General features: G+C 34.4%; 4 protein-coding genes and 3 long non-coding RNA genes across 8 annotated transcripts; 1 reads left to right on the top strand and 6 right to left on the bottom strand.

The window, feature by feature from the left end:
- Positions 1-68,166: 68,166 nt before the first annotated feature.
- On the bottom strand, positions 68,167-68,724 carry LOC131626360 (putative defensin-like protein 179). Its single transcript, XM_058897178.1, has 2 exons — positions 68,629-68,724; positions 68,167-68,549 (listed from the first exon to the last, which is right to left on the bottom strand). The coding sequence occupies exons 1-2, from the start codon at positions 68,687-68,689 to the stop codon at positions 68,215-68,217; spliced, it is 396 nt and encodes a 131-aa protein (XP_058753161.1). The 5' UTR covers positions 68,690-68,724; the 3' UTR covers positions 68,167-68,214.
- Positions 68,725-76,501: 7,777 nt separating this feature from the next.
- Positions 76,502-77,545, bottom strand: LOC131626359 (defensin-like protein 183). The gene is made up of 2 exons (XM_058897177.1): positions 77,422-77,545; positions 76,502-76,854 (listed from the first exon to the last, which is right to left on the bottom strand). Exons 1-2 carry the CDS (start codon positions 77,480-77,482, stop codon positions 76,532-76,534), a joined length of 384 nt encoding a protein of 127 aa, XP_058753160.1. The 5' UTR covers positions 77,483-77,545; the 3' UTR covers positions 76,502-76,531.
- An 8,437-nt stretch (positions 77,546-85,982) lies between these two features.
- Positions 85,983-86,493, bottom strand: LOC131626358 (putative defensin-like protein 179). The gene is made up of 2 exons (XM_058897176.1): positions 86,409-86,493; positions 85,983-86,329 (listed from the first exon to the last, which is right to left on the bottom strand). The coding sequence occupies exons 1-2, from the start codon at positions 86,467-86,469 to the stop codon at positions 85,995-85,997; spliced, it is 396 nt and encodes a 131-aa protein (XP_058753159.1). The 5' UTR covers positions 86,470-86,493; the 3' UTR covers positions 85,983-85,994.
- Positions 86,494-96,787: 10,294 nt separating this feature from the next.
- On the bottom strand, positions 96,788-97,384 carry LOC131626357 (uncharacterized). The gene is made up of 2 exons (XR_009291108.1): positions 97,293-97,384; positions 96,788-97,197 (listed from the first exon to the last, which is right to left on the bottom strand). It is a non-coding gene; the product is annotated as an uncharacterized LOC131626357 (long non-coding RNA).
- Positions 97,385-97,921: 537 nt separating this feature from the next.
- Positions 97,922-100,578, bottom strand: LOC131626356 (uncharacterized). The gene is made up of 4 exons (XR_009291107.1): positions 100,318-100,578; positions 100,042-100,134; positions 99,599-99,704; positions 97,922-99,428 (listed from the first exon to the last, which is right to left on the bottom strand). It is a non-coding gene; the product is annotated as an uncharacterized LOC131626356 (long non-coding RNA).
- Positions 100,579-110,707: 10,129 nt separating this feature from the next.
- LOC131626380 (uncharacterized) lies at positions 110,708-111,793 on the top strand. The gene has a single exon (XM_058897197.1). The coding sequence runs from the start codon at positions 110,708-110,710 to the stop codon at positions 111,791-111,793; it is 1,086 nt and encodes a 361-aa protein (XP_058753180.1).
- A 4,458-nt stretch (positions 111,794-116,251) lies between these two features.
- LOC131626355 (uncharacterized) lies at positions 116,252-118,328 on the bottom strand. 2 transcript variants are annotated; one of them, XR_009291106.1, is made up of 5 exons: positions 118,045-118,328; positions 117,814-117,901; positions 117,638-117,720; positions 117,075-117,228; positions 116,252-116,505 (listed from the first exon to the last, which is right to left on the bottom strand). It is a non-coding gene; the product is annotated as an uncharacterized LOC131626355 (long non-coding RNA). The 2 variants fall into 2 exon arrangements; XR_009291105.1 differs by having other exon boundaries at positions 117,075-117,720.
- Positions 118,329-144,179: the final 25,851 nt, after the last annotated feature.

The following is a 144,179-nucleotide window of genomic DNA, read 5'->3' as shown; positions in this document are numbered from 1 at the left end:
TTTTTAGTATTTTATTAGCTCGCTGAGATTCCTTGTGAACCTCATGCCTACATATCCCTAGTGGAAGTCAGAGCTTAAAGTAGTTCGGGGAACTAACTAGGGAAATTACTTATTTTTGGTGCCTTGCTTAAAGCTCAAGGTTGAAGCTTGGAATTAAATCTCTGTTTACAGTAAAGAGATATGAAATCATCTTTACAGAGAGGTATTAGTACTATTCTACCACAAATATTTAAAGGAGTGACAGAATAACTGAATTCATTTCATTCAAGAGGGGGACCTTACTTGTGTATGTGCAAGTATACCAGTCAAATGCCTCTTAAATGAAAGAAAGTTGCTCATTCAAATTAGGGAAAGTTACCACATGTCTGGGTTTTACTGCCAGCTCATGCCTTTCAAAATCCTAAATGGGAGACTTGATTAAAATTGAAATTGAAATGGAAATGTTTGTTTGTTTGAATGTGGTAGAGTAGTAAAAATATCTCTCTATAGAGATAAGCTATGTCTATCTACTGTATAAAAGATTTGACTTTAGCTGGCTTGTATGAGGCCCAAGCTTGAGGATTTTTGATTAATTAATTAATTATTATTGACTCTGGGAGATGACTCCATTGAGGATTAATTACAGGGTATTTTTGTGTTCTGTACAAAGCCCAGAATTGAGGCTGACTCTACTGAGGGAGACTCTATTTATGTGCCTTGTACAAAGCCCAAGGTTGTGGCTGATTGCTGAGGATAATTGAATGAATGACTCTATTTTATGTGCCTTGTACAAAGCCCAAGGTTGTGGCTGACTCTAGCTAGGGAAAACATTATTTTCTGCCTTGTACAAAGCCCAAGGTTGTGGCAGACTCTTAAATAAACTGAGTATGGATGACTCTATGGGGAAAAGATCCTAGGTGTTAGGAATCTTTGACACATGAAAATATGGTTTATCTGCCTTGTACAAAGCCCAAGGTTGTGGCTACTGAATGATGAAGAACTCACTAGGGAGACTCTATTATCTGCCTTGTACAATGCCCAAGGTTGAGGCTGACTCTTGACAGGGGAGTTTTATTGTTTGGTTGGTTTTGACTCTATTGAGGAGATTTTATTTATTGAAAGACTGTTTTTTCTTTGGAAGCTAACCCTTTCCAGGGATTTTGACTCAGCTGGTGAATTTGTCTGTTAAAAGACTGACTTTATCATGTTTTTGGAGGCTGACCCTTTCCAGGGGTTTTGACTCTTTTGGGGAAATTATCTCCTAAGAGAAATTAATCTTTATTTATTGACATTTTTATTAATTGACTTTGGAGGCTAACCCTTTCCAGGGGTTTTATTGAAAATGAAAGAATGTGTGGAAGCTAACCCTTTCCAGGGAATTTATGATTGAAATGGATGGCAGAAAGATTATCTAATGGAGACTTCTTGTTTAAAGCCCAAGATGAAGGCTGACTCATGCTGAGGAGAAAATAAACATAGATTCTAGACTCTGCTAAGGAAGATTGATGAAGATAAGGGTGACAGAGACTGTCCATGTCTCTCATTCCAAAAGGTGTACTCAATGCAAAATTGAGACAAACTTAGCTTGTTTAAAGTCTGGTTTAAATTGGAAGAAACTCACCAGGGTAGGCTAAAAGGTGACTAAAGACCTGTTCCTATGTTTATAAGAAACCTGATGGGTCCTTGTATACAAGCTCAAGAGGAAGCTGGAAATGCTTTTAAGAAGCCTGTGGGTCCTTGTACAAAGCCCAAGAGGAGGCTAATCGAGGGTCCTTGTTATAGCACAAGAGAAAGCTATGTAGTTTTGAACTTATTTTGGCTCTAAGCAAATGGGTAAGAGGTTTCACCGGGAATAATTCCTCTTTGGGTGGATGTGTCCTATTATTTGGATTCTAAGGTTTTTACCAAGATGTTTCACCGGGAATAATTCATCTTGGGGGGTTTGAACTACAGATCTCTAATTAGGAAAGAGCCTTCACCGGGAAGACATTCTCAATCCTAGGTCATATTCCTATAATATATATATATATATAGTTTAACTGTCCTAGGGTTTATACTCAAACGTAGTTCTAAACTAATATATGCACAGTTTATATTTGACAGTAATTTAAATAAAGACTGTAAATTGAAAGCTTGTAAAGCCTAACCTGGATGGAGTGGAGGCCTTTGGAGAAGTATGTACAGAGCCTCAACAGTAATTGGTGGATAACAGTTGAATATATATATATGATAAACAGTTAAGGGTTTTTGAAAACAGAAGAAGTGAAGATGGACAAAGGTCACATAGGTATCTGAAGAGTTTCACCGGGAATAATGCCCTTCAAATACCAGAAGAATGTTTTGAAAACAGAAAGAAGATTTTGAAAATACAGTTTTGAAAACAAGCTAAGAAGAGAAGGTTTTTGGGACTTACACTCTATTAGAGGCCCAGTACTTTACAGTACTGGTGTAAAAGCAATTTAAAAAAAATGATTTGGAATGATACAAGGTTTTGTTGTTTGAAAACCTTAATCATTTGATTTATTCGGAGATTGAAAACAGTTTTGAAATTTGACAAAAAGTCAACTTAATTAAGGTAAAGATGAAGATCTATGCCTAATTAAGACCTAAACAATTAGGGTTTTATCATAAACTTTATTTACAAAATGATTAGGTTAAAACAAAGTGAATGTACATATTTAAAGTTTTTAATAAAGCACTTAAAACATATTATTTTAAACCTAATAAAAATATATGAAATAAATAATATTTTTATGATTTTTTTGATTATTCACAAAATATATGTATTAAATGACAAGTGTGTGAAAAATGAAGTGAAAATAAATTAGTTTGATAGGTTAATTAATTGTGTGAAGTTGTGAGAAAATTGAAGGAAATAAGTGATAAAAAATAATGTTTTGTCACCTAGAGGGATTGAACTCACGCCCTCCAAGTCACTAACCCAAAATAACACCACTGGGCCAACGCGCGCTTGGTGTTATTGTCACACATCCAGTTCATTATATTTTCAAACAAGTGGTTAATCATGGAAAAATAAAAGAAACAAAAAGTCTGGGGCGAGGGGGATTCGAACCCCAGACTTGAGGCATGAGGAGACTAAGAGTGCATGTGTGGCCACTGGGGAAAGTTATTCAGTCGTTTATAAAACACCTATCATTAAATATAAAATAAACTCTACCCTGAGGTTTGAAATTTGCGCGCCACCACCATTGTCATCTTCTTCCTCAAGCTCCAACAATTTGAATTTCTGAACTCTCTCAATTCTCAACCGTTTGCAACGATATAAAGATCAAACTTGCTCTAAATTCACTCACGATTCTAGATATGTAACTATTATGAATTTATATTAACTATATCTACTGAATTATCTAAAATATGTGAGGAACCCTAAAATTTGGAATTCAAATTAAATGACTATACTGAAGCATAAATGACTGATGATAGAGGGTTTTTAATCCTCTTATGATGCTGAATAGAATGGTGTTGAGTTTTAGCCAGAAAGATACACGAATTAGAGGGATGGAGTTGAGAAACTTACCTCTGAAAATGAAGGTCGTGAGGATGTTAGAGAGCACCTGGGTTTGAATGAATGATCTCAATAGCTTCCTTGAGACTCAATGATGCTAACTGAATGCTTATTGGAGCTTGAATCCTTCTGAATTGCTCTATGGACCTCCCTCGATTTCAGCTTCAAGTGAACATGGAGGGTGATGATTCTCGAGTTACAGATGAGCTGCAGCCACCTGGTTAGCTTCACTATGACCTGAGGAGTGTGTCTGGATGATTGGCTTGGCTTGAAAACTCCTGAATTACTCCATGGTTCTCCAACTGCAAGTGCTCCAAATGAGAGGTGAAGGTGATGATTCTCCACGCCCAGAAGTGTTCCAGAGGTTTGGATCACTCCCAAATGCCTCCCTCAATGTGTTTGAATACTTATTTTCAAAGAGAGAGCTTTGGTTTGAAGAATCCGAGTCTTCTTGCCAAAGGACCTTTGAAAAAACTAAGTATGAAGAAAGAAAAGAGAAAGCAAGAATTCTGTTGCTTTGGTGTGTTTTTTGAATGACAATGAGGCCTCTATTTATAGGCAATTGGTTCAGTACTGATTGAGAGAGTGAGCTTGCTTAGTGGGAGAGTTTTGGTTTCTTAGCCATGAAGAAATTCAAAGAATATCCCAAGTGCAATGATGAGAATTTTGATTCCATTTGATCAATCCTCTAGCCCTCGATTTTGCTTGATCTTAGGGGACAATTCTGAGCCAGAAATAAGCTCTAATTGGTTGGTGAGAAGATTCCTTGGGTGATTCATCAATTTGCCATAAATTCACAAATGTAATCATTACATAATCACATGTTCTTGTTTTTAGAATCTTCTTCAATTCTTATGGCATGGTGAAAATGAATGCATGGCATTGTTTCAGATATGTTATGGGTCGTGTAGCATCCATAATTGAGGTCATGTGCACAAAATTTCAAAGTTCAAAAATGATGCATGACCTATAATTTTACTTCATGAGGCCAACTTTGAACAAGCATAACTCTTAGCTCAAATTGAATTTGGAGAAGGTTGAACACAATTTGGAAAGCCCTAAACATCTACTTCAAATCATTAGTTTATGTCTTCTTCAGAATCATTTGGGAAATTTGTGAAAAATGAGCCCAAAGTTGGATGAAAACTAGGTTAAAACACTTAGAAAATTTTCTAAGTGTTTATGACCTAAAACTTCAAAATTTTCAAAACCCTTAAATGGTTGATCTTTTGAAAAAAGTTCTTATGTGAGATGTTGTTTTATTTTGCAAGATCTACAACTTTCATGTTGGAAGTTTTTTGAGTTGTGTAGGTGAAATTTTGAGTTCTCACCATGCCCTCAAAAACCCTAATTCCCGACTTTTTGCTCCTTGATGAATTTCTTTGAATTTCTTTGGTCAAATGACTTTGACATCCATATATTGATGATATTGATCTTTGAAAGTCATTTTTTGACCAAAAACCTTAAAAGTCAATGATGATCCCACACAGTTGACTTTTCCTGACAAAGTGAATTTTTGGGCTTTTGTGTAGGAACAAGATCTTTTCCTCAAATGAATGATGTAAATGGATTATATTGAGGTAGTAGAGACTCTTGAATCATGTCTTGAGTTTTGGATTCATGCCCTGATTAAAAAGTCAACTATCTTGGGGAATTAGGTCAAAAACCCTAATTGTCGACCAGATGAGAATGATGACTGTAGACTTTGAATTGAGGTGTGATGTCCAGTGGATCTTGCCATATGGGTTATTTGAAGATGATTGATGTCTTTGAATGATCCCCTGGGGCTTTTTATGGTTTCCCAAAGGTGATCCCTGATTTTAGTCCTTGATAAGGCTCAAAACCCTAGTCTGTGGATCTGAGTAATTCTGTGTTTAGATGACTGGGTGTCTTAATCAATCATAGGTGAAATAATGAAGCTCTTGAGTCTCATGATTGTGTTAGAGACTAATCCTCATATTGATTGATCCTTTGCCTGAGTTTTCTTGTCTTTGAACACCCTCGATTGAATGTCAGGTTGCTCTGGGTACTTGCTTTGACTTGATGAAAATCCTGAAGATATGTCATCTCAGGGGGGTCAAAAATTAGGGTATGACAGATGCCCCTATTTAAGTTTCTTTTATCTGGAGGGAGAGAGATTGAGATCTCGATCTCTCCTGCGTAAAAAAGACTTAAATATCAAAGAATGCCCGAATTTTGGGCGCTCCTAAGATGATAAAATCTTTGCATGATTTGATCCCGTTGTCGCACTTGGCGGGGGATGAGGAGACAAACTCCTGTAGAAATACTTGATGTGGATTCTGGAGAATGGATGGCAATGTAGGATGCGCGATCCATCTTCTTTAACTAAGTGTTGATACTTAAAAAAAGGTAAACAACCTCCTCTCGTTCCGGATGTCCAAATCTCGAAACTGGTCTCAGTTGCGTTTGGACAATATCTCAGATAAAGAGAAAAGCTCCAAAGGTTTGTTTCCTCATCAAACTTCTTACCAGCACTTGGAGGTAAGATACCATTTGACGGTAAATAAAGAAACTTCAAGGGTTTGTTTCCTCATCAAACTTCTTACCAGCACTTGGAGGTAAGATACCATTTGACGGTAAATAAAGAAACTTCAAAGGTTTGTTTCCTCATCAAACTTCTTACCAGCACTTGGAGGTAAGATACCATTTGACGGTAAATAAAGAAACTTCAAAGGTTTGTTTCCTCATCAAACTTCTTACCAGCACTTGGAGGTAAGATACCATTTGACGGTAAATAAAGAAACTTCAAAGGTTTGTTTCCTCATCAAACTTCTTACCAGCACTTGGAGGTAAGATACCATTTGACGGTAAATAAAAAAAACTTCAAAGGTTTGTTTCCTCATCAAACTTCTTACCAGCACTTGGAGGTAAGATACCATTTGACGGTAAATAAAGAAACTTCAAAGGTTTGTTTCCTCATCAAACTTCTTACCAGCACTTGGAGGTAAGATACCATTTGACGGTAAATAAAGAAACTTCACCATCTTCCCTTTTGACTTGGCATCTTTGAAAGATTGTCATATGGCCTCATGATCTTTTGAGGGGCTAATGACTTTGTTTGAAGGCGGACGAACTGTTTTCGGGGTGAAAACTGCCATTCGTCAACTGATGCCTGGGGAATCAACGAACTGTTTTCCTAAGAGGAAAACTGCCATTCATCGACTCTGTGGGGAGTTAAACATCCCAGAAACAGACAAACTGTTTGAAGAAACTGCCATTTGTCGATCTCTTGAGTATTTGGCAGACAAACTGTCTTTTCTTGGGAAAAGACTGCCATTTGCCAATTGCTAGGGGAGCAAACTGTCTTCTACTGGGAGAGACTGCCATTTGTCGACCCTGTCATGAAAGAAAGTGAGCAAACTGTCTTCTGCTGAAAGAGACTGCCATTTGCTGACTTTGTCATGATAGAAAGTGAGCAAACTGTCTTCTGCTGAAAGAGACTGCCATTTGCTGACTTTGTTGGGGAATCTGAACTATCTTCTGGACGAAGACTATCATTCACTGACTCCGCTGGGGATCGTGAACTATCTTCCTGGATGAAGACTACCATTCACTGACTCCGCTGGGGAATTATTTGTCGATCTGCTGGGAGATTCTGAATTATTTTCTTTGATGAAGAGTGGCACCTCTTGACCTTGCTGGGGAAATACCAAACCTGTAGGGAATTCCAAAATGTGAAGCAGACTATCTTATCTGAAGAAGACTGTCGAATGTCGCTCTATAGCAGAATCTCGACTGAGGAATTCCAAAAATGAACAAACTATCTCTTTGAGGGATACTACCATTTGTTGACTTGCTTGAGGAGATCCTTGTGTATGAACTGTTGTTTCGAAGGAAAAAAGTTTCTCCGGAACTTGCAGGGGAAACTTGAGTTCATGCCTCTATGACTTAGGCATTCATAGGATCAAAGCCTGATTCGGCTATGCAATTATGATGTAATGTATGCATGAATATTATGACAATGATAAAATGTAAAGTGAATGTGAATGGAATTGTCGCAGATGTAAAATTCTATGATACGACTTGAATGCTTGTGGATCAGAAGAGGTCCTCTTCTTGTAGTTCGAACTCTGTTGGGAATACCTGGTTATCAGTTGTCCGCTGTCCGAAGTGAGTAATATGAATTGAAGTAAAGATCCGTCATCGGGAGATGTTCGCAAAGCGACCTCATGGGGAAATCTTGGTTCCCGGAGTCTCAACCGTTCTCGGAGCAACTGTTTGCATTCTTCCTATTGTTTGTAAACCTTAGAAAGAAATTTCACCTTTATTTTTGCAAGTAAAATTCATTTTATTTTATGAAAACATTTGTTTCAAGAAAATGACTGTTTAAACTTAAAATGCATTTCAAGAAACTGAATAAGACTAGATTGCAAAGGAAAAGCACAAGGCTCAAATTATTATATATGGAATGGTAATCAGCCAAATGCTTGATTCCATGGAGTATTTAAAAAGTTGGAAATTGGTAATTTTCGGGAAAAGGGCTACGATGAAACGTGACAACCGTTATCTTTCCCTTCCACTCCAAGTTGCGCTGTATTCGTGCTTCGTAGAAGATGACCTACTGCTGATGAATACTCCGCTATGGATTTTGAATGATCAAGTTTGTCCTGAACACAGTTACTTGCCATATATCCCTAACTTTTGCGTAAACTACCCCTTTCGGGTTTTAAGTCTACCGGGATTGATTAATGTATATTTTTTTATGTCTCTAATTTTTGCCTGAATCGCCCTTTCGGGTTTTCAATTCACCGAGACGCTCTTTTTTGCCTAAGTCGCTCTTTGCGAGTTTTCAACTTAGCGAGCTGTTCTTTTAATTATTTAGGCGAAGTATTTCTTGACTGCGTCGACGTTCACAGGACGGGTGAATTCTTCTCCATCCATAGTCGTGAGTATTAAGGCTCCTCCTGAGAAAGCTCTCTTGACCACGTAGGGGCCGTCATAAATGGGAGTCCATTTCCCTCTCGAATCTGTGAGAAAAGATTGAATCTTTTTTAGTACAAGGTCGCCTTCTTTGATTGTGCGAGGTCGAACCTTTTTGTCGAAAGCTTTCTTCATTCTTTGTTGATATAGCTGTCCGTGGCATAAAGCTATCATGCGCTTTTCTTCGATTAAGTTCAATTCATCGAATCTGCTTTGACACCACTCGGCTTCTGTTAATTTTGCTTCCATCAAGACTCTCATTGATGGAATCTCAACCTCTATTGGTAGGACTGCCTCCATGCCATATACAAGGGAGAAAGGAGTTGCTCCAGTCGAAGAACGTACTGATGTACGGTAACCATGAAGAGCATACGGGAGCATTTCATGCCAATCTTTGTAAGTGATGACCATCTTCTGAATGATTTTCTTGATGTTTTTGTTAGCTGCTTCTACAGCTCCATTCATCTTTGGTCTGTAAGGAGATGAGTTGTGATGTTCGATCTTGAATTCTTCACAAAGCTCCTTCATCATTTTGTTATTCAAATTTGACCCATTGTCAGTGATTATCTTGCTAGGAACGCCGTAGCGACAGATGATGTGATTCTTGATAAACCTGACGACAACTTGTCTTGTAACGTTTGTATATGAAGCTGCTTCAACCCATTTGGTGAAATAGTCTATGGCTACCAAGATGAAGCGATGTCCGTTGGACGCTTTTGGTTCGATCATTCCAATCATGTCGATTCCCCAAATGGAGAAAGGCCAAGGGGAAGAGAGTATGTTGAGAAGAGATGGTGGCACATGAATTTTATCGGCGTAGATCTGGCATTTGTGACACCTCTTTGCGTACTGGTAGCAATCTGACTCCATTGTCAGCCAATAATATCCTGCTCTCAGTATTTTCCTTGTCATGGTATGTCCATTGGTGTGAGTACCAAAGGAACCTTCATGTATTTCTCTCATGAGTATTTCTGCTTCTTTTCTGTCAACGCATCTGAGCAGAACCATGTCGAAGTTTCTCTTGTACAGAACATCTTCATTCAAGAAGAATCTACAAGCTAACTTTCTCAAAGTCTTTCTATCCTTCTTTGATGCCCCAAAAGGGTACTCTTGCTTTTGAAGAAAATTCTTGATGTCGTGATACCACGGTTTGTCGTCGATGATTGCTTCTACTGTGAAAACATGAGCGGGCCTATCCAGGCGCATAACATCGATCCGAGGAATGTCATTCCAATGATTTATCCTAATCATGGAAGAGAGTGTGGCTAATGCATCAGCCAAGTTGTTTTCTTCACGAGGAATGTGATGAAAATCTACCCTGTCGAAGAATGGTAATAATCTTCTCGCGTAGTCTTTGTAAGGAATTAGCCCTGGTTGGCGTGTTTCCCATTCTCCTTTGATTTGATTGATGACCAAAGCAGAATCTCCGTATACATCCAAGTGTTTGATTCTTAGATCCATGGCTTCTTCGAGACCCATGATGCAAGCTTCATATTCGGCCTCATTGTTTGTGCATTTGAAAGTTAATCTGGCAGTAAATGGAATATGGGTACCCTGAGGTGTAACAATGATTGCCCCAATTCCTCGTCCATAAGTATTGACAGCTCCGTCAAAGATTAAGCCCCACTGGGATCCTATCTCAGGTCCTTCGTCTGGTAGTGGCTCGTCGTAATCTTTCATCTTGAGGTACATGACGTCCTCGTCCGGAAAGTCGAAACTGGTTGATTCATGACCATTGAGTGGGTGGTGAGCCAGGTGCTCAGCTAGAATGCTTCCTTTCACGGCTTTCTGTGCGTGATACTCAATGTCATATTCTGATAACAACATCTGCCAACGGGCAATTCTCCCGGTTAAAGCAGGCTTCTCAAAGATGTACTTGATTGGATCCATATGAGAGATCAAACAAGTAGTATGTCGAATCATGTACTGGCGGAGACGCTTGGCAGCCCAGGCCAAAGCACAACACGTCTTCTCGAGCATGGAGTAGCGGGATTCACAGTCAGTGAATTTCTTGCTCAGGTAGTAAATGGCATGCTCTTTTCTCTTTGTCTCGTCTTGCTGTCCAAGGACACAACCCATGGAGTCTTCTAAGACGGTTAAGTACATTATCAAAGGTCTTCCTTCCACTGGAGGAGACAAGATGGGTGGTTCGAGCAGATATTCCTTAATGTTGTCGAACGCTTTCTGACAATCGTCTGTCCAGACGCAACTTTGATTTTTCCGTAGAAGTTTGAAAATAGGAGCGCAAGTTGCAGTCATGAGATATATGAATCTCGAGATGTAATTCAGACGTCCAAGAAATCCTCTAACTTGTTTCTCGGTTCTGGGCGAAGGCATTTCTTGAATTGCCTTGACTTTGTCTGGATCTACTTCAATTCCTCGTTTGCTGACAATGAAACCAAGGAGTTTTCCTGAATAGACACCAAAGGTGCACTTGTTGGGGTTCAGGCGAAGCTGAAACTTCCGTAAGCGTTGAAATAACTTTGTCAGATTCTGTATGTGATCTTCTTCATTTTCTAATTTGGCAATCATGTCGTCCACATAGACTTCCACTTCTTTATGCATCATGTCGTGGAAAAGTGTAGTCATAGCCCTTTGATAAGTTGCCCCTGCGTTCTTTAGTCCAAAAGGCATAACACGGTAGCAGAACGTGCCCCAGGGGGTGATGAAAGCTGTTTTCTCCATGTCTTCAAGTGCCATTTTGATTTGGTTGTATCCTGAAAATCCGTCCATGAACGAGAAAACTTTGGATTTTGCTGTACTGTCTACCAACATATCAATATGTGGTAAAGGAAAATCATCCTTAGGGTTAGCTTTGTTCAAATCTCTGTAGTCGACGCACATGCGGACTTTTCCGTCTTTCTTAGGAACGGGAACAATGTTAGCTAACCACTGAGGGTATTCTGAAGTGACGAGGAAACCTGCGTTGATCTGCTTTTGAACTTCCTCTTTGATTTTCATGGCCATCTCCGGATGAGTTCTTCTTAATTTTTGTTTGACCGGAAGGCATTCTGCTTTTAATGGCAAGTGATGCTCCACTATACTGGTATCCAACCCTGGCATATCTTGATAAGACCAAGCGAAGACATCTGAGAATTCTTTGAGCAGCTGTATCAAACTCTCTCTGATCTCTGAACTGAGCGAAGCTCCAATCTTAACCTCTTTTCTGTTTCCATCGGAACCGAGGTTAATGATCTCTAGAGGCTCATTATATGGCTGAATGGCCTCTTCCTTTTGTTGAAGTAACCGTGAAATTTCCTTTGATATTTCTTCGTCTTCTTCTTCTTCTGCCTCGAATACAGGAAACTCAAAGCTTGGAGAAGTCATACGTTCGCACGTTTAAACGGGGTATTTTATGATTAATCTGCATATGTGTGATAAGTTTTATTTAGACAACGAGGGAAGACTCGGTGTATGCAGTTAATGGAATATTTGATGTTTTTTAAGGGTGTTTTTTAGGATTACCAATTTCCGAAAAAAGAAAAGGGAAAACTAAACGAAGGAACAGAATGACATTTTTATTTATTGACAGTCATTTCTTGAAACAAAGACCCTATAAAACAAAACTCTATTGCTTTGGGCGAAGCAAAGAGGGACATTTTCCTAAGAAATAGTAAAATGCAAAGCCCTATGAAACATCTCTTCACCCTGGGCTATGGTGAGAGGACAAAATAACGGTGAAAGTTCCTACTTAGGAGTGCGAACAACAGTTAAAACTTCAACAGCTGTCCAGTAGTGGCGAACCCCATTGTGCACTAAGTAATCTGGAACCTTAGGCTTAAGCTGGCCTGTGGTAGGTCTTGATTTACCAACCACTGTCTTTGCAACACTCAGACGATCTTCTTCTACTTCAGCAGACTGAGCGGTGTGAGCATACCCATTTCCGAGTGGAGTATGTCGGTTTTTCTTTTGAGGAAACTTCCTATCTTCTGAATGGAGAGACTCGTTGTCGGAGACACTTTCGAGATCATCCTCTTCTGTATTTTGGTCTTGCTCTTCTCCCAAGATGGCATTGACTAGATATGTGAACTCTAGATCCGTAGCCTCGGAAGGTGACTTGGGGATATAATCCTCAATGATGATTTCACCAGTAGATGATGATGAATAGCAAGGGTTATACATCTCTTTTGGCTGAGAGAGGTACTCATAATCAATGTTCCATCCAGTTGGAACAATATCTTCAAGAGAGATTCTTGAACTTTCAGGAGCGGAGTATTTCACCATGTAGTCGAATTTTCCGCTTGGTTCTCCTAATGTATCCCAAGTCTTTTCGGGGATAGGAGGAACTTCTTCTGATGAACTATGACTTCTGGTGGTGAAGCTGTCAGTAACTTCATCCCTGCTTGGTTGAGTCTTACTTTCAGATCCCTTAGTCGGATAACAGCAAGGTGGATCAGACTCTGGTAGGGAGATATATCCTGCTCTGTTAAGATAGGATAACCACTCCTCTTCATCGGTCTTTTCCGTACCGATGGTATTGACTGTTTGTTGAACAGGTTGAAGAAAACCTCCACTGCAGAAAGTTTCTTGAATTGGGAGAACTACCTCAATCCCTGGGATAGCTTTTGATGATGTCGGAAAGAATCCAATTCCTGTTCTGTTCTTGTTGTTGGTAGGAATATTAATGTGTCCCCAACCACTGGTAGTGCCATTCTTTACAACTTGGATTGCATCTTTGTAGGAAGAAATAGACGCTGCTTTCTCCTTTCCTTTTTCCTTATCCAAGGAAAGTGCTTGGAATTTAGTTCCAACAACTTCTTTTGGTTCTATGTCGGAGAATGATGACAGGTTGCTGACGATCAGAGCTCGTTCTCCACATACGGTTACCAATTTGTCATCTGTTATGAACTTCAGTTTCTGATGAAGTGTTGAAGTAATTGCCCCAGCCTCATGAATCCATGGGCGACCTAGCAAACAACTGTATTGCGCTGGGATATCCATAACTTGGAAAGTGATTTTGAACGTCTGAGGTCCAATAGTTATGGGAAGATCTACCTCTCCAAAAACTGACTTTCTTGATCCATCAAATGCTTTGAGGATGACATGACTTTTTCTTAGAGGGTAATCTTCGAAAGATAATCTTGATAATGTTGATTTAGGCATGACGTTGAGAGAGGATCCGTTGTCTATTAGGACTCCTGTGAGTGTATCACCCATACAGCCAACTGAGATGTGAAGTGGAAGATTGTGGTCCACTCCTTCTTCAGGAAGATCTTCGTCACAGAAACTTAGGTTAGTTCCGGCGGAGATGTTGGCAATGATGTTGTTGAATTGGCTTATAGTAACACTTGGTTCTACAAAAGCTTGTTCCAAAACTTTCTGTAGAGCTTCCCTATGAGCTTCAGAACTCAATAGCAGGGAGAGAACAGATATCCTAGACGGAGTATGTAGTAATTGGTCTACAATGTTGTATTCACTCCTCTGGATTAACTTCAAGATCTCATCATTTTCTTTTGCTTGAACAACATTGGTCGGATGATTGTCTTGCCTATGTGGGGCTTCTTCCGAAGGCTTTTCCACATTTTTTGTTGTTCTGTTGAAGACTCGTCCACTTCTGGTGACTCGACTAACATCAGCAATCTTGACAACAGACGGTAATGGTATTTCCTTACCATTTTCAATGAATGTAGCGTTGTACTTGTATGGTATAGCCTTGCTGGACTCATACGGTACAGGACCTGGTAAGTAGATGACTAGTGGTGCAACTGCTGTCTTCCTGCTATCATACTTGACTTGCATAGGTTCAACTTGATTAATTTGGGAAGATACGGTAAAGACTTCATCATCTTCTCTGTTGGCAAGAACAGTAATGGTATTGTCATCCATCAGCTTTTGAATGTCGTTGCGAACATGCAAACATCCTCGTGAATTTCTTCGACAGATTTCGCATCTACTGTAAGCGTGGAAATCTGTTCCAAAGTAGGCAAGTCCATTTAAAGTTTTGTGGAACCTGACTACCGATCCTTCAAGATCTTCAACTTTGTAGATTTTGTATTCTCCTGGACATCCTTGAACCATGTTGATGTCATGTTCAGTCCTGACTCGGATATGTTGAATCCATCCCAAGTCCATTTGTTCTTGTAATGCAGCTTGAACTATGGCACATCCTTGATTATTCTTTGGACAAATTTCACATGTGAAGTAGTTGTGAGGTGGTACATGACCGTACCCAGCTTGTCTAGCGTGCATCTTGACAAGATTTCCCCTATCTGACGAATGTCGTAGATTTGAATGACGTTGGGGTGTTGATCTATCAGATTTACTGAAGCTTCTTTATGCTGCGGCAAAGGATTTGCTTAGACGTTTGGATTAGTATCTTTGAAGGATAGCATTCCGCTTTTCACTAATCGTTGGACGTCAATCTTGAAAGGGAAACAGTTCTCAATATTGTGACCTGGTGCCCCCTGATGATAGGGACAAGATTGGTCAGCCTTATACCATGATGAGGAACTATTTGTAGGATTTGGAGGACTCCTTGTCTGAATGAGTCCTTTTGCCAGTAATGTTGGAAACAATTCTGCATACGGCATTGGTACTGGGTCAAAGGCAGGATACCTAGGAGCCCGATTGTTGTAATTTGGAGGTCGAACCTGCTGCTGAGGTTGCTGCGACCTTTGTTGAATTTGTTGTTGCGAAACCTGAGGTTGATAAGCTGGCGCTGAGTTAACAACCGGAGTTATTGTTGCAACTTGAGGTTGGAATTTCTTCTTGATTTTGTGTAAGACATTGCTGACATCTTGATCCTTTTTCTTCTGGAAAGAACTTCCATACTTCCTTGGACCAACAGAAGATTCTGGCTCTTTGCTCAAGCGTCCTTCTCGAACTGCTTCTTCTAAACGCACACCCATGTTTACCATCTCAGTAAAATCACTTGGTGCACTTGCAACCATTCGTCCGTAGTAAAATGGACTCAAAGTTTTGAGATAGATTTTTGTCATTTCTTTCTCTTCAAGTGGTGGACAAATTTGAGCAGCAACTTCATGCCATCTCTGAGCGTATTCCTTGAAGCTTTCTGTTAAGTGCCAAAATGTAGTTATTTTGTGTTTGTAAATAGTGGCACTTATCGATACTTTTTGTTAATAACGTTTGAATAATACCCCGTTTTGTGCATAAATACGTATACTTTGTGAATAGATGTATTTTCATATACTTTTATACTTTTTGATAGTTTTATACTCTTTTTGTAGGTATTCTTGCATATTTGGAGCATGAGCAATAAAGTGTCGAAGACACGGCTTCAAACGCGCGATTTTGAGCGGCGGAATCAATTCATTCGGCGAATAAAGCTCAAAACCAAAGAATAATAAATCACCAATTTGGTTGATATGTTGTCATTGTTAGATAGTAAATTGAATAAGCTTTCCAACGCTTCGAACCGGGCGCAAATCGGAGTTACGGTTCTCAAGTTACGTCATTTTTACTAAAAGCTGATTTTTCAACTCAGCGAGTTGGGCGCGATGCGCGCTCCTGCGCGCGACGCGCGCTGTACCAGATCCAGAATTGTATAAATAGGCGGAAATCAGATATTTTAGGGCATGGTTGGATATTTTAGAGCTCCAAACCATCCAATAGCATTTTTTGAGTGGGAAGATGCTAGAAAACACATTGGAGCTATCAAATGGATGATCCGAGGTTGAATCCTTCATCAATCGGAGCCGACAAACCGTGAGATTTTTGGGTTTTTCTTCTTTTCTTCTCTTTGTGGTTTCATTTGTGGGTTTTGTATATATATACTTTGATCTCATGTATATTTGTCGCCCATGGTGTTGTATAAAGTTGCTTTACAATATAAACTTGTTGTTTTTCCTGATTTTTTACATCTTGATGTTTGGGTTATGTTTGGTGGGTTGTTTTGCATCTTGATGTTAGGGGTTTGTGTTGTTGTAGAAATAGACCTCACAAATCTTGATTAGGAGAGATAATCATTAGCTTCTTGATTGTAGAGATAGATGAAGAGTTAATGTTCACTTTGTGTTGGTTCGTAATGCTACCGGGTTGTTTGATTGGTGGAGAGATCGTCGATCGAGCAATACGGTAAGCTACCGTATGTTTGGTTGGTGGAGAAATCGTCAACTAAGCATACGATAGAACTCGTGGCGGTGTTTGGACACGAATGCCGACAACGGGCAACACGTGAATGGTTTAAGGAGTATAGTAAACTGAGTGCAACTGGTCGATAAGTTTAAGTTTGTGAAGAGTAGATTATATGCAATACTTGATAGTTTCTTCTATTTGAAGAATGTATTCTTTTTGTGTTGATATTTACTTTTCCATTTCATTATTTAAATTCATTCAAAACCAAACTCATAACTAAGAATCCGTTGAACGGCGATTCGGTAGCACCGATCTCTGTGGACACGATAAATTCCCGGATAAATATTTCCAAATCTTTTGTTGCTTGCCGCTTTACCGCTCCAACAAAATGGCGCCGTTGCCGGGGATTGGTGTTTTTATTGAATTCGCATTGCGATAGTTTCTTTGTTTTTGAGTTTTGTGAATATCGTATATTTTGTGCATATTCTCATACTTGTATATTTTTGTATATTTTCATACTTATACATGTTTGTGTGTTTGATTTTGTTCCTCTTCACTTTTGCTATTTAGCAAGGTGAAGTTGGCTAAACAAATTGAACTCGGATAGTTCGTAAATTCTAAATCTTCACTTTTCAATTTGTTTAGCCAATTAAGGATTTATTAAATATTGCGTTTTATGTATATTTGTGTTTTTACACATACTTGTGTATACTTTTGCTTTTGATTCGTTTGTTAAGTGTTTGGGCAGGTCTCTTTCTTTAGGTTCACGTTTGGGCGAAAGCGTTGGCGTGTCGTGGAGAAAGCTACTACCGTGCACAATAAAGGCGTCGAGCTTACGACGTAAAACAAGCGCTTGTTGGGAGGCACCCCAACGGTTTTGACTTTTGTAAATTCTTTTAGTTGTGTAAAATGAGATGTGTAGGTGATAAGTGGAGGTTTCTTTGAGTTTCTGTTTTGCTGCACTGGTTTTTGTTTATCTGGTGTAGCGCGCGTCGCGCGCAAAGAGGGCGCGTCGCGCGGCCTGGGAGCTGAAGAGCTTGGCTTGGCAGAACATAGGGCGCGTCGCGCGGTCTTGAGGGCGCGTCGCGCGCCTTGTAACTTTTGGCCAATGGATTCTTTGTAATGGTTCACTTGACTAGCCTTTTTCCCACTTACACCAAGGCTTTATAGTATAGTATTTTATAGTTTTATTTTTTAATTCTTTTGTTGTTGTTTAGACTCAAATTTTGGCCCGATTACTTGGAGTCGCATTTGGTAATTCTCCGATTGTGATAGATTCAACACGCCGGTTGTGCGGTAATGATTGTTCAAATTTGTACGCCGCAAGGTACTCGTTTATCGCTTTCTATAGCATAGCATGATTAGGAGACTTTTCATTTGTACAGTTTTCATATTACTCATTCTTTTTGCATAACTTGCTCATGACTTGAATCACAATTAGTTTCCCCTTTTTACCATAAATGTGAGGTGGCTTTCCATTGTATATATATGCGAGAGACCGATAATTCTTGTTTTAACTGGATATTATTATGTTTAATCTTTCGTTTGTATTGTTTTTGTGAATGCACGAAAGTGATCAAGGCACTTGTTTGATTTTGAGCACGACTACCATAGCCAAATATTCAATTCACCTTGTGAGTGTGTGATCATTAGTATCCCTTTTGAGCCTTTTTGTCAATGTCCATGTTGTTTTTGCTAAATGCTTGTCTATGAGTGTTTGGTTCTCATTTTTGATGGATTTTGATTATCGTTTTTCTTGAACCCTTAACTATGATGTTTAGTTGTATTTTTACCTTGCCTTAGAAAGTAGGGAGTATTCACTTTATGTTGTGGTTGAATTCAAGTTGGGGAGAGGATGTTTATCTACTTATGTTGTGATTGTTATGCGGTTGTGGATAGAAAAGATAAAGAAAAAAAATGTGAAAAAGAAAGAAAAGAAAAAGAAAGAAAAAAGAGAAAAAGTTTGAAAAAGAAAATAACAAAAAGAGTATGAATAAGAGTGTGGTAATAAGTATTGTGTTTGGTGTGAAACATGTGATGAAGAAGAAGTTTGATTGAAATTTCATTGTTTGAAACTTTGTGGAAGTAATTACTCCCTTAGGTTTAGGCAAGTTTTTGTTTCGATTAGCTTTAGGACTTATCACTTATTTGTTAACCGAGCCACATTACAACCTTGAAAGCCCTCGTGATTCGTGTCGTTGCATTTTCAATACTATTTTTAGATGAACGCATAATTTTGTCTTTTGTTTGCAAGATTGTTGGATGAGTGTTCAAAGTCCTCACCTTTCGGTGTTTTTCATCTACCGATGAGTTTTTGCTAGGCGTGATTCGTGATTGAGCTTGTTTTGTTTTAGAATTTTTTGTATGATTTTTGTACTTAGGATTCGTTTCATTTTCATGTTCGTTGTAGGATTGTGGTAAGTATTTACTTTGTTCGTACGTTTTTGTTTGAACCGTACAATTGTTTCGTTTTTCCAAATCTTGTTGATTCTTGATTCTTTGGATTTTTACTTTTGATTCTTTAAGTGTTTGGCCTTGTTTGAGGACAAACAAATTCAAGTTGGGGAGAGTTGTTAAGTGCCAAAATGTAGTTATTTTGTGTTTGTAAATAGTGGCACTTATCGATACTTTTTGTTAATAACGTTTGAATAATACCCCGTTTTGTGCATAAATACGTATACTTTGTGAATAGATGTATTTTCATATACTTTTATACTTTTTGATAGTTTTATACTCTTTTTGTAGGTATTCTTGCATATTTGGAGCATGAGCAATAAAGTGTCGAAGACACGGCTTCAAACGCGCGATTTTGAGCGGCGGAATCAATTCATTCGGCGAATAAAGCTCAAAACCAAAGAATAATAAATCACCAATTTGGTTGATATGTTGTCATTGTTAGATAGTAAATTGAATAAGCTTTCCAACGCTTCGAACCGGGCGCAAATCGGAGTTACGGTTCTCAAGTTACGTCATTTTTACTAAAAGCTGATTTTTCAACTCAGCGAGTTGGGCGCGATGCGCGCTCCTGCGCGCGACGCGCGCTGTACCAGATCCAGAATTGTATAAATAGGCGGAAATCAGATATTTTAGGGCATGGTTGGATATTTTAGAGCTCCAAACCATCCAATAGCATTTTTTGAGTGGGAAGATGCTAGAAAACACATTGGAGCTATCAAATGGATGATCCGAGGTTGAATCCTTCATCAATCGGAGCCGACAAACCGTGAGATTTTTGGGTTTTTCTTCTTTTCTTCTCTTTGTGGTTTCATTTGTGGGTTTTGTATATATATACTTTGATCTCATGTATATTTGTCGCCCATGGTGTTGTATAAAGTTGCTTTACAATATAAACTTGTTGTTTTTCCTGATTTTTTACATCTTGATGTTTGGGTTATGTTTGGTGGGTTGTTTTGCATCTTGATGTTAGGGGTTTGTGTTGTTGTAGAAATAGACCTCACAAATCTTGATTAGGAGAGATAATCATTAGCTTCTTGATTGTAGAGATAGATGAAGAGTTAATGTTCACTTTGTGTTGGTTCGTAATGCTACCGGGTTGTTTGATTGGTGGAGAGATCGTCGATCGAGCAATACGGTAAGCTACCGTATGTTTGGTTGGTGGAGAAATCGTCAACTAAGCATACGATAGAACTCGTGGCGGTGTTTGGACACGAATGCCGACAACGGGCAACACGTGAATGGTTTAAGGAGTATAGTAAACTGAGTGCAACTGGTCGATAAGTTTAAGTTTGTGAAGAGTAGATTATATGCAATACTTGATAGTTTCTTCTATTTGAAGAATGTATTCTTTTTGTGTTGATATTTACTTTTCCATTTCATTATTTAAATTCATTCAAAACCAAACTCATAACTAAGAATCCGTTGAACGGCGATTCGGTAGCACCGATCTCTGTGGACACGATAAATTCCCGGATAAATATTTCCAAATCTTTTGTTGCTTGCCGCTTTACCGCTCCAACAAAATGGCGCCGTTGCCGGGGATTGGTGTTTTTATTGAATTCGCATTGCGATAGTTTCTTTGTTTTTGAGTTTTGTGAATATCGTATATTTTGTGCATATTCTCATACTTGTATATTTTTGTATATTTTCATACTTATACATGTTTGTGTGTTTGATTTTGTTCCTCTTCACTTTTGCTATTTAGCAAGGTGAAGTTGGCTAAACAAATTGAACTCGGATAGTTCGTAAATTCTAAATCTTCACTTTTCAATTTGTTTAGCCAATTAAGGATTTATTAAATATTGCGTTTTATGTATATTTGTGTTTTTACACATACTTGTGTATACTTTTGCTTTTGATTCGTTTGTTAAGTGTTTGGGCAGGTCTCTTTCTTTAGGTTCACGTTTGGGCGAAAGCGTTGGCGTGTCGTGGAGAAAGCTACTACCGTGCACAATAAAGGCGTCGAGCTTACGACGTAAAACAAGCGCTTGTTGGGAGGCACCCCAACGGTTTTGACTTTTGTAAATTCTTTTAGTTGTGTAAAATGAGATGTGTAGGTGATAAGTGGAGGTTTCTTTGAGTTTCTGTTTTGCTGCACTGGTTTTTGTTTATCTGGTGTAGCGCGCGTCGCGCGCAAAGAGGGCGCGTCGCGCGGCCTGGGAGCTGAAGAGCTTGGCTTGGCAGAACATAGGGCGCGTCGCGCGGTCTTGAGGGCGCGTCGCGCGCCTTGTAACTTTTGGCCAATGGATTCTTTGTAATGGTTCACTTGACTAGCCTTTTTCCCACTTACACCAAGGCTTTATAGTATAGTATTTTATAGTTTTATTTTTTAATTCTTTTGTTGTTGTTTAGACTCAAATTTTGGCCCGATTACTTGGAGTCGCATTTGGTAATTCTCCGATTGTGATAGATTCAACACGCCGGTTGTGCGGTAATGATTGTTCAAATTTGTACGCCGCAAGGTACTCGTTTATCGCTTTCTATAGCATAGCATGATTAGGAGACTTTTCATTTGTACAGTTTTCATATTACTCATTCTTTTTGCATAACTTGCTCATGACTTGAATCACAATTAGTTTCCCCTTTTTACCATAAATGTGAGGTGGCTTTCCATTGTATATATATGCGAGAGACCGATAATTCTTGTTTTAACTGGATATTATTATGTTTAATCTTTCGTTTGTATTGTTTTTGTGAATGCACGAAAGTGATCAAGGCACTTGTTTGATTTTGAGCACGACTACCATAGCCAAATATTCAATTCACCTTGTGAGTGTGTGATCATTAGTATCCCTTTTGAGCCTTTTTGTCAATGTCCATGTTGTTTTTGCTAAATGCTTGTCTATGAGTGTTTGGTTCTCATTTTTGATGGATTTTGATTATCGTTTTTCTTGAACCCTTAACTATGATGTTTAGTTGTATTTTTACCTTGCCTTAGAAAGTAGGGAGTATTCACTTTATGTTGTGGTTGAATTCAAGTTGGGGAGAGGATGTTTATCTACTTATGTTGTGATTGTTATGCGGTTGTGGATAGAAAAGATAAAGAAAAAAAATGTGAAAAAGAAAGAAAAGAAAAAGAAAGAAAAAAGAGAAAAAGTTTGAAAAAGAAAATAACAAAAAGAGTATGAATAAGAGTGTGGTAATAAGTATTGTGTTTGGTGTGAAACATGTGATGAAGAAGAAGTTTGATTGAAATTTCATTGTTTGAAACTTTGTGGAAGTAATTACTCCCTTAGGTTTAGGCAAGTTTTTGTTTCGATTAGCTTTAGGACTTATCACTTATTTGTTAACCGAGCCACATTACAACCTTGAAAGCCCTCGTGATTCGTGTCGTTGCATTTTCAATACTATTTTTAGATGAACGCATAATTTTGTCTTTTGTTTGCAAGATTGTTGGATGAGTGTTCAAAGTCCTCACCTTTCGGTGTTTTTCATCTACCGATGAGTTTTTGCTAGGCGTGATTCGTGATTGAGCTTGTTTTGTTTTAGAATTTTTTGTATGATTTTTGTACTTAGGATTCGTTTCATTTTCATGTTCGTTGTAGGATTGTGGTAAGTATTTACTTTGTTCGTACGTTTTTGTTTGAACCGTACAATTGTTTCGTTTTTCCAAATCTTGTTGATTCTTGATTCTTTGGATTTTTACTTTTGATTCTTTAAGTGTTTGGCCTTGTTTGAGGACAAACAAATTCAAGTTGGGGAGAGTTGTTAAGTGCCAAAATGTAGTTATTTTGTGTTTGTAAATAGTGGCACTTATCGATACTTTTTGTTAATAACGTTTGAATAATACCCCGTTTTGTGCATAAATACGTATACTTTGTGAATAGATGTATTTTCATATACTTTTATACTTTTTGATAGTTTTATACTCTTTTTGTAGGTATTCTTGCATATTTGGAGCATGAGCAATAAAGTGTCGAAGACACGGCTTCAAACGCGCGATTTTGAGCGGCGGAATCAATTCATTCGGCGAATAAAGCTCAAAACCAAAGAATAATAAATCACCAATTTGGTTGATATGTTGTCATTGTTAGATAGTAAATTGAATAAGCTTTCCAACGCTTCGAACCGGGCGCAAATCGGAGTTACGGTTCTCAAGTTACGTCATTTTTACTAAAAGCTGATTTTTCAACTCAGCGAGTTGGGCGCGATGCGCGCTCCTGCGCGCGACGCGCGCTGTACCAGATCCAGAATTGTATAAATAGGCGGAAATCAGATATTTTAGGGCATGGTTGGATATTTTAGAGCTCCAAACCATCCAATAGCATTTTTTGAGTGGGAAGATGCTAGAAAACACATTGGAGCTATCAAATGGATGATCCGAGGTTGAATCCTTCATCAATCGGAGCCGACAAACCGTGAGATTTTTGGGTTTTTCTTCTTTTCTTCTCTTTGTGGTTTCATTTGTGGGTTTTGTATATATATACTTTGATCTCATGTATATTTGTCGCCCATGGTGTTGTATAAAGTTGCTTTACAATATAAACTTGTTGTTTTTCCTGATTTTTTACATCTTGATGTTTGGGTTATGTTTGGTGGGTTGTTTTGCATCTTGATGTTAGGGGTTTGTGTTGTTGTAGAAATAGACCTCACAAATCTTGATTAGGAGAGATAATCATTAGCTTCTTGATTGTAGAGATAGATGAAGAGTTAATGTTCACTTTGTGTTGGTTCGTAATGCTACCGGGTTGTTTGATTGGTGGAGAGATCGTCGATCGAGCAATACGGTAAGCTACCGTATGTTTGGTTGGTGGAGAAATCGTCAACTAAGCATACGATAGAACTCGTGGCGGTGTTTGGACACGAATGCCGACAACGGGCAACACGTGAATGGTTTAAGGAGTATAGTAAACTGAGTGCAACTGGTCGATAAGTTTAAGTTTGTGAAGAGTAGATTATATGCAATACTTGATAGTTTCTTCTATTTGAAGAATGTATTCTTTTTGTGTTGATATTTACTTTTCCATTTCATTATTTAAATTCATTCAAAACCAAACTCATAACTAAGAATCCGTTGAACGGCGATTCGGTAGCACCGATCTCTGTGGACACGATAAATTCCCGGATAAATATTTCCAAATCTTTTGTTGCTTGCCGCTTTACCGCTCCAACACTTTCTCTATCCTTTTGAGTCATGGCCCGAAGTTGATCTCTGTCGGGAGCCATATCCAGATTGTACTTATACTGTTTGACGAAGGCCTCTCCGAGGTCTCGAAAAGTACGAATCTCTAAACTGTCCAAGTTCATGTACCATTTGAGTGCAGCACCAGTTAGGCTGTCTTGAAAATAATGAATGAGCAATTGTTGATTATCAGTTTGAGTTGACATTCTTCGAGCGTACATCACGAGATGACTTTGTGGGCATGAATTCCCTTTGTACTTCTCGAAATCTGGTACTTTGAATTTGTGAGGAATCTTAACATTTGGAACCAGACAGAGGTCTGCAGCATTCTTTCCAAATAGATCTTGTCCTCGGAGAGTCTTGAGTTCCTTCTGCATCTGCAGAAACTGTTCCTGGAACTCGTCCAATCTTTCATACACGCCAGCATCCTCACTGGGAGCATGATGATATACTTGTCCGCCCTGCGGGGGAAAAGTATGCATAATGGGCTGTGGAGAAGCCATGACAGCAGATCTTGGAATCTCAGCGTTCTGTTGTGCGAAACCCATTGCCGTTGCTCTTGGAACTTCAATTTCCAGAGGTTTGTAACCCTCCGGTGGACGCATATCCATGGTGACTTTTGGAGCTTCAGAAGCTGGAGGTATGTACCCTTCTGGAGTAAAGTTATACGGCATGCCCCAAGGTCGATCAGGCGGCATGGTATACTGAGGAATAGGAGTAGAAACAATCTCGGAAACCACAGTCCTTTGTGGTTCTTCTGGCGTTGGTCGATTCTGCGCAACTACCAGGGCTTCCACCATACTATTCAGTCTTTCAACAGTACCTTTGAGAGTATTAATCTCTTCCCTGAGTTCTTCATTCTCTTGCTCAAAGTCTTCCATTCTTTTCTTGCGACTTGAACGAGTGTTGTATTGATGAGACAGCTTGAAAGTCTTGGTTCACCTCCTTCTCCTCCTCTCTTTCTGGAGAAAGGAAAGTGACTATTAGATCCGCGACAATTCTCGTGTCAGTGCGTACGACTAAAGCGATGTATGATATGCATTTAAGTTATTATTTTTCAAGGAAACACCATAATTACGTTATGAAACATCAAACTTTATTAATTAAGCGAAAACGCCGTTTTTACACACTTTGAAAATGGAAATACAGAGAAACTGAGAGAAAGGACTCTAAAATTTTGATGATGAGCCGACTTCACGTTCTAACATCTTCTTCTGTTTCTTGAGCTGAGCGTTCTCTGACGTGAGCTGATCGATGATCCAGGAAGCAGGAGGGATATGATGAGAAAGTGATGATTGTGTCACTTGTCGATCGAGTACTTCAAGTAACTCATCCTTCCTTCTTAGGATGTTATGATTCTCAACATTTTCCATGTTGACAATTCGATACTTGTTCCTCCAAGCATTCCTTTCTTGGCATACCTTGTTTAATGCCGCTTGCAGTTTTTCAACATCGGTGGAGAAAAGGTAAATTGGTTCCCTTAGGGGAATAGGTTCTTGATGTTGATATGGCATCCTGAGCTTGAATGCTCTGACGCGTACCCATTGAAGGTAAGGATCCAGGGAGATGCAAAGATGTTTTCCTAACAATCTTCTCCCTTTGTTGTGAACAAGACGCCAGGCTTAGACAATTTCCTTCTTTAGCATGTTGCCATGATCGTCGATGTTCTTGAAGAACAGACCCTCCAATTGGATGTTACTTGGTATATTTTTCATGGGATAGCCGTATTGACGACGGGCTAAAGCTGGGTTGTAACTGATCCCTCCCTTAGTTCCAATAAGGGGTATGTTGGGGAAACTTGCGCAACTGAAGATGATCTTGGTTTCGTCGTTGTCAGAACTACACCACTCAATGTCTGTATGAGTGAGAGACATGATTTTCTGTGACCAGTAAAGGCCATCCCTCATGTTCCAGAAAGTGCTAGACTTCGGCAGGTGCGAAACGAACCATTCGTATAACAACGGTACACAGCATGTGATTAATCCTCCTCGCTGCAGGTTTCTTGAATGCACAGAGTGATAAGCATCTGCAAGCAAGGTTGGAACTGGATTTCCAATTAAGAAGATCTTAATTGCGTTGATGTCGACGAAATCGTTAATGTTAGGGAACAAAAACAATCCGTAGATAAGCAAAGCCAAGATTTCCTCAAAAGCATTCATATCTTGGATGCTGACGAAGTACCGAGCTTGATCAAACAGGAATTTGGAGGGCAATCCTTGAATTCCTCCTCTACTCACCATATGAGTTCTGATGTCGACTACGTTCAAAGGAGTAGTTGCAGCAATGATAATGTCGTCAGGATTCTTTTCCAAACCGGAGTACAGATCTTGCGCGTACACGGGTATTCCAATCAGACGAGAGTACTCCTCTAACGTAGGCATGAGCTGATAATCTGGAAAGGTGAAGCAGTGATACGTTGGATCGTAAAACTGTACCAAGGTGGGAAGGATCCCATCCACCATGTTGGTATTGAGCAAAGGCAGAAGTTTTCCATACTTCTCCTTGAAAGCCTGAGGGTTGACCACCAGTTTTCCGAGCTTTCCCAGTTCCTCGACCTGGGGAATCTTGAAGGTGTATTTCCTAGCTCTCTTTCTTCCGTAATCCATGGTATAGATCCTTAAGTCCTTTCTCCGTTTCTCTCTTTCTCTCAAGTTCAAAACGTTCGTTATTTAGTTTCCTTGAAAAACGACTCGAAAAAGACTTTTTTTGTTTTTAGTTGTTATTGATGAATGATGCATGAATGCATGAATGCACACACAAGAGTTTTAAACAAACATGGCGTTGAAGGGTATAGTGGTCATGAAGTCCAAACGCAATCCCCGCCCCAATGGTAAACTAAGGTTAAGGATTTTTGTACCTGTAGAACGGGTTCTAGGGGTCTCAGAGTTTTTGCTCAACCTTAAAGATACGTTGATTGGTATCTATAAGAGAGTTTTCTCTGAGTGTAGTATCTGCGTGACAATTACTTTCGTAATCACCGCTCTACGTCCTAAAAAAAGGCTTTAAGTGGGGTTAATGTGTTTCTAGGTCCTCCTGGTACAAATCAGTCTCGGAATGCAGTGGCGCAGTTAATCACAACCAGCCAGGCAAATCCCAAGAGTAGACTTGGAAACCAAGATTAGAGGGCCTTCACCGGGAAGACATCCTCCATCCTATCTTATGTTGCACTCAAATCCGGGTATAGGATTTCTCACCACAAGGGGGAATCAAGCCCTTTCCCGATACAGAATAAACAAAGTAAACAAATATATATGCAACAAACACATGAAATGACACAGAGGTTAGGCAGGACCTCTCTTGTTTGAGGGGGAATTTGGCATCCCTAATTCCTCATTGGGGCTGGACCAGCAACAGGTCAACCATTGGTTTGGATGAAAAACCAAGGTTTTTAACACTTATATCCCCAGCAGAGTCGCCATTTTTACTGTGGTGTCGTTTTCTTTACCTCCCCGTTTCACTTGGGAGGACGGCACGCTAAACCCTTCACGCGAAATTTGGAAGGAGAATGCGCCCGTGGTGGGATGAATTTTGTTTCAGTTCTTCCTACGATATCACACGAACTTTCTTATTGGTCCTACGAGTAGGAAAGGGAAAAAAAGATCTCAACTAAACCCTAGGAGTTTGCTAAGTGTGGGGATTTCACCTAGACTAGAAATTCTGGAGTCCGGGGGGTCGGTTATACATAGGGAAGTGTTTAAACACCCTACATATCTGTAGTACTCTACAGGAACCTTCTCTGTGTCATTGTGATTGTGTTTGCTGCTAATGATTGGGAAAGTTTCTCCTTTGTGTTAGGAGAGAGAATTGAATTGATTTGAAAAGACAGACAGACTGACTATTTTTAGTATTTTATTAGCTCGCTGAGATTCCTTGTGAACCTCATGCCTACATATCCCTAGTGGAAGTCAGAGCTTAATGTAGTTCGGGGAACTAACTAGGGAAATTACTTATTTTTGGTGCCTTGCTTAAAGCTCAAGGTTGAAGCTTGGAATTAAATCTCTGTTTACAGTAAAGAGATATGAAATCATCTTTACAGAGAGGTATTAGTACTATTCTACCACAAACATTTAAAGGAGTGACAGAATAACTGAATTCATTTCATTCAAGAGGGGGACCTTACTTGTGTATGTGCAAGTATACCAGTCAAATGCCTCTTAAATGAAAGAAAGTTGCTCATCCAAATTAGGGAAAGTTACCACATGTCTGGGTTTTACTGCCAGCTCATGCCTTTCAAAATCCTAAATGGGAGACTTGATTAAAATTGAAATTGAAATGGAAATGTTTGTTTGTTTGAATGTGGTAGAGTAGTAAAAATATCTCTCTATAGAGATAAGCTATGTCTATCTACTGTATAAAAGATTTGACTTTAGCTGGCTTGTATGAGGCCCAAGCTTGAGGCTTTTTGATTTATTAATTAATTATTATTGACTCTGGGAGATGACTCCATTGAGGATTAATTACAGGGTATTTTTGTGTTCTGTACAAAGCCCAGAATTGAGGCTGACTCTACTGAGGGAGACTCTATTTATGTGCCTTGTACAAAGCCCAAGGTTGTGGCTGATTGCTGAGGATAATTGAATGAATGACTCTATTTTATGTGCCTTGTACAAAGCCCAAGGTTGTGGCTGACTCTAGCTAGGGAAAACATTATTTTCTGCCTTGTACAAAGCCCAAGGTTGTGGCAGACTCTTAAATAAACTGAGTATGGATGACTCTATGGGGAAAAGATCCTAGGTGTTAGGAATCTTTGACACATGAAAATATGGTTTATCTGCCTTGTACAAAGCCCAAGGTTGTGGCTACTGAATGATGAAGAACTCACTGGGGAGACTCTATTATCTGCCTTGTACAATGCCCAAGGTTGAGGCTGACTCTTGACAGGGGAGGTTTATTGTTTGGTGCCTTGTATGAAGCCCAAGGTTGAGGCTAACTATTTTTGTTGGTTTTGACTCTATTGAGGAGATTTTATTTATTGAAAGACTGTTTTTTCTTTGGAAGCTAACCCTTTCCAGGGATTTTGACTCAGCTGGTGAATTTGTCTGTTAAAAGACTGACTTTATCATGTTTTTGGAGGCTGACCCTTTCCAGGGGTTTTGACTCTTTTGGGGAAATTATCTCCTAAGAGAAATGAATCTTTATTTATTGACATTTTTATTAATTGACTTTGGAGGCTAACCCTTTCCAGGGGTTTTATTGAAAATGAAAGAATGTGTGGAAGCTAACCCTTTCCAGGGAATTTATGATTGAAATGGATGGCAGAAAGATTATCTAATGGAGACTTCTTGTTTAAAGCCCAAGATGAAGGCTGACTCATGCTGAGGAGAAAATAAACATAGATCCTAGACTCTGCTAAGGAAGATTGATGAAGATAAGGGTGACAGAGACTGTCCATGTCTCTCATTCCAAAAGGTGTACTCAATGCAAAATTGAGACAAACTTAGCTTGTTTAAAGTCTGGTTTAAATTGGAAGAAACTCACCAGGGTAGGCTAAAAGGTGACTAAAGACCTGTTCATATGTTTATAAGAAACCTGATGGGTCCTTGTATACAAGCTCAAGAGGAAGCTGGAAATGCTTTTAAGAAGCCTGTGGGTCCTTGTACAAAGCCCAAGAGGAGGCTAATCGAGGGTCCTTGTTATAGCACAAGAGAAAGCTATGTAGTTTTGAACTTATTTTGGCTCTAAGCAAATGGATAAGAGGTTTCACCGGGAATAATTCCTCTTTGGGTGGATGTGTCCTATTATTTGGATTCTAAGGTTTTTACCAAGATGTTTCACCGGGAATAATTCATCTTGGGGGGTTTGAACTACAGATCTCTAATTAGGAAAGAGCCTTCACCGGGAAGACATTCTCAATCCTAGGTCATATTCCTATAATATATATATATAGTTTAACTGTCCTAGGGTTTATACTCAAACGTAGTTCTAAACTAATATATGCACAGTTTATATTTGACAGTAATTTAAATAAAGACTGTAAATTGAAAGCTTGTAAAGCCTAACCTGGATGGAGTGGAGGCCTTTGGAGAAGTATGTACAGAGCCTCAACAGTAATTGGTGGATAACAGTTGAATATATATATATATGATAAACAGTTAAGGGTTTTTAAAACAGAAGAAGTGAAGATGGACAAAGGTCACATAGGTATCTGAAGAGTTTCACCGGGAATAATGCCCTTCAAATACCAGAAGAATGTTTTGAAAACAGAAAGAAGATTTTGAAAATACAGTTTTGAAAACAAGCTAAGAAGAGAAGGTTTTTGGGACTTACACTCTATTAGAGGCCCAGTACTTTACAGTACTGGTGTAAAAGCAATTTAAAAAAAATGATTTGGAATGATACAAGGTTTTGTTGTTTGAAAACCTTAATCATTTGATTTATTCGGAGATTGAAAACAGTTTTGAAATTTGACAAAAAGTCAACTTAATTAAGGTAAAGATGAAGATCTATGCCTAATTAAGAACTAAACATTTAGGGTTTTATCATAAACTTTATTTACAAAATGATTAGGTTAAAACAAAGCGAATGTACATATTTAAAGTTTTTAATAAAGCACTTAAAACATATTATTTTAAACCTAATAAAAATATATGAAATAAATAATATTTTTATGATTTTTTTGATTATTCACAAAATAGATGTATTAAATGACAAGTGTGTGAAAAATGAAGTGAAAATAAATTAGTTTGATAGGTTAATTAATTGTGTGAAGTTGTGAGAAAATTGAAGGAAATAAGTGATAAAAATAATGTTTTGTCACCTAGAGGGATTGAACTCACGCCCTCCAAGTCACTAACCCAAAATAACACCACTGGGCCAACGCGCGCTTGGTGTTATTGTCACACATCCAGTTCATTATATTTTCAAACAAGTGGTTAATCATGGAAAAATAAAAGAAACAAAAAGTCTGGGGCGAGGGGGATTCGAACCCCAGACTTGAGGCATGAGGAGACTAAGAGCGCATGTGTGGCCACTGGGGCAAGTTATTCAGTCGTTTATAAAACACCTATCATTAAATATAAAATAAACTCTACCCTGAGGTTTGAAATTTGCGCGCCACCACCATTGTCATCTTCTTCCTCAAGCTCCAACAATTTGAATTTCTGAACTCTCTCAATTCTCAACCGTTTGCAACGATATAAAGATCAAACTTGCTCTAAATTCACTCACGATTCTAGATATGTAACTATTATGAATTTATATTAACTATATCTACTGAATTATCTAAAATACGTGAAGAACCCTAAAATTTGGAATTCAAATTAAATGACTATACTGAAGCATAAATGACTGATGATAGAGGGTTTTTAATCCTCTTATGATGCTGAATAGAATGGTGTTGAGTTTTAGCCAGAAAGATACACGAATTAGAGGGATGGAGTTGAGAAACTTACCTCTGAAAATGAAGGTCGTGAGGATGTTAGAGAGCACCTGGGTTTGAATGAATGATCTCAATAGCTTCCTTGAGACTCAATGATGCTAACTGAATGCTTATTGGAGCTTGAATCCTTCTGAATTGCTCTATGGACCTCCCTCGATTTCAGCTTCAAGTGAACATGGAGGGTGATGATTCTCGAGTTACAGATGAGCTGCAGCCACCTGGTTAGCTTCACTATGACCTGAGGAGTGTGTCTGGATGATTGGCTTGGCTTGAAAACTCCTGAATTACTCCATGGTTCTCCAACTGCAAGTGCTCCAAATGAGAGGTGAAGGTGATGATTCTCCACGCCCAGAAGTGTTCCAGAGGTTTGGATCACTCCCAAATGCCTCCCTCAATGTGTTTGAATACTTATTTTCAAAGAGAGAGCTTTGGTTTGAAGAATCCGAGTCTTCTTGCCAAAGGACCTTTGAAAAAACTAAGTATGAAGAAAGAAAAGAGAAAGCAAGAATTCTGTTGCTTTGGTGTGTTTTTTGAATGACAATGAGGCCTCTATTTATAGGCAATTGGTTCAGTACTGATTGAGAGAGTGAGCTTGCTTAGTGGGAGAGTTTTGGTTTCTTAGCCATGAAGAAATTCAAAGAATATCCCAAGTGCAATGATGAGAATTTTGATTCCATTTGATCAATCCTCTAGCCCTCGATTTTGCTTGATCTTAGGGGACAATTCTGAGCCAGAAATAAGCTCTAATTGGTTGGTGAGAAGATTCCTTGGGTGATTCATCAATTTGCCATAAATTCACAAATGTAATCATTACATAATCACATGTTCTTGTTTTTAGAATCTTCTTCAATTCTTATGGCATGGTGAAAATGAATGCATGGCATTGTTTCAGATATGTTATGGGTCGTGTAGCATCCATAATTGAGGTCATGTGCACAAAATTTCAAAGTTCAAAAATGATGCATGACCTATAATTTTACTTCATGAGGCCAACTTTGAACAAGCATAACTCTTAGCTCAAATTGAATTTGGAGAAGGTTGAACACAATTTGGAAAGCCCTAAACATCTACTTCAAATCATTAGTTTATGTCTTCTTCAGAATCATTTGGGAAATTTGTGAAAAATGAGCCCAAAGTTGGATGAAAACTAGGTTAAAACACTTAGAAAATTTTCTAAGTGTTTATGACCTAAAACTTCAAAATTTTCAAAACCCTTAAATGGTTGATCTTTTGAAAAAAGTTCTTATGTGAGATGTTGTTTTATTTTGCAAGATCTACAACTTTCATGTTGGAAGTTTTTTGAGTTGTGTAGGTGAAATTTTGAGTTCTCACCATGCCCTCAAAAACCCTAATTCCCGACTTTTTGCTCCTTGATGAATTTCTTTGAATTTCTTTGGTCAAATGACTTTGACATCCATATATTGATGATATTGATCTTTGAAAGTCATTTTTTGACCAAAAACCTTAAAAGTCAATGATGATCCCACACAGTTGACTTTTCCTGACAAAGTGAATTTTTGGGCTTTTGTGTAGGAACAAGATCTTTTCCTCAAATGAATGATGTAAATGGATTATATTGAGGTAGTAGAGACTCTTGAATCATGTCTTGAGTTTTGGATTCATGCCCTGATTAAAAAGTCAACTATCTTGGGGAATTAGGTCAAAAACCCTAATTGTCGACCAGATGAGAATGATGACTGTAGACTTTGAATTGAGGTGTGATGTCCAGTGGATCTTGCCATATGGGTTATTTGAAGATGATTGATGTCTTTGAATGATCCCCTGGGGCTTTTTATGGTTTCCCAAAGGTGATCCCTGATTTTAGTCCTTGATAAGGCTCAAAACCCTAGTCTGTGGATCTGAGTAATTCTGTGTTTAGATGACTGGGTGTCTTAATCAATCATAGGTGAAATAATGAAGCTCTTGAGTCTCATGATTGTGTTAGAGACTAATCCTCCTATTGATTGATCCTTTGCCTGAGTTTTCTTGTCTTTGAACACCCTCGATTGAATGTCAGGTTGCTCTGGGTACTTGCTTTGACTTGATGAAAATCCTGAAGATATGTCATCTCAGGGGGGTCAAAAATTAGGGTATGACACAGAGTATACAATACTGAAACATTGATTGTAGAAGAATCAATCAATATCAGGTTTGATGATAAGCTTGGTCTTGAAAAACCAAAGCAGTTTGAGAATTTTGCAGATTTTGATATTGATATATCAGAAGCAGTAGAACCCAGAAGCAAAGCTGCAGAAGCTGGCAGTCTCAGAAGCAATGAATCAGAAGATCAAGTTGCTGGATCTTTAGAGAATCTGAGAATTTCTGAAGAACCAACTATCAGAAGATCACCTAGACTTGCTTCAGCTCACTCAGAAGATGTGATCCTTGGAAAGAAAGATGATCCCATCAGAACAAGGGCATTCCTTAAGAACAATGTAGAATGTCAATTAGGTCTTGTTTCTTTGATCGAGCCAACTTCTATTGATCAAGCTCTAGAAGATCCAGACTGGATAATTGCCATGCAAGAAGAACTAAATTAGTTTACAAGGAATGATGTATGGGACTTGGTTCCTAGACCAAAAGGATTTAACATCATCGGTACTAAGTGGGTTTTCAGAAACAAGCTAAGTGAGAAAGGTGAAGTGGTAAGAAACAAAGCCAGACTGGTTGCTCAGGGTTATAGTCGGCAAGAAGGGATTGATTATACAGAAACCTTTGCACCAGTGGCCAGGTTAGAATCTATTCGTCTATTAATTTCTTTTGCCACTCAACACAACATCACTCTTTATCAGATGGATGTCAAGAGTGCCTTCTTAAATGGTTATATAGATGAAGAAGTTTATGTTCACCAACCTCCTGGTTTTGAAGACTCCATGTCTCCAAATCATGTTTTTAAATTAAAGAAATCATTATACGGATTGAAACAAGCTCCCAGAGCTTGGTATGAACGTTTGAGTTCTTTCCTTCTGGAAAATGGTTTCACTAGAGGAAAAGTGGACACTACTCTCTTTTGTAAAACATTTAAAAAGGATATTTTAATTTGTCAAATATATGTTGATGATATTATCTTTGGAACATCTAATGCTACACTTGGAAAGGAGTTTGCTGAGTCTATGCAGGCTGAATTTGAAATGAGCATGATGGGAGAACTCAAGTATTTCCTTGGGATTCAAATCAACCAAACTTCCGATGGAACCTATGTTCATCAAACGAAGTATGTGAAAGAACTTCTGAAGAAGTTTAATCTTTCTGAAAGCAAAGAAGCCAAAACTCCTATGCATCCAACATGTGTACTGGGTAAGGATGAGGTAAGTAAGAAGGTAGATCAGAAGTTGTACAGAGGTATGATTGGATCTCTTCTATATCTAACTGCTTCTAGACCTGACATTCTCTTCAGTGTTTGTTTGTGTGCTTGATTCCAATCAGATCCAAGAGAATCTCATTTAACCGCGGTTAAGAGAATTCTAAGGTATCTGAAAGGTACTACTAATGTTGGTTTAGTTTACAGAAAATCTAAAGATTACAACTTAGTAGGATTCTGTGATGCTGACTATGCTGGAGATAGAATAGAAAGAAAGAGCACTTCTGGAAGTTGTCAATTTCTTGGAAGTCATCTGATCTCATGGTACAGCAAGAAGCAAGCTACTATTGCCCTCTCAACAACAGAAGCAGAATATGTTGCTGCTGCTGGTTGTAGCACACAAATGCTCTGGATGAGAAGTCAGCTGGAAGATTATCAGATATATGAGAGTAACATTCCTATTTTCTGTGATAATACTTCTACTATATGTTTATCTAAGAATCCTATTTTACATTCAAAAGCTAAACATATTGAGATTAAACATCATTTCATAAGGGACTATGTTCAGAAGGGTGTTATATCTTTAAACTTTGTGGATACAGACCATCAATGGGCTGATATCTTTACAAAACCCCTTGCTGAAGATAGGTTTAAGTTCATTATGAAGAATATCAGTATGGATTTATGCCTAGAATGAGAAGATGAGAAGATCTTATGTATGAGTATCTTCTGAAATGAAATTGGATTATTTTTTTAAGAAGTTCTGATTGAAATCAATTAGAAATTATGATTCAGTTATTACTAACGTTTCATTGTCTAAGTTGATTCAGAATCTCTTTAAAAGCAAAACAGTTGTAACTGGCTATCCAGATGGTAAACACATGTTCACTATTTCTGGACAAGCGTGCGTGCAGTTGAGGGGACGTCTACTTAGGTAACTGTGCAAATCTCGTCTTTTGTCATTATTATCTCTCCTCACGTCAAATAACATTAAATGCCTTTCATCATTTCTTTTATTGTCCTTTATGTTTTTATATCCGTCAAACGTTTCCCTTCCCTAGAACGTTTTCCTTCCCCACATTCCCTCTATTTATTTCTCCATTTCTTTGCATTATTCAATCAATCTTTGTGCTCTCGCTTTCTTTCTCTCACTTTTCTATGAATATCTTTTGTGATAACCCTAGTTCATTCTTCATCGATCTAGCATTCATCATGAATCCTTCGCCCAGTTCCCTTCATCAAAACTTTAAACCAGTTGAAGAAACTAAGTCTCAACAGTGGCTGATCTATTTGAATAGAACGGATGGAAGGGTTAATAGGCTACAGGATGAGAAACATATCTCGGGATGGCATTCCAAGTTCCTCTCAAGTCAGATTTCTTCTTTGATGCTGTTATCAACATCTGTCCAAAGGAAGAAGACTTTCTTGAGATATTGGATGAAGTTAGGTTCCATAAGGACTTAACTTCTATGTTAAGGGAAAGCCCATATGAGAATACGCTCTCTCCTGGTGAACTGTTCTCAGTTCCTCCCTTGTATTCATTTACTTCTTTCTCTGGGAGCTGTTCAGGCATGCAGAGTTTCAAGATTTGATGACCAAGCAAGAGCAAGAACAAGCTGGGATTCATGATATGCTGCTTTAGATTAGGACTAGGCTAGGGTTGTAGGCTTTAAGTCTTTGTAGTTTTCTCTCCTTGTTGCATCTGTTTTCCTGCATTCCTCTTTTGTAATCTTTCTTGTTGAAATCAATGAAAAGTTATTTATGTTTCTTTCCTTTTGTCTCTTGCTTTACATCTGAATCTTTTATGCTTTTTGATGTTATGACAAAAAGGGGGAGAAAATATATGATAAATGATCTGATTAATATTATCAGTTACCGAGTAAAAAGGCTCCACATTTACTAACAGAAGCTGCAAGCTTCATATGTTTTTAAGTTGTGTTGTTGCAGGAATCAAAGATTCAAGATCAACATAAGAAGCAACAAGATGAATCATAGCTCTTGGATTCTTGAAGCAAGCTGAGTGCTAGGAAGCTTCAGAATCAGAAGCAAGAAGCAAGAATGATCAGAAACTCTGATAATAGAATATGATCCAAATCATTGTCTATTTGCTCTGATACATTGTCTATTGGATCTGATATATTCTATGTGGCTTATATGGCTCTGATACATATTTTGTGTTCTGATACACATTTTATGTTCTAACTCATTCATGCTGACTTTTGTCGTTTAGTTTTGTTCTGTAACATTTCAGGATGTAGAGATGCTCTGATGATGCTCTATACATTCAACAATGTTCTGATACAATCTAGCATGAAGTGATGTAAGAAGAAATTCAAAGCTCTGAAGCTATCCGAGGGAAGCAGAAATCAGAAGCTGTGAATGTTCTAAAGATCCAGAAAACTCAAGTTCTGAAGCTGTCCTAAATGGAAGCATGAATCAGAAGCTGTGAATGTTCTGAAGATCAAAGAAATTCAAGTTCTGAAGCTGTCCTGAGTGGAAGCAGGAATCAGAAGCTGTGAATGTTCTGAAGATCAAAGAAATTCAAGTTCTGAAGCTGTCCTAAATGGAAGCAGGAATCAGAAGCTGTGAGTGTTCTAGGGATCTAAAGAAATTCAAGTTCTGAAGCTGTCCAATGGAAGCAGAAGTCAGAAGCTATGAATTATCAGAAGCAAGAAGCTTATGTGATCGTCTCTACCGAAATAATCAGGGAAGTCTTTTATTATTAAAAGTTCTTCGAGTATTTATTTCAGGGGGAGATTATTCATCTCAGGGGGAGATTGTTAATCTCAGGGGGAGACATATTCACATGCTTATGCTATAGCTGTGTAATTTGTCTTTAGCCGTCTGCTCTTTCTGATCGCAAATTCATATAATTTATATATGTTTTTGTCATCATCAAAAAGGGGGAGATTGTTAGAACAAGATTTGTTCTGATCAATATTCTTAGTTTTGATGATAACAAGGATATGAATTTTGTGTGAGATAATGTGGTACTCTAATACATTGCAATTTCCATTTCAGGAAATATATAAAGAGTATGCACAAATCAGCGCTCAGAAGCTTTGTCTCAGAAGGTTCAGCATGCAACATCAGAACATGGTCTGGCAAGACATCAGAAGATGGTCAAGGCAGAATCATAACATGGGTCTATGAAAGCATCAGAAGAACTTGAGATCAGAAGCAGAAGCACTGAAGTTCTCATGGTATCACGCTCAGAAGCACTTCAAGGTCAGAAGACAAGAAGATGCTTTGCACCAAGCTGTTTGACTTTGATGATATTCAAATATTATATTCAAACATCAGATCAGAAGAAAGTACAGGTGGCAGGCTACGCTGACTGACAAAAGGAACGTTGGAAGCTATTAAAGGCAACGTCAGTAGACACAGCGTGAACAAGGCTCGAGGTAGTTGACAAAAGCGTGAAACATTAAATGCAAAGCTGTACGGAACACGCAAAGCATTAAATGCGCTCAACGGTCATCTTCTCAAACGCCTATAAATATGAAGTTCTGATAAGAAGCAAGGTTGACGATTTGCTAACAATTAACTTGCTGAAACGCTGATCAAATTCAAAGCTTAGAAACTTCATCTTCATCAAAGCTCACTACATTGCTGTTGTAATATATTAGTGAGATTAAGCTTAAACGTTAAGAGAAATATCACTGTTGTGATTATAGCTTTTCAGAAGCAATTGTAATACTCTTAGAATTGATTACATTAATTTGTAAGTAACTAGAGTGATCAAGTGTTGATCAGGATACTCTAGGAAGTCTTAGCTTGTGTCTAAGCAGTTGTAATTAGAGTGATCACGTGGTGGTCAGGATACTCTAAGAAAGTCTTAGCTTGTGTCTAAGCATTTGTTCCTGGAGTGATCAGGTTGTGATCAGGATACTCTAGAAGACTTAGTCGCGGACTAAGTGGAAAACCATTGTAATCTGTTGCGATTAGTGGATTAAATCCTCAGGTGAGGTAAATCACTCCGTGGGGGTGGACTGGAGTAGTTTAGTTAACAACGAACCAGGATAAAAATAACTGTGCAATTTATTTTTATCGTTCAAGATTTTAGACTACACTTATTCAACCCCCCCCTTTCTAAGTGTTTTTCTATCCTTCAAATCTAACTATATCGTTGCAGACACAGACGGTATAGACGTCGATACGTAATTATATTGATCGTTAAGAAGTTCATATATATATATATATATTTATAGGTTGACATACGAAGTTAAGTCAATGAAATCGAATCTTGATACATTTTCTTTAACTTAGAACTTTCATTAATTTACTCTTTGCTACTAAAGTATTGAATGATCTTTTGCAAACTCAAAACCGAAGTAACCTTAACACAAGACAAAATAAGCTATAGAACGGCGGTGATATCGCAATAATCCCTGTGGATACGATATAAACGAAAAGTACTCCAGTATACTCTTTCAACAAAATGGCGCCGTTACCGGGGATTGTTGTTTAGATATTGCAAGCATTGCAATAGTTTGTTTTGTATTGAGTCTTATAATTAATACTCTTATTTCTTAGCTCTTATCCCTTGTGTTTGTTAATTTTCTTGGTTAGTTTTTCAGATTACAGTTTATGCGAGGACGTGTACCTGCAGATCAATTCCTTTTTGATCCCGAGATTGAAAGGACTGCGCCTAGAGAGAATAGCAAAACTCGTAGACGGAGACAACTAGCTAGGGAAAGTGTGAATACAAGATTACACTCAAAGATGTTTTTGATTCATGGCAAACTCAAATAAGCATTCAAACAACAAGACTGAAGCAGAAAACTTAAAGAAAAGCAAGCATTGATCACTCATAAGTCAACCCATTATGTGTATGTGTTTATAGGTTGCCTCAACACAAGCAAAACAAGAAGAATGCAGAAAAACAGCAGTTAGGTCAACCTACCATCAACCCAGGTCGACCTAAAATGGAGAAAAACTCATATGTCCCTGCTAGGTCGACTCACACATCATTTAGGTCGACCTAAATTGATGAATTCTACATACCAGCCTGTTAGGTCGACCTACACATCAACTAGGTCGACCTAATCTGTGAAAATGTCCCCAGAATGCATCAGAAGAGGATTCTGGTCGACCTACTCCTTCAACAGGTCGACCTAACTGGGAGCAAAATTCTGCAAGCTCTGTTAGGTCGACCTAAGCACTACAAGTGGTCGACCTAACTGATCAAGAAAGTTCAAAAATCAGTTTTTCTTGTTTCTAACTGTTATGCAATCATATATATTGTACAAGGGTAATTATTCAAGCAACACCAACGACTGAAAGATACACAAACGCTTCTCATCTTCGTTCTTCATCATCTCCAACACAATTACACATAATCATTCTTGCGTTGCGGGTTAGTGATGAGTTCGATAGCGTCCATGGAACGGAATTGAAGATTCCTAGTGGGTGAAGGTTTGTGGGGTTTGTTGGTGAATAAAATCTGCGGGTTTTGTCCTCCACGACGGGTGGTTCTTGGGGGTTTTTATCAAGAGGCGTTCATTGAGGATTCGGCTGAGTGTAACGATTGAGGAACGGGGAGTTCAAGGAATCAAGACACTGCAGAAGGGAATCAAAGTGAAGCTCTTGGATAACCTTGATCTGGCTCAAGATTAAGGGGGAAGAAGATTCAAAGGATCAACATAATTGGTTTATCGTTTATCGCTTTGTTATCTTCTTTGTATATACTACTTTCAACATTAATGAAAGATTACCCAATTTCAATTTGGAATTGGGGGCAGACGTAGTCGTAGCGAGGACGATCGACGAACTGCCTAAACAAATATCGTGTTCTTGTCGCTTTTACTTTCTCTTTTACTTTCTGTTCATAATTGGTTATAAGTGCAAAATTGATCAACGATTCAAGTGTTAAAAAATTGTGAATTAAAGTTCTGCACAAACATCACAATTCACCACAACTTGAATCACTATCAATTTGAACCTATCACCAAGTGTTTGTGTTTTTGCTTAATCCAACCTTACTGCATTGCAAATCAAAGTTGTCAATCTAGAAGTTAATTGGATTTCAGTTGTTAAACGTATTGGTTAGCTATCATATTACTTCACCATCAATTCCACTTACTCTTTGGTTTTGAAACACATACGACCTTTGCAATAGCGGTCCAGAATAGACGCAAGTCGATTCAGAACCGCTTTCGCTCGAGTCTGTAGAAAAATCTGTAAAAACTTAGAGAGATCTATTCACCCCCCCCCCCTCTAGATCTATAGGCCAGCGTCTAACAGAAAGAAGACAACAACAAGAAGCATCTTCTTCTTCAACTCCGGTTGAAAACTTAGTTGAGGAAGAAATGGCTGCGGATCCAAATGTTCCACCGCGAGGGCCTTGCGTTAATAGCCCTCGTCTGAATGCACAATTTGCTCGTGATCAAGCCAATGGAAGGAACTCCGAAATGGAAACGGGGTTACTTCAATTATTATACCAGAATCCTTTCACAGGAGCAGATCACGAGGATCCTTTTACTCATCTAACAAAGTTCTATGAGATCGCCGGAACCATTGGTGCTCCGGAGGCCGAAGAAGAACAGGTGTTCAGGAGACTATTTCCTCATTCCTTAATTGGAAAAGCTATGGAATGGTACCTTGATCAACCAAACAATGTCATGACTAATTGGAACGAGTTAGAAGAGAAATTTTTGGATCGATTCTTTCCTCACAATAGGTTCATGGAAGCGAAAACTTCTATTGCGGTGTTCTCTCAAGGTCCGAATGAATCTCTCAATGAAGCATGGGAGAGGTTCAAGTCTATGATTAGAAAATGCAAAGGGCATGGATTTGATGAATTATCTCAAATCCATATCTTTAGAAATGGACTCCAACCTCAACTTAAAACACTTTTAGATGCTACCGCGGGTGGTTCGTTGATGTCAAAAACTGCTGCAGAAGCAATTGCTATCATTGATAGGATGGCTTTGAATGATCATCAAGGGCAACACAACCGTAATAAATCGCAAAGAAAGTCGGGAGTTCTTGAGTTGAATACTAGTGATGCAATACTTGCTCAAAACAAGTTATTGACTCAACAAGTAGAATTTCTTACTCAACAAATGTCAAAACTCCCTCAACAAATCAAAGAGATAAATAGGATCCCTACTAAAAATCAACAAGTTATGTGTTGTGAATTGTGTAGGGGTGACCATCAAACTGGTTTTTGTCCTCCACCTGGTGAAGAAGTGAATTATGTTTCAAATCCTAATCAAGGATATGTGGGGCGACAACAACAACCTTACAACAATAACCAAGGTTACCAACAAAGAGGTAATTAAGGTTATCAACAAGGATGGAGGCCGGATGCGGGTCCATCGAATCGTCAAAATCCTTATCAAGGTGGTTACAATCAACAACCTCAACAAACAAAGCTTTCAATAGAGGACACTCTTATCCAATTCATGCAATTGCAAATTGCAAGCCAAAAGAGTACGGATGCGGCCATAAAGAATCTTGAAACTCAAGTCGGGCAATTGTCAAAACAACTTGCCGATCAAAACAAAGGACCTTTTCCGGCCACTACTCAAGAGAATCCTCGTGAGCATTGTAAGTCCATTCTAACTCGTAGCGGTAGAAATATTGATATGGGTGTAGGAGAAATAGTTGAGGAAGAAATTGTTGAAAGTGAAAAAGATAGAGTGATTGAAGTAGAAAAAAATGTTGAGGGTGATTTAGTTGAAAATGAGAAAGAGAAAGAATTAGTGGAAAAAGAAAATCCGGAGATAGAAGTGGAAAAAGGAAGGAAAAAATTGAGTGTGAGTGAAAAGGGGAAGATGAAAGAGAACTCAATTCATGTGAAAAAATTACCTTACCCTCCCGGTCCATCAAAGAAAGAAGATGCAAAGCACTATGCTCGGTTCTTGGACATTTTTAGTAAGTTGCAAATAAATGTTCCTTTTTCTGAGGCATTAGAACAAATGCCGATGTATTAGAAATTTATCAAAGACATCATTACCAAAAAGAGAAGATTCTTGGATCCGGAGGTAGTAACTGTAAGCTCTTGTTGTAATGCGTTAATTCAACGCACTACACCGATTAAATCAAATGATCCTGGACGGTTAACCTTGCCGGTGTCTATTGGAAATGTTCGTATAGGAAAAGGTTTGGCGGATACCGGTTCTAACATTAATTTGATCCCATTGTCTATGGTGAGAAGGTTAGGAATTAATGACTTGAAGCCGACTCGAATGACGTTATCATTAGCAGATAAGTCCACAGCTCATCCTCATGGAGTTGCGGAAGACTTGCTTGTCAAGGTTGACAAATTTTGGTTCCCTGTTGATTTTGTCGTCATAGACATGGAAGAAGATCCTGATATACCATTGATCTTAGGAAGGCCTCTTATGAAGACGGCCCGAATGATGATAGACATTGATGATGGCTTAATGAAATTACGGTACCAAGACGAGGAATTATGTCTTGATATCTTTGAAGCCATCAAGCATCCGAGTGATGATGATGATTGTTTTAGAATCGATGCTACAGAAAAAGCTATTATGAAAGTTGAGAATCAAATGCACTTGTCTAATCCTGTTGAGAAAACTTTGATGGAAGCTCTTGAAGTGCTCACCAAAGATCAAGAGAAAGAAATTGAAGATTGCTTGAGAAATCTTGAGCTTGTGATGAGATGAATCCATTTGAAACTCAAATTGAAGAATTGAGATATGAGCCTAAAGTTGAAGAATTGAAATACGTGTTTCTCGGTGACAATTCCACTAAGCCGGTTATCATTAATAGTGGTTTGTCTAGCAAGGAAGAGCATCGATTGAAGGAAATCTTGATAAAGAATCAAGAAGCAATAGGATGGGTTTTATCCGATTTAAAGGGTATTAGTCCGGCCTATTGTATGCATAAGATTATGTTAGAAGATGATTTTCGGCCGGTGGCACAACCTCAAAGGCGATTGAATCCAACCATGAAAGAAGTTGTTAGAAATGAGGTTTTGAAGTTATTAGAGGCGGGGATGATTTATCCTATCTCCGATAGCGAATGGGTGAGTCCGGTGCATGTAGTTCCGAAGAAGGGTGGATTAATAGTTGTGAGAAATGAAAAGAACGAATTGATTCCTTCGAGAACGGTGACCGGGTGGCGTATGTGTATTGATTATCGGAGGTTGAACCAAGCCACAAGAAAGGACCATTTTCCATTACCTTTTATGGATCAAATGTTAGAGAGGTTAGCCGAAAGAAATTTCTATTGCTTCCTGGATGGTTATTCAGGATACAATCAACTAACTGTGAATCAGGAGGACCATGAGAAAACTGCTTTTACATGTCCCTTTGGCATTTTTGCTTACCGAAGAATGCCATTTGGACTATGTAATGCTCCTGCAACATTTCAAAGGTGCATGCAAGCTATTTTCTCAGATTTGATCAAAAAGAGCATCGAGGTATTCATTGATGATTTTTCTGTGTACGGGTCGTCTTTTGACTTGTGCTTGAAGAATCTTGATGTGGTGATGGAGTGGTGTATTGAAACAAATTTGGTTCTCAACTGGGAGAAGTGTACTTTCATGGTGACGGATGGGATAGTTCTTGGCCACAAGGTTTCTTCAAAAGGACTTGAGGTCCATCCAGCAAAAAATGAAGTAATTGAGAAGCTTCCCCCTCCGGTGAATGTGAAAGGCATAAGGAGCTTCCTGGGACATGCTGGGTTCTATAGAAGATTCATCAAGGATTTCTCCAAGGTCGCAAAGCCTTTAAGTGATTTGCTCAACAAAGGTACGGAATTTATTTTTGATGAATCATGTTTAAAAGCTTTCCTAGAACTCAAAGAAAAATTGACCACCACACCCATAATTGTCACTCCTAATTGGTCGCTTGAATTTGAACTCATGTGCGATGCGAGCGATTATGCGGTTGGTGCGGTCTTAGGCCAAAGGAAGAACAAAAATTTCCATGCTATACATTATGCAAGCAAAGTTTTAAATGAGGCACAGGTTAACTATGCCACTACTGAAAAAGAGTTGCTCGCAATTGTATTTGCATTGGAAAAATTTCGTTCTTACCTTATTGGTTCGAAAGTAGTGTGTTACACTGATCATGCCGCAATCAAATATCTTCTCACCAAGCCTGATTGAAAACAGAGGCTTATAAGGTGGATTCTTCTGCTTCAAGAATTTGATCTTGAAGTGAGAGATAAAAAAGGGACAGAAAATTTGATTGTGGATCATTTGTCTCGGTTAGTGAATACTGAGGTAACAAAACATGAAAAAGAAGTGAGGGATGAATTCCCGGATGAAAAACTGTACATGGTTCAAGAAGTTAGACCCTGGTTCGCGGATATGGCTAACCACAAAGCATCCGGCTGGATACCGGAGGATCTAACTTGGAACCAAAGAAAAAAGTTTTTAAACGATGCTAATTTTTATGTCTAGGATGAGCCTCACTTGTTTAAGTTAAGTAGTGACAATCTTTTGAGAAGATGTGTCGCTGATGAGGAAACAAAAAGTATTTTGTGGCATTGTCACAATTCGCCGTATGGTGGTCATTTTAATGGTTTGCGTACGGCCACAAAAGTCCTTCAATCGGGATTTTGGTGGCCTACTTTGTTCAAAGATGCTTACCACCATGTTGCCTCTTGCGACAGTTGTCAAAGAATTGGTGGAATTGGGAAAAGAGAGGAAATGCCCCTCCAAAGTGTTTTGGAGGTAGAAGTATTTGATTGTTGGGGCATTGACTTTGTTGGACCATTCCCTTCGTCTATGTCAAATGAATACATCTTGGTGGCTGTGGATTACGTGTCAAAGTGGGTTGAAGCGATTGCTTCACCCAAAGCGGATGGTAAGACCGTGATCAAATTTTTGAAGAGAAATATATTTTCGCGGTTTGGCACGCCAAGAGTGTTGATTAGTGATGGCGGATCTCATTTCTGTAATGCCCCGCTTGAGAAAGTGTTGGAGCAATATGGAGTAAAGCACAAGGTAGCTACTCCATATCATCCACAAACTAATGGGCAAGTTGAGAGGACCAATAGAGAGATAAAGAGAATTCTTGAAAAAACTGTGTCTAGCTCTAGGAAAGATTGGTCGATGAAACAAGATGAAACCTTATGGGCGTATCGGACAGCTTTCAAAGCACCGATCGGTCTTACGTCATTCCAAATGGTGTATGGTAAAAGTTGCCACCTTCCCGTAGAACTAGAACATAAGGCATATTGGGCCTTGAAGCTTTTAAATTTTGACCACAAGTTGTGTGGTGAGAAGAGAAAAATCCAACTTCATGAGTTGGAAGAGATGAGATTGAATGCCTACAAGTCTAATTCAATCTACAAAGAAAAGACCAAATTCTATCATGATAGTAAGATTAGAATGAAGGACTTTAAGGTAGGGCAATTGGTGTTACTTTTCAATTCCTGATTAAAACTTTTTCCGGGAAAGTTGAAATCGAAATGGTCAGGACCGTTTCTGGTCAAAGAAGTTAGAAGCCAAGGGGCTATAGTGATAGAAGACCAGAAAACTAAGCAAGAGTGGGTTGTTAACGGTCAGAGGTTGAAGGTTTATCGAGGATGCGATTTTAATCGTGAAACATGTGTCTTATCGTTTGGTGATCCTTGATTGCCTTTGACCGTCGAGCTGACCGACGTTAAACAAAGCGCTTTTGGGAGGCACCCCAAGTTGTATATATTCACTTGTGTTTGTGTTATTTTTGCAGGTGGGATTTTTGTGTTATCATCGAGGCAGAACTGGTCTACCGGTATTTTAGAGTGTGCTGATAAAAGCATTTTTTCTGCTGTTTCTGGTGTAGCGCGCGCCGCACCCAAAAGCGTGCATCGCGCGCTTAGTGACTTCATTCACCCCTTCCAGGCAGAGATGAGGGCGCGTCGCACCGATTCTGCGCGCGTCGCGTGCTGTACGTATTTTTGAAAGAAAAAAAATTTTGTTTGGGCCCACCCATGTTGGGCCCGACCCAAACCGAGGTTAGAAGGGGAGTTAGGGATTTTGGAGGTCGGTTGCCTCCATTGTTTCACCCTCTTCCTCTTTGTTTCAAGAAAAAAGAAAACAAAACACACACAAAGCTCTTAGTTCCTTGTGCAATTTCCTCACTAATTTCCGTCTCCCCATAATCATCATCAACAAAGGTTTGTTCTTGTTCCCTTCTCTTTCCATTAATTTAGTTTTAGAAGTTAGGTTTTTAGATTTAGGAATTTCTTGATAATTTTGAAAAATTAGTGTAGAAAACATGTTATTGCTGTATATAATGCTTGCTAGGACCCTTAGAAGGGAGGGGAAGCTTGCTCTCCTCTTCTGTTTTGCATAAAAGTGAAGGTTTTTTCTGGGTTTCGCAGAGCGCGCGTCGCGCCCTGGGTCCAGTTTTGAATATTTTTTTTTTTTTGCATTCTGAGTAATTATATAGGGCCTGTTCTGTAGTTGATGATGAATGTGGCCTGATGTGTGCTTCTATTGTGAGGATTTTCTTAAGTGCGCTAACTTTGTTTCAATTCGTGTGTGTTTCGTTTGATTTAAAATGTGCAGGTATGGCACCTATTTTGAAAAGAAAGAAGACTGTTTCTGGTGAGGGATCTTCCTCACAGGCTGCTAGATTTGATCAGTCAAAATTTCAAGGACCGAATAAGGAGGCTAGGTACCATGAGCTTGAAAGTCGTGTTGTGTGGAGCGAGCGCACGGTAGTTCCTATTGACCACGGGCACTTCCAAAGGGCGTGGACTGCTTTGTCTAACACTTGCTGGGACAAATTGTTCACTCTAGAGCAATTCTATCAGGTGGAGATTGTCAGAGAGTTCTATGCAAACGCTTTGCCTCCGAGCAGTTGGGTAGGCACTGAAGCTTACCCGTTTAAAACATGGGTGAGAGGTAAGGCTATTGACTTTAGCAAAGATGCAATTTTTGATTTTCTTGACAATCCTCTGGCTTTGGTGGAAAAATGTGAGTACCATCCCAGGTTGAATAGAGGCAATTGGGATGTGGAGAGTATTAGGGAGCAGATTTGTCGTCCTGGTTTCACTTATACTCTGACTAAGGCTGGGCTACCGAAGACATTCACTCATAGTCAGTTGACGGAGGAGGCTCAGTTGGTGACCTCGGTGGTCCTTTACAACATAAGGCCATGAAGTCACACTTCCTCCATCACCATTGATATTGCAGGCCTGGTTCAGTGTATCTTAAATGGCGATAATGTTGATGTGTCGAGGATTGTGGCGAATGAGCTGAAGAGAGTCGCCCTGAATCGGACTCGTCATGGCGATGGGGTAAAGTGTAGATTGATTTTTCCTGGACTGATTATGGGTTTGTGCAGGAAAGCTGGAGTCCGGTTTCCACCTGGGGGAATGATTCCCATGGATGGCGTTATAGATGATATTTTTGCTAACAGGTACTGTCTGCCTGGTGGCCGTCCTCATGGTGTAGCTGCTAATGCACCTGACCTTCCAGATGCTGCTTGAGCTGTTCTGGTTGCTGCTGCACCGCCTGCTGGTTCTCAGTATGGTGAGGCAAGTGATTGGAACTATCAGATGCACATGGCGCATCAAAGAGCATTTATGTTTTTGCAGCATTCTATCCTGCAGTTATCTCTGCAGCAGCCTGTTGGTTCCAGGGATGATTTGTCTGCTTATGCTTCATGGCCTGAGGGCAAGCCAGATCCTGAGGAGGGGATGGAGCAGGATGACCAGGAGACTTCCGATGAGGAGTAGATTTTATGTTGTTTTTTATGTTTTGTTGTTTTTAGTTTTTATGTTAGAACAATTTTTAGTTGCTTTGTTTTTAATTTTGTTCCATCCTTTTGGATGAGGTACTTTGAAAGGCTAAGTTTACGCCTTTGGATAGTTAACACCGTTTGGTGTGGTTTATATATATATATATATATATATATATATATATATATATATATATATATATATATATATATATATATATATATAAGTTCAGTTTATTTTATTTTCGCATTTAATTTTAAGTAGTTTTATTTTAGTGTTTATGTTGAAGAAATAATGGTGTTTGATAGTTGTCCTGATGATTAAATAGCTGGAACACGAATTTTTGTTGTCACGATGAATGGCGGTGATGCAAACAAATTCAGAAAGGCTAAAAGAAACAGAAAAAAACCTTTTAAAGAAATCTAAGTTCGGGGGGTAATTTATGCAAAGGGAAGGTGTAAGGCACCCTTTGCATCCATGGTTTTCCATGGGCTCTTAATTGCTTTGCTTGCTCGTTTTTAGAAAATGTAGATGAAAGAGGAAAAATGGACTTTAGCTCGTACATGAGCGTAGCCAGTTTTTTGAAGAATTTTGAGAAAGAATATAGAAAATAGAGCATGGCAAGGCAATTAGGGGCAATTACCTTAAACTCAGATGATAGGTCTCTTTTTAGCCTTTCAGGATGAAAGGGTCAGTCCTTGCCATAAGAGGGCAGGAAGCCTTTCGTTTGGAGGTAGAAGGGTCATCGAATTATCATTCGCTCAAAGACTGACCCATGCCATAGAGAGGCAGGTAGTCTAAGGGGAAGGATCAGAATAGCCTTTCGTAGGCAACCAGAAGATACCTCAGTCTTTTCCGTAGGCAACTTCCGAGGGTCGAGGTCATGTTAGTGTATCGAAGGCAGCATCATTAGGGACCATGACCTTTAATCGAGGCAACATGGCTGAGGTATCCTCGTGTTCGAGGGGCTGGCTATTCTGCAAAAAATACACAAGGCAAAGGCAACGGGCAACAGGCAACAGGCAACAGGCAATAGAGAGGGTTACCCAAAAGTGTGCGTGTGTGCACCAATCACGTGATTCAATTCGGAATATATTATCTTATAATTAAATGGCTCTAATTCAGTTCAAGATTGCACTCCCTAAATTACTAACCACGCATTCAAATAATATAACCAAAACAGATATGGGGGACGGAAATTGTAACCAGCGGATCCCTTAATAGGGTTTGACATAAGTAATAATTAAAAGCCATAAAATAAAATAGGGTTTAGGGTTACCAACGACGTAACTTTGGCATTTGACAAACCCTGAAAAGGAAAAAGAAGAGACAGAAAAACAGGGAGTGAGTGCATTATCGGTTCGAAGGCGAACTTTATTAACCATAAAAGTAAAAAGAATAATGAAATTAAAATTAAAATAGAGAAAGGACACTTAGCTTCGAATTTGATCTGATATGGTTGGCGGACGGAGGATGTCTTGAGACTAACCCTGAAAAGGCAAAAAGGCAAGGCATAGAAAGGAGTGAGTGTATGCACAGTTCAGAAAATATAAGGGCAAACCCTAAAATCAAAAGGAAAATAAAATAAACTTTAAGATAAATTAAATACTTAACTTTGAGTCTTGATCGGATGCGTAGTCGGAAGGTATTTGAAGGGTAACCCTGAAAAGGCATAAGAAGAAAAACATTCAGTGTAGGGCATGATCTCCGTAAACCCTGATTAGGGTACGGATTTAAATAAGAAAATATAAACGATTTAATTAATTATTGGTCTTGCGACCTAATTAATTAATCGGGATAAGAAAATAAAATCGAGGATAAAAATAAAATTTATAAATCTTTGGAATTAAAATAAAATAAATGTGATTTTTTAAAGGTATGTATATAAATATTTGAATGCAAATTAAAAATAAATAAGCAATATAAAATTAAAAGAGTATATAAATATATAAATAGATCAAACAAATTAATTATTTACAAATATTTAACATATAAAATAAATAAATAATATAAGTGTTAAATAAATAAATAAATAAATAAAATTATTATTAGAAGAAAGTTTTTAGAATAAAAGATAATAAATAGATTATTATTATAGAAAAGAAAGAGAAAAAGAAAATTTAATGATATATATATATATATATAAATAAAAATAATAGGCGCTATGTTATTAAAAATAAAAAAAATTGCAAACACTTAGCTGTGATCGTATGTGGCTCGCGTGTGCGGTCTATGGTGCACTGGCAGCTTGAGGAACATTGGATTTGGTATCAGCGTGATCGGATGGCCAGAGAACGTGGGTGCATGGCATCAAGGTGAATCATGATGCACAGGATCCTAGGGCCAACTCCCCACGCGCGCGCGCCCTTTCCAGATTTGAATGGGCCAATGAGTGATGGACACGTCTCCATCTTCTTCACGAGATTTTCAGAAAGCACCTTTTACAGCGTTTTTTGCAGGAGCGTTATGGAAGAGCCCCTTCTTTTACACCTGCGAATTTAAAGAAACCACAAAACGCGACAAAAATATTTCGCGACCATGCAGGGACGATCGTCCAGAGGTCACGAGTTTAGTAGCACGTGAGATTTTCCCCAATTTTTCTTTAAACACAAAGCCCCAATTTAGAGCTTAAAACCCTAACAATGGCGCATTGCTTATTCATCCACAGAAACGTGATTAAAGCTCTAGAAACAGTTAATACATCATAACAAACACACATATGCACTTTGATTTCGACATGGATGCATGAATTAACCTAATCGATTCAATTTATATTTGAACAAACCTTGGCCTCTTGAACGTGAATTCTCGTGGTTAGGGATCGTGTTATGATCGGCACAGCTTTAGAAGATCCTTAGGAACGTATTGGGATCAAAGAGAACTCCTCTAAATGCCTGCAAATCGGAAACCGAATCTCAAATTTCCTCCAACTTTTTCACTCAAGTTTGAGGGTTCTTGAGGCTGCAAAAACGTAACCCTAACATATGGTTCTGTCCAGAATATATAGGAGATGATTTTAGGTTAACAATCTTGGCAAGAATCTCTTTGAATCTTTGATTTCCATTAAAAAAAACTGATTGAAATCATGGAGGAAATCTTCCTATTATTGGCCAATCTTGGGATTCAAGCATTATGAACGAAATATACTGATTGGTGGGAGAGATTTGATCCAATTCTTGACTTTAAATTAAAGCAAAATCAAATCTTGCATTATTTTTATATTTTATATGATTAAATCATAATTTTAATTAATTAAAATCATAAAATAATAAATAAAATAGTAAAAATAACATGCTCCTAGCTCTAGCACGTGGATGGGCTTAGAATAAGGTTAGAATAAAAAGGAAGCAAGCCCATTTAGAAATATTTTGAGTTTTAGGCCTTTTTCCTCTTGTACACCTTTGAAAATAAGTGAACTTGTACACCATGCCATTTTTTCATATCTCAATATTTTTTCAAGTTTGTGGGCTTTTTGGAAACCTTAGAGGGTCCTCTAACCAGTGTCTTTGGTCTCATATCAAAATCATATTCCATTCTCATTTTATGTCCTTTTGAAAAAAAGTGTCTTTTTGTTGACTTTTGAAAAGAACCTATAATGTTTTAGTCCATATCTCTCAAATGAAGCATTTTTAGACTTGGCATGTGAGACACAATTTTGTAGAGAATCAAATTTCCTTCAAAATGAGCTTTGGATGGAAAATTTTGGATGTTCCATGTGAGAGTTATGGCTGGTCAAAGTTCAGTTGACTTTTCCTATACAAAACCCTAATTTAGAAACTTCTTGATTTATTGATTTTTGCTCTTTCCTTGATGAACCATGATCAATTATTGATCAAATGGTGAATGATACTTCAACATGAGGATTCTTGACAAAAAATCAGGAGCTTTGACTTTATTTTGACCACAGTTGACTTTTAGGTTAAATTAGTCGACTGTTGACTTTCTGAACAACTGAGTGACCAATCCTTTGAGATAGGCCTTGATACTTGTCATAGAGGTAATGTGAGATTTATTGAGCCATACGAGATGTCTTGGAGCCATTGATTCACTGAGTTTCCTTTGAATAGGTCAAACCCTAGTTTCAGAGCCTTGTATAGGAGAAAGTGTCTAGAAGCTTTGTGTGTTGATATGAATTTGTGTAAGAGAAATTGTGTGGGCAAATTTTGGGGTATGACAGCTGCCCCTGTTCAATTATCTTAAACCTGAAGATGTAGAGTGGTTTGTATGCCAGTCGGTATCTGAAGGTGGAAGATGATTGAACACTAGAATACCAAGAAATTTGCCCTAGCTGGAGTAGGGACTTTTGTCGGAGATGGGCTTGAAGATGCCATCCAGGTGTGTGATGGGGATGGGCTTAAAGATGCCATCCAGTAAATCATGCCTTAGATTGTGTTTGAAGTGTTTGAGAAGTAGTTGCTCGAGTGTTGATCGTGTCATTATTGTTCGTAGTGAACGCATTAGATCTTTGAGAATTTGATCGTGTCATTACTGTTCGTAGTAAATGAATTAGGTCTTTGAGAATTTGATCGTGCCAGTACCGTTCGTAATACCTGAATTAGATCTCGGAGATATGATCGTGTCTATACCGTTCGTGATACTAGAATTAGATCTCGGAGATATGATCGTGTCTATACCGTTCGTGATACTAGAATTAGATCTCGGAGATATGATCGTGTCTATACCGTTCGTGATACTAGAATTAGATCTCTGAGATTTGATCGTGTCAGTACCGTTCGTAATACTTGAATTAGATCTCGGAAAGATGATCGTGTCTACATCGTTCGTGATGATAGAATTAGATATCTTTTGTCGTGTCAGCACCGTTCGTAGTAACTGAATTAGACTGAGGAGGATAATTGATCGTGTCCACACCCTTCGTGATGATGGAATTAGATCTCTGAGAGTTGATCGTGTCAGTACCGTTCGTAGTAACCGAATTAGATCTTGGAGAGATAATCGTGTCTACATCATTCGTGATGATAGAATTAGATTCTCTTGTCGTGTCAGCACTGTTCGTAGTAACCGAATTAGACTGGGAAGGTCAGTGATCGTGTCTACACCGTTCGTAATGATAGAATTAGATCTCTGAGAGTTGACCGTGTCAGTACCGTTCGTAGTAACTGAATTAGATCTTGGAAAGGTGATCGTGTCATTACCGTTCGTGGTAAATGAATTAGATCTTCGAGCGTTGACCGTGTCAGTACCATTCGTAGTAGCTGAATTAGATCTTGGAAATTTGGGGATTTCGCTCATTTGTCGGTACCTGTATCCTGCAATAGGTATAGTTATGCAATGTCATGATGCATGTATTATGTAATGAGTCCCTCAAAATAAATGAGAAACTTTGTATGTTATGGATGAATTCATTACGAGGTAATGTATGCAATGTATGAATACGTTTATGACATATGATATGTGATTTATGTAGTCTTGATTGAGAAAATAAATCTCTATGTCCTTGTGATTTTGATGTCTGATCTTATTTGAAAATGCTTAGCTGGGAATTTATGATTCTTGCTTGGGGATGATCAATAACTTGATGGACCCTGATTGGGGCTAAAAGTATTAGTAACCCATGTTGGAGAAGAGCAAAGTGTTGGAGAACCAGCAGTGTTGAACATGTACACTTTGTTGGGGAGCCATGTCTTTGTCGAGAGCGTTTGAAGATATCTTCTTAATGATTACTCTGTGGGGATATGATCTTGTGAAATCGGAATTACGGGAACGCATGGATGCCTTGAACATTGCCCCCAGTATTATAGTTCTACCATTCCTGGATTTGATTAGAACACGCCACTGAGTATTTGGTAAGGATGTAAAACTGGACTTGCATAGATTTGCCCCAGTTAGTAGGAACTTTGGAAAGATTCGCCTCGCGAGGACTTTACTATGAGCGACGTGCCCCTAGTAATCATAAACTTAGGATGAGGCCCCTGATTGTTTTAGCATCCTTGAGAGATTCTCGGAATCTTGACTTAATTGCCCCAAATTGATTGAGCAAAGCGTGCCATGCCCCTTGTATACGTAGGGGACATTGCTTCTCGGAGTAATCTTGTCTGTCGGGATAACTTTCAGTCATTAGTTGTACCCTGTGCAAATTCTTCCTGATACTAACATTCGAAATTATATAGCAAAATATGTTTAATAATGAATTCATGAGATGCAATGCATACGTTTGTCTTGAGTTTTTGTAAAAACATTAAAGCAAGAGATGTAAAATCATGATATTTGTAAAAACATGCTATTTTTGTAGAAGCGAAATATCGACTCAGCATTTTAGTAAACCTTAAGGAGTCGGGATACCTTTTGGTGACAGTATACTTTCGAACTAACCATGCTTCAATTAGGACTTTCAAGGGTTGTAACGTGGCTTGGTTCACGGTTTAAGAAACAAAGGATAAAGGCTCAAAGTTTATTTGTACCCACCCCTCTTCGTGATGATCTTCAATCCTAAGCTTAGTTAATTCAACTTATGCATTCAGGTTCCAAGAGACTTTTGGATTTGCACCTTTGATAATGATGATGGTTCACAAGCAAAGAGAGCTTTTGAGATGGCAGTCACTTCTTCCTTTTGGTAGTCACAACATTGTGTTGTTCAGGAATTTATTGACTTCTCTTCTTTCATATTTTTTATATCCCTAACTTTTGCCTGAACTGTCTATTTTGAGCTTACAGTCAGCGGGATGCCTTGATTTTTGCCTAAGTCTTCTTTTGATTTTTGACTTAGCAGGCTTTTCTTTGTATATATGTTTTTTCATTTTTTTTTGTTGAAAGATATTGAGTGCTTTGCTTAATGATTGATGAACCATCATTGGCTTTTGATTTACCAACACTTCTTTGATGTGTGCGGATGAACGCTTGTGATTGAAACCTTTGTTGAAAGGTGTACTGAATGATTCTCTTAAAATAGAATGCACAGACAAATTAACTGAGAACTACCCTGCCCAAGGTTATGATCAAGGGTTTTAATTAGTACAAGAAAGAAACTTCTACTTCTTAGGCTCAAAGGGGTTGACGAGGGATTAACATCCTTATATCTCCACTGTTTAGGAATTGAAACAATGTCTGTACATCGTCAGCATAGTCTGTTCAAAAGCATACTGTATGAGGTTGCGGTATCGTTTTCGTCATCCTTCCTTAAAAGGCTTACAACTTAGCAGGAGTTGAATATCACAAAACATATGCAAAGTAAAGACATAATTTAAAATGAGTGATAGCGAAATAATTAATTCAAGACAAGCATATGCAATGCACTGATGATGATTATTAAAACAGATAATGTCTATCATAATTCGAATGTTTAAACAAACAGGAAAGAAATTGCAAATGAAAGTAAATCTAATGATCTAAAAGTCTATCTTTCTAGCCATCCACAACATTAGCAATCTTGTTGTGATTAGGCATGGGAGCAGTGATCACATTAGGAGTTGCAGGAAGGTCGAACTCAATTTCACCAGCATCGATCATATCTTGGATCTTATTCTTCAATGGCCAACAATTTTCTGTGTCATGTCCAGGACTGTTAGAATGATATGTGCACCTCGCATTAGGCTTGTAACTGGGAGCAGAGGTGTTAGGGTTCTTAGGAGGATCCCTCAGAGTGATCAAATTTGCCTTTAGCAGGTGTTGTAAAGCTTGAGCTAGCGACATATTGATCTTTGTGAATTGACGTCTGGGTGTATCTTGTTTGTTTTGACGACCTTGTTGAGGCGCCGGTGTGGAGCTCAGAACCGCCCCAATAGATGGATCATGGCTTATCCTTTTCTGCCCATACACAGCATTGGAATCTGACCTCCCATTGAAATGCTTCTTTGTAGTACCTGAGGATGTAGCCACTTGAATCTTACCACTTCGAATGCCACTCTCAACAAGTTCCCCAATCAGTATGAGTTCAGTAAATCCAGATGATGAACTTCCCAGCAAATGACTATAGAAAGGATCAGTCAGTGTACTCATAAATATATCGACCAATTCTTTGTCAGCTAGGGAGGGTTTGACTCTTCCAGCTAGATCTCTCCATTTCTGAGCATACTCCTTGAAACTTTCATTAGAGCCCATAGACATGCTTTGTAGTTGCATGCGAGTTGGTGCGAGATCGGAATTATATTGGTATTGCTTGTAGAAAGCAACAACCAAATCTTCCCAAGTACGGATGCTAGTACCCTCCCGTTGATAGTACCATTTGAGTTGAGTTCCAGATAGGCTTTCTTGAAAGAAATGGATCCAGAGCTTCTTATCAGCAGTATGAGGTTGAATCTTCCTTACATAAGACCTCAAGTGCAGTTTAGGACAAGAGACTCCATCATACTTAGCAAAGGCGGGAGTTTTGAATTTTGGAGGAATAACGACCCCAGGAACGAGTCCAAGCTCTTCAAAATCCAGCCCAGGTACCTTCTGAATTTCCACGCTCCTCAGTCGCTCTTCTAACATCTTGTATTTGTCATCAGGATGTTCGTTCTCATGGTAATAGTCCTCTTCTACTTCAGAGTGTTTGGCAGAATCATGGTTACTTTTCGCTTCAGTTTTGATACTAGCATCATCATCTTGCTCATCCTCATCACTGTCTTCAGAGGCTTCGGCATCCCTGAGTTGCAAGATCGGTCTAAGCTTTTTCACCAGAGTCTTCTTACCCTCTTTGGGAGTTTCAGCTTCTTCAACCTTTTTGAGAGGGCCTTTGAAACTTCTTCCCAGATTAAGAACACCTTTAGGTTTCTTGGTCTTCTTTTCCTTCTTAGTCAGGAGGGATTTCAGCTCATCTTGCCCCTTGAACAAATTCAGAATCAAGGCTTGGAATTCAGCATTTTGAGCTTGGAGATCCTTAACTGATTGTTCGAGATTCATGATGCTGAAATAAACAGCAAGGACGGATGAGAGACTCATTGTAAGAAACAAGTTATGCGATGTTATGAATGCAAATGCAATGTTTTCAAGGCTCTTTGGGAATTTAGTTAGCAACATTAGAAATGATTTGGTCGCATCTTCGTTTGAAGAATTCTGAATTTTGTCTTTGAACGTCTTTCTTTGAGAACTAAGCTCACCATACCGAGTGGGTCATCGTCTCTGATTCGGGATATTTCTGAACTGGAAGGTACGTGGCCAGAGGAAAATAAATCCTCTTTCCCCTTGATCAGGTACTGAGTCTCTGAATTGGAAGGTACATGGCCAGAGGAAAATAAATCCTCTTGCCCATTGGTTAGGGATTCGGTCCTTGATAAGAATACCTGAAATTGTGCGCCCTAAATCCCTAAGATCCTTGAAAGGGTTAGTTAGATCATGTCATGCTTATGATGTCATGATGTCATGAATGTTATGCGAATGCAGTTCATTAGGCACAGCGTGAGATAGTAAGGACGAACAAGTCCTTTTAACAAAACCAGCAAGGAAACGAAGGTTAGTAGCAAACACAAACAAGTCACACAAGTCACACAATTTTTGGCTTAAGGCTTGCATGGAGTCTGATCAAGTGTCCTTCCCAAGGGTATTTCTATGGATAAGGAGATTTCAGCAACGGGTTCTACCAAGTGACTCAGAATTGTCAGCCCCCTCTAAAGCACCCTCGAACATGGTACATGCATACCACGCAATGATACTTTAGGAAGAAACCTATCTGAGCTGTAGTATCGGGTAGCGACCATAACTTGGCATGCACCAAGAATAGCCCTCCCACTACGTTCCTAAAAGTTAGGATGGGTTAAAGGTGACTAAAGGTCCTTGAGCTCCGACGCACCCAAAGATACATGTGTAAACCTCTCTCATGCAAAAGAGGTACATAATAACCAGTGGAGGCCTAACTCAAGTGCGAACTTCATTTTGACCAACCCCAAGCATGCACAAGGGGGGTCTCCATGACTATGCCGCTCCTAATCTTAAGTGTTCTTGAATCCGGGAATAGGATTCGTCCTTCATTTATTTCCCAAAACAGCCCTGAAAAATAAAACAAGCAAAACAAACAATAGAAAACATTTAAGTGATTCCTAAACTTTTAAGGTAACCCCTCTTTTAATCGAAAAATCCCCAGCAGAGTCGCCAGTTCTGTAATACGGTGAACTTACTTTTATAATCGAAATGTCGCGGTTAAGCATGAGTCGCCACCGACTTTTATTTTATCCAAACAAATTCAGAAAGGCTAAAAGAAACAGAAAAAAACCTTTTAAAGAAATCTAAGTTCGGGGGGTAATTTATGCAAAGGGAAGGTGTAAGGCACCCTTTGCATCCATGGTTTTCCATGGGCTCTTAATTGCTTTGCTTGCTCGTTTTTAGAAAATGTAGATGAAAGAGGAAAAATGGACTTTAGCTCGTACATGAGCGTAGCCAGTTTTTTGAAGAATTTTGAGAAAGAATATAGAAAATAGAGCATGGCAAGGCAATTAGGGGCAATTACCTTAAACTCAGATGATAGGTCTCTTTTTAGCCTTTCAGGATGAAAGGGTCAGTCCTTGCCATAAGAGGGCAGGAAGCCTTTCGTTTGGAGGTAGAAGGGTCATCGAATTATCATTCGCTCAAAGACTGACCCATGCCATAGAGAGGCAGGTAGTCTAAGGGGAAGGATCAGAATAGCCTTTCGTAGGCAACCAGAAGATACCTCAGCCTTTTCCGTAGGCAACTTCCGAGGGTCGAGGTCATGTTAGTGTATCGAAGGCAGCATCATTAGGGACCATGACCTTTAATCGAGGCAACATGGTTGAGGTATCCTCGTGTTCGAGGGGCTGGCTATTCTGCAAAAAATACACAAGGCAAAGGCAACGGGCAACAGGCAACAGGCAACAGGCAATAGAGAGGGTTACCCAAAAGTGTGCGTGTGTGCACCAATCACGTGATTCAATTCGGAATATATTATCTTATAATTAAATGGCTCTAATTCAGTTCAAGATTGCACTCCCTAAATTACTAACCACGCATTCAAATAATATAACCAAAACAGATATGGGGGACGGAAATTGTAACCAGCGGATCCCTTAATAGGGTTTGACATAAGTAATAATTAAAAGCCATAAAATAAAATAGGGTTTAGGGTTACCAACGACGTAACTTTGGCATTTGACAAACCCTGAAAAGGAAAAAGAAGAGACAGAAAAACAGGGAGTGAGTGCATTATCGGTTCGAAGGCGAACTTTATTAACCATAAAAGTAAAAAGAATAATGAAATTAAAAGTAAAATAGAGAAAGGACACTTAGCTTCGAATTTGATCTGATATGGTTGGCGGACGGAGGATGTCTTGAGACTAACCCTGAAAAGGCAAAAAGGCAAGGCATAGAAAGGAGTGAGTGTATGCACAGTTCAGAAAATATAAGGGCAAACCCTAAAATCAAAAGGAAAATAAAATAAACTTTGAGATAAATCAAATACTTAACTTTGAGTCTTGATCGGATGCGTAGTCGGAAGGTATTTGAAGGGTAACCCTGAAAAGGCATAAGAAGAAAAACATTCAGTGTAGGGCATGATCTCCGTAAACCCTGATTAGGGTACGGATTTAAATAAGAAAATATAAACGATTTAATTAATTATTGGTCTTGCGACCTAATTAATTAATCGGGATAAGAAAATAAAATCGAGGATAAAAATAAAATTTATAAATCTTTGGAATTAAAATAAAATAAATGTGATTTTTTAAAGGTATGTATATAAATATTTGAATGCAAATTAAAAATAAATAAGCAATATAAAATTAAAAGAGTATATAAATATATAAATAGATCAAACAAATTAATTATTTACAAATATTTAACATATAAATAAATAAATAATATAAGTGTTAAATAAATAAATAAATAAATAAATAAAATTATTATTAGAAGAAAGTTTTTAGAATAAAAGATAATAAATAGATTATTATTATAGAAAAGAAAGAGAAAAAGAAAATTTAATGATATATATATATATATATATAAATAAAAATAATAGGCGCTATGTTATTAAAAATAAAAAAAATTGCAAACACTTAGCTGTGATCGTATGTGGCTCGCGTGTGCGGTCTATGGTGCACCGGCAGCTTGAGGAACATTGGATTTGGTATCAGCGTGATCGGATGGCCAGAGAACGTGGGTGCATGGCATCAAGGTGAATCATGATGCACAGGATCCTAGGGCCAACTCCCCACGCGCGCGCGCCCTTTCCAGATTTGAATGGGCCAATGAGTGATGGACACGTCTCCATCTTCTTCACGAGATATTCAGAAAGCACCTTTTACAGCGTTTTTTGCAGGAGCGTTATGGAAGAGCCCCTTCTTTTACACCTGCGAATTTAAAGAAACCACAAAACGCGGCAAAAATATTTCGCGACCATGCAGGGACGATCGTCCAGAGGTCACGAGTTTAGTAGCACCTGAGATTTTCCCCAATTTTGCTTTAAACACAAAGCCCATTTAGAGCTTAAAACCCTAGCAATGGCGCATTGCTTATTCATCCACAGAAACGTGATTAAAGCTCCAGAAACAGTTAATACATCATAACAAACACACATATGCACTTTGATTTCGACATGGATGCATGAATTAACCTAATCGATTCAATTTATATTTGAACAAACCTTGGCCTCTTGAACGTGAATTCTCGTGGTTAGGGATCGTGTTATGATCGGCACAGCTTTAGAAGATCCTTAGGAACGTATTGGGATCAAAGAGAACTCCTCTAAATGCCTGCAAATCGGAAACCGAATCTCAAATTTCCTCCAACTTTTTCACTCGAGTTTGAGGGTTCTTGAGGCTGCAAAAACGTAACCCTAACATATGGTTCTGTCCAGAATATATAGGAGATGATTTTAGGTTAACAATCTTGGCAAGAATCTCTTTGAATATTTGATTTCCATTAAAAAAAATTGATTGAAATCATGGAGGAAATCTTCCTATTATTGGCCAATCTTGGGATTCAAGCATTATGAACGAAATATACTGATTGGTGGGAGAGATTTGATCCAATTCTTGACTTTAAATTAAAGCAAAATCAAATCTTGCATTATTTTTATATTTTATATGATTAAATCATAATTTTAATTAATTAAAATCATAAAATAATAAATAAAATAGTAAAAATAACATGCTCCTAGCTCTAGCACGTGGATGGGCTTAGAATAAGGTTAGAATAAAAAGGAAGCAAGCCCATTTAGAAATATTTTGAGTTTTAGGCCTTTTTCCTCTTGTACACCTTTGAAAATAAGTGAACTTGTACACCATGCCATTTTTTCATATCTCAATATTTTTTCAAGTTTGTGGGCTTTTTGGCAACCCTAGAGGGTCCTCTAACCAGTGTCTTTGGTCTCATATCAAAATCATATTCCATTCTCATTTTATGTCCTTTTGAAAAAAAGTGTCTTTTTGTTGACTTTTGAAAAGGACCTATAATGTTTTAGTCCATATGTCTCAAATGAAGCATTTTTAGACTTGGCATGTGAGACACAATTTTGTAGAGAATCAAATTTCCTTCAAAATGAGCTTTGGATGGAAAATTTTGGATGTTCCATGTGAGAGTTATGGCTGGTCAAAGTTCAGTTGACTTTTCCTATACAAAACCCTAATTTAGAAACTTCTTGATTTATTGATTTTTGTTCTTTCCTTGATGAACCATGATCAATTATTGATCAAATGGTGAATGATACTTCAACATGAGGATTCTTGACAAAAAATCAGGAGCTTTGACTTTATTTTGACCACAGTTGACTTTTAGGTTAAATTAGTCGACTGTTGACTTTCTGAACAACTGAGTGACCAATCCTTTGAGATAGGCCTTGATACTTGTCATAGAGGTAATGTGAGATATATTGAGCCATACGAGATGTCTTGGAGCCATTGATTAACTGAGTTTCCTTTGAATAGGTCAAACCCTAGTTTCAGAGCCTTGTATAGGAGAAAGTGTCTGGAAGCTTTGTGTGTTGATATGAATTTGTGTAAGAGAAATTGTGTGGGCAAATTTTGGGGTATGACAGTGATCAAAGCATTTTGTTTCGCATTACGAGTATAACTTCTCTACCAAATATAACCTACCCGGTGAGTGTGTGAGTATTTGCTAACCACTTTGAGCCGCTTTGCCAAGATTCAATCGGTATCATTTCCTTGTTTATAATTGCCGATTTTTCATCTGAATCTTGATGACTTTCTTTTAACCTTAAAGAGTACCATGAAACGTGGTTAGGATTGATTCCTTTTCGCCTTAGAATAGGGAGCATTCGTGATTATGTGGTGGTAATATTCAAGGTGGGGAGAATAAAAAAAAATGGCTGTATTGGTGTGGAGAAGAAAATAAGTGATTGCTCAAGAGAGAAAAGAAAAAGAAAAGAAAAAGAAAAGAAAAGAAAAGAAAAAGAAAAGAAAAGAAAAGAGCTTTGTATATAGCTAGTTTCCCTTAAATTAAAAGGGTGAACTCTTGAGCAATAAAAGTATGTGATCGGTTGATAGGGATGTGTGGATGTAAATGTGATATTGAATGCTCTCTTAGGTATTGACCTTTTCGTTTCAATAGCCTTGAGAAATGACATTTCCTTGTTAACCAAGCCAAGCTGCAACCATAAAGTCTTTGTGATTCTTGCTTTTACGCTTTTTATATATCTTTTGTTTAGATGAGTCATAATCAATTCTCAATGTTTGCGTCATTGTCTGGTGAGTGTTAGGATCCTCCATTTTTGTTCTCTCAATAGAGAAGTGCGTAGGTGTGATTCATTCTTGACCTTCTTTTGCTTGTGGAATTTCTGACATAGAATTTGTATGTAGGATTAGCATTGTCATCATGGTACTTTGATTGAAATTGGTAAGGATTGATCTTTGTGTACTTTTGGAATTTGAACCATTCAATTGTTCTTGTTTCTACTTGGTTGTTTCATTTGTGATATTTTGTGTTCCCGGTAATTTATCATTGTTTTGTTTGAGGACAAACAAGAGTTTAAGTTGGGGAGAGTTGTTAGGTGCCAAATTGTGTTAATATTTAGTTTAATTAGCGGCACCTTTCGACCATTTTTATCGAGTATTCGTACAATTCCCTGAAGTTTTAGATAATTATTTATAGTTTATAATTTTTAACTTTCATTTTATGTTAATATGTGTTTTAGTTATGATTTTGTAGGTCTTAGCTCATTTTGGGAAGTTTTGAGCTTGTTTTGGCCTTGTTTGAAGACTGCTGGGCAGAGCATAGCGCGCGTCGCACGGTAATAGGGCACGTCGCACGGTAATAGGGCGCGTCGCACAGTAATAGGGCACGCCGCGCTCTGGGCAAGATATTTTCTTGAAGCTTCCAGCAGAGAGAAGCGCGCGTGGCGCGCTTGGGCGATTTAACTTTAAAGTGTATTGGCGCGATGCGTGCTAGAGGGCGCGACGCGCCCTTGACAGAAAACAGAATTGCTATTTAAGGAGCAAGTCATATATTTTCCTTCTTCTTGATCATCTTAAGAGCTCAAAGAACCCTAAACTACTGTAGCAACTGAAGAATTGGAGAATCGAAGCCTTGATCGTCCATTAATCGTCGTAGATGCTTGTTGTTCTTCATCCTTACCTTCTTGAGCAAGCTTCCATTTTCATGGATAGCTAAATCTCTTTTGTATCAAGATAAGATGTAATCCTCCTTGACTTTTGTATGTATTTCTTGTGAACATATGTGTATGAACAAGTTATGATCAATATAGATGGTTTAGTTTGTTTGTTAAAGCTTTTCTATGGTATAAATGTTTGAGACATCAATATTTGTACCTTGATCTAATTTCATCATCTATCAAACTATAAATTGCAGACATGGATTTAGCGTTTGATATTTACTTAGTATTGGTTTATAAAACGTTATTTGTATTGTTTAAACGGTGGAGAAATCGGCGGTTAAACAATACGGTAAATCTAACTATATCGTTACGGACACGGACGGTATAGACGTCGAAACGTAATTATATTGATCGTTAAGAAGTTCATATATATATATATATATATATATATATTTATAGGTTGACATAAGAAGTTAGGTCGATGAAATCGAATCTTGATACATTTTCTTTAACTTAGAACTTTCATTAATTTACTCTTTGCTACTAAAGTATTGAATGATCTGTTGCAAACTCAAAACCAAAGTAACCTTAACTCAAGACAAAATAAGCTATAGAACGGCGGTGATATCGCAATAATCCCTGTGGATACGATATAAACGAAAAGTACTCCAGTATACTCTTTCAACAAAATGAATATTTGTACCTTGATCTAATTTCATCATCTAACTATAAATTACAGACATGGATTTAGCGTTTGATATTTACTTAGTATCGGTTTATAAAACGTTATTTGTATTGTTTAAACGGTGGAGAAATCGGCGGTTAAACAATACGGTAAATCTAACTATATCGTTGCGGACACGGACGGTATAGACGTCGATACGTAATTATATTGATCGTTAAGAAGTTCATATATATATATATATATATATATATATATATATATTTATAGGTTGACATACGAAGTTAGGTCGATGAAATCGAATCTTGATACATTTTCTTTATTTTAGAACTTTCATTAATTTACTCTTTGCTACTAAAGTATTGAATGATCTTTTGCAAACTCAAAACCAAAGTAACATTAACTCAAGACAAAATAAGCTATAGAACGGCGGTGATATTGCAATAATTCCTGTGGATACGATATAAACGAAAAGTACTCCAATATACTCTTTCAACAGTGTGTCGGTAATTAGCTTGGGATTAAGCCTCTAGCAAACTAACATGCTTGTTGAAATTTGTGAGGGATTTAGCCTCTCACAAATTGCTTCATTGTTTTTTTATAGGTTACCCCTGACCATTATTTACAATATTGTAAAAAATATTATAATTATATTATTATAAATATTTTTTTTAGTAAACAAGATAGTATTAAGCGGAGAACTAAGGGTTCTTAAACGTGTTTACAAAAAAGCGGCACAAGACCGGCAAAGAAGAAAACAAAGAAATTACAAATATTTTAATATAAATATAAATATAATATAATATAATTATAGTAATTTGACATTAATATAATAAATAAATAAATAAATATTTTAAAATTTTATAAAAATAAATTTAAATAAAACTATAAAATTAGATCATTCATGACTAAAATTGAATTAAAAATAAATAGTCTCCATATCCAACAAAGTTAAACATAAAAATAAAAAGTTTCATATCCATACATTTTAATGATGTTCTTCTTCCTCTTTATCTTCCTCTTCCTCCTCCTCCATGACATATCCACCACTAGAACCTGAGTTCATTTGTAAACCATATATTATTCAAATTTTTGTGTTCGCTCATTTTCAATCTATTTTACTTCCTCATACTCCATTATTTTTCTCTTTATTTTTTCATGCATCTCTATTTTTTTCTCCTCATTTCTTGTTATGCAACATTTCCGTTACATCGTCATTTTCAATATGACCCATTGGGTTGGACTTGATTACAACACACTATCCTCGTTTACGTGGTTGAATTGAAGGATAAGGTATGTAATAAACTTGCCTAACATTATGTGTCAATATGAAAAGGTCATACTATTTGTATTTTCTATCCATTCGAACCTCAACAGTGTTATATTTTTTATTTATTTTTCTTTCACTAGAAGATGGATCATGCCAGTCACAAGAAAAGAAGACAACTTTATTTTCCGAGTCCATATAATTATATACCAACTCGTAAATATTCACCACCCTTTATAACTCCTTTTACAGCTACACCAATGTTTATTATTTTCTTCCCTCAGTACAGAGTGTGAAATTTATATCTGTTTATAAAGTATGTGTACAATTCATTTGCACGTTGATGAGAGTCTTCTAACAAACTTTTCAAATGGATTATTTCAGGACTTGATGCAGTAATGCATGATAATTGTTGCATGAACCATGCAGGAAAATAGACATGTGTGTAACCAATCGATGGTTGTTCGCCCGTACTTTTAAAATAGTAGGTACTAAATGCCTTATTTCAAAAAACAATATAGGTTAGCAAAGGTGACAAGTTGCTGAAGTGGTAAAGCAGAAAGCAACAAAAGTTTTGGAAATATTTATCTGGGACGTGTCCACAGAAATTAGTGATATCGAACTGCCATTCTACTGTTTCCGCAGTTATGAGTTTGGATTAAATGGGTTTTAAGTAAAAATGGAAAATATATCATATGAACATAAAACAAATACATTATTGATAGAGAATAGCTTATCTGATTTGGATATAAATTACTCCTCACAAATTTAGATTTATCACTCGGATGAACTCAATCTACAATACTCATCAGAATCACCACATACCTCTCACATCAATGTCTATCTATGCAACACCGACGAGAGCTCAACTATATTGCTCTTTCGACGATGTCTCAACCGATCAAACAACACAGAAACATTAAACCTCCATAATATATGGATGTTAACCCCAAACCCTACGTCTAGAATCTAGAACTAACTGATAAGATAATGATAATTGTTGTTTTTCTAGATTGAATAGGCAATTGTTGTTCAGTTAATGATTATGTTAGTCTTACAAGGGTATTGAAGGGGTAAGAGATGAGATAATGACTTACTGGTGTGTTATTTTGCAAAAGAGCAATGAGAGTACCAAATAAGAGATAAATAAAATTGGTGCGAATATATTAACAAACAAATCAACTGGCCTAGTGGTGTGGCGATGCAACGGAGAATAGGTATTAACCCTATATTTTATAATTTTCTTTTTAATAATTATACATTGATTAATATCATTTTAATTTATTTATTTGATAAAAATCATAGCAGACCATTTAAAATATGGAGATTTTCTTAAATATTATTTATTTCATATTTCATCATTTTATGATAATTAAAAGCATTTTAATTGGTATAAATAAATATATAATAAATAATTATGAAAAGGCAATAAAAATGCTTTTCATAATTCCTACATAATTAAAGTAACGTATATATTTATCATAAATACAATAACTTTTTTATTTAATTTATTACTTTTTAATGTATATCAAGTCTTTTATGCTAATTTTCAATCTTTAATTTATACCAAAAAGTATTTTAGTATTGTTCTCCTAAATAAATTTAAAAACCAGTTTTACATTTACCACTTTTAATAAAAATACAATAATTAGTATTTAAACTGATTTAGAATCTTTATTTTTTGTTAAAAAAAATAGCATAATTTCAATTTAAAATATGAAAATTTTATTATTTATAAATTATTACATATTCAATATCTTTATGATAGTTAAAAATATATAATTTAATAATTTAATAACCCCGTTACTTGTTATATATAAATAATAATGACAAATAAGTAATAAAACTGAATTTTTAAATAATATTTATATAATTCGTATATTATAATAAAATTAACCTCTACAATTATCAATAATACAGTTTTAAAGAAATATTTAATATAAATCTAATAAAAAAATACCATTCCAGGCTTTGGAAAAATAAAACAATGAACAAAAAATATATTTAAATTAATGTATAATCTTTATTTTTATAAAAATAATAGTATAATTTCTATTTAAAATATGAAAATTTAATTATTTACAAATCATTATATATTCAATACTTTTGATGATAATTAAAAATATACTTATTAATTATTTAATAACTTCGTTACTTGCTATATATTAAAAAAGAATTATAAATACATAATAAAAAATTATTTTTATAATCTTTATATAACTCGTATATTATAATAAAAGTAACCTCTACCATCATCAATAATACTATTTTAAAGAAACACTTGACTTAACTCTAATAAATAAATTATCATTTATATCACAAGAAAAAATAAAACAATGAACACAAGAAAAAAACATTTCTTCAAATAAATAAATAATATTTGATTGTATTTTATATCAATTTAGAGTACAAACTCAATTGTAATACACACAAACGCAAATATTCTGATCAAATTCTTTTACACAGTTCCCAAAACCCGAGTTAGGATATTTACTTTGACACTCTTTCTTACACCATTCATAATTATGTTCATTAGTGCAAACTCCCAACCCAATAGCGCAAGGAGGTGCTGCTAGTTTTGGTGGTGGTCGATCAAATGAACAAGTGCATAAGTTTAAGAATGAGCATGATGCTTTTAAAACACGAACACCACTTGCATAAGAATTACACCGAGTAGTGCAATCTTCTACTTCACCACATTTACCCAAAATTTGTGAGCATTCACCACATTCTATCTCGATAATTTGAACTGTGGTTGGAAAAATGAGAAAAATTAATTAGATTTATAATTAAATAACATGAATAATTGTGGAGAAGATTATTATTACCTGCAAGAACTAAAACCAAGATGGCAAAGAAACAAAAAGACTTTGACATTTGGTTAGCCATTACACAATAATACTAATTAATTTGCTAGTTTTTTTTTCTCTTGGTGTTTTACTCCAATGATGATGTTGGTATTTATAAATAAAAAAAAAACATTGAGATTAAGAAAGGGCTAAAGCTTAGACAATTTAATGAGAGATATTTTAAATATTATTTTCTATAATAGAAAAGCAAATAAATCTTTTTTTTTTTAATTGATAAGTATTAGACTTTTTTTTTATTGATAAGTATTACACTTTGTAATTAGACTTTTAAAATATTATTCTTAATATACCACACTTTTAAAAGAAAAGTATAAATGCCACACTTTTGACCAAAATATAATAAAATAATGGAAGAAACCAACCCATGAGTGGAAATGCAGATTTGGTTTTTGACGTTTTTTATCTGGTTTTTCGTATTAAGGCATTATTTAATAAAAATATTTGATAGTTGATAAACTAGTTAGTTGTTAATAGTAGATGAATATAGTTTATAGTTTGTTTACATAAAGGGTTCTCGACAAAAAGGACCACAAGAAATTACCAACTAAATAATTGGCCATTGATAAGTTAATTAAATTTTTTGGTAAAATTGCAATTTCACTATTAATTGATAAATGTAAAATAAAATAAAATTATAGTATTAATTAATAGTTAAATGATTATACAATCTTTTATATATTATTAATAATAAATTATTTTTTATTAAAATTAAACATAACAATGAACATATGTAAACAATTTTATATATATATATATATATATATATATATATATATATATATATATATATATATATATATATATATATATATATATATATATATATATATATATATATATATATAGAGAGAGAGAGAGAGAGAGAGGATATAATGGAAATACATTGACAATGTAAATCAGTTTTACACTGTCAGTGAATCGTAGACGTTAAATATTTATTGAATTTTGACTTTTATTTTAAATATATATAAAATAATATATGTAAATAGTTGTGATGCACTGACTGTGTAAAGAATTTTACACTGACAGTGCATATCCATTAAATCCATATATATATATATATATATATATATATATATATATATATATATATATATATATATATATATATATATATATATATATATATATAATATAATATAAAAATATATTCAACGGATATATGTAAATTTTATCAATGGACAGAAAGATAGAGTAAGAGTAAGCAATAATGAAGACTGAGGCTGGAATCAATGGAAGAAAAAGAATGGAGGAAACTGGAACAGAAAAGATGAAAAATATTAGAGAAAAATTGGTATAAAACATTTTATAATTTTTTTAGGTATAAAAATTGACTTTTCTATTCATGCATTTAAAATGTTTTATTTATTTTAAATTATAATAAAGTTCTAAAGATAGACAAAATTTATTTAAAATAATAAATATAAAAAATGAAGAATTTGAGATAAAGTCATAAAATAATCTTAAAAAAAATTACAAACTATAAAATAAAAAATAATTACCAAACAAAACAAATTTTTTTATTTATGTGACTTGTAAGGCCAAAAGTTAAAAGTTAGCTTTTGATTTTACCAAACCAGAATCTAAAATAATAATGTAAAATATGTTGAATGGTTTTTTTTAAGAATATTATAATAAAAAGTCTCAAAGTTTTATATTTTCAATGATAATAGTTTATCTTTTACAAACTCATTAATTGAATGGTTTTTATTTTTCTTGCTGGGAGTTTTCTCATTCATGGAAATTATATCCCATCAACTACTAAAAAAACCATAAAGGATAAGAATTGTCTAGAGATTAGATCCCATCAACTACTAAAAAAATACATTTTCTCATTCATGGAAATTATATCCCATCAACTACTAAAAAAACCATAAAGGATAAGAATTGTCTAGAGATTAGATCCCATCAACTACTAAAAAAATACATCTAAAAGATACATCGCTATTCCTAAGTTATCTATCTATTATCTATTATTAATATATAAAAGTAATAGTACTTGGAAATTCCAGGAAAAGCCCTATGATAAATGTACTGAAACTTTTCTTATTCCACGGGTATAAAAGTCTTTTGTCAAAATAACACAATAATATTGATTTCGCATTTATTGTTGCTGATGTGGCAGTCTCTTATTTTTTTGTTGGTTTTTTATTTTTCTTAATTGATTATTTTTTTCTTCAAATCTACGCGTTAAAAGTTAATACCTATGGTTATACCCTAATTATTTCATCATTGAATGGATAGGTTTTATTACTTTGAAAACATCAATTCCTCCACTACCCAAAAAATCAATTACTTGCGCCCTTTCATTTTTCTATACGTTTCTAACTTTTGATTCTCACGTTATATATCACCACCAACAATGGCATACCAGTATTCACTTTCTCTTTTACAGGTTTGAAGCTTCTTCTCCATTTTTGTTTTCTAATGATATAATTACTTATTTCTTGGATTCATGGATAGGTTATGGATTATTTTATTGGAGCAAAAGGATGGTTTGGCTTGAAGGATATTCACCAAGGCAGTATTAGACAATCCATCGATTCTACAAGCTATTGATAATTTTATAGCTCATCGGCCTAAGTTGTGCTAATGTGGTTACTGTTACTGGTAAGGTAACATACTTTGTTGATGTTCAAGAAAATTCTTACCTGCTGTCTTATTGTGCAGGTTACGGGTGACACTTCTGGTCATGTTGTTGGTTCGCATTTGAGCTCTGTTTTGGACAAATCTCAAAGGCATAAGAAAGAAATAGGTGATGAGTATGTGTCTTTGGAACACCTTTTGCTATTATTTCATTCGGATAAGAGGTTTGAGCAACAGTTGTTTAAAAATCTTCAGCTTAGCGAGAAGGCTTTGAAGGATGTTGTACAAGCTAATCGTGGAAGTCAGAGTAAGTGATCAAAGTATTCGCTTATATTTTATGGTTTCTTATTTTTAGAAAAAATATGAGGATATGACAGAGTAATACGTCCCTTGAGATGTATTATTCTTATATTTCTAAAAAAATTACTTTTGTTAACTCATTTGGGTATTTCTTAGTTTTGCAGAGGAACTATTTGAAGATTAATGCAATTTCCAAGCAATGAGAACCAATTTGCTTGATTCTCTTATTTTTTTTAATTTTTGTGTTTTTTAAATTATATATTTTGTATATCAGTTTAATGAATTTTTGAATTTCAGGTTGTGCCTCAGGCTGATAAGGTTATATCCATTAATTAAAGAAGTTTTGCTTGTCAACAAAAGGTTCAATGACAGCGTTAAATTTTCCTGAACAAGTTGTGAGAGAATAATTGAAAGATATGTTGAACAAGTGATGGAAAAATATGGCTCTTCTCCTATTTTTACTTCTTATTCTTAAGTCTGTTGCTAAAAGTTCTTTGTTTGTGGAGTTTTGTTCCTTGCTTTTCAGTTCATAATTAATTCTTTGTTTGTGGAGTTTTGTTCTTTTGCTTTTGAAAACACAACGCCCTCCATTAACAAAAAAAATTACTCCTGCCCTTCCATATTCCAAACGACACTTTTCAAATTCAGACAACTTCCTATCTCCATTAAATTCCACCAATTTTCCATAAACCCTGATATTCACATCATTATTATGACTATATATTTACTTCACAAGCAAAAAAATTGTTCCAACATCACCACCAAATGGAATTCGGTCCAGATTCGTGCATAATATTTATTAGTGCATCCTATTTTTCATGTACATTGGATATGGATATTAGACATTGTATATAAAAAATAATCTTATAAAGGCAGTTTTTGATTAATTTATTTTGTTCTTTTTGTAAACATACCTAAAATATTTCTACTAAAAATACATTTTAAAATTGAATTTGAAAAGTTGGGTGATACTTATCACGCTTCCTCTTTCAAGAAGAAAAGTTGAAATTCACATTATCCTCTAAAAAAACCTTTTCAATTAAGTTTGTCATTAATAAATCATTATTACTATACTGAGAAAATTATTAACTGAGAAAGTTTGTAATGATTCTTCATATATACTTATATAATGTACTCTCTATTAGTAATTATTATATTTCAATTCCGTTTTCACCGCGTGTTAGATTATTAATATTATTATTATTATTATTATTATTATTATTATTATTATTATTATTATTACTCTAATAAAAACATAAGCAAATTATTATTATTCTATTTTTTTCTTTTTGTTTGAAGATGGATTTTATTTTGAACAAAGTTTTTTTTAGTTTTGGTCATGAAGTTATGAATATGATGATGAATGGTATATCGAAAAGTTTGAGTACAAATAAATAGATTCCTTAAAAATATGGAAAATTTTGACTATAAAATTTGAATTATTGTAATTAATGGAAAGATATCTCTAAAATAAAATAAAAAAAGAATGAAACGATATCACGTCTAATATGTCTACTTTCATAACTATTGTATTTAATATTTTTTATATTTTCAAATATTGTGTTTACTAATTAAAATCTTACAATTAAATAATACATTAATGTAATTTTAAAATTTTCCAATTATTGTGTTTAATAGTAAAAGATGTTGATAGTAAATTTACATTTAATTAGAAAGAGTATTATCCAACAAAAAATATTGCAAAATTTCAATCATGATTAATTTAATTTTTTTTATGCAAATCAATCCGTTTATGATGTTTGTACATAGACTTTATTACTAAAATAAATATTTTAATCATTTACTAAAGTTTTATTTAAGTTTTTCTTTTGAAAATTTAGTAATACATTAACTATAAATAAAACTACTATTAAAATATAATAAATTATATTAAAATTTCAATTTATTAAAAGATGTTAGTTTTTTCTATGATAAAATTATCATTTATACTAAAAAGTGTTATAAATATTTGTATATGATAAAAGAACATGAGACAATTATGATAGAAACATACATAAATTTATTATGAAAAATTGAAAATTGTCATTCTTTTTACATTTCTACAATTATATATTATCATTTAATTAATTAGTACACATAATATAAAGTTTTATCACCGCATCAAAAATAAGTTTTGACTCTTTATAAAAATGTAAAAAATAAAATACATTAATTATGATAATTTTAATTATTATAATAATACATTAAACGTAGAAATTTTTAAGCATTTCACGGGAGCTGTCATACATTTTAGGTTTGAAAAAATGAGCTAATATCTCAAATAAGTTTAATAAATTTTATTCTCTAACTATGTTTAATTTCTTAATTAAAATTATATTTTTTTTAAACTTATAAATAATATTTTTTATATTATAATAATATGCATTAAATGTAGAAACTTTTAAGCATTTAACGAGAGCTGTCATACATTTTATATTTGGGAAAATGGGCTAATATTGGTTTAAAATTTTTTAGAATTAACTCATTTGGATTAAACTGAAATTTCTTAACTCATCTGAATTGACGGGTAGGCGTGAAAGTATTTATGAGATACAGTTATTGACAGATCATTTTGACGGGAGCTGTCATACATTTTAGGTTTGAAAAAATGAGCTAATATCTCAAATAGGTTTAATAAATTATATTCTCTAACTATGTTTAATTTCTTAATTAAAATTATATTTTTTTAAACTTATAAATTATATTTTTTTATATTATAATAATATGCATTAAATATAGAAACTTTTAAGCATTTGAGGGGGAGCTGTCATACATTTTATATTTGAGAAAATGGGTAGATGTGAAAGTATCTATCAGATACAGTTTAAAAGTTATATAATATGTAAGATATATAATATTTGTACGATTTATGAACACATAATAAGTTATATAATATTTGATATTCCTAACACGTGAATTAAAATTTGATAAATGATTATAAGTTATAAATATATATATATATATATATTAATGTTACCCATTCTTTGTATCTATATATGTTACACACTCTATTTATTTATTTCCAAAGTTTTGATAAATATAAATCTTATTTTATGCATTTTACTATGCAGGTATATGATGCATGCTTTGTTACTGATTGGTTCTGATAATTTAAGAATATAGCATTTGAAGATTGTACCATCTATATGTTTTATTGTTTTATTTAAAGAGTTAAAAGCTAAAAGTTTAGATGTATTATTAGCACTTTCGTTGTTAACTATTAAATTTTTTTGGGATTAACATGACTAAGTTTGGGTTGCATTTTGATTAAATTTTTGACTAACAAAATATCCCACTCAAAAAGAGGACGAAAAGTATATAGGTCAAAACAACCCAATAGTAGTGTCGCTGAACAGACACTAGGACGCTGACCATATTTAGTAAAATCTAACAAAATAACTTGGAGGGGAAAAAATATAGCTAACGATGTCGAATAGATTTTGGTCCAAAATGGAATTAATATTTGCCTCCATAGACCCAATTATGTGTCCACACTATCAGAATATGTGATGCAGAGTGAACTTCCCGGAGGGTGGAAAGTCCCCAAATTCACAAAATTTGCTCAAGACACCAACGAATCCACAGTCGAACACGTTACTAGGTATCAAACTAAAGCTGGTGATATAGCCAATAATGAGAATCTGAAGATGAAATACTTTCCATATTCTATGAATAAAAACACATTTAAATGGTTTATCACACTTCCTCCTCACTCCATACATATCTGGAGTCAGTTAGAAAGGGTATTCCTTGAAAAGTTCTATGTGGTTTCATACCCTAAATTTTACCCAAAAACTTTCATCTGTTTATTCTTCCGCATCAACATATCATGACCATTTCATTTGGTCTTTGAGCCTCATATGCATTCATCATTCAAAATTAAAAAAATTATACATAAAGACCAAAAAGAGAGAAAGTTAACAATTTGACTTATTCTTCTAGGGTTTATCATTAATCTCATTTATTATAGGTCATGCTTCATTCCTTTAGGTTTTTAGGGTTTATTACTTGCATAAAAAAGTACTTTTTTATAAAAGTCAACAAAAATTCAAATAAAATTCAACCAACTTTGAAACTTGGTATGCAAGGTGGTAACATCTTCCCCACACATCATTGGATTATAATTCAAGATGAAGAAGTTCTATTTTGAAGTTATAAAAATATTAAAAATTAAAAGTTATTAAAATGCAGTTGTTGGAATTCAAAGACATGTCATCTAATATTTTTTGCCTTGAGTATCCGCTCAACTGAGAAAATATGTAGTATTTAAAAAAATGTAGCACACCTAAAATATATACCTCGTTTGTTCATTGACTGATGTGAAATCATTATCGTAATTAAAGTATAGGGTTAAATAAGTGTTTGGTCCCTCTAAATACAGTGGTTTTCAACTTTAGTCCCTCTAAACATTTTCTTCAAAGAATGGTCCTCCTAAAAATTTTAATTTTAACTTTTGGTTCCTCTTGCAATTTAGCGACGGTTTTTACAAATTAGCGACGATTGTAGCGGCAATTTTAGCGACAGTTTTTTGTTTAGCGACGGGATTAGACACCGTTTTAGCTACGATTTTGCCCTGACGGATCAAAAGTTAAAATTAAAATTTTTAAGAGGACAATTCTTTAAAGAAAATATTTAGAGGGACTAAAGTTGAAAACCGCTTTAGAGGGACTAAAAACATATTTAACCCAAAAATATATTATTTATAGTTTGTGTTGTTTGTTATAGGATTTACAACAAAGTTTTAGTACAATAGGCTCTATGGTACTAATCTCGTTCCTTCATTTTAAGCCACAACATCTTCTTAGGAACCAGTGGTCATGATTGGATTAAGTATTAAGTATATTCAATAATAGTAATGAAAAAAATAATAATCAAAGTAACAATAATGTGAAAATGTCAAATGAAACACTATTGTTAGATAAAGAAGGGAATACAACCATTTATTTTATTGTATTTATTTTTGTTAACTATAAAGTCAACGGCTATAAGAACAAAGGCAAAGATCGTGCTCCCAAGCATTAACACAGGTCCCCCTACCCGTATTCGGATAACTCTTTTGACACTTATTGTTGCAACATTCATAGTTACAATCATTAGTGCAAACTCCCATTCCAATAACGCAAACTGTTTCTCCTGGTGGTGGTCGATCGAAAGTACAAGTGCATAAGTTAAAGTATGAACACGATGCTTTTAAAACTCTAACCCCTCTTGCATATGAATTACAATGAGCGGTGCATTCTGCTTTAGCACAATTACCCACAATTTTTGTGCATTCACCATCTATCTCAATACATTGAACTGTGCTAGAAAAAATATGAAGAAAAAATTAGTAAGAGTTATACTATAATTTACTAGCTACTAGTATAATTTAGCAATGGTGGAGAGTATTATGTTAGAAAAATCAACTTAAACCGAATGGAATCGAGGCTAGAATCGTGTACGAAACACTTTCCTTATAGTATTTCAAGCACTCCCAATTTGTCTTAGAGTTTCTACGCAGGAATACCCAGGATAATTCAGCCTTATCGAGTTTGCGCAAGACCGGCGAAAACTCGAATGTAGCGAAGAGTGCTCTGGAATTATTCTAAAGGATTTGCATTTTTTCTGATATGAATTCTGAATCCGAAATTATGATTTTATAGGCCATGCTGATATTGTTTCACAAGGTAGCGACCCTTGGTGAAACAATTTCTTTTCCAAGAGTTATGACTTTTGGCCCACAGCATGGTTCACCAGCAGTTGCAACATTCCATGAAGAGTTACCACTCTTCGAATTCAAAATTCAAATCATAACATATTTTCCTTGTCATTTTGGAACACAATCATATTATTAATTATCATTAATAATTTGCAACATATTATTACCTGCAAAAACTAAAACCAAGATAGCAAAGAAACAGAAAGGCTTTGACATTTGGTTCGCCATTACACAACAATAATAAATTTACAAGCTTTTTTGATGATTTATTACTCTTATGTTGAAGTTGGTAGGTATTTATAAGAAAAAATGCCATTAAGATTAGGATAAAAGTCAAAGGCGTAAACAATTTAAAGTGACATTTTAAATTAAATATTATTATTTTTTTTAAAAAGGGAAATATTTAATTTAAAATTTTATAATTCTAATGATAATTATTACTCACTCCGTTTTCTTATTATAAGTCGTTTTGTATTTTTCACACATATTAGAAAAATAATAATTATTTATGAAAATGAGAAATTATGAATATTTTTACAAAATTGTCTTTGACAATTGAAAGATAAATTTACATAATTGAAAGAAGAAAAAATAATAAATATTTAAGAATATAATAGAATAAATATAATTAATTATTCATTAAAATTATAAAACAATTAATATTTAAATATATTTTTTTTCCTAAAGCGATTTTTAATAAAAAAAAGGAGATAGTAATCTTTAAAAAAGTCATACTTGAATGGGTTTTTTTCATGGATGGTAATTGTTATCTCATAAAGATATTGGAAGATAGTAATTAAAAACATTAAAGGGTTTTTTGGAATATAGCAATGGTTTTTTTTTACAATTAAAAATAAAGTTCATATATTTGTAAAAAAAAATTATATCCTTAAAAACAAATACACACATTTTTAAAACCAACATAAATAGTTATAACAAGATATTCACTACAAAAAATTTATGAGGGGAGAGATTTCCTAGCTAAATTTCATCGCAAATGATTTACGAGGGTCCTGTCACCTCGTTATTTAGTTTGGGGTTTATGCCCTCGATAAATACAATCCAAATTTTCCTACTGCAAACATACAGGCATAGGCGCATACTTGGTGGTGCAGTTTAGTGAAGTGTGTCGATAATTAGCTTGGGATTAAGCCTCTAGCAAACTAACATGCTTGTTGAAATTTGTGAGGGATTTAGCCTCTCACAAATTGCTTCATTGTTTTTTTATAGGTTACCCCTGACCATTATTTACAATATTGTAAAAAATATTATAATTATATTATTATAAATATTTTTTTAGTAAACAAGATAGTATTAAGCGGAGAACTAAGGGTTCTCAAACCTGTTTACAAAAAAGCGGCACAAGACTGGCAAAGAAGAAAACAAAGAAATTACAAATATTTTAATATAAATATAAATATAATAATATAATTATAGTAATTTGACATTAATATAATAAATAAATAAATATTTTAAATTTTATAAAAATAAATTTAAATAAAACTATAAAATTAGATCATTCATGACTAAAATTGAATTAAAAATAAATAGTCTCCATATCCAACAAAGTTAAACATAAAAATAAAAAGTTTCATATCCATATATTTTAATGATGTTCTTCTTCCTCTTTATCTTCCTCTTCCTCCTCCTCCATGACATATCCACCACTAGAACCGGAGTTCATTTGTAAACCATATATTATTCAAATTTTTGTGTTCGCTCATTTTCAATCTACTTTACTTCCTCATACTCCATTATTTTCCTCTTTATTTTTTCATGCATCTCTATTTTTTTCTCCTCATTTCTTGTTATGCAACATTTCCGTTATATCGTCATTTTCAATATGACCCATTGGGTTGGACTTGATTACAACACATTATCCTCGTTTACGTGGTTGAATTGAAGGATAAGGTATGTAATAAACTTGCCTAACATTATGTGTCAATATGAAAAGGTCATACTATTTGTATTTTCTATCCATTCGAACCTCAACAGTGTTATATTTTTTATTTATTTTTCTTTCACTGGAAGATGGATCATACCAGTCACAAGAAAAGAAGACAACTTTATTTTCCGAGTCCATATAATTATATACCAACTCGTAAATATTCACCACCCTTTATAACTCCTTTAACGGCTACACCAATGTTTATTATTTTCTTCCCTCAGTACAGAGTGTGAAATTTATATTTGTTTATAAAGTATGTGTACAATTCATTTGCACGTTGATGAGAGTCTTCTAACAAACTTTTCAAATGGATTACTTCAGGACTTGATGCAATAATGCATGATAATTGTTGCATGAACCATGCAGGAAAATAGACATGTGTGTAACCAATCGATGGTTGTTCGCCCGTACTTTTAAAATAGTAGGTACTAAATGTCTTATTTCAAAAAACAATATAGGTTAGCGAAGGTGACAAGTTGCTGAAGTGGTAAAGCAGAAAGCAACAAAAGTTTTGGAAATATTTATCTGGGACGTGTCCACAGAGATTAGTGATATCGAACTGCCATTCTACTGTTTCCGCAGTTATGAGTTTGGATTAAATGGGTTTTAAGTAAAAATGGAAAATATAACATATGAACATAAAACAAATACATTATTGATAGAGAATAGCTTATCTGATTTGAATATAAATTACTCCTCACAAATTTAGATTTATCACTCCGATGAACTCAATCTACAATACTCATCAGAATCACCACATACCTCTCACATCAATGTCCATCTATGCAACACCGACGAGAGCTCAACTATACTGCTCTTTCGACGATGCCTCAACCGATCAAACAACACAAAAACATTAAACCTCGATATTGTATGGATGTTAACCCCAAACCCTACGTCTAGAATCTAGAACTAACCGATAAGATAGTGACAATTGTTGTTTTTCTAGATTGAATATGCAATTTTTGTTCAGTTAATGATTATGTTAGTCTTACAAGGGTATTGAAGGGGTAAGAGATGAGATAATGACTTACTGGTGAGTTATTTTGCAAAAGAGCAATGAGAGTACCAAATAAGAGATAAATAAAATTGGTGCGAATATATTAACAAACAAATCAACTGGCCTAGTGGTGTGGCGATGCAGCGGAGAATAGGTATTAACCCTATATTTTATAATTTTCTTTTTAATAATTATACATTGATTAATATCATTTTAATTTATTTATTTGATAAAAATCATAGCAGACCATTTAAAATATGGAGATTTTCTTAAATATTATTTATTTCATATTTCATCATTTTATGATAATTAAAAGCATTTTAATTGGTATAAATAAATATATAATAAATAATTATGAAAAGGAAATAAAAATGCTTTTCATAATTCCTAAAGTCAATCCTCCTAAAGCTGTCTCTGTCAAGGAATTTTTATGGCATCCTCCGATTCTGCACTGGATAAAATGCAATACGGATGGTGTGTATTCAGGGACGCCTTCGCGTGCGGCTTGTGGCGGTATTTTCAGAGACCATATTGGAAAACATCAAGGTAGTTTTTCTAAATTTATTGGTGCTGGTAATGCCTTTTCGGCTGAGCTGTATGGCGCTATTTTCGCTATAGAAATTGCTAAGCAGCGCAATTGGAATAATCTATGGATAGAGACCGACTCAAAGCTGGTGCTCCTTGCGTTTTCAAAACCCTTCATCATGCCTTGGGAGATTCGTAACAGATAGGAGAATGTTCTTCAACATACTAGATCCATCAATTTTTTTGTCACTCATATTTATCGGGAAGGAAATCAATGCACGGATAGACTAGCCAATTTAGGTTTACAGGTTCATGATTTTATTTGGTGGGATATTGTTCATAGGGAGATTCTAATGGATTTTGCTAGAAATAGTATTGGTCTTCCTTGCCATAGAATTTCTCACTAAGGGGTTTTGATTCGGTCCCCCTTTTTTTGGTTTTCTTTTCTCTGTTTCCTCTCTTTTTCTTTTCAATCTATTTTGTGGTGGTTTCAAACCACCTTCCATTAAAAAAAAAAAAGTAACGTATATATTTATCATACATACAATAACTTTTTTATTTAATTTATTACTTTTTAATGTACTAGATTGTCGACCCGTGCTCCGCACGGGGAACACGGATATATTAGAAACAAAACTATATTTTTTATAATTACATTTTTTATAATAATTGATATTTAACTTTTATTTATATATAAAATTGTCTTGTAGGATATTTAAAGTATTTTGCAATTATATTATTAAATTTTTAATGTGAAACAATAATACAAAAAGTATTTATAATATTATTTTTTAGGTTATTAGAAGATTTATTATGGTTTCATTTATATATTAAAATAAGTAAGTTATTTCTTACAAAATATGACTACTTGAACTATACTGAGTTTAACATTTAACTCATAATATAAATTAATTTTTTATACTTATTATTTAAATTTAAATATGAAATATAGAAGAGAGAGATTCTTTAGCTTATATTTTAGAAATGATAAATACATATTAAAATTATATTTTTATTTTTATTTATCCTCTATTTTAAATTATTTATATAAAAGTTATTTTTTAATCATGGAAGTAATTTCAAAAGTCAAGTAATTGTAATAAAGTTTAGACAATAATTGGTAATAAATTGAAAGAAAGAAAAACTTTATGAGTGTTAAAGCCAAATATATTTAGTGAATATGATTTTCCTTTAATGAGTTGTTTTAAATATCAATACATAATTGCAAATAAATGGAAATGAAGGAAAATTTATAAGTGTATAATTGAAAATAAAGTAAAATCCATGCTAATATTTATTATTTATTAATAAAAAAATCATGGCTAATATCTTTTATTTATTAATAAAATATTTGACTGTTATTACATAAATAAAAAAGCCGTAAAACAAATCAAATTGAAAAAGAGTATCAATCATCAAATCGAAAAGAGAGTGAATCATTCTGTTTCTTTTATTTTCAAACATAGCAATTTTGACTCTTTAGTGATGGATGCATTGTCACCTTCGAGATCAATTGTTTCTAAAGATTCCAAACTCATAGCTTTCGCTCTCCAAGTGAGTTGCTAGTTGGAGTCTGGCAAGTATTAGCAACAACCACTTCATCTTTGAAATTTGACTCACCACCTTCAATAACTTCCTAAATTACATTTTAAAAGGTAATTATTAGAGATAAACACTAATAAAAGTATTCATATATTTTTATTAATTTTAAATACATAATATAAAAGTAATAAACCAAAAAAAAAACATAATATAGATAAAAAGAATTACCTTTAATTAGGTATATTTGAGATATGATGAAGAGGAATTGGAAGGTTAATATTTTGTATTGTTATCGGGAGGTAAATCGGTGTGCTAATGTGTTAGCTCAGTCGAGACGTACTTTTAATGCTTCTTTAACAGTTTTTGAGAATTGTCTTCCGCACGTTAGAGAGTCGTGTGAGGTTGATCTTAGGGGACATGCTACCCCGAGGCATATTGTTGTGTAATGTTTTTTTTGTCTGGTTTAGACCCCTCACTCTTACCAAAGAAATACTTTATCCCAATTGATCATGAATTTGTCTCTTACCAAAGAAATACTTTATCCCAATTAATCATGAATTTGTGCGATTAGGTGTAATCCATATAACAACAAAACAACAACAAAGCATAAAGTTAATCATGTAAAATAAAATACAAAATATGATATACTTGATGATATGTTTACAATACTAACCATTGATAGTAATTTTGACATCTTGCCACTCAAAATCTCAAATGTTAGAGTTATCATAGAAGAAATATAAACAAACAACAAAACAACACTAATCACTGATTTTTAAAAATTTCGTGTGTGATGAGAGGCCCGTGTGTGATGAGATGATCAAAGAGAGATAATAAAAGAGGTATTTATAATGAATAATAAAAATATTAATATTAATATGAATTAATATCTATATGAAAGTTACAAAATATTAAGTAATATAAATATGAATTATATTATATGAATGCTAACGTAAATATGAGTACTATGTATCAATTTTTTTATTGAAATAAATGTATCAGTTTTGTTAACGTAGAATTCTAATAGAGAGGTTAATTAATTAAATGGTGATTATATTTCAATTATGCATTGATATTCTATATTAAAACAACATTATATTCACTAAAATATTATAATTAAATTTATAATATAATTACATTGATATCCATTACATTTATTATAATTAATTCAAAAATTATAATATTAATTAATTAATGAATGAAAAAATAAATGAAATAAGTAAGATTTTTAATATTTGGATACAATATAAAAAATTTACTATATTAGAATTAGATCTTTTTATAAAAGTAATTAATTAATGATTGAAAAAATGAATGAAATAAGTAAGGTTTAGATATAAAAAAATTGATTTTTAATACTCAAATTTTTTTTATTTCATTTGTATACCAATGATTAATTAAATTACTTCCAACCATTTTATTATATAATTTAAATAAAATATTATTAATCATTTATAACAATAGTTTGAATTTTTTTAAATTAATAAAATATGAACTTATATTAAATTTATTTTTATTTTAAATCTAAAATAAATTAAATAATAAGGACTTTTAATTTTTTGTTACAAATTACATACAAATTACATACAATCATTTTATTTTTTAATTTAATTAAAATATTATTAATCATTTATAACAATAGTTTGAATTTTATAAAATATTATATTTATTTTTAAATATAAAATATATTAAATAATAAGCATTAGGATTAAGTTTGTGTCTAGGGTTGTCAAAATGACATTCTTAGATTTATATTAAGGAGATTATTATTATTATTATTATTATTATTATTATTATTATCAATATTATTATTATTATTATTATTATTATTATTATTATTATTATCTCTTACTATTATTAGTTAAACATTATGTTATTATACATTATTTATATAATTATTATTATTAGTTATATTTAATATAATATCAAATAATAAAAGTTAGAATTAGGGGATTGTATAAATTATATTACTTATATAAATAAAGTAATTTTATATAAATAATTTTAACATTTTTTGTTACAAATTACATACAAATTACATACAATCATTTTATTTTTTAATTTAATTAAAATATTATTACTCATTTATAACAATAGTTGGAATTTTTTTAACAAAACTAATTAAATATAAAATTATAAAAATTTATTTTTATTTTTAAATCTAAAAGATATTAAATAATAAGCATTACGATTAGGTTTGTGTCTAGGGTTGTCATGATGACATTCTTAGATTTATATTAAGGAGATTATTATTATTATTATTAGTATTATTATTATTATTATTATTATTATTATTATTATGATTATTATTATTATTATTATTATTATTATTATTATTATTATCTCTTACTATTATTAGTTAAACATTATGTTATTATACATTATTTATATAATAATAATTATTATTAGTTATATTTAATATAATATCAAATAATAAAATTTAGAATTAGGGGATTGTATAAATTATATTACTTATATAAATAAAGTAATTTTATATAAATAATTTTAACACATAATTTTATAAGTATAAAAAAATGAATTCTTAAACTATATTAATATAAAAATTTAAGTTAAATATTATATATTACATACTTATATAATTATTAATATTTGTGACTGAATATTATATTATATTATTATGATGATTATTATATTTTTAATGTAGGGTTAAATTAGTAAAAGTTAAAATTAAGATTTTTATTTAGATTTACCGTCAAAGTGACATGTGGCTAATTTTGTTTAAAGATACTACCAAGGTGACATGTGGCTAGGGTTGCCATCATGACAACCTTGGATTTATATATAAGATTAAGATTAAGATTAAGATTAAGATAGATCAAGTCTTTTATGCTAATTTTCAATCTTTAATTTATACCAAAAAGTATTTTAATATTGTTCTCCTAAATAAATTTAAAAACCAGTTTCACATTTACCACTGTTAATAAAAATACATAATTAGTATTTAAACCGATTTAGAATCTTTATTTTTTGTTAAAAAAAATAGCATAATTTCAATTTGAAATATGAAAATTTTATTATTTATAAATTATTACATATTCAATATCTTTATGATAGTTAAAAATATATAATTTAATAATTTAATAACCCCGTTACTTGTTATATATAAATAATAATTACAAATAAGTAATAAAACTGGATTTTTAAATAATATTTTTATAATTCGTATATTATAATAAAATTAACCTCTACAATTATCAATAATACAGTTTTAAAGAAATATTTAATATAAATCTAATAAAAAAAATATCATTCCAAGCTTTGGAAAAATAAAACAATGAACACAAAAATATATTTAAATTAATGTATAATCTTTATTTTTATTAAAATAATAGAATAATTTCTATTTAAAATATGAAAATTTAATTATTTACAAATCATTATATATTCAATAATTTTGATGATAATTAAAAACATATTTATTAATTATTTAATAACTTCGTTACTTGCTATATATTAAAAAAGAATTATAAATACATAATAAAAAATTATTTTTATAATTTTTATATGACTCGTATATTATAATAAAAGTAACCTCTACCATCATCAATAATACTAGTTTAAAGAAACACTTGACTTAACTCTAATAAATAAATTATCATTTATATCAAAAGAAAAAATAAAACACTGAACACAAGAAAAAAAAACATTTCTTCAAATAAACAAATAATATTTGATTGTATTTTATACTCCAATTTAGTACAATCTCAATTGTAATACACACAAAGGCAAATATTCTGATCAAATTCTTTTACACAGTTCCCAAAACCCGAGTTAGGATATTTACTTTGACACTCTTTCTTACACCATTCATAATTATGTTCATTAGTGCAAACTCCCAAACCAATAGCGCAAGGAGGTGCTGCTAGTTTTGGTGGTGGTCGATCAAATGAACAAGTGCACAAGTTTAAGAATGAGCATGATGCTTTTAAAACACGAACACCACTTGCATAAGATTTACACCGAGTAGTGCAATCTTCTACTTCACCACATTTACCCAAAATCTGTGAGCATTCACCACACTCTATCTCGATAATTTGAACTGTGGTTGGAAAAATGAGAAAAATCAATTAGATTTATAATTTAATAACATGAGTAATTGTGGAGAAGATTATTATTACCTGCAAGAACTAAAACCAAGATGGCAAAGAAACAAAAAGATTTTGACATTTGGTTCGTCATTACACAATAGTAATAATTTGCAAATTTTTTTCTGTTGTTGTTTTACTCCTATGATGATGTTGGTATTTATAAAAAAATAAACATTGAGATTAGGATAATGATCTAAAGCATAGACAATTTAATGTAGGAGATTTTATATATATAAGTCTTTTTTTTTTAATTGATAAGTATTAGACTTTTTTTTTTTTTTGTGATTGATAAGTATTAGACTTTGTAATTAGACTTTTAAATATTATTCCTAATATACGACACTTTTAAAAGAAAAGTCTAAATGCCACACTTTTGACCAAAATATAATAAAATAATGGAATAAACCAACCCATGGGTGGATTGCAGATTTGGTTTTTGACGTTTTTATCTGATTTTTCGTATTAAGGCATTATTTAATAAAAATATTTGATAGTTTATAAACTAGTTGTTAATAGTAGATGAATGATAGTTTATAGTTTTTTTATCTGGTTTTTTCGTATTAGAGCATTATTTAATAAAAATATTTGAAGTTAGTTGTTAATAGTAGATGAATATAGTTTATAGTTTTTTTATTTGTGTAAGCAAGATATATTAAAGAGATGAGACAAACTACTCGACAAAAACTCAAAAAGGACCACAAAAAATTAGCAACTAAATAATTGGTCATTGATGAGTTAATTAAATTTTTTGGTAAAATAGCAATTTCAATATTAATTGATAAATGAAAAATAAAATAAAATAATAGTATTAATTAATAGTTAAATGATTATACAATCTTTTATATATTATTAATAATAAATTATTTTTTATTAAAATTAAACAACAATGAACATAGGTAAACAATTATATATATATATATATATATATATATATATATATATATATATATATATATATATATATATATATATATATATATATATATATATATATATATATATATATATATATATATATATATATATATATATATATATATGGAGCATATCAAGTGAGAGCATTTTTAAATGAGAGATGAGAGTAAGAAATATCAAATACATTGACAGTGTAAATCAGTTTTACACTGTCAGTAAATTGTAACCGTTAAATATTTATTGAATTTTGAATTTTATTTTAAATATATATAAAATAATATTTGTAAATGGTTGTAATGCACTGACTGTGTAAAGAATTTTACACTGACAATGCATATCCATTAAACCTATATATATATATATATATATATATATATATATATATATATATATATATATATATATATATAATTAAATATTATATAAAAATATATTAATTGGATATATGTAAATTTTATCAATGGACAGAAAGATAGAGTAAGAGGAAGCAATAATGGAGACTGAGGCTGGAATCAATGGAGGAAAAAGAATGGAGGAAGCTGGAACAGAAAAGATGAAAAATATTATAGAAAAAATGGTATAAAATATTTAATAATTTTTTTAGGTATAAAATTTGACTTTTCTATTCATGCATTTAAAATGTTTTATTTTATTTTAAATTATAATAAAGTGCTAAAGATAGACAAAATTTATTTAAAATAATAAATATAAAAAGTGAAGAATTTGAGATAAAGTCATAAAATAATCTTTAAAAAAATTACAAACTATAAAATAAAAAATAATTACCAAACAAAACAAATTTTTTTAATTTTGTGACTTGTAAGGCCAAAAGTAAAAAAAGTTAGCTTTTGATTTTACCAAACCAGAATCTAAAATAATAATGTAAAATATGTTGAATGGTTTTTTTTAAGAATATAATAATGAAAAGTCTCAAATTTTATATTTTCAATGATAGTAGTTAATCTTTTACAAACTCATTAATTGAATGGTTTTTATTTTTCTTGCTGGGAGTTTTTTCATTCATGGAAATTATATCCCATCAACTACTAAAAAACCATAAAGGATAAGAATTGTCTAGAGATTTGTGGCGCTTGGTGTGGTTGATGCGAAGGGTAGGAACAACCTTTTGTCTAAGATTGAATCTTTGGAGTTGGGGGAGGTAAGGAAGGAGAATAAAGAAGGTGAACAATGATTATAGGCTCATTGAATATTAGGGGGGGAGCGAATGTGCTCAAAAGAAGGAGGATTGGTGCGTTGATTAAAAGAGGTAACGCGGATGTTTTTCTAATTCAAGAAACAAAAATTGTTAACATGGAGGGTGACTTGGCCAAGTCTTTTTGGCATTCTTCGGAGGTAGATTTTTCTTTCTCTAACTCGATTGGTAGGTCGGGAGGATTGCTCATTTTATGGAATAACAAAGTGGAGGTTATTAATAGTTTTAGAGGTGAAGGTTATTTAGGGATAAAAGCTTGTTGGGAGAATAAGTTTTACTACTTGATTAATGTGTACTCTCCGTGCCTTAGGACTAAAAAGATGGAATTATGGAAGAAGTTGCTTGAGTTAAAGGAGGTCTTTAAGGATGGGGATTGGATAGTGGGAGGAGATTTCAATGCAATAAAGAATTCTAGAGAAAGGAAGGGTCGCGGTTTGTATGTGAATAATAGAGAGATGGAGCTTTTTTCGGAGTTCATTGATAAAAGCGAGTTGGTGGATATTCCTTGCAAAGGAAAAAAGTTTTCTTGGTTTAGTGGTGATGGGAAGTCGATGAGTAGAATTGATCGTTTCATTGTTTCCAACGATGTTGTGTCTAGATGGGAGGTTACGGGTCAACTCATCGGTGATAGGGATATTTCGGATCATTGTCCAATTTGGATCGTTAAGGATCATAGGAATTGGGGTCCTAAGCCATTTAAGTTCAATAATGAGTGGTTTAGGTATGACTCTTTTATTCCTTTTGTGGAGAAGGAATGGAAAAGTATTAAGGTGGAGGGGCGAGGAGATTTCGTGTTAAAGGAAAAGCTCAAAATTTTATTAATTAAATTGAGAGCTTGGAATAAGGAGGTGTTTGGTAGAATTGATTTGGAGATGGAGGAGGGTGTGAATAAGATGAACGTGGCCGATGAGGTATTGGCTTCCGATGATGTCTTCGACTTTGATAGTGTGATGGAGAATAGGAAGGAAGCTTGTTGTAATTTTTGGAAGAACTTGAGAATTAAAGAAAATATGTTGCTTCAAAAGTCGAGATTGTGTTGGATTAGAGAAGGAGACTCCAATAGTAAGTTTTTCTATAAGGTGTTGAAACAAAGAAGAAGAACTAACCATATCGGTCCGATCCTTTCTTCGGACGGTATGGCGGATTCGGTGGATGACGTTAGGGAGACGGTGTTCAAACATTTTGAGAAGAAGTTTGCCGAAGAGGAGTATGCTAGACCTATTTTAGAGGGTATTCCTTTCAAGACCCTTAGTGAGGAAGAAGCGGATTTTTTGGAGAAACCTTTTCTTCAAGAGGAGATTAAAGAGGCGGTGTGGGAGTGTGGAGGAGACAAAAGCCCGGGTCCGGACGGGTATTCATTCCTCTTCTTTAAAAATTGTTGGTTCTTTTTAAAAGAAGACTTATTTAATTTCTTTAACTACTTTTTTGGAGGGAACAATTTGTCTAAGTCCATCACGTCATCTTTTTTAACTCTAATTCCAAAGAAGCAAAACCCTTTGAGTTTGGATGATTATAGGCCCATATGCTTGGTGGGTTGTATTTATAAGGTGGCGGCTAAGCTTTTGGCGGGGAGACTTAAAAAGGTACTAAATTCTATTATTTCATCTAGACAAACCGCTTTCGTTCCCGGAAGATATTTGTTAGATGGGGTGCTTGTAGCGAATGAGGTGGTTGATTATGCGAAGAGGACGGGAAGTAAATGCACTCTTTTCAAAGTAGATTTCGAAAAGGCATATGATAAGGTGAGTTGGTCTTTTCTCTGATTCATGTTCAAAGCTTTGGGATTCGGTAATAGATGGATGAAATGGATGGATCTATTGGTGTTTAAGAGTGACATGTCAGTGTTGGTGAATGGGAGCCCTTCGAGAGAGTTTGGTGTGTCTAAAGGGTTGAGACAAGGAGACCCTCTTTCTCCTTTTCTCTTTGTTTTGATAGCGGAAGCGCTCACGGCATTAGTGAGTAAATCTATTGAGTTAGAGGAATTTCAAAGTTTTACCATCAAAGGAAATAGTAGAGTGGATATCCTCCAATTTGCGGATGACACTTTATTGGTGGGGGATGGTAGTTGGAAGCATATTCGGGCAATCAAGGCGGTTCTTAGAGCCTTTGAACTTGTGTCGGGTCTTGGGATTAATTATCACAAGAGTAAGTTGATTGGTATTAATCTTAGTTCTCATTTTTTGGAAGCCGCGTCTCACTTTTTATCTTGTAAGGTGGAGGAAAGCAAGTTTAATTTCCTTGGAATTCCGATTGGGCATAATCCAAGGTTGGAAGCTACTTGGGATCCGCTTTTGTTCAAGACAAAAGCTAGACTGAATGGTTGGACTAATCGCTTCTTGAATTTAGGAGGTAGGATCACGCTTTTGAAGTCGGTGCTTAGTTCCCTCTCCATCTTCACTATGTCTTTTTACAAAATGCCGTCGAAGGTGGTGAAGAAATTTAATAGTTTACAAAGTAAATTTCTTTGGGGAGGATTAGAGGAGAAAAAAAAGATTCATTGGGTTAGATGGAAAGATGTTTGTCTTCCCATGGATAAAGGCGGGCTTGGCGTGAAGGACATAGCGTTATTCAACATTTCTCTTCTTAACAAGTGGAGGTGGCGAATTCTTCAAGGTGGAAATTCTCTTTGGCTTAATGTCTTAAAAGGCCGGTACGGTGATTTATCGACATCCGTTTTGATTAATTGTAAGGTTAGTAATTCTACCTCTTTTTACCGTAAAGTTTCTTCTTCTTCTTCTATTTGGTGGAGGGACTTGGTTAAGATAAATTCTTTGTTGCATGCGGATCCGATGGTTGACAAGGTTAAATTTAATGTTCATAACGGGTTCCACACGCCGTTTTGGGAAACCTCTTGGTTGGAAGGAATTCCTTTGAAAGAAGAATTCCCAGAATTATTTTTAAATTCTATTTTGAAGGGCGTTTCGGTGGCGGGAATGGGGGGGGGGTGGATTGAAGATTCGTGGTGTTGGGATGATTTTGGTATAAGGGGGGAAGAAAATCTTTTAGAAGCGGAGTTGTTAAAGTTGAAGGGCCGGTGGAAGAATTTACCGGGTGGAGACAAGGTTGCGACTCGGTTAGTTGGACCGAAGGACCGTTGTTGGATTTTTCGGTGGTTTCGTGTTATAATTTTTATTTGAAGTTTCATATTCCGTTCGGACCTCCTAATGTTCATGATGGTGTTTTTAGTATTTTGTGGAAGTCGGGGGTCCCGTTCAAAATCAAGGCCTTTGGTTGGAGACTTTTTCTCGATAGACTTCCAACGATTGATGGTTTGGTGTATAGAGGTATGAATTTGTCTTTTGAGGATACTAAATGCGTATTGTGTGGTAATGTCCCGGAGGATAGGAATCATTTCTTTTTTGGATGTTTGGTGGGTACAAAGATATGGAATGACATTGCTTATTGGATTGGTAAAGGGGGAAATAGGGAAAAGGAGTGTTTACCGCATTTTATGGAGTGGCACTTGTTTTTCCGATCTCATAGGATTAGAGATAGTAAATTGGATGTGGTGTGGCTAGCCACCGTTTGGTCCTTTTGGTTAATTAGGAATGGAGTGCGTTTTAGGAAGGAAGCTTGGAGCATTAACAACACCGTTTGGAACATCAAGTTCTTGGTTTGGAAATGGTCTTTTTGTGGAGAGATAACTCATCCCAATTACTCTTTTTACGACTTTAGTAAGGATCCGCTCTTATTTCTTTCGTAAGGGTATTTGGTGTGTAATTTTTCTTTTTGTCGAGCATCCCCGCTCCGCCTTTGTAATCGGGTTGGAGAACCCCTTTGTTCTCCGTTTAATATATTTTCTTGATTACAAAAAAAAAAAAACCCATCAACTACTAAAAAAACACATCGCTATTCATAAATTATATCTTAAATCAAAATGATTCACCATTAAGAAATCAATTCCCATAGAAGGAGAACAAGAAAATCTCTCACCAATCTCTAAGTCAAGGTAAACACGCGATTCGCTATTGGTGCAAATAAAGCATAAGATTCAGAAGTCAATTCGTGATGATGTTAGAGTTCACCTCATATTTATCTAAAGATAATATAATTACAGACTTTTCAAATGAACCAAACTACAGCGTGTCGAGCCATACGATAGCCACCCCTACCATTAGCCTTACCCATTAAGGAAACAAAAAACTCAAAACAGACCAAAGGATCGTGAGGGATAACTATCTACAACCCAAGCATTTAAAAATTATATACCATAACGACAAGATTATCTCACAAGTAGCAAAAAGATGAGCAACCGTCTTCACCAAATACCACACAAGTGATATGAAATCCTAATAGGATATCAAATCACCCCTCTTTTAGACAAGTTAACTCTAAATAGGAGTCTACTTGAAAAAGTATATAGGAGAAGGCGAAGATCTTAGACGAGACCCTACTACTCCAGATGGGGAGAAGAATTTATCTTTCTTCTAGAGGTGGAACCGTAGAAATGGCCGGGTTAACCCGATGGACAAGATAAGATGAAGTCATAAAAAAATAACCATCTCTAGAGTGCATCCAAATTCACTTATCCTACTCTTGGGTAAGAATAACATCTTAAAGTAAAAATAGAAAATCATAAAAAGAATGGGTATCCCTCTAAAGAAGAAGGATTTGCACCACCAAAGATCCCAAGTCAAAATCCCATTAACAACCACCCTTATCTCTCCCACCAAGCCATCATACAGAGGATAGATGGAAAACTAACCAGAAAACTTAGACTTTAGGGAAATTCTCCTTAACCAAGGGTCCTTCAAAATGGAAGTTTGAGAACCCCGACTCAACTTTTCTAAATACACCATCAACAAATCAATATGTATCACCTTCCTATTTTTCTCCAAGAAGAGATAAATCTTTCCACAAGGAAGAGGAAGAACGTAAACCATGGACCCTACCCCCACTAAGTGAGAAAACAGATAAAACATTATACAATTGGTCTTATCCATGCATCGAGAACGCGTGAAAGCCAGAAGGTTAGAAACCATGCAGCAGGCTACGTGTCGAATGTTGAAAACATATCCATTAAAGGCAGTTATTTATATATTAGTATATATAGTGTTTCCAGCGTTAGGAACAAGGTGGCAACGTCATTGTAAAATCTCTACGAAATTCTAAGTACCCAAGTCAAAGTGAGAACGAGTCTGTGAGAAATATGTATGATTCTGCAGCCCAAATTTTATATTAAAGCAAAGCACTTTTCATCTAATTTTGCTTACCTTCCTAGTTTTTACTTGTTCATTTGCAGTTTATTTTATAATATACATCAACACATTTGAAACTTTCGCTTTCCTTTATACTTTCAAATATTTCTAGTCATTTTTAAAGTCGATTTCTACACTTACAACAACACCTAAACACTTTTTCTTAAGTAATTATGCAAAAAATGTCATAGGATTTTCTAGTTTGATCTTGCTAGTAATTATTAAAAACTAACTGATTGTTTTCCAAAATCACCGGTAAACAAGTTGGCACGCCTAGTTGGACCCTTTTGTTCAAAATTTTCCAATTTCATAAGTGTTGCATTCTTTATAAATTGTTATTCATGCATGAAATGTTCCCAATGTTGATGAATGTATGTGTTTAAGAATTAGTAAATCTCTCCATGAAATGACGCGTCCACCTTTGAATAACACTCCTACTTCTAACCCACAGAGAAATTCTCCAAATCTAAGAGAACAACCGTTCGGATTGATGTTGGAGAGGTTGTTGTTTTAACCCAAGTTGGAACAATTGCTCCTACAGTATCTTTGAAGCCAGTATCATCGCTAATATCGGATGAGGCAGTGCCCCACCATAATCAGGGAGTTTCCAAATTAATCCCACGGTCATAACTCCAACTCCAGGAGACCCTAGGCTACCTTATCTTTCAATTTTATCATTTCCTATGTGTAGTGGAAATTAACAATATGGTATGCCCCCAACGGTTATGGTAGGCCTACAAATAGGTACATTGACGTATGCTGAAAATGCAGTGGCTACGACATCACCTTATAATACGCATCCTGCCTCAACTTCAACTATAAATAACCTCAGTCGAATGGAGCCACTACTGGGAGGGTAATGTTATATTCCTCAGAAAATGGTGACGTTGAACATGACATCTCTTATGTCTATGATGCAACAGATGAGCGAAAGTAACCACGAGATGGTTAACAAGCTTACCTAGCAGAGTGGGATGGTGTTCAACGCCTTGATTCAGAACACCAACGAGAGTTATGAATTACTAGCCAACCAAATGAGTAAAATAGCCGATTTCTTCGGTGCTCCTCAGGCCCAGGTGTGACCAACTCCTCAAATCTCAAATGTCAGTTATGTGGAAACGCCGAACAGCTGGGGGGTGTTAACCAAGGGACACAACTGCTGGGATTTTGACTAACAAAATATCCCACTCTAAAAGAGGACGAAAAGTATGTAGGTCAAAACAACCCAATAGTAGGGTTGATGAACAGACACTAGGACGCTGACCATATTTAGTAATATCTAACAAAAAAACTTGGAGGGGAAAAAATATAGCTAACGATGTCGAATAGATTTTGGTCCAAAATGGGCTTAATATTTTCCTCCATAGACCCAATTATGTGTCCACACTATCAGAATATGTGATGCAGAGCGAACTTCCTGGAGGGTGGAAAGTCCCCAAATTCACAAAATTTGCTGAAGACACCAACAAATCCACAGTCGAACACGTTTCTAGGTATCAAACTAAGGTTGGTGATATTGCCAATAATGAGAATCTGAAGATGAAATACTTTCCATATTCTATGAATAAAAACACTTTTAAATGGTTTATCACACTTCCTCCTCACTCCATACATATCTGGAGTCAGTTAGAGAGGGTATTCCTTAAAAAGTTCTATGTGGTGTCATACCCTAAATTTTACCCAAAGATTTTCATCTGTTTATTCTTCCGTATCAACATATCATGACCATTTCATTTGATCTTTGAGCCTCATATGCATTCATCATTCAAAATTAAAAAAATTAGGCAAAATACCCTTTTTGGTCCCTTATGTTAGTCTCGGGGTTCATTTTGGTCCCTTAACTTCAAAAAGTGTCACATTGGTCCCTTAACTCTTCAAAAGGTGTCATTTTAGTCCTTTTTGTCACATTAGCGACGGAAAAACTCAAAAATTGGTCGCTATTTCCGTCGCTAATATGACAAAAAGGACTAAAATGTCACCTTTTGAAGAGTTAAGGGACCAATATGACACTTTTTGAAGTTAAGGGACCAAAATGAACTCCAATTTAACATAAGGGACCAAAAAGAGTATTTTGCCAAAAAATAATACATAAAGACCAAAAAGAGAGAAAGTTAACAATTTGACTTATTCTTCTAGGGTTTATCATTAATCTCATTTATTATAGGTCATGCTTCATTCCTTTAGGTTTTTAGGGTTTATTACTTGCATTAAAAAGTACTGTTTTTTATTAAAGTCAACAAAAAGTCAAATAAAATTCAACCAACTTTGAAACTTGGTATGCAAGGTGGTAACATCTTCCCCATACATCATTGGATTATAATTCAAGATGAAGAAGTTCTATTTTAAAGTTATAAAAATAATAAAAATTAAACGTTATTAAAATGCAGTTGTTGGAATTCAAAGACATGTCCTCTAAATATCTTTTTCCTTGAGTATCCGCTCAACTGAGAAAATATGTAGTATTTAAAAAAATGTAGCACACCTATAATATATACTTCATTTGTTCATTGACTGATATGAAATCATTATTGTAAAATATAGGGTTAATAAGTTTTTGGTCCCTCTAAATACAGTGGTTTTCAACTTTAGTCCCTCTAAATATTTTCTTCAAAGAATGGTCCCCCTAAAAATTTTAATTTTAACTTTTGGTTCCTCTTGCAATTTAGCAACAGTTTTTACAAATTAGCGACAATTGTAGCGGCGATTTTAGCGACTATTTTTTTGTTTAGCGACGGAATTAGATACCGTTTTAGCTACAATTTTGCCCTAAGGGACCAAAAGTTAAAATTAAAATTTTTAAGAGGACAATTCTTTAAAGATAATATTTAGAGGGACTAAAGTTGAAAACCGCTATATTTAGAGGAACTAAAAATATATTTAACCCTAAAATATATTATTTATAGTTGTGTTGTTTGTTATAGGATTTACAACAGAGTTTTAGTACAATAGACTCTATGGTACTAATCTCGTTCCTTCATTTTAAGCCACAACAGCTTCTTAGGAACCAGTGGTCATGATTGGATTAAGGATTAAGTATATTCAATAATAGAAATGAAAAAATAATAATCAAAGTAACAATAATGTGAAAATGTCAATTGAAACACTATTGTTAGATAAAGAAGGGAATACAACCATTTATTTTATTGTATTTATTTTTGTTAACTATAAAGTCAACGTCTATAAGAACAAAAGCAAAGATCATGCTCCCGAGAATCAACACAGGTCCCCCTACCCGTATTCGGATAACTCTTTTGACACTTATTATTGCAACATTCATAGTTACAATCATTAGTGCAAACTCCCATTCCAACAATGCAAACTGCTTCTCCTGGTGGTGGCCGATCGAAAGTACAAGTGCATAAGTTAAAGTATGAACATGATGCTTTTAAAACTCTAACACCTCTTGCATATGAATTACAATGAGCGGTGCATTCTGATTTAGCACAATTACCCACAATTTTTGTGCATTCACCATCTATCTCAATACATTGAACTGTGCTAGAAAAAAATGAAGAAAACATTAGTAAGAGTTATAATATAATTTGCTAGCTAGTAGTATAATTTAGCAATGGTGGAGAGTATTATTACCTGCAAAAACTAAAACCAAGATAGCAAAGAAACAAAAAGGCTTTGACATTTGGTTCGTCATACACAACAGTAACAAATTTGCAAGATTTTTTTATGGTTTATTACTCTTATATTGAAGTTGGTAGGTATTTATAAGAAAAAATGCCATTAAGATTAGGATAAAAGTCAAAGGCGTAAAAAATTTAAAGTGACATTTTAAATTAAATATTATTTTTTTTTAAAAAGGGAAATATTTTATTTAACACTTTATAATTCTAATGATAAGTATTACTCCCTCCGTTTTTTTATTATAAGTCGTTTTGTATTTTTCACACATATTAGAAAAATAATAATTGTTTATGAAAATGAGAAATTATGAATATTTTTACAAAATTGTGTTTGATAATTGAAAGATAAATTTACATAATTGAAATAAGAAAAAATAATAAATGTTTAAGGATATAATAGAATAAATATCATTAATATTCATTAAAATTATAAAACAATTAATATTTAAATACATTTTTTTCCTAAAGCGATTTTTAATAAAAAATGGAGGTAGTAATCTTTTAAAAAGCCATACTTGAATGATATGCATGTTGAAGTACTTCTGATGCAATAAACTTGCAAATACTAACCATTGAGCCAAATTTATAAGTGGTTAAGATATCAAAGCCATAAGGATCACAACCCACCAAGCAATAATAAGCAAGTATGTGCAAATTCTCAACCAGAAGTCGTAAAAACCTGTTAAAATACAAAATGAAAAATTAAAAACACCAAGTATGTATATTTTCAACTGGGGACACAGCTAGACAGATGCATATTATGCACTACAAAAAGGCAAGCTGGCATATGCCTTGAGAACATGACATGTAAAGGAAAGTGGAAGAGATTTTTCAAACATTCTTGTAGGAATATATGGGTAGCATACAAAGATAGAATTCAAACAAAGGTAGCATGGAAGTAAAATAAGCCAAGCTCTGCAGAAAATTGCTTATAGAGATGACAATGCAATGGTTTGCATTGCAGAACTGGTCATTTGCTAATCTCTAGAAAACTGCAACTTCAACATCGACTATCTTTTCAATAGAAAGTCTTAAGAAAACACCTCAAGGTTTATCCTTATTTTCCCGGTAAAATAATATTAAAGCATTTCTTCACCTTATTCTTTCTCAACAACTAATATGTACTGAAAAACACTTACGATATCTACGGAGAATAGTTAAGCATGTAGAGAATGTAATCAGAAGAAGGAAACTAAACAAAAGATGTGTAATGTATTGAACCAGAAAAAAGATACCATTAATTTCTTCAACATATTCTTATGATATTCTCAATTCTAAAGTTGGTTGCTAGCTAGTGTTATCAGGATAGTTATATAATCTCCTATTTATTTTGTAATTATATAATCAATCCTATGTAAAATGGATTGTTGAATAGTTTAAGCAGCACACGGTTCTAACATCACATGCTTGTGCTCTCTCTTTCAAGAAAAGTAAATAAGGAAACGTTAACCTTCGTATTTATCATGACATGCTCTTGCATTTTCCTTTTTCTCAACATATATAGGATCAAAAGCCTAAGAAGAGATCACCCTAATCCGTGAAATATGGTGGGTCCACTGCCCATTGAGAAGTTGTTTTGCCTACAACTGCTTCATCTCCAGTTTTCTGCCTCAACCCTTTTTTCTACATCAAGTTCTTCTTTTCAAACACCTTAGATGCATTTTCATGCATTTGTTATTGTTTTGCCTACCAGTGCCTTATATGCAGAATCCAGTAGTCATCTCGAACTGCATCACTCTAGCCAAAACCTCCGCCATCAAACTCATCACTTGACCCTCGGCGACCAAATGACAAGTATCATATTACATTTGGTTGTTCCCCTTTGAGCAAAGCCACCAATAAAAAGCAAGGCCTTTCAAGAGTAAAACATTTGTAACCCTTGATATCTTCTACACATATTCCAATTGCTTGAGTATATTGATCCACATTGATTATCCATCAAGATCAAACATTGAAAAGAAAGTGTAGGTTCTCTGTTGTATACTGGAAAACCAAAAACTAACTTTTAACTTATGAATTAAAATTGGAGAAGCAAAAGGAGACTTATCTGAGTTCAAACGCTGACGTCGGAGACTTATCACACTTCAACCTGCATTAACAAAGATTAAAACCCAATTAATGAGAAGTTACAGGAGCTTAAAGGCACACTAATTAGTCCTTTATTATATGTGTTTTCTGACACCAGATTATTTTGCAGCACAAATAACGTTATGAAACATGTATTTTTAATTGTGGTGAAAATTAATAACTAAAACTTACAGCTCAAAATTCAGATCATAGCAATAAGTAACAAATTTGACATCTTTTTCCATTATGCTTGCTTGATTTTTTGGGGGGTGAATTCTCAGTTGAAGTCTAATTCAACCTACAATAATACCAGAAAAACAAATAGATTGGCTACATACAATAGTTTAGTTCAGGTTTACTTCCAGTTAAATTATATTCTGCAAATTAGTTCAAGTTATGCATAATAAAAAATCAAGTGTCGTTAAGCAAGACCAGTACAACTACTGTCATTAAGATTGATATGAGTAACTTCTACTCCTTTAGGAACTTTAGGAAGTGTCGCAGCATCGACCACATAGTTGTGGTTCTTCAATTTTCATGTATCAATCAATATATCTAAATACCACAACAAAATAGATTCAAATGAATTTAAGTAAAACTAATATTATTATGTGGAATCCCATTGGTTTGCATACCTGGGAACTAATTTTAATGCACCCAGTTCGAAGGTTGTCAACGGGCAGATCTTCCTCCATGGTGACCGAATTTCATCTTGTAGGTTGTGTGTTCTAAAACAGGCATATTTCCGATTTAATTCTTCACAATTTCAACAACATAATATATATATATATATATATATATATATATATATATATATATATATATATATATATATATATATATATATATATATATATATATATATATATATATATAATAAGCAAGAAATACAAAAATTTGAAAGAATACACCTTCAAATTAACATTGATGATGCACTGATTAAGTTTTGGACGATGAGAAACCAGCATTCAAGTAATTGAATCGCGAATGCAATTGAAGCTCTACCGTCGAACTGTCAAACAGTGATGGTTGATTGAAAATATTTTGAAACCTAATTTCAAATTGGTTTAGGATCAGGATAGATTCAGAGAAATAAATTTTGAAGAGTATTTGAAAGAGTATTGTATGGGAAAACAGAGAAATTTGGGAAAGGGGAAATGAATTTGAAACCACCTTCAACTGTGCATTCATACTGAAGAAAATAGGAAAATGGATAATGTATCTTAATTTACATTTACATGGGATGACACCTAATTACGTGGAAAGTAAAATAAATAAAACCAATATTAAATAAATAAAACAAAAATAGGAATATTGCTTAAAATAGAAGCTTTAAAAAAAAGCATGTCACCTAGAATCATGACACTTGGCAAAGTTGCCAAAGTTCTCATCTTGCTATTTTCTATTGTATGATACACACATTTTTAAGACCAACATAAATAGTTATAACAAGATATTCACTACAAAAAATTTATGAGGGGAGAGATTTCCTAGCTAAATTGGCCGTCGCAAATGATTTACGAGGGTCCTGTCACCTCGTTATTTAGTTTGGGGTTTATGCCCTTGCAAAATACAGTCCAAATTTTCCTGCTTCAAACATACAGGCGTAGGCGCATACTTGGTGGTGCAGTTTAGTGAAGTGTGTCGGTAATTAGCTTGGGATTAAGACTCTAGCAAACTAACATGCTTGTTGAAATTTGTGAGGGATTTAGCCTCTCACAAATATCTTCATTGTTTTTTTTATAGGTTACTCCTGACCATTATTTACAATATTGTCAAAAATATTATAATTATATTATTATAAATATAATAATATAATTATAGTAATTTGACATTAATATAATAAATAAATATTTTAAAATTTTATAAAAATAAATTTAAATAAAACTATAAAATTAGATTATTCATGACTAAAATTGAATTAATAATAAATGGTCTCCATATCCAACAAAGTTAAACATAAAAATAAAAAGTTTCATATCCATACATTTGAATGATGTTCTTCTTCCTCTTTATCTTCCTCTTCCTCCTCCTCCATCACATATCCACCACTAGAACCTGAGTTTATTTGTAAACCATATATTATTCAAATTTTTGTGTTCGCTCATTTGAAATCTACTTTACTTCCTCATACTCCATTATTTTCCTCTTCATTTTTTCATGTATCTCTATTTCTTTTCTCCTCATTTCATCTTGTTATGCAACATTTCCGTTATATGTCATTTTCAATATGACCCATTGGGTTGGACTTGATTACAACACATTATCCTCGTTTACGTGGTTGTGAATTGAAGGACAAGGTATGTAATAAACTAGCCTAACATTATGTGTCAATTTGAAAAAGTCATACTATTTGTGTTTTCTATCCATTCGAACCTCAACAGTGTTATATTTTTTATTTATTTTTCTTTCACTAGAAGATGGATCATACCAGTCAGTGGCGGAGCCAGGTCTAATATTTTGAGGGGGCCGTGGATATTAATAATATATAGTATGATTTTAAATAGTAGTATGTAAGTGTAATTGCGACCGCAATATAGCTGATGCAGTAACTTTCACAATTGCATCGGACTGCAATTGCATAATGAATTAAAATCATGCACCTCAACGCTTTTAAAAATAACATTAGACGATTCCACTTATGGTTCTTTTAGTATTTTTATTGAAATACAAAATTTTAAAATATCAAAATTCAATTTATTTTCTAGGTAATCAAAAACCTTAACATCAAATATTTTTAAATAGTATATTTCAAACACATCTCAATTAAAATTTACGTTGCAACATCCGTAAAACACACCTATAATAACCGCAATCACAAATATCCACAATCACATAAGCGAGTGCAATAACAATATCAAATCGTGATAAATAATTTTGTAATAAAATAATATATAAAATTTTATGTATTAATACTAAAACTATATCATAATATATATTTTTAATGCATTTCTACTAATATAAAGGTTGTGATGGTATATGTTAAATTTAAGAGCAAACTTTAATGTTCACCCTACTGCCAAAAAAATATAAAAACAATAAAATAGCCTAATAGAGAATTAAAGCATGGACGCTGCATAACAAACCGCTTGGCCATTTTAACTGATTAGTCTTTTTTTAAGCAATTATTAGATATAAATATACATGTTCATTAAAATATTGGGGTGGCCATGGCAACCCTATGTCCTAACGTGGCTCCGCCACTGATATCAGTAGGGGTGTAAGTGGATAAGAAAAAACCAATTAAACCGATAATTTAAACCAAACCAAACCGAAATAAAATCGATTGTTTATGGCTTGGTTCTAAAACCGAACCAAACCAATAAAAACCAATGTGGTTTGGTTCGGTTCTCGGTTTTAATTTTTAGGAACCGCCAAACCGATGAACCGAACCAATGGAAATAATTACGCTCTAAATCCTTTATTCCACTCTTCACTAGGCTCAAATTTTGTACCTTTCCAACCATTTTCCATCTTTGTTTTCACTTTCTTCTTTTAAGCAAAACACGCATTTAGAACTAAACTCCAAAACATATAAAGTAAAAACCATAAGTCACAAAAACTTACTTTCACTAAACTAATTCTCTAGTTGTCTACCTCAAATGTTTATCTCACTATTGCCACTATGATATGTTATGGTATCCTTCTTTGGGTTCAAATTCTCTTCGTTAATTTTCATATTTGTTTTTACCTTTTTGATTTCTTCTTCAACAAAACTCGTTCTAGTCTTGTTACAAAATAATTTTTATGTGTATTTAAGGCGGAAACATGTTAATTGATGGGTGTTTTTCTGTGTTCTATTTGTTAAATTTTCAAATCTATTTCTAACATTCCGATGTCAACATTCAACTTTTATAGTGAATTTATTTCATTACGCAATGAAACTATGTCATTGTTTCATATATGGCTTAAGTGCAACTTGTAAGTTATTTGAAAAAATAGAGCATGAAATAAATGACATGAAATGTATTATTTTAAAAAATAATAGCATAAAATATATTGAAAAATATAATATTGGAAAATATATTGATGAATATAATATTTGAAAAAAATATTAAGAACCGATCAATCAAACCAACCCAAACTGAACCAAACCGAATAGTTGTGTTCGGTTATATTTTTGAAAAATGTTAGAAACCGAACCAAACCAAACCGATGAAGATATTATTGGTTCGGACCTTTTTTTGACCAAAAATCGATCCAAACCGATCCGATTACACCCCTAGATACCAGTCACAAGAAAAGAAGACAACTTTATTTTCCGAGTCCATATAATTATATATCAACTCGTAAATATTCACCATCCTTTATAACTCCTTTTACGGCTACACCATTGTTTATTATTTTCTTCCCTCAGTACATGTTTGAGTGTAAAATTTATATCTGTTTATAAAGTATGTGTACAATTCATTTGCACGTTGATGAGAGTCTTCTAACAAACTTTTCAAATGGATTATTTTAGGACTTGATGCAATAATGCATGATAATTGTTGCATGAACCATGCAGGAAAATAGACATGTGTGTAACCAATCGATGGTTGTTCGCCCGTACTTTGAAAATAGTAGGTACTAAATGCCTTATTTCAAAAAATAATATAGGTTAGCGAAGGTGACAAGTTGTTGAAGTGGTAAAGCAGAAAGCAAGAAAAGTTTTGGAAATATTTATCCGGAACGTGTCCACAGATATTAGTGATATCGATCTGTCATTCTACTGTTTCCGCAGTTATGAGTTTGGATTAAATGGGTTTTTAGTAAAAACGGAAAATATAACATATGAACATAAAACAAATACATTATTGATAAAGAATAGCTTATCTTGTTTGAATATAAACTACTCCTTACAAATTTATATTTATCACTCCGCTGAACTCAATCTACAATACTCATCAGAATCACCACATACCTCTCATATCAATGTCCATCTATGCAACATCGACGAGAGTTCAACTATATTGCTCTTTCGACAATGTCTCAACCGATCAAACAACACAAAAACATTAAACCTCGATATTATATGGATGTTAACCCCAAACCCTACGTCTAGAATCTAGAACTAACAGATGAGATAGTGACAATTGTTGTTTTTCTAGATTGAATAGGCAATTGTTGTTCAGTTAATGATTATGTTAGTCTTACAAGGGTATTGAAGGGGTAAGAGATGAGATAATGACTTACTGGTGTGTCATTTTGCAAAAGAGCAATTAGAGTACCAAATAAGAGATAAATAAAATTGGTGTGAATATATTAACAAACAAATCAATTGGCCTAGTGGTGTGGCGATGCAGCGGAGAATAGGAATTAACCCTATATTTTATAATTTTCTTTTTAATAATTATACATTGATTAATATCATTTTAATTTATTTATTTGATAAAAATCATAGCAGACCATTTAAAATATGGAGATTTTCTTAAATATTATTTATTTCATATTTCATCATTTTATGATAATTAAAAGCATTTTAATTAGTATAAATAAATATATAATAAATAATTTGGAAAAGGCAATAAAAATGCTTTTCATAATTCCTACATAATTAAAGTAACGTATATATTTATCATAAATACAATAACTTTTTTATTTAATTTATTACTTTTTAATGTATAGATTAAGTCTTTTATGCTAATTTTCAATCTTAAAGTATTTTAGTATTGTTCTCGTAAATAAATTTAAAAAGTAAGTTTTACATTTACCACTTTTAATAAAAATACAATAATTAGTATTTAAACTGATTTAGAATCTTTATTTTTTTTTTTAAAATAGCATACTTTCGATTTGAAATTTGAAAATTTTATTATTTACAAATTATTACATATTCAATACCATTATGATAGGTAAAAATATATTTATTAATAATTTAATAACCCCGTTACTTGCTATATATAAATAATAATTACAAATATGTAATAAAACTGGATTTTTAATTAATTTTTATATATCTCGTATATTATAGTAAAATTTACCTCTACACTCATCAATAATACAATTTTAAAGAAATATCGATATAAATCGAATAAAAAATACTATTCCAGGCTTTGGAAAAACAAAACAATGAAACATAAAGTATATTTAAATTTATTTATAATCTTTATTTTTATAAAAAAAATAGTATAATTTCAATTTAAAATATAAAATTTAATTATTTACAAATCATTATATATTTTATACTTTTGATGATAGTTAAAAATATATTTATTAATTATTTAATAACTTCGTTACTTGCTATATATATAAAAAATAATTCATTTTTAGTCTACATTGAGCTGAACATTTAAATTCTGTTTTCCGATGAGGGCGATTTCCGGTTGGGGTTTTCCGTTGGCCTCTCGGTGAACTACTGCGAGCGTATTCTTCTGTGCCGACGGCGGTTTCTGAAGGCTACTAGAGTGGTGTCGCGAATCCTATCATCTTCGGTTTAAATTCCTGGCTTTAGGGCTCAGGGACCTTGGTGAGAAGATTCAATCGATACTATTTTAGGGTTTCAGGGACCAACGTCGTTTTAGTGCTCTGCAGGTCATCTTTCTTCTTTTCCTTTTCGTTTTGTGACCTATTTGTGTCTGTGGTTACATACTTGGAGCGGTGTTTTCTTTCTTCGGTGTCTGGGGTTCCCGTTGGTGGTTTTTATGCTTTAGGATAAATCTCGACTGGTTTTCGGCGGTGTCTGGTGTGATAACTTTGGGAATGTATCGTAGATCTGTTCAGCAAGATGATGGGTGGAAGCAGGTGTCGCGGTTTCGTCAAACAGTTAGGACCTCCTTTCGGTGGGATGTCTTCCCGTTGGGGGGAAGATTCAGCAATCGTCCTGTTTTATCTAAAGAGGTGACTTCCTTCTACGTCTCCGAGTTTCTAGACACCTCCTCAGCGAAGGATTTGTTTGAGCTATTCGGGTGTATAGGGAGTGTGGTTGAGGTGGCTATATCGCCTAGAAGGAACAGTTTCGGCAAGCGGTTCGGCTTCGCAAGGTTCGTGGAGGTCGAAGATGGACGAATGCTCGCGGTCAAACTAGACAATGTTGTTATTGGGGAGAAGAAACTACACGTTAATCTTCCACGGTTTGAGAGGAAGCTGGGAGGTTTCTCTAGAAATCCTGTGAAGCCTTTTTTCCCGCACAGAGGAGGTGATTTCAACAGAGTGGGGTGTGTGAAACCGTTAGATCATTCCTTTGTCAACGTTGTTAAGGGCAATCCAAACAACAATAAGTTGAAAGGTGGGGAGGGCAATACGATCAAGGAACTTCTTTTTAATTCTCCGGAGGATATCAAAAGCAGACTAGACAAAGCGTATGTTGGGAAAGTGTCGGTGCCGGGAACAGCGTACAATATCCAAACTTATATGGAGATGGAAGGGGTATTTGCTGTTAAAGTTTCTCCGATGGGTGGTAATATGTGCCTTCTCGAAGAATCGGAGGAAGGATTCATTCAGGATTTGGTCGGTGAGGGGCAGGATTGGTGGAAGAATTGGTTTTGTGATGTCAAGAAGTGGGAGGCGGGTATGATTGAGGATCACAGAGAAGTGTGGCTGAGAATTTACGGCATTCCGGTACACGCTTGGAACGCGAAGTTCTTTGTCTCTTTGGCTGAATCGTTGGGAACCTTCGTTTGTATTGATGAGAGGACGTCTAAAGGTCTCAACTTTGACGTAGCCAGGATTTTGGTCAAAGTTCAACTGTCGTTTTTGGCCCCTCAATCGCTTACGGTAATTATCGATGGTAAGCGGTTCTGTTTAACTATTAGGGAGGACCGGTGGGGTCTGCCCTTCGTCGCTGCAGCCAATGATAAAGCTCCATCTACTTATGTTTCTTCCTCTGATTCGGAGGATCGACTCTATGGTGATGAGAATTTTCAGAATGATCTATTGTCGGCGGACGGTTCGGAGGAGAGTATTTCTCAATTCTCAACCAGGGTGCTTAGGGAGGTTGCTGTGAGTAAATCAAAAGAACTAGGAGACGATGTTCCGAGAGATAACAAGGCCCTGTTTGACGGTGGTGCGAGACAAGGTGGAAGCTCGGAAGGTGGTGTGGAAAGAACAGTTTCGGGGGAGTTTGATGATGCAGTTCAGAAGGCTCGCCAGGCTCGCGTTAATCTCAATATCACCGCTGCTAGCATTTTTGTTGACTCGAACACTGCTGCACCGTCCCAGTTCTCTGAACCGATGACTGTGTGTTCTGGTACAGAGCTAATTCCCAGCAAGGTGATTAGCTGTTCTCCCAGCAAGGTTTTATGTTCTTTGGCCAAGGATGAGGCAACAGCTAAAATCAATTTTAAGAAAAAGCTGAGATTGAAATTGATTAACGAGAGGGTAGAGAGGAAGAAAAACAGGAAGGGTATTAAGGAGGGGACGGTTCAGGAGGTTAGTGGAGCATATTTTAATGGCCCGATTTTGAATCCTATCAATATCTCGGAGGGGACAACGAATTTGGTGGTAAATGGTGACAATTCTATTTGTTACGGGGAACAAAATGAAGAATCGGATATTGGGAGAAATAATGAGAGGCAATAGAAGTTAATGGAGGTAGACATCGGGGGCAAGCTTTGTTCGGCTATTGTAGCTCTTGGGGTGGTTGACTCGAAGGGGAGGGAAAATCTTTTGAATAAGATAGTTTCTTTGGAGAGAGGGGAGACAAGGAAGGAGAGCAAAGAAGGTGAACAATGATTATAGGATCATTGAATATTAGGGGGGAGCGAATGCGCTCAAAAGAAGGAGGATTGGTGCTTTAATTAAAAAAGGTAATGCAGATGTTTTTTTTATTCAAGAAACTAAGATTGTAAACATGGAGGGAGGTTTGGCCAAGTCTTTTTGGTACCATTCGGAGGTGGATTTTTCTTTTTCCAATTCGGTTGGTAGATCGGGTGGTTTGATCATTTTGTGGAATAATAAAGTGGAGGTCATTAATAGTTTTAGAGGAGAAGGTTATTTAGGAATAAAAGCTTGTTGGGAGAATAAGTTTTATTACTTATTTAACGTTTATTCTTCTTGTCTTGTGAACAAAAAGATTGAGTTATGGAAGAAGTTGCTTGAGCTAAAGGAGGATTATAAGGATGGGGATTGGATCATTGGAGGGGATTTCAATGCGATAAAAAATCATAGAGAAAGGAAAGGCCGCGGGTTGCATGTGAATAAAAGAGAGATGGAGCTTTTTTCGGAATTCATTGAGAAAAGTAATTTGGTGGATTTACCTTGCAAAGGGAAGAAATTTACTTGGTTTAGCGGTGATGGAAAGGCGATGAGTAGAATTGATCGTTTCATTGTTTCCAACGATGTTGTGTCTAGATGGGAGGTTATGGGTCAACTCATCGGGGATAGGGATATCTCGGATCATTGCCCAATTTGGATCATAAAGGACCATAAGAATTGGGGTCCTAAGCCTTTTAAGTTCAATAATGAATGGTTTAGTGTTGATTCCTTTATTCCTTTTGTGGAGAAAGAATGGAAAAGCCTCAAGGTGGAGGGTCGTGGAGATTTTGTGCTAAAAGAAAAGCTCAAGTTATTAAAAGAGAAATTGAAAGCTTGGAATAAAGACGTGTTTGGTAGAATTGATTTGGATATGGAGGATGGGGTTAATAAGTTGAATGTGGCCGATGAGGTTTTGGCTTCCGATGATGCTTTCGACTTTGATAGTACCTTGGTGGGTAGGAAGGAAGCTTGTGGTAATTTTTGGAAGAATTTGCGGATAAAAGAAAATATGTTACTCCAAAAGTCGAGATTGAGTTGGATTAGAGAGGGAGATTCCAATAGTAAATTTTTTCACAAGGTGTTGAAACAAAGAAGAAGTATCAATCATATCGGTCCTATTATTTCTTCGGGTGGTGTGATGGAATCGGTGGATGATGTTAGGGAGACGGTTTTCAAGCATTTTGAGGAGAAATTTGTCGAACCGGAGTTTTCTAGACCTTTCTTAGAGGGTATTCCTTTCAAGACTCTAAGTAAGGAAGAGGCGGATTGTTTGGAGAAACCTTTTCTTCACGATGAGATTAAAGAGGCAGTTTGGGAGTGTGGTGGAGACAAAAGCCCGGGTCCGGACGGGTATTCTTTTCTCTTTTTTAAAAGATGTTGGTTCTTTTTAAAAGAAGACTTTTTTAATTTTTTCGACTACTTTTTTGGAGGGAATAACTTGTCTAAGGCTATCACTTCTTCCTTCTTAACTCTTATCCCTAAGAAACACAATCCTTTGGGTTTGGATGATTATAGGCCTATTTGCTTGGTGGGATGTATTTATAAAGTGGCGGCTAAGCTTTTGGCGGGGAGACTCAAAAAGGTGTTGAATTCTATTATTTCTTCTAGACAAACCGCGTTTGTTCCCGGAAGACTTTTGCTCGACGGGGTGCTTGTAGCGAATGAGGTGGTTGATTATGCGAAGAAGGAGGGAGTTAAGTGTTCTCTTTTCAAAGTTGATTTCGAAAAGGCCTATGATAAGGTGAGTTGGTCTTTTCTCCGGTTTATGTTCAAAGTTTTGGGATTTGGAAATAGATGGAGGAAATGGATGGAATTATTGGTGTTTAAAAGTGACATGTCGGTGTTGGTGAACGGGAGTCCTTCGAGAGAATTTGGTGTGTTTAGAGGGTTGAGACAAGGAGACCCTCTCTCCCCTTTCCTCTTTGTTTTGGTTGCGGAAGCGCTCACGGCTCTAGTAAGTAAATCTATAGAGTTAGAGGAATATCAAAGGTTTGTCATCAAAGGTAATAGTAGGGTGGATATCCTTCAATTTGCGGATGACACTTTATTGGTGGGCGATGGTAGTTGGAAGCATATTCGAGCTATTAAGGTAGTTCTTAGAGCCTTTGAACTTGTTTCGGGTCTTGGGATTAATTATCATAAGAGTAAGTTAATTGGCATTAATCTTAGTCCTCATTTCTTGGAAGCGGCATCTCACTTTTTATCTTGTAAGGTGGAGGATAGCAAGTTTAATTTCCTTGGTATTCCGATTGGGTCGAATCCAAGGGTGGAATCTACTTGGGAACCGCTCTTAATCAAGACTAAAGCTAGATTGGATGGTTGGACTAATCGCTTCTTGAATTTAGGCGGTAGGATCACTCTTTTGAAATCGGTGCTTACCCCCCTCACCATTTTCACTATGTCTTTTTATAAAATGCCGGCGAAGGTGGTAAAGAAATTTAATAGCTTGCAAAGTAAATTTCTTTGGGGAGGATTAGAGGAGAAAAAAAAATCCATTGGGTGCGGTGGAAAGATGTTTGTCTTCCCATGGACAAAGGCGGGTTAGGAATAAAGGACATTGCTTTATTCAATATTTCTCTCCTCAACAAATGGAGGTGGCGGATTCTTCAAGGTCGGAGTTCTCTTTGGATGGATGTCTTGAAAGGTCGATACGGCGATTTATCATCCACTTTATTGATCAATAGTAAGGTTAGTAATCCTCCTTCCTTTCTCCGAAATCTTTTTTCATCTTCTTCTACTTCTTCTTCTTCTATTTGGTGGAGGGATTTGGTTAAAATTAATTCTTTGTGTCATACGGATCCGATGGTTGACAAGGTTAATTTTAATGTTCATAACGGGTTCCACACACCGTTTTGGGAAACCGCTTGGCTAGATGGGATATCTTTGAAAGAAGAGTTTCCGGATTTATACTTAAATTCCACTTTGAAGGGTGTTTCGGTGGCGGGTATGGGGGGGTGGTTGCAAGATTCGTGGTGTTGGGGTGATTTTGGTTTAAGGTTGGAAGACAATGTTGTAGAAGCGGAGTTGGTTAGGTTGAAGGACCGTGTGGAAACATTTAACGGGTGGAGACATGGGTGTGATTCCGTTACATGGACCGAAGGCTCGTCTTTGGACTTTTCGGTTTCATCTTGCTATAATTTTTACTTGAAGTTTCAAATCCCGTACGGTCCTCCAAATGTTAATGATGGTGCTTTTGGTTTTTTGTGGAAAGCGGAAGTTCCGTTCAAAATCAAGGCTTTTTGTTGGAGACTATTCCTCGATAGGCTTCCAATGATTGATGGTTTGGTTAGTAGAGGTATACATTTTCCCGTGGATGATACTTTTTGTGTGTTGTGTGGTAAAGTCCCGGAAAATAGAGATCACTTCTTTTTTGGTTGTTTGGTGGGTACAAAGATATGGAATGACATAGCTTATTGGATTGGTAAAGAGGGAATGTTGGAAAATAAGTGTTTACCGCATTTTATGGAGTGGCACTTGTTTTTCCGCTCTTGTAGGATTAGAGATAGTAAATTGGATGTCGTGTGGCTTGCCACCGTTTGGTCTTTTTGGTTAATTAGGAATGGTGTCCGCTTTAGGAAGGAAGCTTGGAGCATAAACAATACCGTTTGGAACATTAAGTTCTTGGTTTGGAAATGGTCTTTTTGTGGAGAGATTACTCATCCCAACTATTCTTTTTACGATTTTAGTAAGGATCCGCTCCTTTTTCTTTCGTAGGGGTATTTGGTGTGTAATTTTTCTTTTTGCCGACCTTTCCCGCTCTCTCTTTGTAATCGGGTTGGAGAACCCTTAGTTTTCCGTTTAATATTATTTCTTGATTACAAAAAAAAAAAAAAAAATTCTAAATACATAATAAAAAATGATTTTTATAATTTTTATATAACTCGTATATTATAATAAAAGTAACCTCTACCATCATCAATAATACTATTTTAAAGAAACAATTGACTTAACTCTAATAAATAAATTATCATTTATATGACAAGAAGAAATAAAACAATGAACACAAGAAAAAAACATTTCTTCAAATAAATAAATAATATTTGATTGTATTTTATATCAATTTAGTACAATCTCAATTGTAATACACACAAACGCAAATATTCTGATCAAATTCTTTTACACAGTTCCCAAAACCCGACTTAGGGTATTTACTTTGACACTCTTTCTTACACCATTCATAATTATGTTCATTAGTGCAAACAGTCCCAACCCAATAACGCAAGGAGGTGCTGCTAGTTTTGGTGGTGGTCGATCGAATGAACAAGTGCATAAGTTTAAGAATGCTTTTAAAACTCGAACACCACTTACATAAGAATTACACAGAGTAGTACAATACTTCACCACATTTACCCAAAATTTGTGAGCATTCACCACATTCTATTTCGATAATTTGAACTGTGGTAGAAAAAGTAGAAAAAAAATTACTAGATTTGTAATTTAACAACATGGATAATTGTGGAGAAGTTTATTATTACCTGCAAGAACTAAAACCAAGTTGGCAAAGAAACAAAAAGATTTTGACATTTGGTTCGCCATTACACAATAATACTAATTTGCAAGTTTTTTTCTTGCTGCTGTTTTACTCCAATGATGATGTTGGTATTTATAAAATAAAATAAAAACCATTGAGATTGGCAGAATGATCTAAAATAATTTAAGTTAGAGGCCTAATTTCTCTCTAATATCAATGGACTTAGGGCGTCGATAGGATAAGAATCCAAATCCGCAAAATTAAGTGATTGGAATTATGGATGAAAGTAGCTTTTGAATGTGGTTCCACCTTTTATTTTTTTTCTTTTGATTGATGAAAGTCTTAATACCTTGAGAATTCTTATGGCTTGGTAAAGACTATATCGCTACCTATTTTCTTTTCGTGTGGTATTGCTTTTGGATAGTGATCTATATATCACTTCTCTCACATGCATTAGCACATAAAGTTTTGACCGACCTCGTTGTAGGGTGATTTCTACTAAATCACTTGGCGATCTGCTTAACATAGCGCAATATTTCGTGTCCCGAAAAAAAAATCAAACATGAAAGAGAATTGTATGCGGTTGATTTAAGACTTATTAAAATTTATCGTATATTCGCTATGATTTTATCAAGCTTCTGATAAATTTCTATTGAATTTAAATCCGAGAACATCCTTCACTCACCATCGATCTTACTACTAACTTTGATAACATACTTGACAAGTTTCAAGATGGTTATCTTTAACATCTAACAATTAACTTTAATTTCCGCACTTTATTATATTGCTCTTTATATTTCTCGCTTTATTGCTTTATTTTATCATTTCATCATGTTTATGTTTCCGCCATTTTCTCTTTGTCCATTTGGACGTTTACATTCCACTATTTTCTTTTTGTCCATTTGGACGTTTTGTTTATGTTTCCGCTATTTTTTTTATGTCCATTTGGACCATACTCTACTTTTGTGCTAAAACATTAATAAACAACTTAAAATCTAAAAAAAACATAAGCCCCTATGGACTATTGGTTACTATCCCGAGCATTTTGAAGACTTGAACTTATTGGACTTAGTACCTTTGGACCCTATTATTCTGTGGTTACTCTGTTGTTATTCTGTCTGTCTAGCATTGGTTTGTTGTTTGTTTATATGTACAGGTATTTCCTCAAAAGTCCTTGATGGTTAATTCCAAGACATTTATATAAGGATTTTACCCGAAAACAGTCATTACTTTGCTCGATTTTCGTCAGAATTTTAATGTGCTTAATGCAAAGTGGTACTAAAAACAATAAGTTCATCTGGATCCACAAAGGATAATGTGTTGGTTTAGTATTGATAGTCCAGAGGATGGGAAATCTACCTTGACTCTTAATGTCAAGTGTTGGCTTCTTCTTCGGTTAGACCGTTTCTTTCCTTAGCTTTTATTTTACGCACTAGGATAGCCTCTTAATCTCCTCCCCTCCTTAGATTTTCAAAATCTTCTCCCTTTTTCCAAAACCTTATTATGTTTGTAAAACCTCTTTTAAAACCTTTCTTTAAAAATATCTTTTGCCCTTAGTGAATTTTCTTTCAAAGTTTAGACACGATTAATTGTTGTAATGAGTTGAGATACCCCACAATTTTAAGATTGATTGATATAATGAGATCTTTTCCACGTGAGAGAGCTAGTGGCATACTCGTTGATTTTTATCCGAGTTGAAGCCCTTCTTTCATTTGTGATGCAAAGAATCCATTTGTTCTCATGATCAAGATCAATGACTGAGTATTCTCCCTGACGACGATAAAGTGTTTATTCCTTTCAAAACGTTTTTCCTGTTAAGCGGAACTACATTAGCTTTGACTTATCCATTGCACCGAGGAGGTATGTAGGCACAAGGCTTAATGCTTTGCCGAGCTTATTTTAAAAATAAAACAATCTCTTTTATTTTATTAACATTACCTTTCTTTAGGTTCTCGTAATCTTGGGGTTAACTGGTTCCTCGTTTTGTACAGTTTCTTTTATTATATATATTACGTTATTAACAAAAAATAAAATTAAAAAAAATGGATGTGATGAAGGTAAAAAATGAGAGAATCTTTAAATGTTAAGGGAATTCATACAGTTTTTTTTTTACGTTGGGTTTTTCAAAATGCCCCAATATGAAAGGGAGGAGAATAGGTATTAACCTATGTTTTATAATTTTCTTTTTTATAAGTATACATTGATTAATATCATTTTAATTTATTTATTTGATAAAAAAACATATCAGAATATTTAAAATATGGAGATTTTCTTAAATATTATTTATTTCATATTTCATCAATTTATGATAATTAAAAGCATTTTAATTAATAAATCGTTAGTTAGTCTAGTGGTTATTGGCGCTGGATTTGGTAGGGATAACCACGGTTTGATTCCCCGCAAACTCGCCCCCAAACCGGACTAAATCGCTAGTATAAAGAAAAAAAAAGCATTTTAATTAGTATTAATAAATATATAATAAATAATTATGGAAAGGCAATAAATGCAATAGTTTTTTATTTAATTTACTATTTTAATGTACAGATTAAGTCTTTTATGCTAATTTTCAATCTTTAATTTAATCCAAAACGTATTTTAGTATTGTTCTCCTAAATAAATTTAAAAATCAGTTTTACATTTTCCACTTTCAATAAAATTACAATAATTAGTACCATACTCAGTTATTCTTTTCACCAAAATATATTTAAACTGATTTAGAATCTTTATTTTTTTTAAAAGAAAATAGCATACATTCGGTTTGAAATATGAAAATTTTATTATTTACAAATTATTACATATTCAATACCTTTATAATAGGTAAAAATATATTTATTAATAATTTAATAACCCCTTACTCGCTGTATATAAATAATAATTACAAATATGTAATAAAACTGGATTTTTAAAAATTTTTTATATATCTCGTAAATTATAATAAAATTAACCTCTACAATCATCAATAATACAATTTTAAAGAAATATCGATATAAATCGAATAAAAAATACAATTCCAGGCTTTGGAAAAACAAAACAATGAACATAAAGTATATATTTTTTTGACTGAAACATAAAGTATATTTAAATTTATTTATAATCTTTATTTTTATAAAAAAAATAGTATAATTTCAATTTAAAATATAAAATTTAATTATTTACAAATCATTATATATTTTATACTTTTGATGATAGTTAAAAATATATTTATTAGTTATTTAATAACTTTGTTACTTGCTATATATATAAAAAAGAATTCTAAATACATAAATAAAAATTATTTTTATAATTTTTATATAACTCGTATATTATAATAAAAGTAACCTCTACCATCATCAATAATACTATTTTAAAGAAACAATTGACTTAACTCTAATAAATAAATTATCATTTATATGACAAGAAGAAATAAAACAATGAACACAAGAAAAAAACATTTCTTCAAATAAATAAATAATATTTGATTGTATTTTATATCAATTTAGTACAATCTCAATTGTAATACACACAAATAGGGCTGGACAACAGGTCGGACTGGGCGGGTTCGGGCTCATAACCACCACCCAACCCAAACCGCGGGTAGTAATAATAGACCCATTTTCGCCCAATTTCAAAGTCGGTTTAGACGGGTTCGGTTTGAACGGGTTCGGGTTATTTCGGACGGTTATTTCGGGTTAATCATCTGATACAATATTTAGAATAAAAAATATTTAAAATGATTTAATGCATATTAACTTATTAGTTAAATACAGAGCCTCCAGTATGATAGAAAATCCTATTAATTATCAATTACTTTAATGATATTAAATTGCTAATACAAATTAAAAACCTAGATAAAAAAATATAACATTGAAAATTGATAATTAAACATTTAAACTCTCCATCAATTTAAGATAATTATTGATCGTCATCAACTTTGCTGATCTTCATCCCTTTGCATTAATGGCTATTCTACATCAATCTGAAAAATGAAATAATGAAATTAAACCAATATAGAATGTTCAATTCAATTGTCCAAAAATTAGTATTCAGTGATAATACTTAAAATTTCATTAAAAATTACTTTACTGTGAATATTTTACATCAATCTTATAAATGAGTTAGATATAAGTTAACATGTGCTAGAAATAGTATTCAAATTTTTCAAAAAATGAATCCCTTATTCATCATTAAATTAAATTATGTGCAATTAAATGTATCTGAAAACAAAAACATGTATGATGCAAGTATCTACTCACCTAAATCATTAACCATCAGATTTGCATAAACTTGAATAGCATTGTGAATTCCACATAATAAGCTAATGGTTTATTTAAACTTCATTGAATTCCACATGAATTTTCAGTAGCTAACAGGGAAAAACGGAACAAAACATATTCAACTGGTTTATGCAATATTAAGATATTATAGTCATCGCATATACTCTAACCAAAACCAAAATTATTAACTTTAATAACAAGTTTCCATATAAAGATCAATTATTATTAAGATAAAAAAACAACATTAAAATGAATTGACCGTTTTAATTACCATTCTTTCTTAAGGACTGAGACAATTCCATGACTGACCAATCATTTTAGTAAACTCCATTTCTTTGATTGGATAAATTTGTTTTAGTAAACTCTATTGAATGGTAAAATGGCAATGGCACTGCAATGCTGTAGAGGAGGAGGAACCACTTGTTCTGAAAGATAATGCACAATTCTCAGCTACATGATAATACACACAAAAAAGACAAGAAGATTTCCATAATCATAGAAATTAGGAATAGCAGTTTGACATTCCTCAAAACTAAGCTAACCATAGACTTCACAAAATGTTTTTATTTTTTAGGAGAATATTTACTTAAGTTGGTACATAACATCTTTCTTATCATACATTCCATTTCAATAATATGAGTGCATGTGTGGAAAACAGACTACATAGTTTTGCATCATAGTAGATAGATATCAATATTTGAAAAATTCCTACTCACATAACTTAAAACTCTAGTTAGATATTGAACCAGTACATTTTAACAACCATCACATAATTTAACTATTTTCTAGTTTCCTAGAATGAGCAAATAAATTGTGAGATAAAGAAATTCATACTAGAGCAATTTCTAAAGGTTGGCATGACCGACGATTCTTCTAGTCTCTGCTTGAAAGAGAAAAACACCACCTAATTAGCAACCCTGGCATTTTTTTGCATTTAATCAATAAAAAAACCCAAATCCAGTATGAATAATTAAATATTTTAAGTAATCAAACTCCACAAATAAACATACTCTATGCAGCATCTTGAAGTTGACTGAAGACGAATCAAACTCCACAAATAAACATACTCTATGCAGCATTTTGAAGTTAGTTGAAGAGCTTCAACAAATTTCAGAAAAATAAAGAAACAAAATCAGGAAACAAAATTAAAATCAGAAAAACCAAAACGCAATAACTATGTTTGAAACCCTAAATAAGAAAAGCTAAAATTCCATAACTCCAAAACAAAAATAGATGCTAACCTTACAAACAACTAGAAACAAGCCATGAATAATAGACTGTCAAGATGATGAATGATTTCTATTTTTTGATTTGTGAAATATATATTGGGTTTGTGTTTTTGTGAGGATGAGTTACAAAAACGTGGTGATGACAAGTAGTAGTGGTGACCGGTGACAATAAATTTGGTGGGAGTGTTGGTCATTATGTTGGTGTTGGTCGTGGTGAAGGTGGTGAGGACGGCTAGGGTTTTTAGATAAGGGAGGTGAAGGTGAAAGATGAGAGAGAACGTGTTCTTTTTGTGTGGTGAGAGGTGAATGAATAAAGTAATCTGATGGTAAAAATAAATTTGCATATTAACTAATATTATATGGGCGGGTACGGTTACCTGCGGTTTTAGTTTCTTAAACCGGAACCGCCCAAATGAGCCCAGTCAAAACCGCATTTGCCACCCGCAGAACCGCCAAACCGTGTAAATCCGGCCCAGTTTGGTTTTTTTATTTCGGTTGATGCGGTTTGGGTCGGTTTTCGGGTCCCTGTCCATCCCTACACACAAACGCAAATATTCTGATCAAATTCTTTTACACAGTTCCCAAAACCCGAAAATTTGTGAGCATTCCCCACATTCTATCTCGATAATTTGAACTGTGGTAGAAAAAGAAGAAAAAAAATTAACTAGATTTGTAATTTAACAACATGGATAATTGTGGAGAAGATTATTATTACCTTCAAGAACTAAAACCAAGATGGCAAAGAAACAAAAAGACTTTGACTTCGTCATTACACAATAGTAATAATTTGCAAATTTTTTTCTGTTGTTGGTATTTATAAAAAAAATAAACATTGAGATTAGGATAATGATTTAAAGCATAGACAATTTAATGTGAGAAATTTTATATATTATTTTCAATAATAGAAAAACAAATATTTAATGTAAATCTTTTTTTTTTAATTGATAAGTATTAGACTTTTTTTTATTGATAAGTATTACACTTTGTAATTAGACTTTTAAAATATTATTCTTAATATACCACACTTTTAAAAGAAAAGTATAAATGCCACACTTTTGACTAAATTATAATAAAATAATGGAAGAAACCAACACATGGGTGGAAATGCAGATTTGATTTTTGATGTTTTTATCTGTTTTTTCCCATTAAGGCATTATTTAATAAAAATATTTGATAGTTGATAAACTAATTATTGGTGCACAAGAATAAAGACGATGACAAAGAGAATAAACAAAAAGGAATAACGACTGAGAGAATAAAGTTGTATATTCTACTTACTTGTGTTGTTAATAAATGATAGCTACTACAAGGCTATTTATATAAAAGAAAATCTTGCCACGTAAGCCCTAAAAGAGTAAACTTAGTGAACAAGTCTAAGGTACACATAGTACAAAACTAACAAATACTAAAGTACCATTTTAACTAAACAGCTACGCTATCTGGACCCAGAAGGTAGAACTTCTGGTCAACACTATCTTCTGAGTAACCATCAGAAGATCAACCCTCATCAGAACTTCTAATGCTTAGAACTTCTGATGCTCATCTTCTGAATATGAATTACTCTTCAATACCATCCCTTAATTCATATTCTTCAATCAAAGTTGACAACGCCAACTCAATCACTTAAGAGCATAAATTCATCTGTCTTGATCGCCTTCGTCAGAACATCTGCCAGCTGCTTCTGGGTGCTGTAATGCACAACCTCTAATGTTCCATTCTGGACTTGGCTTCTCACAGACTTGTTATCAATCATCGACTTCAAAGGCTTCTTCATTTTAATCTTCAGATCTTCTAATAGATTCAGAAGCCACACAGCTTGACATGCAGCTACAGGCAGGGCCGGCCCAATCAATTCGGAGGTCCTGTTCAAATTTTAAAAAATGGGTATAATAGAAATAGTGGCTGATCCAAAAATTCTAGAGAGTCCGAGCAAAAATTTTACAGCTTGTTTTTTTACTAATTTTACACTCCGGTTCTACTAATTTTAGCCTTTATTTTGTCTAAAAAATTTGTCCTTAATTGTATCAAAAACTTTTACATTCTGTTTTTACTAATTTTACTCTTAATTTTGTCTAAAAATTAATTAATTTTGCCCATGGTGTTGTTTAAAATCAACTATTAAATAAGGAGTATTCAACTAAACGAGGGACTGAGCTTGGGTGCGTGCCTGGACCGGTGGGGGCTGTAGCTCCGCCAATAAAAATAATTGTGGTGTAGTTTAGCTTAATTTTGAAGTAAAAACATATCTAATTCGACAAAATTATCTGCAATTCGTTTTGATTTTAGATAATTAATTATAAAATTAAATCCAATCTAATTTTATATAATTTAATTTGAATTAATTTTCAACTTGTCAAATATTTACTATGTAGAGTTAATCTCTATTTACTCAGGAGAAAATATAATTAGTTAACATTAAAATAATTTAACTTGTCATATTTAATTAGTTAACATAAGATGGTGCATAGTTTTTTTTTTTGGCCTTTAAATATTGAGGCCGTGTGCTGTTGCACTGTTTGCACATAGATAGGGTCGGCACTGGCTACAGGGCCTGCAATGTACTCAGCTTCACAGGTTGATAGAGCAACAACAGCTTGCTTCTTGGATCTTCAAAAAATAGGACCTCCCAGAATCATGAACAAATATCCAGAAGTACTCCTTATATCAACTTTGTCTCCACACCAATTAGAGTTAGAGTAACTCAATAACTCTGATTCTTCCTTTCTCCCAAAAGGAAACAATATGCCACACTTCAGAGTTCCCTTGACATATCCCAAGATTCTGACAGTAGCTTGGTAATGGGACCACTTAGGTTTACTCATGAACCTACTAACCAATCCAATTGCATAGCATATATCACGTCTGGTATTACACAAATACCTTAGAGAACCAACCAGCTGTTTGAAGATCGTAGCATCAACATCTCCACCTTCAGAGTCAGAGTTCAACTTCTGATTCGTTTCTGACGGTGTAACAGCAACTTTGCAATTCTCCGGCTTGAATTTCTTCAAAAGTTTTAACTCATACTTTAGCTGATGCAGAATGATACCATCTTCTGAGTACAAAATCTTCATCCTTAGAAAATATGACATTTTTCCAAGGTCTGTAATCTTAAACTCATTCATAAGCACCTTCTTGAACTTCATCAGATCTTCTAGACAACTCCATGTAAACAATATGTCATCAACATAAAGGCACAACATAATCATATTGCTTCCAGAATGTTGCACATAGACTCCATATTCCATCTCACACTTCTGAAACCCTTGCTTCTTGAAAAATGAATCAACTTTCAAATTTCAAGCTCTGGGCGCTTGCTTCAATCCATACAGAGCTTTATGTAATTTGTACACCATCCCTTCATTATTCTTTTTCACAAAGCCAAGGGGTTGTGACACATATATCTCCTCTTGTAATGGACCGTTCAGAAATGCAGACTTTACATCCAGATGCATCAAGGACCAACCTCTATTTGCAGCTAACGCAATCGCCAGTCTGATTGTTTCATGTCTAGCTACAAGAGCAAACACCTCAAAGTAATCTAGTCCAGGTTTCTAAAGAAAACCTCTAGCCATTAGCCTTGCTTTGTGCTTACCCACTGATCCATCTAGTTTCAGCTTTACCTTGAAAACCCATCTGACGCTGATGGATTTCTTCTTCTTTGGAAGTTCTGTCAGCTTCCAAGTCTTGTTTCTTTCTATAGCCTCAAGTTCTTCTTTCATGGCATTCAGCCAGACCTTCTTCTTGAGCGCTTCTTCAATACTCACTGGTTTAGAATCTACTAACATGGCACACTGAATTACATCTCCTTCTGAGTCAACTTATGTGTCTTGTAACATGTCAAAATCTGCAAACCTTCTTGGTATAGTTCTGACTCTTTGTGGCCTTTGAGCTACTTCAGCGTCACCACCTCCAGAGTCACCATGATCATCTCCAGAAGCTTGTCCTCTAGACTCTATGTCTTCAGAGTTTTCCCTTCCAGAATCATGAATACCACCAGACTCTGGATCATCATCAGAATTTGGATCAGAATCAGATTCACTATCTGAATCATCTTCAGAAGATTCTTCATCTTCTGACTCTAACTCTTCTTCAAAAGTTATCTCTACATCAGAAGTTGGTTGAGACTCTCTCCAATCCCAAACTTCTGATTCTTTCATAATGACGTCTTTACTGACTTCAACTTTGTTAGTCTTTGGACAATAGAGCTTGTATGCACCTGTACTGTGGTACCCCACCAATAACATCACTCTACTCCTATCATCCAGCTTCTTCCTTCTAGCTTCTGGAACATGTTTGTAACACATAGAACCAAAAAACTTCAGATGACTAACTCTTTGCTTCTCATTAGTCCACTTCTCTAAAGGAACAATTTCCTTCAGCCTCTTCGTTGGACACCTGTTGAGCACATATCCTGCAGTAGCAACAGCTTCTCCGCAGAGATTGTGAGGAAGCTTTTTCTCTTTTAGCATACTTCTCGTCATATCAAGCAAAGTACGGTTTCTTCGTTCAGCCAAACCATTTTATTGAGGAGTATAAGGAGCAGTAACCTCATTCTCAATCCCATTATCATCACATAACTTCTGGAATTCTGTAGAGTTATACCCACCTCCACCATCCGTCCAAAGAATCTTTATCTTTTGACCACTCTGCTTCTCAGCCTTCACCTTGAACTTCTAGAATTCTGTGAACACCTCAGTCTTAAACTTGATAAGTGTTACCCATGTCATTCTTGTGAACTCATCCATAAAATACACAAAATACCTATTTCATCCAAGTGAAGGTTCTGGAAATGGTCCACACACATCAGAGTGCACTACTCCCAGAGCATGCTTTGCTCTTTGAGCAACTTCTGATACAAATGGCAATCTGGGTTGTTTGCCTTTCATGCATACCTCACATGACTTCTCAGGATTCACAATCTTAGGAATTCCATGTACAATCTTCTTAGAACTTAGATGCCCCAGGCTTCTTTAGTTCAAGTGCCCCAACCTCTTATGCCTCAGATTACTATCACCTTCTGAGCCTTCAGCACTCAGACACTCTGTTTTAGCTGTTTCTACATTCACCTTGAATGTTATGTTGCTTCCCTGTTCATATTGCATAATCAACTTCTGATTGGAATCATACAACTTCAAGAGGTTGTTCTTCATAACAACTGAGAAACCTTTCTCAATGAGCTGACCAACACTCATCAGACTGCTTCCAATTCCAGGAACATACCAAACATCCTTGATCAGAACAGTCTTTCCATTCTTCACTTTGACTTTGACATTTCCCATACCTTCTGCATAAAGGTACTTGTCATCAACACATCTCATCTTTGTCCACCTTTCAAAGTCAAAGTCTATCAGCCATTGTTTGTTTCTAGTCAAGTGATTTGAACACCCAGTGTCCATATACCATCAATCTGACAAACATCTTCCGCCATACTCTGAAGCCATCAATAGCACAGGCTCATCATCTGAATCACCTCTGGCTATGTTTGCTTCTTCTGATTTCCTTCCTTTGTTTGCCAAACAGTCTCTAGCAAAATGGCCAAACTGTTTGCAACAGTAACATTGAACTTTCTTCTTATCCTTTCCCTTCTGATATCTCTTCTCATCAGAAGTTGAGGGTTCCTTCTGGAATCTATCACCACGTCTATGCTTCTGGTCCTTCTTGACAAAATAGCCTTCAGATCTTGCTCAACTTCTCTCTCAGAAGTTCTCTCAGTTAGACGCACCTCTTGTGCTTCTAAACTGCTTTGCAACTCTTCTATTCTCATGGTTTCCAGATCTTTAGAATGTTCAATAGATACAACAATATAATCAAATTTAGGAGTAAGTGACCTCAATACCTTTTATATGATTACTTGTTCAGGAAAAGTTTCTCCACAAGCGTTCATCTCATTAGTGATCACAATCACTCTAGAGATATACTCAGAAACTTTCTCATTGTTCTTCATGTTGAGATTTTCATATTGCTTTCTCAGGGATTGAAGCTTCACCTTCTTCACTGATACGTCACCACCGTAACACCTGACCAGTATATACCACGCCTCCTTTGACGTCATAGCATCATAAATCTTCTCAAAAACATTCACATCCACACACTGATGGATGAAGAACAACTCCTTTTGATCTCTCTTGATCGTTTCTCTCAGTGTTTATCATTATACTTCTGTTGCATTCGCTGCAACTGGAGCATATCCTTCAGTGACAAGATCTAGAACATCTTGAGCACCAAATAATACACGTATTTGAATCATCCATCTATTCCGGTTTTTACCATCAAGAATTGGAAGTTAGGTATTCAAGTTGCTTCCACTCATCTTTAAACTTGTGCAGAAAAATCAGATTTCACTCACACTCACATAGTGTTTCCCAACCCACAAACAACCAAGTAAAAATGTGATTAACCCACAACTTTGTTTCCCAGAAACAAAATCAATCACACAGTCACACAAACTCACGTTCACTCGTGTTTCCCCGTGTTTGGAATCAGAGATCTAGATACCAACTGTTGGTGCATAAGAATAAAGATGATGACAAAGAGAATAAACAAAAAGGAATAACGGCGCAAAGAGATGAGAGAATAAAGTTGTATATTCTACTTGCTTGTGTTGTTAATAAATGATAGCTACTACAAGGCTATTTATACAAAAGAAAATCTTGCCACGTAAGCCCTAAAAGAGTAAACTTAGTGAACAAGTCTAAGGTACACATAGTACAAAACTAACAAATACTAAAGTACCCTTTTAACTAAACAGCTACGCTATCTGGACCCAGAAGGTAGAACTTCTGGTCAACACTATCTTTTGAGTAACCATCAGAAGATCAGCCCACATCAGAACTTCTAATGCTTAGAACTTCTGATGCTCATCTTCTGAATATGAGTTACTCTTTAATACTAGTTAGTTGTTAAAAGTAGATGAATGATAGTTTATAGTTTTTATCTGGTTTTTCGTATTAAGGAATTATTTAATAAAAATATTTGATAGTTGATAAACTAGTTAGTTGTTAATAGTAGATGAATATAGTTTGTAGTTTTTTTACATAAAGGGTTCTCGACAAAAAGGACCACAAGAAATTACCAACTAAATAATTTGTCATTGATAAGTTAATTAAATTTTTTGGTAAAATAGCAATTTCAATATTAATTGATAAATATAAAATAAAATAAAATTATAGTATTAATTAATAGTTAAATGATTATACAATCTTTTATATATTATTAATAATAAATTATTTTTTATTAAAATTAAACATAACAATAAACGGAAACATATCAAGTGAGAGCATTTTTTAATGAGAGATGAGAGGAACAAATATCAACCATTGGATTCATCAAGAGAGAGAAATTAATAGCCACATTAATGCATTAACATTCTCTCTCTTGATGAATCCAATGGTTGATACTTGTTCCTCTCATCTCTCATTATAAAATGCTCTCACTTGATATGTTTCCAACAATGAACATATGTAAACAATTATATATATATATATATATATATATATATATATATATATATATATATATATATATATATATATATATATATATATATATATATATATATATATATATATATATATATATATATATATATATACATTGACAGTGTAAATCAGTTTTACACTATCAGTGAATCGTAGACGTTAAATAGTTATTGAATTTTGACTTTTATTTTAAATATATATAAAATAATATATGTAAATGGTTGTAATGCACTGACTGTGTAAAGAATTTTACATTGACAGTGCATATCCATTAAACATATATATATATATATATATATATATATATATATATATATATATATATATATATATATATATATATATATATATATATATATATATATATATATATATATATATATATATCATACAATAGAATAAAGTAAAATGAGAATTTGAGCAAATTTGCCAAGTGTCACCATTTTAAACACCTTACTATTTTAAAATTTTCTATTTTAGGTAATCTTACTATATTTGTTATAATTTATTTTTTAAGTTTTTTTTATTTTATTTTGAATTTTTGTTAGTATTCCAATACAATTTATATTTATTTATTGCTCCTAATTGGTGTCCTTTCAATTTACACCTTACACCGTTACATAAAACAACTGCAAACTTTAGATTTCTCGATGCATGCCCGAAATAAATGTAGATTTTTTGATTTTGTTACAATCTTTCTCGATGCATACAACGATTCCTTACACCACTGTAATTACCCTTACATCTTCTAAATTTTGGTTTAATTTCGTTATATTATCAAAGTCGAATCTACTATCGCTTCAAAATCCAAAACCCTCTCCAGAAACCCTTCTTCATTCGCATTCTCTAACTATCATCTCCAACCCCAACAACAACAACAACAATTTCAATTACCACGAGTTTCTGAACACTCTGTTAATTTATCACCTCCCCGAGAGCTTTCTCAAAGACCCATTACTTCCTTTCTCGAATCTTCCCCTCCTAAACCATGTTTCGATGAAATGGACATCAAAATTGATCAATTTAAGGTAATTCTTAAGAAGTTTTTTTTTACAAATTTGTGTTTTTACTATAGATTTTCCTTCGTCAACAGCTTACACAGGACTACTTACACAACAACATGCTCGGCTTAACTTTGTTTCGGAAAATTGCGGAAATAACCGTTTATATTCAATAAGCTTCACTTCTACTATATCCATAACACTCCTATAAGGTAGAGTATAGTCTCACCTCTTCGTAGGCTCAAACGGTACGTCAATTCGACACTCGAAGCTCAAGATACAATTCTTCGATGTTATCCAAAATATAATCATCAACGTCATGCTGCGATAATCCCTACGATATCTCTCAAACTCTTCAAATGACCCACTTGATCTTAAAATTGCCCCTCAATAAACCTTCGAATTGCTTCTTCAATTTACTCATCTCTGACGCTGACGTCCTGCGCGATACCAACACACAAGTCCGTTTTCCAAGGATAAGCGTAACCGCTAACTTCACCTCTTTCCAACACCATCTTGTCACAAATAAATCTACTTACAGTTGCGGCATCCATTCTTGTATTAAAATTCACCTCGTTATCTTTCTGACGCTTCAAATCGGATATCCGACAATCACTTATGTGAGTCCAACATAAAGTCCACCGCAACTTCATCACTCTATCACTTTTCCAACATCGGTACCTTTCACAAGGCTAATCGCACTGACAACTTCACAGTTCATCCACAATGCTGAAGACAACAACTTTCTAAATTCCATCTTCCAGGATTTATTCTTGGTACTTAACGGTTACCTCCCGAAACATCATGAGTTTGCACCATACTTGCAGATCAACAACTTCTACACTGTTCCTCATTCTTCGAAGAGTAAGCGTTAAAAATTCTTGATCATTCTCCTTCTACAGACGCTCCAAGCTTGTTAAACAACCAAAACATTAATCCATGTCTACAAGCTCCAACAATACTTGCACTGTCTCCCTAAGCAGCACATTGCACCAACAACTTACAACTAAAACATATTCGAGGAGCAAAGCGTCTCCCCCACTTTGCTCAAACTACTCCCTGCAACAAAAGAAATAAGTACTAACAGTGTTTCACACACATGACGCGTACTACAGGATAAAACACTAACAACATTCAACTGTCGCACAAACTCAACTGACTCGACAACTTGGTCGGATGGACCGACCTGCTCTGATACCACTAATGTAACACCCCAAATTCTATCCGAAATTATAATGCGGAAAATATCAGAGTATTTTAAATTTTCAAACAACACATTGGGGTATCACATATCAACTTAAAACTTCAACTCGTATTTCATTCAATTAAATGATACATAGCATTCGAATTAACGATCAACTATCAGCTTATCTCAACTCAAACAACTTGTAAGTATAATAAGTACTTCATATTATTCAACTTTGAATCAACGGTTATAATAACAACAACTAAAACATTAACAACCTAGAAATAACGATATAAGCAACCCCCCGAGTGCTACGTATCAGAGCGACACACCAACTGAACTCGATGAAGCAATAAACTTCCACAACTATACTTGAGTACCTGCCCATTTCCCATGGTAGGGGAAATATCAGCAGCAAGGGTGAGATATCAAACTATATAAATAGGATCATGATAAATCATATACTAGGTAAAGAATATAAATGAATCACCGTCTCACACAATATCAACGTAAATAGCACAAAGAACATCATCAATGAATAGTCATGATATCAACATATAAACATATTCAACAAGTCATCATATAAGCATCGTCAACAAGTCAACACATATGCATCTTCATCAAGTCAACACATAGGCATCTTCATCAAGTCAACACATAAGCATCTTCAACAAGTCAATATATAAGCATCTTCAACAAGTCAACATATAAGCGTCATTATCAATATTTAATCATTTTCAACAAGTCTATATATAAGCATCTATATCGTCATATAAGCATCGCAATGCATAATCAACAACTCCAACAAAAAACAACGGACAACGACTCAAATGCGACTCAACTGTGCATATGCATGTGGTACCAATCGGAGCTTCACCCCCGTCACCAATTGCCCAATTCAGAGGCACAAGGCATAAGCCTTCGTCACTAACTTGCCAACCCAGGCCGTCACAAAGTATGCATATGAAATGTGACTCGACAAACAAGACAATACAGCATACTCATCACAATCACATATCGTCACGAGGCATAAGCCTATATCACAATCAATTACCATCTATACGAGGTAATTCACGTCACCATAATATTTCTTCTTCACTTAGTCACAAAATCATCATCGCAAATATATACAACATCACGTATTACAAATCATCTCAAATCATCGTCATGTTTCGACACATCATCGCAAATATATATACAACTTCGCATATAAACAAGTCATTACATATATATCCTCATGCTTCAGCATATCACAACAAACGTACAACTTCGTGTATTAGCAAAATCGTCACAATTATACAATTCGCATATCATCAAGATTATTACAATTATCATCACGTTTCGGCACATCGGCACAATTACTCAATTTCACATATTAACAAAGTCATCCAAATCAAAACCACAATTTTCGATCAATTCGTAAGATAATCTCAACATGCTAATTTATCAAGTAAACCGAATCAACTTTCAATTATCAACTAATTCAATTAGACATAATAATATTTATCAAGACAACATCATTGACATAGAAATATATCATTCTCAAGATAAATATTCAACCAAATCACGATTACGGTCAAATTCTCAAGATACCGTAAATTACCGATAAATTGAATGATTGATCCAAGTCCAGGTGTATTCCAAACAAATAGACTCATTGCAATTATTTCAACTATAAATTAATCAACCAATTAATAATCATATCATATTAATTCCAATTCCATTATATTATATTCCTAAAATGTGTGTCAATTCCCATCACAAAACCAACATTTATTTATAAAGAATATTTAAACCAAACACAATTTCGGTCAAATCGTAAAATATCACAATTTCAACAAAATAACACCACCATATTAACCTACTAATTAAACTTAGCTACCACGTAAATTTTTATTAAATTCCAGACAACTAATTATACCGCCTAATTCGGCTATTTCGGTCAAACGAGACTGTTTTATATTTCACCAGTTCTATAACTGCTAACTGCTACTGTTTTCAAGTTATTTATTCTACTAGTTTCATTCTATGCTATTTCATAATTATAGTTCCATGGCCATATATATACTATACCATTGATATATATCTAATAATGTAAGCCATAGTTTTGGACTTTCAGTCTCTATCAATGACTCTATATTTCTCCTCATTGAAGGCATCCATGCATACATGAATTTCCAATAACAACATTTCATTCTTAATTCACTTAATACAATAAATATTTTGTTGTGATTTGCAAGGTAGTTTTCGAGAGATATATATATAAACACAAATCAACACTTGACTAGTCATTTTTAAAAGAATTTTTTTATTTATTTTAAATTAGGAGAGAATAATTAATAAATTATTTAATACTTTCATATTCATAGGAAAACGTTCATTGATCAAACATACACCATATATATTATACCATTGTAACATGTTAAATGACCATATGAAAATTGTAGAAACAAAAGAAGAGTAAATCACAGAACACACACAGGAACATCACAGACACATAATGAAAATAAAATGAAACGGCATAAGCTGTTGGGCTTGCTATATGCTCCGAAGGCACCGAAGGCACTTGTTGCTCTAAGCAACACTGTGCATATATTTAGTTTCCAGAAACTATTATTAATGAATGGCAACATCAACATTAGAGAACCAATTGCAATTTCAAAACAGTGATAGAAAATATTTTGACACAATACAATGATTAATCTATACCCTAACCCACATAAAATCCACCATATTCCTATTTAGGTAGAAAGAATCCCCCCTTACCTTGGATTGAGTGCAGCTTTAAGAAATTTCAATGGAGATTTAGAGAAAAATGACACTTGAGAGCAACACTTTAGGTCTCCTTCTTCTCCTCTTCTCAACCCTAACCCCCTTTCTCCATTTCTTCTTTTTCTTTTCTCGGTTCCCTTTTTTTTCTTCTATGCTTCTACTATTTCCAAAAGACAAAATGAGACCACCACCACTTAGTCTCTATTTTATAATGGGCCTAATAAATTACACCCCTTAATACTTAGAGATATCATTATTTAAGCCCAAAATCTTTCTACACTTAATATAAAAATAATACTTCCACTTAAATATCATTAAAATAAAATCCGATTATTTTAATATACCGACTCAATACTCAGTGTCTCATATTTCCGGTCTAATCTTAATTACTCGAAAAATTCCCAAAACGCTAAACATTAACTCATTAATATTTTTAATACTAAAAATATTAAAATCTTCGATTAAATATCGACCCGCTATCCCAAACTAATACCGACTAAATCGTCCCAAAATGCGAAAATTTCAATAAACATCTCAATAAATAAATAATATTATTCTTCCGACTATCCGACTAAAATCTTACTTTAACTTAATAAACCCAAATACGCCTATTAAAATAATACCGACCATCCGAATTCGACTAAATCCAATATTTAAATCCTTTAATAATTTAATTAACCAATTAATTAAATTCGGGGCGTTACAACTCTCCCCCCTTAGAATATTTTCGTCGTCGAAAATTCACCCAACACAATCATCCCTAATATCGCGTCCTCATCCGACTTTCTTATTCTCAAGTTGCGCCTGACAACACTCCGACTATTACTATTCCGATATATCTGTATCTCAACACGACTTGAATCCAAAACTCATACGTCAATCTCACAATTATCCTTGCAACATAATCGTTTCTAACTTGCTAACCATTTCAGCAATATCTTGGAACAACATCTTACGACGTAGCAACAATCTTCACTCGCTCATACTTGACGATACAACATTGCTTCATCATTGCAACAACATACTCAACACCGATACACATATACGATTCTTATTTTCCATACTCATGTGTCATTCATTAACGAAGCACCAACAACATTACTGCAACTGCTACAAACTTATCATAATACCAACCTGAAACATAACTAGACTAATAACCATATAACTCATCATCGACCAACAACTTACAAGAACATCCTAATTCAATCGGCACCATTCACAAGAAAACACAATATATCTGGTACAACATGCTTCATCTGCGCAACTCTGATCATCCATCTTAATTCACCGTCCTTTATTAGGGTTTCTATCGACTTATATGATTCACAAGCTTCAACTAAGTTTCAGACTTTCCTCAGCATTCACTACTTATGCACCATCGAGATAGTAAGATAAGTCTATAACATCCAATACAATTCCGCCTCCTATCAACAAGAGATTAAGGGTGATCAAGTCCTCAATTTGTCAATAGACAGCCGAAAATTATAATGGAGTATAACCATCATTACCAACTATAATAGTGTTCCTTTAGAAATCGAACTTACGTCACCAAAATACCATACTTCAACAACTTGCAAAACTATCTGAACCTGCTAACACTGACGTCTTGCAGCATATTTCAACAATTTTGACAGCTTCTACCACAGTTTCAATCACTTATCAATAATCCTACAACAAGGCCTACAATAATACTTCACTTAATTGTTGTTCCTTCGTCAACAGCTTACACAGGACTACTTACACAACAACATGCTCGGCTTAACTTTGTTTCGGAAAATTGCGGAAATAACCGTTTATATTCAATAAGCTTCACTTCTACTATATCCATAACACTCCTATAAGGTAGAGTATAGTCTCACCTCTTCGTAGGCTCAAACGGTACGTCAATTCGACACTCGAAGCTCAAGATACAATTCTTCGATGTTATCCAAAATATAATCATCAACGTCATGCTGCGATAATCCCTACGATATCTCTCAAACTCTTCAAATGACACACTTGATCTTAAAATTGCCCCTCAATAAACCTTCGAATTGCTTCTTCAATTTACTCATCTCTGACGCTGACGTCCTGCGCGATACCAACATACAAGTCCGTTTTCCAAGGATAAGCGTAACCGCTAACTTCACCTCTTTCCAACACCATCTTGTCACAAATAAATCTACTTACAGTTGCGGCATCCATTCTTGTATTAAAATTCACCTCGTTATCTTTCCGACGCTTCAAATCGGATATCCGACAATCACTTATGTGAGTCCAACATAAAGTCCACCGCAACTTCATCACTCTATCACTTTTCCAACATCGGTACCTTTCACAAGGCTAATCGCACTGACAACTTCACAGTTCATCCACAATGCTGAAGACAACAACTTTCTAAATTCCATCTTCCAGGATTTATTCTTGGTACTTAACGGTTACCTCCCGAAACATCATGAGTTTGCACCATACTTGCAGATCAACAACTTCTACACTGTTCCTCATTCTTCGAAGAGTAAGCGTTAAAAATTCTTGATCATTCTCCTTCTACAGACGCTCCAAGCTTGTTAAACAACCAAAACATTAATCCATGTCTACAAGCTCCAACAATACTTGCACTGTCTCCTTAAGCAGCACATTGCACCAACAACTTACAACTAAAACATATTCGAGGAGCAAAGCGTCTCCCCCACTTTGCTCAAACTACTCCCTGCAACAAAAGAAATAAGTACTAACAGTGTCTCACACACATGACGCGTACTACAGGATAAAACACTAACAACATTCAACTGTCGCACAAACTCAACTGACTCGACAACTTGGTCGGATGGACCGACCTGCTCTGATACCACTAATGTAACACCCCAAATTCTATCCGAAATTATAATGCGGAAAATATCAGAGTATTTTAAATTTTCAAACAACACATTGGGGTATCACATATCAACTTAAAACTTCAACTCGTATTTCATTCAATTAAATGATACATAGCATTCGAATTATCGATCAACTATCAGCTTATCTCAACTCAAACAACTTGGAAGTATAATAAGTACTTCATATTATTCAACTTTGAATCAACGGTTATAATAACAACAACTAAAACATTAACAACCTAGAAATAACGATATAAGCAACCCCCCGAGTGCTACGTATCAGAGCGACACACCAACTGAACTCGATGAAGCAATAAACTTCCACAACTATACTTGAGTACCTGCCCATTTCCCATGGTAGGGGAAATATCAGCAGCAAGGGTGAGATATCAAACTATATAAATAGGATCATGATAAATCATATACTAGGTAAAGAATATAAATGAATCACCGTCTCACACAATATCAACGTAAATAGCACAAAGAACATCATCAATGAATAGTCATGATATCAACATATAAACATATTCAACAAGTCATCATATAAGCATCGTCAACAAGTCAACACATATGCATCTTCATCAAGTCAACACATAGGCATCTTCATCAAGTCAACACATAAGCATCTTCAACAAGTCAACATATAAGCATCTTCAACAAGTCAACATATAAGCGTCATTATCAATATATAATCATTTTCAACAAGTCTATATATAAACATTTATATCGTCATATAAGCATCGCAATGCATAATCAACAACTCCAACCAAAAACAACGGACAACGACTCAAATGCGACTCAACTGTGCATATGCATGTGGTACCAATCGGAGCTTCACCCCCCGTCACCAATTGCCCAATTCAGAGGCACAAGGCATAAGCCTTCGTCACTAACTTGCCAACCCAGGCCGTCACAGAGTATGCATATGAAATGTGACTCGACAAATAAGACAATACAGCATACTCATCACAATCACATATCGTCACGAGGCATAAGCCTATATCACAATCAATTACCATCTATACGAGGTAATTCACGTCACCATAATATTTCTTCTTCACTTAGTCACAAAATCATCATCGCAAATATATACAACATCACGTATTACAAATCATCTCAAATCATCGTCATGTTTCGACACATCATCGCAAATATATATACAACTTCGCATATAAACAAGTCATTACATATATATCCTCATGCTTCAGCATATCACAACAAACGTACAACTTCGTGTATTAGCAAAATCGTCACAATTATACAATTCGCATATCATCAAGATTATTACAATTATCATCACGTTTCGGCACATCGGCACAATTACTCAATTTCACATATTAACAAAGTCATCCAAATCAAAACCACAATTTTCGATCAATTCGTAAGATAATCTCAACATGCTAATTTATCAAGTAAACCGAATCAACCTTCAATTATCAACTAATTCAATTAGACATAATATTATTTATCAAGACAACATCATTGACATAGAAATATATCATTCTCAAGATAAATATTCAACCAAATCACGATTACGGTCAAATTCTCAAGATACCGTAAATTACCGATAAATCGAATGATTGATCCAAGTCCAGGTGTATTCCAAACAAATAGACTCATTGCAATTATTTCAACTATAAATTAATCAACCAATTAATAATCATATCATATTAATTCCAATTCCATTATATTATATTCCTAAAATGTGTGTCAATTCCCATCACAAAACCAACATTTATTTATAAAGAATATTTAAACCAAACACAATTTCGGTCAAATCGTAAAATATCACAATTTCAACAAAATAACACCACCATATTAACCTACTAATTAAACTTAGCTACCACGTAAATTTTTATTAAATTCCAGACAACTAATTATACCGCCTAATTCGGCTATTTCGGTCAAACGAGACTGTTTTATATTTCACCAGTTCTATAACTGCTAACTGCTACTGTTTTCAAGTTATTTATTCTACTACTTTCATTCTATGCTATTTCATAATTATAGTTCCATGGCCATATATATACTATACCATTGATATATATCTAATAATGTAAGCCATAGCTTTGGACATTCAGTCTCTATCAAAGACTCTATATTTCTCCTCATTGAAGGCATCCATGCATACATGAATTTCCAATAACAACATTTCATTCTTAATTCACTTAATACAATAAATATTTTGTTGTGATTTGCAAGGTAGTTTTCGAGATATATATATATATATATATATATATATATATATATATATATATATATATATATATATATATATATATATATATATATATATATATAACACAAATCAACACTTGACTAGTCATTTTTAAAAGAATTTTTTTATTTATTTTAAATTAGGAGAGAATAATTAATAAACTATTTAATACTTTCATATTCATAGGAAAACGTTCATTTATCAAACATACACCATATATATTATACTATTGTAACATGTTAAATGACCATATGAAAATTGTAGAAACAAAAGAAGAGTAAATCACAGAACACACACAGGAACATCACAGACACATAATGAAAATAAAATGAAACGGCATAAGCTGTTGGGATTGCTATATGCTCCGAAGGCACCGAAGGCACTTGTTGCTCTAAGCAACACTGTGCATATATTTAGTTTCCAGAAACTATTATTAATGAATGGCAACATCAACATTAGAGAACCAATTGCAATTTCAAAACAGTGATAGAAAATATTTTGACACAATACAATGATTAATCTATACCCTAACCCACATAAAATCCACCATATTCCTATTTAGGTAGAAAGAATCCCCCCTTACCTTGGATTGAGTGCAGCTTTAAGAAATTTCAATGGAGATTTAGAGAAAAATGACACTTGAGAGCAACACTTTAGGTCTCCTTCTTCTCCTCTTCTCAACCCTAACCCCCTTTCTCCATTTCTTCTTTTTCTTTTCTCGGTTCCCTTTTTTTTCTTCTATGCTTCTACTATTTCCAAAAGACAAAATGAGACCACCATCACTTAGTCTCTATTTTATAATGGGCCTAATAAAATACACCCCTTAATACTTAGAGATATCATTATTTAAGCCCAAAATCTTTCTACACTTAATATAAAAATAATACTTCCACTTAAATATCATTAAAATAAAATCCGATTATTTTAATATACCGACTGAATACTCAGTGTCTCATATTTCCGGTCTAATCTTAATTACTCGGAAAATTCCCAAAACGCTAAACATTAACTCATTAATATTTTTAATACTAAAAATATTAAAATCTTCGATTAAATATCGACCCGCTATTCCAAACTAATACCGACTAAATCGTCCCAAAATGCGAAAATTTCAATAAACATCTCAATAAATAAATAATATTATTCTTCCGACTATCCGACTAAAATCTTACTTTAACTTAATAAACCCAAATACGCCTGTTAAAATAATACCGACCATCCAAATTCGACTAAATCCAATATTTAAATCCTTTAATAATTTAATTAACCAATTAATTAAATTCGGGGCGTTACAACTCTCCCCCCTTAGAATATTTTCGTCCTCGAAAATTCACCCAACACAATCATCCCTAATATCGCGTCCTCATCCGACTTTCTTATTCTCAAGTTGCGCCTGACAACACTCCGACTATTACTATTCCGATATATTTGTATCTCAACACGACTTGAATCCAAAACTCATACGTCAATCTCACAATTATCCTTGCAACATAATCGTTTCTAACTTGCTAACCATTTCAGCAATATCTTGGAACAACATCTTACGACGTAGCAACAATCTTCACTCGCTCATACTTGACGATACAACATTGCTTCATCATCGCAACAACATACTCAACACTGATACACATATACGATTCTTATTTTCCATACTCATGTGTCATGCATTAACGAAGCACCAACAACATTACTGCAACTGCTACAAACTTATCATAATACCAACCTGAAATATAACTAGACTAATAACCATATAACTCATCATCGACCAACAACTTACAAGAACATCCTAATTCAATCGGCACCATTCACAAGAAAACACAATATATCTGGTACAACATGCTTCATCTGCGCAACTCTGATCATCCATCTTAATTCACCGTCCTTTATTAGGGTTTCTATCGACTTATATGATTCACAAGCTTCAACTAAGTTTCAGACTTTCCTCAGCATTCACTACTTATGCACCATCGAGATAGTAAGATAAGTCTATAACATCCAATACAATTCCGCCTCCTATCAACAAGAGATTAAGGGTGATCAAGTCCTCAATTTGTCAATAGACAGCCGACAATTATAATGGAGTATAACCATCATTACCAACTATAATAGTGTTCCTTTAGAAATCGAACTTACGTCACCAAAATACCATACTTCAACAACTTGCAAAACTATCTGAACCTGCTAACACTGGCGTCTTGCAGCATATTTCAACAATTTTGACAGCTTCTACCACAGTTTCAATCACTTATCAATAATCCTACAACAAGGCCTACAATAATACTTCACTTAATTGTTGTTCCTTCGTCAACAGCTTACACAGGACTACTTACACAACAACATGCTCGGCTTAACTTTGTTTCGGAAAATTGCGGAAATAACCGTTTATATTCAATAAGCTTCACTTCTACTATATCCATAACACTCCTATAAGGTAGAGTATAGTCTCACCTCTTCGTAGGCTCAAACGGTACGTCAATTCGACACTCGAAGCTCAAGATACAATTCTTCGATGTTATCCAAAATATAATCATCAACGTCATGCTGCGATAATCCCTACGATATCTCTCAAACTCTTCAAATGACACACTTGATCTTAAAATTTCCCCTCAATAAACCTTCGAATTGCTTCTTCAATTTACTCATCTCTGACGCTGACGTCCTGCGCGATACCAACACACAAGTCCGTTTTCCAAGGATAAGCGTAACCGCTAACTTCACCTCTTTCCAACACCATCTTGTCACAAATAAATCTACTTACAGTTGCGGCATCCATTCTTGTATTAAAATTCACCTCGTTATCTTTCCGACGCTTCAAATCGGATATCCGACAATCACTTATGTGAGTCCAACATAAAGTCCACCGCAACTTCATCACTCTATCACTTTTCCAACATCGGTACCTTTCACAAGGCTAATCGCACTGACAACTTCACAGTTCATCCACAATGCTGAAGACAACAACTTTCTAAATTCCATCTTCCAGGATTTATTCTTGGTACTTAACGGTTACCTCCCGAAACATCATGAGTTTGCACCATACTTGCAGATCAACAACTTCTACACTGTTCCTCATTCTTCGAAGAGTAAGCGTTAAAAATTCTTGATCATTCTCCTTCTACAGACGCTCCAAGCTTGTTAAACAACCAAAACATTAATCCATGTCTACAAGCTCCAACAATACTTGCACTGTCTCCTTAAGCAGCACATTGCACCAACAACTTACAACTAAAACATATTCGAGGAGCAAAGCGTCTCCCCCACTTTGCTCAAACTACTCCCTGCAACAAAAGAAATAAGTACTAACAGTGTCTCACACACATGACGCGTACTACAGGATAAAACACTAACAACATTCAACTGTCGCACAAACTCAACTGACTCGACAACTTGGTCGGATGGACCGACCTGCTCTGATACCACTAATGTAACACCCCAAATTCTATCCGAAATTATAATGCGGAAAATATCAGAGTATTTTAAATTTTCAAACAACACATTGGGGTATCACATATCAACTTAAAACTTCAACTCGTATTTCATTCAATTAAATGATACATAGCATTCGAATTATCGATCAACTATCAGCTTATCTCAACTCAAACAACTTGGAAGTATAATAAGTACTTCATATTATTCAACTTTGAATCAACGGTTATAATAACAACAACTAAAACATTAGCAACCTAGAAATAACGATATAAGCAACCCCCCGAGTGCTACGTATCAGAGCGACACACCAACTGAACTCGATGAAGCAATAAACTTCCACAACTATACTTGAGTACCTGCCCATTTCCCATGGTAGGGGAAATATCAGCAGCAAGGGTGAGATATCAAACTATATAAATAGGATCATGATAAATCATATACTAGGTAAAGAATATAAATGAATCACCGTCTCACACAATATCAACGTAAATAGCACAAAGAACATCATCAATGAATAGTCATGATATCAACATATAAACATATTCAACAAGTCATCATATAAGCATCGTCAACAAGTCAACACATATGCATCTTCATCAAGTCAACACATAGGCATCTTCATCAAGTCAACACATAAGCATCTTCAACAAGTCAACATATAAGCATCTTCAACAAGTCAACATATAAGCGTCATTATCAATATATAATCATTTTCAACAAGTCTATATATAAACATCTATATCGTCATATAAGCATCGCAATGCATAATCAACAACTCCAACCAAAAACAACGGACAACGACTCAAATGCGACTCAACTGTGCATATGCATGTGGTACCAATCGGAGCTTCACCCCCCGTCACCAATTGCCCAATTCAGAGGCACAAGGCATAAGCCTTCGTCACTAACTTGCCAACCCAGGCCGTCACAGAGTATGCATATGAAATGTGACTCGACAAATAAGACAATACAGCATACTCATCACAATCACATATCGTCACGAGGCATAAGCCTATATCACAATCAATTACCATCTATACGAGGTAATTCACGTCACCATAATATTTCTTCTAGTCACAAAATCATCATCGCAAATATATACAACATCACGTATTACAAATCATCTCAAATCATCGTCATGTTTCGACACATCATCGCAAATATATATACAACTTCGCATATAAACAAGTCATTACATATATATCCTCATGCTTCAGCATATCACAACAAACGTACAACTTCGTGTATTAGCAAAATCGTCACAATTATACAATTCGCATATCATCAAGATTATTACAATTATCATCACGTTTCGGCACATCGGCACAATTACTCAATTTCACATATTAACAAAGTCATCCAAATCAAAACCACAATTTTCGATCAATTCGTAAGATAATCTCAACATGCTAATTTATCAAGTAAACCGAATCAACCTTCAATTATCAACTAATTCAATTAGACATAATATTATTTATCAAGACAACATCATTGACATAGAAATATATCATTCTCAAGATAAATATTCAACCAAATCACGATTACGGTCAAATTCTCAAGATACCGTAAATTACCGATAAATCGAATGATTGATCCAAGTCCAGGTGTATTCCAAACAAATAGACTCATTGCAATTATTTCAACTATAAATTAATCAACCAATTAATAATCATATCATATTAATTCCAATTCCATTATATTATATTCCTAAAATGTGTGTCAATTCCCATCACAAAACCAACATTTATTTATAAAGAATATTTAAACCAAACACAATTTCGGTCAAATCGTAAAATATCACAATTTCAACAAAATAACACCACCATATTAACCTACTAATTAAACTTAGCTACCACGTAAATTTTTATTAAATTCCAGACAACTAATTATACCGCCTAATTCGGCTATTTCGGTCAAACGAGACTGTTTTATATTTCACCAGTTCTATAACTGCTAACTGCTACTGTTTTCAAGTTATTTATTCTACTACTTTCATTCTATGCTATTTCATAATTATAGTTCCATGGCCATATATATACTATACCATTGATATATATCTAATAATGTAAGCCATAGCTTTGGACATTCAGTCTCTATCAAAGACTCTATATTTCTCCTCATTGAAGGCATCCATGCATACATGAATTTCCAATAACAACATTTCATTCTTAATTCACTTAATACAATAAATATTTTGTTGTGATTTGCAAGGTAGTTTTCGAGATATATATATATATATATATATATATATATATATATATATATATATATATATATATATATATATATATATATATATATATATATATAAACACAAATCAACACTTGACTAGTCATTTTTAAAAGAATTTTTTTATTTATTTTAAATTAGGAGAGAATAATTAATAAACTATTTAATACTTTCATATTCATAGGAAAACGTTCATTTATCAAACATACACCATATATATTATACTATTGTAACATGTTAAATGACCATATGAAAATTGTAGAAACAAAAGAAGAGTAAATCACAGAACACACACAGGAACATCACAGACACATAATGAAAATAAAATGAAACGGCATAAGCTGTTGGGATTGCTATATGCTCCGAAGGCACCGAAGGCACTTGTTGCTCTAAGCAACACTGTGCATATATTTAGTTTCCAGAAACTATTATTAATGAATGGCAACATCAACATTAGAGAACCAATTGCAATTTCAAAACACTGATAGAAAATATTTTGACACAATACAATGATTAATCTATACCCTAACCCACATAAAATCCACCATATTCCTATTTAGGTAGAAAGAATCCCCCCTTACCTTGGATTGAGTGCAGCTTTAAGAAATTTCAATGGAGATTTAGAGAAAAATGACACTTGAGAGCAACACTTTAGGTCTCCTTCTTCTCCTCTTCTCAACCCTAACCCCCTTTCTCCATTTCTTCTTTTTCTTTTCTCGGTTCCCTTTTTTTTCTTCTATGCTTCTACTATTTCCAAAAGACAAAATGAGACCACCATCACTTAGTCTCTATTTTATAATGGGCCTAATAAAATACACCCCTTAATACTTAGAGATATCATTATTTAAGCCCAAAATCTTTCTACACTTAATATAAAAATAATACTTCCACTTAAATATCATTAAAATAAAATCCGATTATTTTAATATACCGACTGAATACTCAGTGTCTCATATTTCCGGTCTAATCTTAATTACTCGGAAAATTCCCAAAACGCTAAACATTAACTCATTAATATTTTTAATACTAAAAATATTAAAATCTTCGATTAAATATCGACCCGCTATTCCAAACTAATACCGACTAAATCGTCCCAAAATGCGAAAATTTCAATAAACATCTCAATAAATAAATAATATTATTCTTCCGACTATCCGACTAAAATCTTACTTTAACTTAATAAACCCAAATACGCCTGTTAAAATAATACCGACCATCCAAATTCGACTAAATCCAATATTTAAATCCTTTAATAATTTAATTAACCAATTAATTAAATTCGGGGCATTACAACTCTCCCCCCTTAGAATATTTTCGTCCTCGAAAATTCACCCAACACAATCATCCCTAATATCGCGTCCTCATCCGACTTTCTTATTCTCAAGTTGCGCCTGACAACACTCCGACTATTACTATTCCGATATATTTGTATCTCAACACGACTTGAATCCAAAACTCATACGTCAATCTCACAATTATCCTTGCAACATAATCGTTTCTAACTTGCTAACCATTTCAGCAATATCTTGGAACAACATCTTACGACGTAGCAACAATCTTCACTCGCTCATACTTGACGATACAACATTGCTTCATCATCGCAACAACATACTCAACACCGATACACATATACGATTCTTATTTTCCATACTCATGTGTCATGCATTAACGAAGCACCAACAACATTACTGCAACTGCTACAAACTTATCATAATACCAACCTGAAATATAACTAGACTAATAACCATATAACTCATCATCGACCAACAACTTACAAGAACATCCTAATTCAATCGGCACCATTCACAAGAAAACACAATATATCTGGTACAACATGCTTCATCTGCGCAACTCTGATCATCCATCTTAATTCACCGTCCTTTATTAGGGTTTCTATCGACTTATATGATTCACAAGCTTCAACTAAGTTTCAGACTTTCCTCAGCATTCACTACTTATGCACCATCGAGATAGTAAGATAAGTCTATAACATCCAATACAATTCCGCCTCCTATCAACAAGAGATTAAGGGTGATCAAGTCCTCAATTTGTCAATAGACAGCCGACAATTATAATGGAGTATAACCATCATTACCAACTATAATAGTGTTCCTTTAGAAATCGAACTTACGTCACCAAAATACCATACTTCAACAACTTGCAAAACTATCTGAACCTGCTAACACTGGCGTCTTGCAGCATATTTCAACAATTTTGACAGCTTCTACCACAGTTTCAATCACTTATCAATAATCCTACAACAAGGCCTACAATAATACTTCACTTAATTGTTGTTCCTTCGTCAACAGCTTACACAGGACTACTTACACAACAACATGCTCGGCTTAACTTTGTTTCGGAAAATTGCGGAAATAACCGTTTATATTCAATAAGCTTCACTTCTACTATATCCATAACACTCCTATAAGGTAGAGTATAGTCTCACCTCTTCGTAGGCTCAAACGGTACGTCAATTCGACACTCGAAGCTCAAGATACAATTCTTCGATGTTATCCAAAATATAATCATCAACGTCATGCTGCGATAATCCCTACGATATCTCTCAAACTCTTCAAATGACACACTTGATCTTAAAATTTCCCCTCAATAAACCTTCGAATTGCTTCTTCAATTTACTCATCTCTGACGCTGACGTCCTGCGCGATACCAACACACAAGTCCGTTTTCCAAGGATAAGCGTAACCGCTAACTTCACCTCTTTCCAACACCATCTTGTCACAAATAAATCTACTTACAGTTGCGGCATCCATTCTTGTATTAAAATTCACCTCGTTATCTTTCCGACGCTTCAAATCGGATATCCGACAATCACTTATGTGAGTCCAACATAAAGTCCACCGCAACTTCATCACTCTATCACTTTTCCAACATCGGTACCTTTCACAAGGCTAATCGCACTGACAACTTCACAGTTCATCCACAATGCTGAAGACAACAACTTTCTAAATTCCATC

The sequence above is a fragment of the Vicia villosa genome, unplaced genomic scaffold (assembly GCF_029867415.1).
Source record: "Vicia villosa cultivar HV-30 ecotype Madison, WI unplaced genomic scaffold, Vvil1.0 ctg.000283F_1_1, whole genome shotgun sequence".
NCBI lineage: Eukaryota > Viridiplantae > Streptophyta > Magnoliopsida > Fabales > Fabaceae > Vicia > Vicia villosa.
Note: the sequence above shows the minus strand (reverse complement) of the source record. Positions and strands in the feature narration are given on the sequence as shown.

Coding starts and splice junctions, on each gene's coding strand:
- LOC131626360 (XM_058897178.1), bottom strand. CDS start 68,689: ATGGCTAACCAAATGTCAAAGTCTTTTTGTTTCTTTGCCATCTTGGTT. Junction 68,550..68,628: donor CTTGGTTTTAGTTCTTGCAG/GTAATAATAATC, acceptor TTCCAACCACAG/TTCAAATTATCGAGATAGAA.
- LOC131626380 (XM_058897197.1), top strand. CDS start 110,708: ATGGATGTCTTGAAAGGTCGATACGGCGATTTATCATCCACTTTATTG.
- LOC131626358 (XM_058897176.1), bottom strand. CDS start 86,469: ATGACGAACCAAATGTCAAAATCTTTTTGTTTCTTTGCCATCTTGGTT. Junction 86,330..86,408: donor CTTGGTTTTAGTTCTTGCAG/GTAATAATAATC, acceptor TTCCAACCACAG/TTCAAATTATCGAGATAGAG.
- LOC131626359 (XM_058897177.1), bottom strand. CDS start 77,482: ATGGCGAACCAAATGTCAAAGCCTTTCTGTTTCTTTGCTATCTTGGTT. Junction 76,855..77,421: donor CTTGGTTTTAGTTTTTGCAG/GTAATAATATGT, acceptor TTTCTAGCACAG/TTCAATGTATTGAGATAGAT.